General features: G+C 44.9%; 2 protein-coding genes across 5 annotated transcripts; one reads left to right on the top strand and one right to left on the bottom strand.

Annotated features, from left to right (window-relative positions):
- Window positions 1-49,577: 49,577 nt before the first annotated feature.
- LOC141055770 (histone H2A.Z-like) lies at window positions 49,578-50,223 on the bottom strand. Its single transcript, XM_073552468.1, has one exon. It carries the CDS (start codon window positions 50,203-50,205, stop codon window positions 49,819-49,821), a length of 387 nt encoding a protein of 128 aa, XP_073408569.1. The 5' UTR covers window positions 50,206-50,223; the 3' UTR covers window positions 49,578-49,818.
- Window positions 50,224-85,440: 35,217 nt separating this feature from the next.
- On the top strand, window positions 85,441-92,595 carry LOC141055771 (uncharacterized). 4 transcript variants are annotated; one of them, XR_012221531.1, is made up of 7 exons: window positions 85,441-86,031; window positions 88,810-88,988; window positions 89,061-89,287; window positions 89,360-89,441; window positions 89,520-90,094; window positions 90,185-90,347; window positions 90,468-92,595. XR_012221531.1 is itself a non-coding variant. In XM_073552470.1 (6 exons), exons 4-6 carry the CDS (start codon window positions 89,980-89,982, stop codon window positions 91,459-91,461), a joined length of 1,272 nt encoding a protein of 423 aa, XP_073408571.1. In that variant the 5' UTR covers window positions 85,441-86,031; window positions 88,810-89,287; window positions 89,360-89,441; window positions 89,520-89,979; the 3' UTR covers window positions 91,462-92,594. The 4 variants fall into 4 exon arrangements, 3 of the variants coding, with proteins under 3 accessions (XP_073408571.1, XP_073408570.1, XP_073408572.1); XM_073552470.1 differs by having other exon boundaries at window positions 88,810-89,287; window positions 90,468-92,594; XM_073552469.1 differs by having other exon boundaries at window positions 89,061-90,094; window positions 90,468-92,594.
- Window positions 92,596-144,179: the final 51,584 nt, after the last annotated feature.

Raw genomic sequence — 144,179 nt, forward strand, 5'->3', positions numbered from 1 at the left:
GCGTCAAAGTTTGCATGACCAGACACATAAGTGGGATGCTCATGCTTAGGATGGCGTCGTCTGCGCTTACCAGCCATGTGCATTCCTCAAAACACTGAAGGACTTTACAGAGGTCTTTCAGCTTCGACCACTGCACACCTGTCAACTCCATGTCTGCTCTCAAAGTGCCTGGCCGTGTATCCTCCCACAAATGCATTATGGCCTGCCTCTGCTCGCACAGCCGCTCAACCATGTGCAGGGTGGAGTTCCACCTTGTTGCAATGTCGATAATGAGGCGGTGGTTGGGAAGGTGGAGCAATCGCTGCAGCTTCTGCATATGAATGGAGTGTACAGGCGACCGGCGAATGTGCGCGCACAGTCTTCGCACCTTCTGGAGCAGGGCTGTTAACTCCGGATAATTATTGAGGAAGCACTGCACCACCAGGTTCAAGGTGTGAGCCAAGCAAGGTATGTGGCTGAGTTTTGAAAGGGCTATGGCTGCCACAAAATTACGGCCGTTATCACTAACTACCTAGCCTGCCTCAAGATGTACACTGCCCAGCCATGACTCAGTTTGTCGCTGAAAGTACTCGGCCAGCACCTCGGCGGTGTGTCTGTCGCCCAAACACATCATCTGCAACACAGCCTGCTGACGCTTTCCACTAGCTGCTCGATAGGGGGACACCTCGTGTGCAACAGTGGCAGCTGCAGATGGAGTGCTCGTATGACTGCGCTCTGTGGACGAGCTTTCGCTTCTGGAGGAGGAGGAGGGTTGAACACCTACAGCCAACTGTTTCCTATACCGTGGGCTAGGCAGCACTGTCCCACCACCGCTGTCCCCTGTGGACTCTGCATCCACCACATTAACCCAGTGTGCAGTGATGGACACGTAACGGCCCTGGCCATGCCGACTGGTCCATGCATCAGTTGTGAGGTGCACCTTTCCACTCAATGACTACTTGAGTGCATGGACAATGCAGTCTTTCACATGATGGTGGAGGGCTGGGATGGCTTTGCGAGAGAAGAAGTGGCGACTGGGTAGGTCATAGCGTGGTACTGCATAGGCCATGAGTTCGCAGAAAGCTGCGCTTTCCACCAACCGATAGGGCATCATCTCAAACGAGATTAGTTTGGCAATGTGGGCGTTCAAACCCAGTGTACGCGGATGAGAGACTGAGTACTTTCTTGACCTACTCATAGTGTCTGGGAGGGTGAGCTGGATTTGAGAGCTGCATATGGTGGAAGTAGCGGTGGACAGGGCAGACTGAGAGAGGGTTGATGATGGTGATGGAGTTGGTGTTCTTTCTGATGGCCTAGATTCAGTCATTCGTTGATATAACAGTGGGATTCCCTGACTGCTGTGGCCTTGCAACGACACCTCAACATTTGCTGCTGTGCTAACCGGTGGGCTTACAGTGGGGGAAACAATGTAGCGTTGCTGACTACCTTCTTTGTGATCAGTTGCACATGTGGTACTTGAGGTTTGGTGTTGTGTCCACGCTTGCAAGTGCATGCTGGTTAAATGTCTAAGCATGCAACTGGTATTCAAATTTTTCAGATTTTTCCCTCGGCTAAAGGTCTTTGCGCACTTCTTACAGATAACCTTGGCCTGATCATGAGGATTTTGTTCAAAAGAGTGCCACACTGCACTCTTCCTACTTTGGCAGACATTTTGCGGCCTAGCACGCTGTGATGTTTTGACCCTCTGGACAAGCTGTCCAGCAACTCTTTTGATTTTTGGAACCTGTCTTTGGAGTGCTCCGGGCCTGCCAGATAACAGCTGTTGCGATGTCGATGTCTGCTATGGATGCTCCTCCTCCTCATCTGAGCTATTGGAAGCAGCACCCTCTTCCCCCAATGGATATCAATCTGGGTCAACAACTGGGTCATCCATCACCTCCTCTTCAATGTCATGTGCACCTTCCTCTGTGTCACCGTGTATGGTGGTATAGTGTGCGGGAAGGGGCACCTGAGTCTCATTAGGGTCAGAATCTGGCTCTGTACACTGCGAGGACAGTGTAGTGCTCTGAGTGAATGCACCAGCAGAATCATCTATCAGTGGCTGTGCATCAGTGCACTCCATGTCTGATTCATCTTGGCCTGGGTAATTCACCATTTCATTTGATAATCCAGGCATGGTATGTGAAAACAGCTCCATGGAGTAATCATTAATATGGCCTGCGTCATCCTTCAATCTTGGTTGGGGTGAAGGACACAAGGAAAGGTGTGGTTCATGAACATGAGCCTCCAATGACGACTCAGTGCTTTTATTTTTTACAACTTCAGAAGAGGAGGTGATAGAGCTGGAGGCTGAGTCAGCAATGTAAGACAAAACTTTTTCCTGAAGCTCTGGCTTTAAAAGCGGTTTGCCAACTCCGAGAAAAGTAAGCCTTTGAGGCCTTGTGGAGCCAGACGATGACGCAGGCTCAACACCTCCTGCTTTCGGTCCTATTTTGCTTTTGCCACTACCATCAGATCCACCACCAACACCATCATTACCAGCTGCCAACCCCTGCTGTTGTGAGTTCATTTTCCCCTTCACTACTGAGGCCCGAGGAACTCCCTCTTCTGGTGGAGAAAGGTAGTGAGCCTGATTGTCAAACACCTGGGGCTGATGATGATGACTGGCTGAGTGGAGTTAGTGACTGGATATAAGGCTGCCGACGCCCTTCTGGCCTGCGGGTGATTTCTCTGTGGACTTCTAGGAAACCAGTCTGATTCCTGCTCATCTAAAGCTAAGATTTCTGCTTTGCCTTTTTGCATTAGTGTTTTGTTTTCCTTGCTTTTCTGGATTCTGCCATTCCCTGCTGGGTTGAGCTGAATCTCCATTTGCCTGTTGCTCTGTCTTCAGAATATTCCTGAGTACTGACATAGCCTTTTTTGAAGCCTAGTGTCTTCAGGGCCTTTTTTACTGTCAGTTTGTTGGCTCTTATTTTCATAGGGTTTTTTCACGGATTGCAGACAGCAGCCTTCCTGTCCTTTCCTATCTAAGCTAGCTTGGGCCCCATCTTTGCTCAGTCTATCTTTCTGTCTGTGTTTTGTTCTTTCTTCTTGCTTCACCGTCATTATATGTGGGGGGCTGCCTTTTGCTTTGGGGTCTGCTCTGGGTCAGTTTAGATTTCCCTTTCTGTCTTTAGGCTATGTAGTCCTCCGGCTGTGATCGAGGGGCCTAGGGCATCGTAGGAGACCCCACGGCTACTGCTAGTTGTGTTGATAGGTTCAGGGGTCTGCAATCCGATAGCTGCCAACTTCTCTGGTTTTCTGGACTTAGCTAGCATTTCTATTTTTGCCTCCTACGGTGACTCAATCATAACACCCCGCCCAATTCCACGGCCTCTTCCACCAGCCTTCCTCATTTTTGGTAGAAATGTAGACAAAATCCAACAAACTATATAGTAATGTAAAACAAGGTACAAGGTGTCTATAGGACAGGGGAGATTTTAAATTTCTGCACACAATTGTGGACACTGGACACTTTTGGATTGTGTGAGGCCCACTGAATATCAGAGCGCTATGTCACGGGCTCGATGTCACAGGTGTGAAAAATGTCACTAGAGGATAACGGAGATTTTGAATTTCTGCACACACTTGTGGACATTGGACACTTTTGGATTGTGTGAGGCCCACTGAATATCACAGCGCTATGTCACAGGCTCGATGTCGCAGGTGTGAAAAATGTCACTAGAGGATAACAGAGATTTTGAATTTCTGCACACACTTGTGGACACTGGACACTTTTGGATTGTGTGAGGCCCACTGAATATAACAGCGCTATGTCACAGGCTCGATGTCGCAGGTGTGAAAAATGTCACTAGAGGATAACGGAGATTTTGAATTTCTGCACACACTTGTGGACACTGGACACTTTTGGATTGTGTGAGGCCCACTGAATATCACAGCGCTATGTCACAGGCTCAATGTCGCAGGTTTGAAAAATGTCACTAGAGGATAACGGAGATTTTGAATTTCTGCACACACTTGTGGACACTGGACACTTTTGGATTGTGTGAGGCCCAGTGAATATCACAGCGCTATGTCACAGGCAGAAATTGGCTAGTGTATGACAAACTACAAGGTGTATATAGAATTGGGCAGAATAGGAATCTCCCTAGAGTGTAGGTCTGTAAGAACGGAACAAGTCCTCGACTTATCCTTACAGAGCGACACACAGATAGCTTCACTGTGGCCGTGATAACAGCCGTTACACGGTACTGAGAGAGGAGCTTGCACATACACGGCTGTCTGGTGTATGTAAAATTGTCAAGCTCCGTGTTTTTAAGTATACGGACTGACACACGCTGTCTCTCTATAGTTTTGAATGTGATCAAACAGCAAATATATTTAACTGTTTGAAAGCTAGACAAAACTAGAAGGTGCAGGTCTGTAGGAACGGAACATGTCCTCGACTTATTCTTACAGAGTGACACACAGATAGCTTCACTGTAATTACACGGTACTGTGTGAGGCGTGTGCACCGCTGTATGGTGTGAAAAAATGCATGCTCAGTACCTCACCAGGACAAAAAAAAAATTGGGATTGCTTTTAAAAAAGCAGTTTGCAGAGCAGTGGGTAAACAGCAATGCAGCCGTCAGGAAGCCTTAGAAGGCAGCCTAACAACCAACACTGCTGATCCAGCAAAATATAGCCTCCACTTGCACTGCACACACAGTGACTGGTGTGTTGTACAGGCAAAATTGCTAGCAGCAGGAGCTGTTTTTGGTGACTTCTTCCCTGCCTAACGCTCTCCCTACAAAATCATCATCAGCAGCAGCTCTCTCTATTCTGAGATCAGCATGAGTAACATGCAGGTCGGCGTGCACGCCCTTTTATACCCCCTGTGACGCCCACCAAAGCAAGCCAATCACTTGCATGCCCTTCTGAAAGATGGTGGTGACCCCTGCCTATGTCATCACGTTGCCCACAGTGTCCGTGGATCCTGATTGGCTGAAAAAGAGCGCAAAACAAACTTTTGAAACCCGACTTTGGCGCTTAAGTCGCTGACCTCGTGGCCGACATCATCCTAGGGTCGGGTTTCGTTTCATGAAACCCGACTTTGCCAAAAGTCGGCGACTTTTGAAATTTTTCGACCCGTTTCCCTCAACTCTACTGAGGACTGTTTCTTTCCAACAGGACAATGCGCTGTGCCACACAGCTAGGTCGATCAATGCGTGGATCAAAGAATACCGCATCACATCCCTGTCATGGCCAGTCTAATCTCCAGACCTGAACCCCATTGAAAACCTCTGGAATGTAATCAAGAGGAAGATGGATAGGCACAAGTCATCAACCAAAGAAGAACTGCCTAAATTTTGTGTACCAGGAGTGGCATAAGGTCACCCAAAAGCATTGTGAAAGACTGGTGGAAAGCATGCCAAGACACATGAAAGCTGTGATTAAAAATCATGGTTATTCCACAAAATATTGATTTCTGAACTCTTCCGGAGTTAAAACATTAGTATTGTTGTTTCTAAATGATTATGAACTTTTTTTCTTATCATTATTTGAGGTATGCAAGAACTGCATTTTTTTGTTATTTTAACCCACTCCTGACATCAGACGTACTATCCCATCCATGGGACCCGGCCCCTATGCCCATGGACGGGATAGTACGTCTACCGCGATCAGCGGCGCCCACGTGGTGAGCGCCGCTGCTCGCGGCGGGTGTCAGCTGATTATCACAGCTGACACCCGGCACAATGTGTCAGGGGAGGTCACGTCATCATTTTAAAAAAAATCGCCAAATAAATTAGAAAAAAAAAAAAATATTCCCCCAAATAAATCCATTTTTTTGAAAAAAAAAAAAACAATAAAAGTACACATATTAGGTATCGCCGCGTCCGTAACGACACGCCCTATAAAACTGTCCCATTAGTTAACCCCTTTAGCGAACTCCTTAAAAAATAAAAAACGAAGCAAAAAATAATGATTTATTATCATACCTCGAAACAAAAAGTGTAATAACGCGCGATCAAAAAGACGCATATAAATGTCCATGGTACCGCTGAAAACGTCATCTTGTCCCGCAAAAAATGAGCCACCACACAGCATCATCAGTGAAAAAATAAAAAGCTATAGCTCACAGAATAAAGCGATGCAAAAATAATTGTTTTTTATATAAAATAGTTTTCATTTCATAAAACCGACAAAACATAAAAAAACGACCTAAATGAGGCATCGCTGTAACCGTACTGACCCAAAGAATAAAACCGCTTTATCAATTTTATCGCACGCGGAACGGTGTAAACGCACCCCCCTAAAAGAAATTCATGAAACGCTGGTTTTTGTTCATTCTGCGTCCCAAAAATCGGAATAAAAAGCGATCAAAAAATGTCACGTGCCCGAAAATGGTACCAATATAAACGTCAACTCGTGCCGCAAAAAATAAGACCTCACATGACTCGGTGGGTCAAAATACGGAAAAATTATAGCTCTCAATATGTGGTGATGCAAAAACTATTTTTACAATAAAAAGCGTATTTTAGCGTGCGACAGCTGACAAATATAAAAACCGCCATAAATGGTAAATCAAACCCACCGTTATCACCCTCTTAGTTAGGGGAAAATAATAAAATAAAAAAAATGTATTTATTTCCATTTTTCCATTAGGGTTAGGGCTAGGGCTAGGGTTAGGGTTAGGGCTAGGGTTAGGGCTAGGGTTAGGGCTGAGATTAGGGATAGGGGTGTGTTGGGGTTCGGGTTGGAGTTAGAATTGGGGGTTTCCACTGTTTGGGCACATCAGGGGCTCTCCAAATGCAACATGGCGTCTGATCTCAATTCCAGCCAATTCTGAGTTGAAAAAGTCAAATGGTGCTCCTTCCCTTCCAAGCTCTGCCATGCGCCCAAACAGTGTTTTACCCCCACATGTAGGGTATCAGCCTACTCAGGTCAAATTGCAAAACAATTTTTGGAGTCCAATTTCTCCTGTTACCCTTAGGAAAATAAAAAATTGGGGGCAAAAATATCATTTTTGTGGAAAAAAATGATTTTTTTATTTTCACGTCCGAGCGTTATAAACTTCTGTGAAGCACTTGCGGGTTCAAAGTGCTCACCACACATCTAGATAAGTTCCGTGGGGGGTCTAGTGTCCAAAATGGGGTCACTTGTGGGGGTTTCCACTGTTTAGGTACATTAGGGGCTCTCCAAAGGCAACATGACACCCGCAGACCATTCCATCAAAGTCTGCATTCCAAAACGTCACTACTTCCCTTCCGAGCCCCGACGTGTTCCCATACAGTAGTTTTCTCCCACATATGGGGTATCAGCATACTCAGGGCAAATTGGATAATAACTTTTGGGGTCCAATTTCTCCTGGTACCCTTGGGAAAATAAAAAAATGGTGACTAAAAGATCATGTTTGTGGAAAAAATACGAATTTTTTATTTTCACACCCGGGCGTTATAAACTTCTGTGAAGCACTGGGGGGTTCCAAGTGCTCACCACACATCTAGATAAGTTCCTTGGGGGGGTCTAGTTTACAAAATGGTGTCATTTGTGGGGGGTTTCCACTGTTTAGGTACATCAGGGGTTTTCCAATCGCGACATGGTGTCCGATCTCAATTCCAGCCAAAAACGTCAAATGGCGCTGCTTCCCTTCCGAGCTCTGCCATGCGCCGAAATAGTGGTTTACCCCCACATGTGGGGTATCTGCATACTCAGGACAAATTGCACAATAACTTTTAGGGTCCTGTTACTCTTGGAAAAATAAGAATTGAGGGTGAAAAGATCATTTTTGTGGAAAAAATATGATTTTTTAATTGCACGGCTTTATGTTATAAACTTCTGTGAAGCCCTTGGGGGTTCAAAGTTCTCACCACACATCTAGATAAGTTCCTTAGGGGGTCTAGTTTCCAAAATGGTGTCATTTGTGGGGGGTTTCCACTGTTTTGGTACATCAGGGGTTTTCCAATCGCGACATGATGTCCGATCTCAATTCCAGCCAAAAACGTCAAATGGCGCTGCTTCCCTTTCGAGCTCTGCCATGCGCCCAAATAGTGGTTTACCCCCACATGTGGGGTATCAGCGTACTCAGGACAAATTGGACAATAACTTTTAGGGTCCTGTTTCCCTTGGGAAAATAAAAATTGGGGTGTAAAGATCATTTTTGTGGAAAAAATATGATTTTTTAATTGTACCGCTGTACGTTATAAACTTCTGTAAAGCCCTTGTGGGTTCAAAGTTCTCACCACATATCTAGATAAGTTCCTTGGGGGGTCTAGTTTCCAACATGGGGTCACATGTAGGGGGTTTCCACTGTTTAGGTACATCAGGGACTCTCCAAACGTGACATGGCGTCCGATCTGAATTCCAGCCAATTTTGCATTGAAAAAGTCAAACGGTGCTCCTTCCATTCTGAGCTCTGCCATGCGCCGAAACAGTCGTTACCCCCACATATAAGGTATCAGCGTACTCAGGACAAGTTGCACAATAACTTTTGCAGTCCAATTTCTCCTGTTACCCTTGGTAAAATAAAAAAAATTGAACCTGAAGTATTTTTTTTATGAAAAAAGTTAGATGTTCATTTTTTTTAAATATTCAAAAAAATTCCTGTGACGCACCTAAAGGGTTAATAAACTTCTTAAATGTGGTTTTGAGCACCTTAAGGGGTGCAGTTTTTAGAATGGTGTCACTTTTGGGTATTTTCTATCATATTGTCATGATACTAGTGGATACAACTGGACACCAGTGGCTAGGTCAAAGAGACTACAGACACAGTGGGTTGTGCAAGCAATATTGTATTAATGATCTGAATGCAATATAGCATATAAGTCCAGATAAATGTTCAGTCAATATGATAAAAGGTAATAGCAGAGCTGATACTCTGCGACACAGCATGCAAAGTCACTGAGCAATGAGTGCACAAGGCCCAGGCTCTTGCAGAGCGGAGGAACACACTAGCTGGCTGGAGTTCTTACTTCACCGCAGGTGTAGTCAGGCAGAGGTTCCTGAAGTCAAGTGTTCAGCAATCACTCGGTCAGCAGGCAGGGATCCAGACGTGCAGGTTGGCAGAGGACTCCGCCGTTAAGAGAGGACCAACAGGGATAGTAAGTCCAGGCTTGGGACTGCAGAGGCACAAAGTCCAATACATAATACACAAGCAATGAATCAGAGCAGGTGCTGGCTTTATATACAGCTTTGGCAGGAAGCAAGATGGCCGACGTGGAAACATCAAGATTCATGTTAACTAAGGGCAAGTCTAAGGGCAAGAGAAACAGATTCCAGGACTAGATACTGACATTACTCCTACCTCAAGAACGGCCTCCAGACGACCCTAAACCAGGCTTGCCAGGGTATCTTTGATGGAACTGCTCAATCAGTCGGGAGGCGTTAATATTATCCACGGGTTCCCAGGAATTCTCCTCTGAGGAATAGCCTTGCCATTTAATCAAATACTGCAGTCGATTTCTGTAGATTCTTGAATCCAGAATCCTCTCAACGATGAACTGCTCTTGACCATCCACAAGAACGGGATTGGGAGGAGGAGATGAACGTCCTGGAAAAGGATTTGGTACTACAGTCTTTAGTAGGGAAGTATGAAAGACAGGATGTATCTTCAGTGTTCTTGGGAGTTTTAAGCGACATGCAACAGCACCTACCAGACCACTGATCCTATAAGGACCAATGTACTTCTGTCCCAACTTAGGGGAAGGGATCTTCATCTTTAAATTCTTCGTAGATAACCAGACTAGATCTCCTACCTTAAATGTTGGTGTTGGTTTGCGAAATCTGTCAGCTGCATTCTTGTACCTCTCTTGTGCGGAACCCAAAGTCTCTTTCAGAAGTTCAAGGTTCTGTTGAAGTGAAGTGATCCTGTCGGCAACTGCTGGTAAAGATGTATCTACCGGTAATCTGGGAAGAATGCGAGGGTGATATCCCAGGTTAGCGTAGAATGGAGACTGTTTGGTGGAGGCACTCTGGGAGTTGTTATAAGAGAATTCGGCCAAGGGGAGTAACCTTACCCAATCATCTTGCAAATGGCAAACATAGCAGCGAAGGTATTGCTCTAGTGTTTGGTTGGTACGTTCTGTCTGCCCGTTGGACTGTGGGTGGAAAGCAGAAGATAAGTTAACTTCTATGCCTAATGCTGAACAAAAGCTTCGCCAAAACTTTGAAGTAAATTGAACTCCACAGTCAGAAACAACTTCATCCGGAACCCCGTGCAGGCGAAAGATGTTCTGGATAATTAGGTCAGCAGTGTCCTTCGCAGAGGGTAAACCGGAACAAGGGATGAAATGGGCCGCCTTGGTCAGGCGATCGACCACCACCAAAATCGTACTCTTTCCCTCAGAAAGGGGCAGTTCTACAATAAAGTCCATAGAAATGGATCCCCACGGGCGAGACGGCACCGGCAAAGGCTGTAACAGACCAGTAGGGGAGGCACGTGGAACCTTGAATTTGGCACATACCTCACAAGATGAAACGTACTTCTGGACATCCTTCCGAAAACCTGACCACCAGAAGAAGCGAGATAAGAATTCTTGAGTCTTCTGAATTCCTCTGTGCCCTGCAACCTTGGAATCATGAACCAATCTCAACACTCTTAACCTCACGGCTTCAGGAATGTAGATGCGCCGTTCCCGGGTCCAAACGCCATTCCTAAAAAGAAGGCTTACCTCATCAGATGGCTGAGACAGGAAAAGATCAGAGTTGTAAGCTTCTTTGATGACCTGCAGCAAATCTTGATTCTGAATGACTCCTACAAAATTGCAATCAGAAAGTATGGTCTTAGGTGGAGCATCTGGAACAGCGTCAGTGGAGAACATCCGGGATAGAGCATCTGCTTTTCCATTGCGAGAACCTGGTCTATAAGAGATTGTAAAATTGAATTGATTAAGGAAAAGACTCCAGCGGGCCTGCCGTGGGGTCAGGCATCTTGCTGACCTGATGAACTCAAGGTTGCGGTGATCCGTGAGGACCACGATCGGCTGTGAGGCTCCTTGCAGAAGATGTCTCCACTCCTTGAAGGCGGCGATGATAGCCAGTAATTCTTTATTTTCTACATCGTAGTTCTTTTCGGCAGGAGACAGTCGCTTGGAAAGAAAAGCACAAGGATGAAGTAAATTCATCTCACCTGTTCTTTGGGACAGTATAGCCCCGGTGGCACAGTTTGAGGCATCCACTTCAATAATGAAGGCGAGTTCCGGGTCAGGGTGGATCAGTACTGGTGCTGACGTGAACTTGGTCTTGAGCCGAGAGAATGCTTCTTGGGCTTGAAGGGACCAAATAAATGCTGTCTTCTCCTGTGTCAACCGGGTGATGGGCGAGACGATGTCAGAGAAGTTCTTGATGAAACGTCTGTAGAAGTTAGCAAACCCGATGAAACGTTGGGCCTCCTTGACGTTCTTGGGGATTGGCCACTCCTGAATCGCCTTGATCTTGCTGTTATCCATACTCAGACCCTGTGGAGAAATTACATAACCTAAGAATTGAATCTCCGACTTGTGAAATTCGCATTTCCCCAGCTTGATGTACAGCTGGTGTTCCCTCAACCGCTGTAAGACAGTCTTGACATGTTGCTGATGTTCCTCCATGGAGCTAGAAAAAAATCAGAATGTCATCCAAATAGATTACAACAAAAATATCAAGAATGTCTCTGAAAATATCATTTACGAGATGTTGGAACGTTGCTGGGGCATTGCAAAGTCCAAATGGTATGACCAAATACTCAAAGTGTCCATATCGAGACCTAAATGCTGTTTTCCATTCTTCTCCAGGTCTTATACGGACTAGATTGTATGCCCCGCGTAGGTCCAATTTTGAAAAGACCTTGGCCTGACGAACTCTCTCGAGAAGCTCCGGAATTAATGGCAGGGGGTAGCGGTTCTTGATGGTTACCTTGTTAATTTCCCGGTAATCAACACAGGGTCTGAGGGATCCATCCTTCTTTTTAACGAAAAAGATGGGTGCACCGGCTGGAGAGGATGAGGGGCGTATAAACCCCTTAGACAGGTTCTCGTCGATATATTCTTTGAGAGTCTTGAGCTCAGGACCGGACAATGGATAAATATTACCAAAAGGAATGGTAGCAGCAGGCAGAAGCTCGATTGGGCAGTCATAAGAGTGGTGTGGTGGTAATTTATCTGCATTCTTTTTATCGCACACGTCCGAAAATTCTTTATAAACTGCCAGTAACTCTAGGTCCGATGATGGGTTGGCCAGAGATGGATCAGTCGATTTCTCAGAAGTTACCTCTTTAGCTGGGAAGCGCAATCTCTTAGTCTCCCAGTCAATGATGGGATTTTGAGCCTGCAACCAGGGTAAACCCAAGATAATAGGGAAATGTGGAGAGGAAATCAGAAGGAAGGGCAATTTCTCCTGGTGATCATCTCCCATGAGGACCTTCAGTGGTTCAGTCTGCTGGTCTACGGGCCCCGAGGTCAAAGGGGACCCATCCACAGTCTCCATCAGAATTGAAGACACTCTTCTCTGTGATCGGATTCCATATTCCTTAGCAAAAGAAGTGTCCATGAAGTTACCGCTAGCCCCAGAGTCTATCATGGCGGAACTGTTCACCCAACGGGAGTCAATCCAGATCTTAATAGGAAGGTAACAATGTGAATCTTTTTTCTTATTGCAAGGGTATGAAACTGCAGAAGATAGAATAACAGCATTAATGGGTAGTATCGTTTCGGATGTAACAGAGTTCATATCTGAAAAGTCATAATCAGGAGTGGTTGCTGCAATTTCGGGTGGCCCTGATTCGGAAGTCATGGAGTATGATTCAGAGAAGTCGCGTTCTACCACGGCTGCGGTTGTTCTGTGAGAACGATTGGGGCAGTTGATAATAAAATGTCCTGACTTCCCACAGTAAAAACATAAATTCTCCTTGAAGCGAAATTCCTTCCGTTCGTCACTTACTCGACTTCGTAGGGAATTTACCTGCATCGGCTCAGGTGTGGACTCCTGAGGACTTGGGTCCGGAATCTCCTTAGGAAGGAAAGGAAGAAGCGATTTATTGCTGCGGTTCATCTCAGACCACCTTTCTAGTTTTCGTTCGGAGATGCAAGCGTCTAGGCGAATACAGTGATTGATGAAATCACCTAGAGTAGTGGGAGCCTCCGCACGTGCAAGCTCGTCCTTGATAGAACTGGACAACCCCTTCTTAAATATAGAGTACTTCGCTGCACTATTCCAGGTGGTGTCCTGAGCCCACCTTCTAAAATCCATAGCATACTCAGTCACTGGGCGTTTACCTTGACGCAAATTCAGCAGGGCCGTCTCAGCTGTAAGGCCACGGTTCGGATCGTCAAACATCTGCCCCATGGCGGCGATAAACATATTGAAGTCATTCAGACATGCATCCTGTGATTCTATCAGAGGGTTTGCCCAGGCAAGGGCCTTATTAGTCAGCAACATGATGATAGTCAATACTTTGGATCGGTCTGTAGGAAACTGTGTGACATGTGCAGCAAAGTATAAACGACACTGGTTCAGAAACCCACGGTACTTGTCTCGGTCGCCACCAAACCTAAATGGTGGTAGTTTGGGGATGGTAGGAACAGGAGCCTGAGATTGTGCCTCCAGAGCCGCAACTCGGCCACGCAATTCCTGAAGGGTCTGACTGAGCACTTGTATATCATATTTAGTCTGCCCCTCTAGGCCTTCTATTCTGCTCTTCCATGTCTGCACTTCAGCGTGTACAGTGGCAGTGATATTATTTAGCTTCTTAACACGCACTTCTAAAGTCTCTGACCCAGCAGCATCCATTTTTAAGGCTTGTGTATCCTGTCACGATACTAGTGGATACAACTGGACACCAGTGGCTAGGTCAAAGAGACTACAGACACAGTGGGTTGTGCAAGCAATATTGTATTAGTAATCTGAATGCAATATAGCATATACAGTAAGTCCAGATAAATGTTCAGTCAATATGATAAAAGGTAATAGCAGAGCTGATACTCTGTGACACAGCATGCAAAGTCACTGAGCAATGAGTGCACAAGACCCAGGCTCTTGCAAAGCGGAGGAACACACTAGCTGGCTGGAGTTCTTACTTCACCGCAGGTGTAGTCAGGCAGAGGTTCCTGAAGTCAAGTGTTCAGCAATCACTCGGTCAGCAGGCAGGGATCCAGACGTGCAGGTTGGCAGAGGACTCCGCCGTTAAGAGAGGACCAACAGGGATAGTAAGTCCAGGCTTGGGACTGCAGAGGCACAAAGTACAATACATAATACACAAGCAATGAATCAGAGCAGGTGCTGGCTTTATATACAGCTTTGGCCGGAAGCAAGATGGCCAACGTGGAAACATCAAGATCCATGTTAACTAAGGGCAAGTCTAAGGGCAAGAGAAACATATTCCAGGACTAGATACTGACACATATAGACCCCTCAAAGTGGCTTCAAATGTGATGTGGTCCTAAAATTAAAATGGTGTTGTAAAAATGAGAAATCACTGGTCAACTTTTAACCCTTATGACTTCCTAACAAAAAAAAATTTTGGTTCCAAAATTGTGCTGATGTAAAGTAAACATGTGGGAAATGTTAGTTATCAAGTTTTTTGTGTGCCGTATCTCTGTGATTTAAGGGCATAAAAATTCAAATTTGGAAAATTGCGAAATTTTCAAAATTTTCACCAAATTTCCGTTTTTCTCACAAATAAACGCAAGTTATTTGAATGAAATTTTACCACTAACATGAAGTACAATATGTCACGAGAAAACATTGTCAGAATCACCGTGATCCATGGAAGCGTTCCAGAGTTATGACCTCATAAAGGTACAGTGGTCAGAATTGTAAAAATTGGCCCGGTCATGAACGTGCAAACCACCCTTGGGGGTGAAGGGGTTAAACAATACTCATTTTCTGAAAGTAAAAACAAAATTTAGTGCTTGGAAATTTAAATTTTACTCAAAAATATACCTATAAAGAGAAAAATTAGGCAAACTGAAAATTTTGCAGTGGTCTCTTAAATTTTTCCAGAGCTGTAGATATCAGTGCTAGGTAGGCTAGGCAGGCATTATATGTGGCATGCTTCATTGCATACAGCAAGAGGGTCCATTCTATTACTGTCTGCTGTATGCAGATATTTACCATATATACATAGCCCCAGATATCAGTGGCCAGGAATAATTTTTTTTGCATCTTAATCCTGATTATTTTCTTCAAAAGCAATCCAGAGCAAATGTTTTTTTTTCTCAATTTGCTTGTTGGCACTGCAGAATACAGCCAGATCCTTTCCATAGCACAGTATGAAAATCCAGCTATTTTAAACAGGGGTTTGGCCGTCACAGCGATCACATCTGAGTGCACAGAAAATTCTGCCATTCCTGGGCTACTGTAAAATTTTGTAAGAGTGTCTTATACAAGTTCTTGACGCCAGTTTGCTGAAAAAAAAGATACCTACAGGGCATAAATTTTACACTGGGTTTTGTCCGCATATCATTGCAGTCAAAATTGTGGTATTTCAGGGATCCATTGAATTCTTTTTTTGCTGTGTCTTAGCCTAATTATTGACACCAGTTTACTGCAAAAAAAAAACAGGCCAGATATTTGAAAGTGGGGTATCTCCGTCACAGGCACGACATATCAATGCGCTCAAAATTGGTGCCATTTCAGGAATCCATTGAATTTTTTTGCTGTGTCTTAGCCTAGTTATTGACATCAGTTTGCTTGGAAAAAAAGAAAACTACAGGCCAGATATTTTAAGCCCTTTCTGATATCAGACATACTATGCCGTCCACGTGACCTGGGCCTGTCTGACCATGGACGGAATAGTACGTCATGTCCTTTAATGCGTCGCTGCGACCGAAGTGGCACAATTTTGAGTGCACTGATATGTGTGCTTGTGACGCAGGTAACTTACTTTAACCCCTGAGGGTGGTTTACACGTTAATGACTGGGCCAATTTTTACAATTCTGACCACTGACCCTTTATGAAGTAATAACTCTGGAATGCTTTAACGGATCTTGATGATTTTGAGCATGTTTTTTCGTGACATATTGTAAAATATTGTAAAATTTCTTCGAAATACCTTGCGTTTGTGTTAAAAATGGAAATTTGACAATTTTCAAATATTGAATTTTATGCTCTTAAAACAGAGAAGTATGTCACACAAAATAGTAAATAAATAACATTTCCCACCTTTCTACTTTACATCAGCACAATTTTGTAAAAAAAAAATTTTGTTAGGAAGCTAAAATTTGACCAGCGATTTCTCATTTTTACAACAAAATTTACAAAACCATTTTTTTAGTGACCACCTCACATTTGAAGTCACTTTGAGGGGTCTATATGGCAGACAATACCCAAAAGTAAAACTTTTCTAAAAACTGCACCCCTCAAGGTGCTCAAAACCACATTCAAAAAGTTTATTAACCCTTCAAGTGTTTCACAGCAGCAGAAGCAACATGGAAGGAAAAAATGAACATTTAAACTTTTAGACACAATTTTTTATTTTCACAAGATTAAAAGGAGAAAATGGACAGATAAAGTTGTTGTACAATTTCTCTTGAGTACGTCGATACCCCATATGTGGAGGAAAACCACCGTTTGGGTACACAGCAGGGCTCAGAAGGGAAGGAGCTTCGTTTGACTTTTTCAAACAAAAATTGGCTGGAATTGATATTGGACGCCATGTCACATTTGGAGAGCCCCTGATGTGCCTAAACAGTGGAAAACCACCACAAGTGACCTCATTTTGGAAACTAGACCCCTCAAAGAACTTATCTAGAAATGTGGTGAGCACTTTGAACCCCCATATATTTGAAAGTGGGGTATCTCCGTCACAGGCTTCACATATCAGTGTGCTCAAACTTGTGCCATTTCAGGCCTCCATTGAATTGTTTGCTGTGTCTTAGCCTAGTTATTGTCACCAGTTTGCTGCAAAAAACCTACAGGTCAAATATTTTAAAGTGGGGTATCTCAGTTACAGTAATCAAATATTATTGCGCTCAAAATTGTGTCATTTCAGGCCTCCATTTAATTTTTTTGCTGTCTTAGCATAGTTATTGACACCAGTTTGCTGCAAAAAAAATACAGGCCAGATATTTGAAAGTGGAGTATCTGAATCACAGGCATCACATTTCAGTGAGCTCAAAATTGTGCGATTTCAGGCCTCCATTGAATTTCTTTTGCTGTGTCTTAGCCTAGTTATTGACATTAGCTTGCTGCAAAGAAAAATACAGGCCAGATATTTTAAAGTGGGATAACTGTTGTGAATTCACTTTCTAACCTACCTCTGGTTACTAGTGAAGGTAGTGGAGCTGGTTATATTGACAGAGGGGTCGCAAGTTCTCTTTCCGGGCATCCTCTGGTGTTACAGGAGGTAGTGGAGCTGATCTTGTTAACAGAGGTCTGCCACCTGATAATGAGGAGGATGATTGGACATCTGGAGTTTCTGATTGGATTTAAGACAGCCGACTCTGTTATGAGCTCATTTTCTCCTTCACCTTTGATGTCCGATGAACTCCCTCTGCTGGTGAAAGGAGGTAGTGAAATTGATTTGGATGGGAAAAACCTGTCATCTGAACAGGTGGAGTTTGATTGGACATCCGGAATTTCTGAGTGGATATAAGGCCGCCGACGCCCTGCTGGGTTGCTGGTGATCCTCTCTGCTCTGAGCTCTGGCCTCCAGTTTAGTCCTGTCTGCTAAAGCTAAGTTTTTGCTCTGCTTTTGTTCCATGAGATTTTGTCTGGTTTACTTAGTGTTTGTGTTCAGCCAGCCCTGGTTGGGACTGGCTGAACTCCATTTTTGTCTCTGATCAGTTGATCTCTTTCCTCTGTTTTCAGAATATACCTGAGTGCTGATATAGTGATTTTGAAGTCTAGTGACTTCAGGGCCTTTTCTATCAGACGTGTTGGACATTATTTTTGGCAGGGTTTTTGCGTGATTGCAGACAGTTGCTTTTCTTTCCTGTCCTATCTAGTTAGTGAGGGCCCCATCGTTTGCTCAGCCTGTCTTTCTGAGACAGGGGAACCAGGGGAAGAGTCTTGAGGAGATCATTTGCATATTCCCAGTGCCTTCTGGGATAAGTGAAGAGTCTCCGCGAGCTCAACGATCACTGGGTTTTGGTGGTTGCAGCTGAAAAGAGGAAATCGGAAAACCAGGGGAAGAGTCTTGAGGAGATCATTTGCATATTCCCAGTGCCTTCTGGGATAAGTGAAGAGTCTCCGCGAGCTCAACGATCACTGGGTTTTGGTGATTGCAGCTGAAAAGAGGAAATCGGAAAACCAGGGGAAGAGTCTTGAGGAGATCATTTGCATATTCCCAGTGCCTTCTGGGATAAGTGAAGAGTCTCCGTGAGCTCAACGATCACTGGGTTTTGGTGGTTGCAGCTGAAAAGAGGAAATCGGAAAACCAGGGGAAGAGTCTTGAGGAGATCATTTGCATATTCCCAGTGCCTTCTGGGATAAGTGAAGAGTCTCCGCGAGCTCAACGATCACTGGGTTTTGGTGGTTGCAGCTGAAAAGAGGAAATCGGAAAACCAGGGGAAGAGTCTTGAGGAGATCATTTGCATATTCCCAGTGCCTTCTGGGATAAGTGAAGAGTCTCCGCGAGCTCAACGATCACTGGGTTTTGGTGATTGCAGCTGAAAAGAGGAAATCGGAAAACCAGGGGAAGAGAAATTTGGCTCATCTTTCATCGTTTTTAAGAAATCTCAAGATGGAAGAGGCCAGGAGCCATTTGGTGAGCTGCATTTCTTGCTACATGTTCACAGATTTACCAGTGGAAAAGCCAAACTTCACATGCCACAAATGCAAGCTTGTGTCCCTGTTGGAGGAAAAGTTGCAAAATCTCGAAGAGAGGTTAGCTACGTTGAAGATCATTAAGGAAGGTGAAGAGTTCTTGGACAGAGCAGAATTATCTCTTCATGTTACAGAAAGAGAAGAAATTCGAAGTGCACCTGAAGAAACAGAGGAATGGAGACATGTGACCCAGAGAAGCAGGAGGATCAGGAGGCAGTCAGCACCCATACTGCTCAGAAACCAGTACCAGGCTCTCACGCAGGAAAACGATGAAGAAATACATCAGGATAAGACTTTGCCAACAAACAGCAACCTTGTACGCCCTCAGAGTCCTCCTGGATGGAGAAAGAAAAATGTTGTGAAGAAGAAACGGAGAGTGGTGGTCATGGGGGATTCCCTGCTGAGAGGAACAGAGGCCGCTATCTGCAGACCGGATATAACTACAAGAGAAATGTGCTGTCTTCCAGGTGCAAAAATTAAAGATGTGTCTGACAGGATATCAGGACTCTTCAGACCTACAGATGACTACCCATTCCTGCTACTACATGTGGGGACAAATGACACCGCAAGAAACGACCTGGAAATCATCTGCAGAGACTTTGAAGACTTAGGCAAGAAAGTGAAAGAACTGGGAGCGCAGGTGGTCTTCTCTTCCATCCTCCCAGTGGATGGCCATGGAACAAGGAGGTGGAATAAGATTCTGCAGGTGAACAACTGGCTACGTCGATGGTGCCGTCAGCAACGATTTGGATTTCTGGATCACGGAGTGAACTACTTATACGATGGACTACTTGCTAGAGATGGGGTGCACCTTACGAAGACTGGAAAGCATGTATTTGGAAGTCGCCTTGCTACACTTGTAAGGAGAGCTTTAAACTAGAACAACATGGGAAGGGAAGCAAAAGACCAGAAAAAGCCATACACCTGACAAATGCTATTGAGAACTCTGCTATTAGAAGTGGAAAGGAAGAACAAAGACGAAAGAATCTAATTAATAAAAATATTGGAGAAAGAGAAACCAATCACAAACTAAAATGTTTCTATACTAATGCACAAAGCATGGGCAACAAACAAGGAGAATTGGAACTACTAACACAGGAAAAGAAATATGATGTAATTGGAATCACTGAAACTTGGTGGGACAATACACATGATTGGAATACAAGACTAGAAGGATACAACTTATTTGCAAGAAACAGACTTGATAAACGAGGAGGGGGTGTCGCATTGTATGTTCGAAACGCGTATATATGCACAGAGATTGAAGCTTCAGAGACTGGGAGTTCTGTGGAAACTATTTGGGTAAGAATACAAGGACAGAACAATGGAAAGGACACCATTGTAGGCATTTACTACAGGCCGCCTGTGCAAGCCGAAGATATAGATGAACTCTTTATGCATCAGATGGCCAAGTTCTCCAAAAATATGACATAGTTGTCATGGGAGATTTCAACTATCCAGACATTTGTTGGGAATCTCTCTCAGGCAAAACTAACAGGTCAAGGAAATTCTTATCCTCTCTTGCTGACAACTTTATCTTCCAAAAGGTAAGGGAGAAAACAAGGGGAACTGCTACCTTGGATCTAATCCTTATAAACAGGGAGGAAATGGTTGAGGAGGTAAAAGTGGCTGGGACCCTAGGAGGTAGCGACCATGCTATTTTAGAATTTTGGATAACTAGAGGTGGAAGACCTGTGAAGACTCAGACGTCAAGGTTAGATTTCAGAAAGGCAGATTTTAAGGGATTCAGAAAGAGAATTGGAGGGATCCAATGGCTGGATATCCTTAAAGACAAAAATGTCCAGGAAGGATGGGAAATCTTGAAAAATGAAATTCTCAAAGCACAGTTGTTAACAATTCCGAAAAGAGGGAAGAATAGGAAGCATTTAAGGAAACCAGGATGGATGAACACAGAACTTAAGCACATGCTAAAAAGGAAGAAAAAAATGTTTATAAAATTGAAAGAGGGAGGCATATCTAAAGAAGAATATAATGCTGTCTGCAGAACCTGCAGGGCACAATTCAGATTAGCTAAAGCTGAAAATGAACTGAGGCTTGCAAGAGATGTCAAAAGCAATAATAAAGGATTTTGGGGATATGTCAAAAGTAAAAGAAAAGTCAAAGATGCTATAGGATTTTTACAGGATGAAAATGATGAAATGGTAAGACAGGATGTTGAGAAGGCTGAACTTTTAAATTCCTATTTTGCATCTGTTTTCTCTCAGAAAGGAAATGCAACATCAACTGTTATTCACTGTCCTATTATGGGAATAGAAGAATCCAGGATATCTATAAACAGAAAGATAGTGAGGAAACACTTAGCTAACCTAAATGAATTCAAGTCTCCAGGTCCAGATGAATTACACCCCAGAGTACTGAAGGAGATAGCAGAAGAAATTTTTGAACCCCTCTCCATAATCTTTGAAAATTCTTGGAGAACAGGAGAAGTGCCAGAAGACTGGAGAAGAGCAAATGTTGTTCCTATCTTCAAAAAGGGGAAGAAGGTGGACCCAGGCAACTATAGGCCGGTGAGTCTGACTTCTATACCAGGAAAGATCTTTGAACAAATTATTAAACAACATGTATGTCAATACCTGGATAAGAATGAAGTGATTAAACAGAGTCAGCATGGGTTTCTAACTAATAAGTCATGTCAGACTAACTTAATTTCCTTCTATGACGGTATCACTGATTGGGTGGATCAAGGAAATGCTGTAGATATAGTATATCTTGACTTCAGCAAAGCATTTGACAAAGTCTCTCATACAATCCTTATTGAAAAAATGACTAAGTATGGAATGGACAAGGCAACTGTTAGGTGGATTCATAACTGGCTTAGTGATCGGACCCAAAGAGTGGTCGTAAATGGCTGCACATCCAGTTGGAAGAATGTCTCAAGTGGGGTACCACAGGGCTCTGTCCTGGGCCCTGTATTGTTCAACATCTTTATCAACGATTTAGATGAAGGAATTGAGGGTAAACTGATTAAATTTGCTGATGACACAAAGCTAGGAGGGATAGCTAATACTAGAGAAGAGAGAGAGAGGATTCAAAAAGATTTAAATAAACTGGAGAAGTGGGCAGCAACTAACAGAATGGTTTTTAACAGGGAGAAATGCAAAGTACTACATCTGGGCAATAAAAATGAAAAAAGCATATATAGAATGGGAGGAATAGGGCTAAGTGACAGCACATGTGAAAAAGACTTGGGTATACTAATAGATCACAGACTGAATATGAGTCAACAGTGTGATGCAGCAGCAAAAAAGGCAAATGCAATTCTAGGATGTATTAACAGAAGCATACAGTCTAGATCACGTGAAGTCATTATTTCCCTCTACTCCTCTTTGGTCAGACCTCATCTGGAATATTGTGTCCAGTTTTGGGCACCACATTTTAAAAAAGACATCAACAAACTGGAGCAAGTTCAGAAAAGAGCGACCAGAATGGTGACCGGTCTGCAAACCCTGTCTTATGAGGAAAGGTTGCAGGATTTGGGAATGTTTAGTTTGCAAAAGAGAAGACTGAGAGGAGACTTAATAGCTGTCTACAAATATCTAAAGGGCTGTCACATTGTAGAAGGATCAACTTTATTCTCATTTGCACAAGGAAAGACTAGAAGCAATGGGATGAAACTGAATGGGAAGAGACACAGATTAGATATTAGAAAAAACTTTTTGACAGTTAGAGTGATCAATGAGTGGAACAGGCTGCCACGAGAAGTGGTGAGTTCTCCTTCAATGGAAGTCTTCAAACAGAGGCTGGACAGACATCTGACTGGGATGATTTAGCGAATCCTGCTTTGAGCAGGGGGTTGGACCAGATGGCCCAGGAGGTCCCTTCCAACTCTACGATTCTATGATTCTATGATTCTATGATTCTGTCTGTATTTGTGTTTTCATCTGTTTTCACCGTCAATACATGTTGGGGGCTGTCTATTGCTTTGGGGTCTGCTCTGGGACAGTTTAGATTTCCCCTTTCTTTCTTTAGGTTTATTTAGTTCTCCGGCTGTGAACGAGGTGTCTAGGACCACCGTAGGAACACCCCACGGCTACTGTTAGTTGTTGTGAATAGGATCAGGGGTCTGCAATCCGCTAGCTACCAACCTCTCTGGTTTTCTGGACTTAGCTTGTATTTTTGTTTTTCCCTCCTCCGGTGACTCATTCATAACACGACTCCCTCTTTCCCTGCTGGTGAATTTTTTCCTGCCTCCTGAGGTCTTAGTTTCCAGCTCAGTCCCTGCATGCTCAAGCTAAGTGTTCTTTTGCTATTGTTCACATTTGATTTGGTTTTAACTATTTCAGTTTTGTGTGGTCAGCCAGCCCCGGCTGGGGCTGTGCTGAATTTCCATCCTTATGTTACTGTTTGTGCCAGTTTGTTTTTGTCCCTTGTTAGATTGGTATAATCTGAAAGCAGAGCAAAGAGAGGCCAAAGTGCTGATATTGTCACGCCGCCTGTCACGCCGCTCCCACCTGGGGGCGGCACCCCGGGTTCGACGTCACCACTTCTGGTGCCGCGGCCGCCCTGAGGGTCCCGTCGGGTGCGCACACGCACCTCTCACTCCTAGCTCCGTGGTTGCACTATGTTCCAGTGCGCACAAGCGCTCTGCACAGCTCTGTCTTTGGTCTTATCCTCTCTATGATACTGGAGGACTTGACCTGGAAGTTCTAGGACTCAGGTGCTATATCAGGCTACCTCTTCCTATGGGAGGTGCCTGATTATTGTTGTACTTCCTGGCTTGGTCTGTTGTGTCCCTGCCTTGCTGTGCGCTGTATTCAGGTCCTCTGCCTTGTACTCTATTGTGCCTCTTGGCACACGCTCTGAACCTGCACTCTGCCTTGTACTCTGCTGTGCCTCCTGGCACACGCATTGAACCTGCGCTCTGCCTTGTACTCTATTGTGCCTCTTGGCACACGCTCTGAACCTACACTCTACCTTGTACTCCGTTTTGCCTCCTGGCACATGCCCTAATCCTGTACTCTGACTGGTACTCTGTTGTGCCTCCTGGCACTCACTCTATCCTGTACTCCGCTCCAGTCCTCTGTTGTGCCTCCTGGCACACCTGCTGTATAGCTCTGTATTCTGGCGTGCTCCTTTGCACGCATCCTGCTTTGCTTGCACCCGGGCGTGCTAGTCAGTATGCGCCATACGCCCTCCCGTATACATGCCTTGTGTTCTCCAGTACACTACGTGCCTCCGTACACTTGTGTCTCCTGTGAGCCGGCCGCCTGGTGCCAACAGTCGTGATACCTTACCCCCTGGGGATTGCCCCTGACACTCCCTGTATAGGGGGTGGTCCTCACTAGGTCAGCTCGCCCTGGGCGGTTTGGTGCCATGACCCAGAGGGTCCACTCCAGGAGTCGTCATAGTATAATCAGGCCATTGACTCCACTGGTACTGCGGCGCCCATCCAAAAGGAGCTGGTGTTCCTACGGGAGAGTCAGACTAGGATCATGTCCTCTCTGAAATCTATGGAGTCCCGTTTGTCGGCCATTCAGTGCTCTGACCCTGGGAATGCTTCCCAGTTGGCCAGCCTCCTGCAAGAACTCACGCAGCAATGCAACACCCAGGCCCATATCCTCAACTATATGGCATCGGTAGATAATTGGCTCCATTCCATACAATCCGTTTCTGCTCAATCCTCGACACCGCACCCGCTGCCGCGCTTTTGCAAGCCACCCCGATATAGTGGTGACCCTAAGATTTTTCGAGGATTTTTGAACCAATGCCGGTTACATTTTGAGCTTTTTCCGCAGCACTATCCCACCGAGCGTGCTAAAATAGCCTTTGTTGTTTCCCACTTAGAGGGGGAGGCATTAGCATGGGTAAACCCTCTCTGGGAGTGTGAAGATCCCCTCGTCTCTCAAATTTCCACCTTTTTGGACACCTTTCGCAAGGTGTTCGATGAGCCGGGTCATCTGGCTCCCGCCACCGAGTCCCTCTTTAACCTCCACCAGGGTACTCTATCAGTAGGACAATATGCCATCCGGTTTCGCACCTTGTCCTCCTAACTCAGTTGGAACAATGAGGCCCTCGTAGGGGCCTTCTGGCGTGGCCTGTCCGGTCGGATTAAAGATGAACTGGCGGGTCGGGATACCCCCACCTCTTTGGAGGAGTTGATCTCTCTCGCCACACGCATTGACCTGCGTTTCCAGGATCGTACCCGTGAGGCAGTCAGAGAGAGAGGATCTCCCCATCTCTCTCCGTCTACTTGCAGTCCTTCCCATCTTCTGCGCTCCTGTTCCAGGAAGCCGGGAAACTTCTCCACCTAGGAGTGGTAGGAAAGGCCTCCCTGGGTATACGTGATTCCTCTCCCCCTTGATCGTGTCTGTTCTGTTGCATGTGGACTCTAAGCGCCATTCTGAAGAGGCTTTCTTAGACTCTGGAGCAGCAGGGAACTTTATTAGGCTCAAGACGGTTAAAAAATATCGGATTCCTGTCAGATCCCTGGAGACTCCTCGGGTAATTGCTTCGGTTGATGGTAAACTCTTGCAGGAGACCGTTACCCATATCACCGAGGAGATTGAGATGCAGATTGGAGCTCTGCATCGGGAGAAGATTTCCTTTCATGTCTTGTCCACTATGTCCCACGGACTGCTTCTTGGTCTTCCCTGGTTACGGACCCATGAGCTAACCCTGGACTGGCGGTCGGGTGACATACTCCGCTGGGGGCCATCTTGTCAGGAGAAGTGCTTGTCGTCCATCCATCCCATGAACTTTACCTGTCTGTCCTCGGCACCTGCAGGTCTGCCGTCGGCTTAGTGGTCTTTCACGGATGTCTTCGATAAAAAGGAGGCTGAGACTCTGCCTCCTCATCGTCCATATGACTGCCCGATTGACCTCGTTCCTGGCGCTAAACCACCCAGGGGCAGAATTTACCCGCTTTCGCCTGATGAAACCCAAGCTATGTCAGATTATATCCAAGAGAATCTTGCAAGGGGTTTCATCCGCAAGTCCTCTTCACCCGCAGGAGTGGGATTCTTTTTGTTAAAAAGAAGGATGGCTCCCTCCATCCCTGCATAGACTATCGAGGGCTGAACGATATCACAGTCAAGAATAAGTACCCACTACCACTGATCCCAGAGCCCTTCAACCGACTAAGAGGAGTACGAATTTTGGATCTTCGTGCGGCCTACAACTTAGTCTGCATTCGCTCCGATGACGAGTGAAAGACCGCCTTTAACGCCCGAGACGGTCAATATGAGTACTTGGTCATGCCCTTCGGCCTTTGCAATGCCCCAGCGGTTTTCCAAGAGTTCGTAAATGACATCTTCTGGGATATGCTGTACTCCTGCGTGGTAGTCTACTTGGACGATATTCTCGTGTTTTCCACTGATCTGTCTGCTCACAGAAAAAACGTGCACCAAGTCCTCTTGTGCTTAAGGGAGAACCGTCTTTACGCCAAGCTCGAAAAATGTGCCTTCGAACAGACGTCCTTGCCATTCCTGGGGTTCATTATTTCAGACTCCGGTCTACGAATGGATCCGGCGAAAGTGTCTGCCATTCTCGATTGGCCACGGCCCCATGGAGTGAAGGCGATCCAACCTTTCCTCGGCTTTGTGAACTACTATGGGCAGTTCTTCCCCTATTTTTCTTCGTTGGTTTGCCCTATCTCTTCCCTAATCCGCAAAGGGGCTAACCCGAATGCTTGGTCCCCAGAGGCAGAAGAAGCTTTCCAGGCCTTGAAATGAGCCTTCGCCTCTGCTCCAGTGCTTCATCGACCTGAGGTTAATAGACCGTTCACCCTCGAGGTGGACGCATCTTCTGCTGGGGTCGGCGTAGTCCTTCTGCAGAGGTCATCTTCCAGACACCTAGTCACCTGTGGCTTCTTTTCTAAAATTTTTTCCCCATCTGAGCGAAATTACTCCATCGGTGACAAAGAGCTGTTGGCTCTGGAAGAGTGGAGATACTTACTGGAAGGCACCATACATCCGCTCAAGATCTATATGTACCATAAGAACCTGGCGTACATCCAGTCCGCTCAGAGACTCAACCACCGGCAAGCTAGGTGGTCCCTGTTCTTCGCCCGCTTTGACTTTGAACTTCATTTTCGGCCCGGCGAAAAAAACGTTAAAGCGGACGCGTTGTCTAGGTCTTTCCAGGCGACTGAGGCTGAAGAAGAGCATTCCCATATCATCGACTCATCTAAAGTGATAACTATGGCTCCTATCAGGTTGACCACGTTACCTCCGGGAAGAACCTTTGTGGCTGAGAACAACCGGAGACGAGTGTTGAATTGGGGACATTCGTCCAAGATTGCCGGTCACGTTGGTGTCAAGAATAGAGTTGAGTGAAACGGGTCGAAAAAATTCAAAAGTCGCTGACTTTTGGCAAAGTCGGGTTTCATGAAACGAAACCCGACCCTAGGATGAGGTCGGCCACGAGGTCGGCGACTTACGCGCCAAAGTCGCGTTTCAAAAGTTTGTTTTGCGCTCTTTTTCAGCCAATCAGGATCCACGGACACTGTGGGCAACGTGATGACATAGGCACGGGTCACCACCATCTTTCAGAAGGGCATGCAAGTAATTGGCTTGCTTTGGTGGGCGTCACAGGGGGTATAAAAGGGCATGCACGCCGACCGCCATCTTACTTCTGCCGATCTCAGTATAGGGAGAGGTTGCTGCTGATTCTGTACGGAGAGCGTTAGGCAGGGAAGAAGACCAAAAAACTGCTTCTGCTGCTAGCGATTTGGCCTGCACAACACACCAGTCACTGTGTGTTCAGTGCAAGGGGAGGCTATATAGTGGTGTATCAGTGGTGTTGGTTGTTGGGCTGCCTTCTAAGGCTTCCTGGCATTGCTGTTTACCCACTGCTCCGCAAACTGCTTTTTTAAAAGCAATCCAATCTCCCTTATCCTCTAGTCACTTTGGTCACAGCTGTGCCATCGAGCCTGTCACATAGCGCTCAGATATTCATTGGGCCTCAAACTGCTTTTTTAAAAGCAATCCCAATTTTTTTTTTTTGTCATGCTGAGAAGAAAAAAAAACTGCTTCTGCTGCTGATAGCAATTTGGCCTGCACAACACACCAGTCACTGTGTGTGCAGTGCAAGGGGAGGCTATATTGTGGTGTATCAGTGGTGTTGGTTGTTGGGCTGCCTTTTAAGGCTTCCTGACAGGCTGGCATTGCTGTTTACCCACTGCTCCGCAAACTGCTTTTTTAAAAGCAATCCAATCTCCCTTATCCTCTAGTCACTTAGGTCACAGCTGTGCCATCGAGCCTGTCACATAGCGCTCAGATATTAATTGGGCCTCACACAATCCAAAAGTGTCCAGTGTCCAAAAGTGTGTGCAGAGATTCAAAATCTCACTTATCCTCTAGTCACTTAGGTCACAGCTGTGCCATCGAGCCTGTCACATAGCGCTCAGATATTCATTGGGCCTCACACAATCCAAAAGTGTCCAGTGTCCAAAAGTGTGTGCAGAGATTCAAAATCTCACTTATCCTCTAGTCACTTAGGTCACAGCTGTGCCATCGAGCCTGTCACATAGCGCTCAGATATCAGTGGGCCTCACACAATCCAAAAGTGTCCAGTGTCCAAAAGTGTGTGCAGAGATTCAAAATCTCACTTATCCTCTAGTCACTTAGGTCACAGCTGTGCCATCGAGCCTGTCACATAGCGCTCAGATATTCATTGGGCCTCACACAATCCAAAAGTGTCCAAAAGTGTGTGCAGAGATTCAAAATCTCACTTATCCTCTAGTCACTTAGGTCACAGCTGTGCCATCGAGCCTGTCACATAGCACTCAGATATTCATTGGGCCTCACACAATCCAAAAGTGTCCAGTGTCCAAAAGTGTGTGCAGAGATTCAAAATCTCACTTATCCTCTAGTCACTTAGGTCACAGCTGTGCCATCGAGCCTGTCACATAGCGCTCAGATATTCATTGGGCCTCACACAATCCAAAAGTGTCCAGTGTCCAAAAGTGTGTGCAGAGATTCAAAATCTCACTTATCCTCTAGTCACTTAGGTCACAGCTGTGCCATCAAGCCTGTCACATAGCGCTCAGATATCAGTGGGCCTCACACAATCCAAAAGTGTCCAGTGTCCAAAAGTGTGTGCAGAGATTCAAAATCTCACTTATCCTCTAGTCACTTAGGTCACAGCTGTGCCATCGAGCCTGTCACATAGCGCTCAGATATCAGTGGGCCTCACACAATCCAAAAGTGTCCAGTGTCCAAAAGTGTGTGCAGAGATTCAAAATCTCACTTATCCTCTAGTCACTTAGGTCACAGCTGTGCCATCAAGCCTGTCACATAGCGCTCAGATATCAGTGGGCCTCACACAATCCAAAAGTGTCCAGTGTCCAAAAGTGTGTGCAGAGATTCAAAATCTCACTTATCCTCTAGTCACTTAGGTCACAACTGTGCCATCAAGCCTGTCACATAGCGCTCAGATATTCATTGGGCCTCACACAATCCAAAAGTGTCCAGTGTCCAAAAGTGTGTGCAGAGATTCAAAATCTCACTTATCCTCTAGTCAATTAGGTCACAGCTGTGCCATCGAGCCTGTCACATAGCGCTCAGATATTCATTGGGCCTCACACAATCCAAAAGTGTCCAGTGTCCAAAAGTGTGTGCAGAGATTCAAAATCTCACTTATCCTCTAGTCACTTAGGTCACAGCTGTGCCATCGAGCCTGTCACATAGCGCTCAGATATTCATTGGGCCTCACACAATTCAAAAGTGTCCAGTGTCCAAAAGTGTGTGCAGAGATTCAAAATCTCACTTATCCTCTAGTCACTTAGGTCACAGCTGTGCCATCGAGCCTGTCACATAGCGCTCAGATATTCATTGGGCCTCACACAATCCAAAAGTGTCCAGTGTCCAAAAGTGTGTGCAGAGATTCAAAATCTCACTTATCCTCTAGTCACTTAGGTCACAGCTGTGCCATCGAGCCTGTCACATAGCGCTCAGATATTCATTGGGCCTCACACAATCTAAAAGAGTCCAGTGTCCAAAAGTGTGTGCAGAGATTCAAAATCTCACTTATCCTCTAGTCACTTAGGTCACAGCTGTGCCATCGAGCCTGTCACATAGCGCTCAGATATCAGTGGGCCTCACACAATCCAAAAGTGTCCAGTGTCCAAAAGTGTGTGAAGAGATTCAAAATCTCACTTATCCTCTAGTCACTTAGGTCACAGCTGTGCCATCGAGCCTGTCACATAGCGCTCAGATATTCATTGGGCCTCACACAATCCAAAAGTGTCCAGTGTCCAAAAGTGTGTGCAGAGATTCAAAATCTCACTTATCCTCTAGTCACTTAGGTCACAACTGTGCCATCAAGCCTGTCACATAGCGCTCAGATATTCATTGGGCCTCACACAATCCAAAAGTGTCCAGTGTCCAAAAGTGTGTGCAGAGATTCAAAATCTCACTTATCCTCTAGTCAATTAGGTCACAGCTGTGCCATCGAGCCTGTCACATAGCGCTCAGATATTCATTGGGCCTCACACAATCCAAAAGTGTCCAGTGTCCAAAAGTGTGTGCAGAGATTCAAAATCTCACTTATCCTCTAGTCACTTAGGTCACAGCTGTGCCATCGAGCCTGTCACATAGCGCTCAGATATTCATTGGGCCTCACACAATCCAAAAGTGTCCAGTGTCCAAAAGTGTGTGCAGAGAGTCAAAATCTCACTTATCCTCTAGTCACTTAGGTCACAGCTGTGCCATCAAGCCTGTCACATAGCGCTCAGATATTCATTGGGCCTCACACAATCCAAAAGTGTCCAGTGTCCAAAAGTGTGTGCAGAGAGTCAAAATCTCACTTATCCTCTAGTCACTTAGGTCACAGCTGTGCCATCAAGCCTGTCACATAGCGCTCAGATATTCATTGGGCCTCACACAATCCAAAAGTGTCCAGTGTCCAAAAGTGTGTGCAGAGATTCAAAATCTCACTTATCCTCTAGTCACTTAGGTCACAGCTGTGCCATCAAGCCTGTCACATAGCGCTCAGATATTCATTGGGCCTCACACAATCCAAAAGTGTCCAGTGTCCAAAAGTGTGTGCAGAGATTCAAAATCTCACTTATCCTCTAGTCACTTAGGTCACAGCTGTGCCATCAAGCCTGTCACATAGCGCTCAGATATCAGTGGGCCTCACACAATCCAAAAGTGTCCAGTGTCCAAAAGTGTGTGCAGAAATTCAAAATCTCCCCTGTCCTATAGACACCTTGTACCTTGTTTTACATACTATATAGTTTGTTGGATTTTGTCTACATTTCTACCAAAAATGAGGAAGGCTGGTGGAAGAGGCCGTGGAATTGGGCGGGGGTTGGCAGCTGGTAATGATGGTGTTGGTGGTGGATCTGATGGTAGTGGCAAGAGCAAAATAGGACCGAATGCAGGAGGTGTTGAGCCTGCGTCATCGTCTGGCTACATAAGGCCTCGAACACTTAGTTTTCTAGGAGTTGGCAAACCGCTTTTAAAGCCAGAGCATCAGGAAAAAGTTTTGTCTTACATTGCTGACTCAGCCTCCAGCTCTATCGCCACCTCTTCTTCAGTTGTAAAAAGTAAAAGCACTGAGTCGTCATTGGAGGCTCATGTTCATGAACCACACCTTTCCTTGTGTCCTTCACCCCAACCAAGATTGAAGGATGACGCAGGCCATACTACTGATTACTCCATGGAGCTGTTTTCACATACCATGCCTGGATTATCAAGTGAAATGGTGAATTACCCAGGCCAAGATGAATCTGACATGGAGTGCACTGATGCACAGCCGCTGATGGATGATTCTGCTGGTACATTCACTCAGAGCACTACATTGTCCTCGCAGTGTACAGAGCCAGATTCTGACCCTGATGAGACTCAGGTGCCCCTTCCCGCACACTATACCACCATACACGGTGACACAGAGGAAGGTGCACATGACATAGAAGAGGAGGTGATGGATGACCCAGTTGTTGACCCAGATTGGCATCCATTGGGGGAAGAGGGTGCTGCTTCCAATAGCTCAGATGAGGAGCATCCACAGCAGACATCGACATCGCAACAGCTGTTATCTGGCAGGCCCGGAGCACTCCAAAGACAGGTTCCAAACATCAAAAGAGTTGCTGAACAGCTTGTCCAGAGGGTCAAAAGATCACAGCGTGCTAGGCCGCAAAATGTCTGCCAAAGTAGGAAGAGTGCAGTGTGGCACATTTTTGAACAAAATCCTCATGATCAGGCCAAGGTTATCTGTAAGAAGTGCGCAAAGACCTTTAGCCGAGGGAAAAATCTGAAAAATTTGAATACCAGTTGCATGCTTAGACATTTAACCAGCATGCACTTGCAAGCGTGGACACAACACCAAACCTCAAGTGCCACATGTGCAACTGATCACAACGAAGGTAGTCATCAACGCTACATTGTTTCCCCCACTGTAAGCCCACCGGTTAGCACAGCAGCAAATGTTGAGGTGTCGTTGCAAGGCCACAGCAGTCAGGGAATCCCACTGTTATATCAACGAAAGACTGATTCTAGGCCATCAGAAAGAACACCAACTCCATCACCATCATCAACCCTCTCTCAGTCCGCCCTGTCCACCGCTACTTCCACCATATGCAGCTCTCAAGTCCAGCTCACCCTCCCAGACACTATGAGTAGGTCAAGAAAGTACTCAGTCTCTCATCCGCGTACACTGGGTTTGAATGCCCACATTGCCAAACTAATCTCGTTTGAGATGATGCCCTTTCGGTTGGTGGAAAGCACAGCTTTCCGCGAACTCATGGCCTATGCAGTACCACGCTATGACCTACCCAGTCGCCACTTCTTCTCTCGCAAAGCCATCCCAGCCCTCCACCATCATGTGAAAGACCGCATTGTCCATGCACTCAAGCAGTCAGTGAGCGGAAAGGTGCACCTCACAACTGATGCATGGTCCAGTCGGCATGGCCAGGGCCGTTACGTGTCCATCACTGCGCACTGGGTTAATGTGGTGGATGCAGGGTCCACAGGGGACAGCGGTGATGGGACAGTGCTGCCTAGCCCACGGTATAGGAAACACTTGGCTGTAGGCGTTCCACCCTCCTCCTCCTCCTCCTCCAGAAGCGAAAGCTCGTCCACAGAGCGCAGTCGTACGAGCACTCCATCTGCAGCTGCCACTGTTGCACACGATGTGTCCCCCTATCGAGCAGCTAGTGGAAAGCGTCAGCAGGCTGTGTTGCAGATGATGTGTTTGGGCGACAGACATACCGCCGAGGTGCTGGCCGAGTACTTGAAGCGACAAACTGAGTCATGGCTGGGCAGTGTACATCTTGAGGCAGGCAAGGTAGTTAGTGATAACGGCCGTAATTTTGTGGCAGCCATAGCCCTTTCAAAACTCAGCCACATACCTTGCTTGGCTCACACCTTGAACCTGGTGGTGCAGTGCTTCCTCAAAAATTATCCGGAGTTAACAGCCCTGCTCCAGAAGGTGCGAAGACTGTGCGTGCACATCCGCCGGTCGCCTGTACACTCTGTTCGTATGCAGAAGCTGCAGCGATTGCTCCACCTTCCCAACCACCGCCTCATTATCGACATTGCAACAAGGTGGAACTCCACCCTGCACATGGTGGAGCGGCTGTGCGAGCAGAGGCAGGCCATAATGCATTTGTGGGAGGATACACGGCCAGGCACTTTGAGAGCAGACATGGAGTTGACAGGTGTGCAGTGGTCGAAGCTGAAAGACCTCTGTAAAGTCCTTCAGTGTTTTGAGGAATTCACACGGCTAGTAAGCGCAGACGACGCCATCCTAAGCATGAGCATCCCACTTATGCGTCTGCTCATGCAAACTTTGACGCACCTTAAGGAGCAGGCGTCTGCAGCCAATGTTGATGAGGAGGAAGAGGAGGAGGGAATCCTTGATGACATTCAGCCATTGTCTGCTCAGGGACCTCTCCTGGACGAGGTGGAGGAAGAAGAGGAGGAGGAGGAGGAGGATGATGGGGATGATTACTTAGGGGAGGAGGATGCATCTCGTGGGGCAAGTGAAAATGTTGGCGTGGCAAGGTCTGGTACAGGGTTTGTGCGTGACTGGAGGGATGTGGATTTGCCAGAAAGTGCTCCTCCAACCAGCACTCGCAGTGCATCATTGACACCGGGAACATTGGCCCACATGTCAGATTATGCCTTGCGGATCCTAAAAAGGGACCCCCGCATTGCCAAAATGATGAACGATGACGCCTACTGGTTGGCCAGCATCCTGGATCCACGCTATAAAGGCAAATTACAAAACATCATGCCACAGGAGAACCTTGACCTAATATTGGCTAATAAACAAGCAACTCTGGTAAATCGGTTGCTTGAGGCATTCCCAGCACACAGCAGCGGTGATGGTTCTCACACGAGCCGTACGGGCCGGGGGCAGCTTGGCAGAGGTGTTCGTGGTGCACACAGCAGAAGTGGCGTTGGAGACAGGGGTTTCATGACAATGTTGTGGACTGATTTTTCAAATACCGCTCACACAACTGGTAATACTGCATCGATGGAAAGTGACAGGAGACAGCAGTTGTCAACCATGGTTACAAACTACTTTTCCTCCCATATCGATGTTCTCCCACACAGGTCATTCCCCTTTGACTATTGGGCCGCTAAACTGGACACCTGGCCTGAATTAGCACAATATGCCTTACAGGAGCTCGCTTGCCCAGCTGCAAGTGTGCTATCGGAAAGAGTCTTCAGTGCAGCTGGATCAATCCTGACAGAAAAAAGGACCCGTCTGTCAACCCAAAATGTGGATGATCTAACCTTCATTAAAATGAACCATGCATGGGTTTCCAAGGATTTTGTCCCACCTTCCCCTGATGACACATAGGGTGACAGAAAAATGGCTTGCTTTGGTCCACCTCTTCCTGGTACTTCACCTATTTCGCCTTTTGCATCAGCTCAATGTCCAACATCAACATATGCCACTTTCTAAAACTCCCTAACTGTGCTGCCTCCCCCCCATGGCCGGGGTCACCACCTAGCGCACGACACCGTGCGAGTGCTGTTGCCCTGGACACGTGGGTAGGCCGACTCTTGGGCGCGGGCACTGGCACAGGGTCCCTCATAGTGCAATCAAGTGTCTCTGACGGTGGTGGTGCACACCCGCCGTCAGACACACCGCTGTACTATGAGGGGCCCAGTGCCAGTACCGACGCCCACGAGTGGGCCCCCCTTGCTTGGGCAGGGTCCCAGCATTTGCAATCTTTACCTCTCCCTGCTCCTCCGCTGTGTAATCTGGGCCGTCAAATCCATACTGTGCCTGACACCGTCTGAGCCTGCCTCCTGAGACATATATTTTGAATGTGTACGCTATCCATACATGTTATCCGGGGATACGGTACCCTTTCTAACCTTTGTGCAATCACGTGCAATCCATACTGGGCCTAACACCATCTGAGCCTGCCTCCTGAGACATATATTTTGAATGTGTACGCTATCCATACATGTTATCCAGGGATACGGTACCCTTTCTAACCTTTGTGCAATCACGTGCAATCCATACGGGGCCTAACACCGTCTGAGCCTGCCTCCTGAGACATATATTTTGAATGTGTACGCTATCCATACATGTTATCCAGGGATACGGTACCCTTTCTAACCTTTGTGCAATCACGTGCAATCCATACTGGGCCTAACACCGTCTGAGCCTGCCTTCTGAGACATATATTTTGAATGTGTACGCTATCCATACATGTTATCCAGGGATACGGTACCCTTTCTAACCTTTGTGCAATCACGTGCAATCCATACTGGGCCTAACACCGTCTGAGCCTGCCTCCTGAGACATATATTTTGAATGTGTACGCTATCCATACATGTTATCCAGGGATACGGTACCCTTTCTAACCTTTGTGCAATCACGTGCATACCATACTGGGCCTAACACCGTCTGAGCCTGCCTCCTGAGACATATATTTTGAATGTGTACGCTATCCATACATGTTATCCAGGGATACGGTACCCTTTCTAACCTTTGTGCAATCACGTGCAATCCATACTGGGCCTGACACCGTCTGAGCCTGCCTCCTGATGTATAGACATATATTTTGAATGTGTACGCTATCCATACATGGTATCCGGGGACACGATACCCTTTCTAACCTTTGTGCAATCACGTGCAATCCATACTGGGCCTGACACCGTTTGAGCCTGCCTCCTGATGTATAGACATATATTTTGAATGTGTACGCTATCCATACATGGTATCCGGGGAAACGGTACCCTTTCTAACCTTTGTGCAATCACGTGCAATCCATACTGGGCCTAACACCGTCTGAGCCTGCCTCCTGAGACATATATTTTGAATGTGTACGCTATCCATACATGTTATCCGGGGATACGGTACCCTTTCTAACCTTTGTGCAATCACGTGCAATCCATACTGGGCCTGACACCGTCTGAGCCTGCCTCCTGATGTATAGACATATATTTTGAATGTGTACGCTATCCATACATGGTATCCGGGGAAACGGTACCCTTTCTATCCTTTGTGCAATCACGTGCAATCCATACTGGGCCTAACACCGTCTGAGCCTGCCTCCTGAGACATATATTTTGAATGTGTACGCTATCCATACATGTTATCCGGGGATACGGTACCCTTTCTAACCTTTGTGCAATCACGTGCAATCCATACTGGGCCTGACACCGTCTGAGCCTGCCTCCTGATGTATAGACATATATTTTGAATGTGTACGCTATCCATACATGGTATCCGGGGAAACGGTACCCTTTCTAACCTTTGTGCAATCACGTGCAATCCATACTGGGCCTAACACCGTCTGAGCCTGCCTCCTGAGACATATATTTTGAATGTGTATGCTATCCATACATGTTTTCCGGGGATACGGTACCCTTTCTAACCTTTGTGCAATCACGTGCAATCCATACTGGGCCTAACACCGTCTGAGCCTGCCTCCTGAGACATATATTTTGAATGTGTACGCTATCCATACATGTTATCTGGGGATACGGTACCCTTTCTAACCTTTGTGCAATCACGTGTAATCCATACTGGGCGTGAGAACGGCTGGCGAGCTGTTAAGCAAGCTACAGCACCTGTGGTTTGCACACGTAAGTTTTTCATTTTTTCAGGAATGACGGTTAGGCATAATTCCGGAACTGCAGTTGACCTGCACTTACTGGGAAATCATTGTTCGCGGGTAATAATTGTAATCAGTGATCCCCATCACTAACGTTGTTCAGCGGGTTATCTGCACCTGTAAGCGACAAACGCTAGCCTTTTCAGTGTAGCGCACATGCAGCCATGGACATGTAAGGGCATGACACACCAGTTATTGGCCAATCTCATGTTCCAGAGCCTCACGTGTCCCTCTAGTAAGCCGGACTCGGACCGCGGGGCATGACAGAGTCTCGTTCGTTAACGGAATTAAGCTTGCAATGTGTGCATCTGTTCTGTAGCTGGCATGGTTGAGGTTTCCCAGGTGGAGTCGAATTTAACCGTAGGCTCCACTCCTGGTGGTGCCCTTCTGGACATTCCTTTAAGGTTCAGCCTTGCAACCATACTGCCCACGTAAAACAAACACTTTGCCTTCATGAACGCTGTTTGGAGGGTCATGACTCGTGGGAATAACGCCGCCCAATCAGTTAACCTGCTAGAGAGATCCTTCGTTGCTCCCAAGCATGACATCACACTCCCTAGGAAGAAGGTAATGCCACTGTGGCGACCGTACTCCTGGGGGCGACACAAGTGCACTGATGCCCAGCCACTGCTCGATGAATCTGCTGGTACATTGACCCAGACCACTACATTCCCCTCGTACGCTACACGGCCTGAATCTAACCCTGATGAAACTCAGGTTACCCTTCCCATATACAGTTCCATTTTACACGGTGACAAAGAGGAAGCTGCAGATGAAAGTGCAGTTTCGGCCCACCCGCCATCAGACACACCACCGTACTATCAGAGGCCCTGTGCCAGTGCCGTCGCCAACGAGTGTGCCCCCCTGCTTGCTCAGGATCACAGCACTTGCAAGGTTGAAATACTGTGCAGTGAGATGGAAGATGGGGACGACGAGGAGTCCAGACTAGTACAGGGATTCCCTATCGAGGAGACTTATTTGATTGTTTTCAATGCTGGGACAGCAATTTTTGGGGAGCACTATACTCTGGAGAATGATAGATGGGGCCCACCATACACTGGAACATTCCAAAGGTGGACATCAGACACTGGAGCAGCATTTACAGGGCCCATTATACACTAGAGCATTAGAAATGGGGCCCATTATGTTTGGAGCATTATTTGAGCCCATAAGACAGTGGAGCTTCATCCATGGGGACCAACATATACTGTAGCATTATGTGGAGCTCATCATATACTGTTTCAAACATTATATGGGACCAATGATTCTGTATGGAGAAATAGATGGGCCTTGTCATGAGATGTAAAAAGTGAAGTATTTTTCATTATACTATACCGCTATTTCTCTGCCGTATCGGAGCATGATGAGTTGTGGTATGTGTTAAAGGGGCGCTCTTTCGCCCAGGGCACATGAAAACCTGGAGCCAGCACCCCCCCCACAACTTTAGCCAAATAACCCCCATTTTTCAGTGCGTAACTTGTATTATGAAGTTAATTAAGGTTGACAAGCTTAAGTAAGAAGAATTGATGCTTTTGGCATTCAAATGGGCACTGTAGGTGTTTCCTGTCCTCCTCTCACTGCCGATTTTTATTCCCCATTGACTTACATTGGGTTTCGTGTTTCGGGACGACCCCGACTTTTCCCTATAATCGGCCGATCTTGCTCGACCCGACTTTTGGAAAAGTCGGGTTTCACGAAACGAAACGCGACCCTAAAAAACCAAAAGTCGCTCAACTCTAGTCAAGAAGACTCTTTCCTTGATTTCCTGTTAGTATTGGTGGCCATCCCTTTCCCAGGATGTCAAAGACTTTGTGGCTTCTTGTCCTTCCTGCGCTCAGAACAAAGTACCCAGACAGTCACCCTCCGGTCTTCTGCTTCCGCTTCCTGTACCTTCGGTTCCATGGTAGCACATAGCCATGGATTTTAATACCGATTTGCCTCGCTCCTCCGGTTGCATGGTGGTTCTGGTGGTTGTAGACCAATTCTCGAAAATGGCTCATTTCGTTCCTCTTCCCGGCCTACCCTCGGCTCCGGAATTTGCAAAGATCTTCATTTCCCACGTCTTCAGAATCCACGGTTTCCCGCTGCACATCATATCTGACAGAGGGGTTCAATTCACGTCCCGGTTTTGGAGAGCTCTTTGTGGACTCATGAAGGTGACACTGGACTTCTCTTCCGCTTATCACCCCCAAACCAATGGGCAGGTGGAACGCACAAACCAGATCCTTACATCTTATCTCCAGCACTTTACTAATGCTCATCAAAACGACTGGGTCGGTCTACTTCCTTGGGCCGAATTTGCCTACAATAACCACTCCAACGAATTGTCCACCAAGTCTCCCTTCTTCATCGTTTATGGACAGCATCCCAGTGTGCCTCTTCCGGTACTTCCTTTCTCGGGGGTACCTGCCGCTGACTCTCTATCCGTGGAGTTCTCTAGGGTATGGCAGGAGACCAAAACCGCTCTCGAGAAAGCCCGTGACAGGATGAAACAACACGCTGACAAGAGGCGCCTGGACGTTCCCCCATATCTTCCTGGTGACAAGGTGTGGCTTTCCTCCAGATACATTCGCCTTAAGGTACCATCTTACAAACTGGGTCCCCGTTACATTGTTCCTTTTGAGGTTATCAGGCGCATTAATGATGTTTCGTACAAACTGAAATTACCCCCTTCGCTCTGTATTCCCAATTCCTTCCATGTGTCACTCCTCAAACCTGTGGTACTGAACCGGTTCCATCCTTCTACTGGCCACACTCCCCAGCCGGTTGCATGGGGGACGAATTTGAGGTAAACGACATTCTGGCCATGAAGAAGGTAAGAGGGAAAACTGTTTTCCTAATTGATTGGAAGGGTTTTGATCCTGAAGAAAGGTCATGGGAACCCAGAGAGAAGATCCATGCTCCTCTGATTTTGTCTAAGTTTCTTTCCAGCCTTAGAAAGAGGAGGCGTCATAAAGGGGGGGTACTGTCACGCCTCCTGTCACATCGCTCCCACCTGGGGGCGGGACCCCGAGTTCGTCTTCACCACTTCTGGTGCCGCGGCCGCTCCGAGGGTATCGTCGGGTGCGCATGCACACCTCTCGCTCCTAGCTCCGTGGTTGCGCTATGTTCCAGTGTGCACGTACGCTCTGCCCAGCTCTGTCTTTGGTCTTGTCCTCTCTATGGTACTGGAGGACTTGACCCGGAAGTTCTAGGACTCAGGTGCTATATCAGGCTACCTCTTCCTATGGGAGGTGCCTGATTATTGTTGTACTTCCTGGCTTGGTCTGTCATGTCACTGCCTGGCTGTGCGTTGTATTTGGGTCCTCTGTCTTGTACTCTATTGTGCCTCTTGGCACACGCTCTGAACCTGCACTCTGCATTGTACTCTATTGTGCCTTTTGGCACATGCTCTGAACCTGCACTCTTCCTTATACTCTGCTGTGCCTCCTGGCACACGCTCTGATCCTGTACTTTGCCTGGTACTCTGTTGTGCCTCCTGGCACTCACTCTATCCTGTACTCCGTTCCAGTCCTCTGTTGTGCCTCCTGGGACACCTGCTGTCTAGCTCTGTATTCTGGCATGCTCCTTTGCACGCATCCTGCTTTGCTCGCACCCGGGCGTGCTAGTCAGTACGCACCATACGCACTCCCGCATACATGCTTTGTGTTCTCCAGTACACTATGTGCCTCTGTACACTCGTGTCTCCTGTGAGCCGGCCGCCTGGTGCCAGCAGTCGTGGTACCTTACCCCCTGGGGCTTGCCCCTGACACTCCCTGTATAGGGGTGGTCCTCACTAGGTCAGCTCGCCCTGGGCGGGTTGGTGCCACGACCCAGAGGGTCCACTCCAGGAGTCATCACAGATATAGTGGGTGAAGTCTAGTGACTTCAGTGTTTTTTCTATCAGACGTGTTGGGCATTTTTGCAGGGTTTTTTGCGTGATTGCAGACAGTGTCTTTCCTTTCCTGTCCTGTCTAGTTAGTTTGGGCCCCATCATTTGCTCAGCCTATTTTCCTAACTGCGTTTGTGTTTTTCTCTTGTCTCACCGACAATATATGTTTGGGGGCTATCTATTGTCTGGGGTCTGCTCTGGGGCAGTTTAGATTTCCCCTTTCCTGCTTTAGGCTTATTTAGATCTCCGGCTGTGTCGAGGCATCTAGAATCATCGTAGGTAAGCTCCACGGCTACTGCTAGCTGTGTGGATAGGATCAGGGGTCTGCAATCTGCTTAGTTACCAATCTCTCTGGTTTTCTGTGGCTTAGCTTGGTCTTGCTTTCCTCCTCGGTGACCCAATCATAACAGAATCACCAGCCTAAACCGCAGATTCTAGGGTACTCAAAAGCAGGAGAGAATTGTAAAAAGAAAAAAAAAAGTGTCAGAATTTTTATATATATATATATATGTATATTTTTTTTTTTCCTCTTTTTCTCTGGGGCCGTAGGATTTTTTTTCTTTAATAGAGATTAAGCAATTGTCTGATCGTGTTGAGAAGCTCGCTGCTGAAGTGCAGGGAATCTCGGCCTATCTCGCTCAATCACCTACTGTTGAACCAAAAATCCCTATTCCTAATATGTTTTCTGGGGATTGGTCTAAATTTTTGAATTTTAAGAATAATTGTAAACTGTTTCTTGCCTTGAAGCCTAATTCATCGGGGAGCTCTGTGCAGCATGTTAAAATTGTCATCTCCTTGCTGCGCGGCGATCCCCAGGATTGGGCTTTTTCTCTGACACCTGTAAATCCTATTCTGACCAATTGTGGATGCATTTTTACAAGCCTTGGGGTTGTTGCATGATGAACCTATTGCTATTGATCAAGCTGAGAAAACCCTATTGGCATTGAACTAGGGTCAGGGTTCTGCAGAGTTATACTGTCAAAAATTCCGAAAGTGGGCGGTCCTTACTACATGGAATGACGGTGCCTTAGCAGCTCTCTTTCGGAAGGGTTTATCAGAAACCATAAAAGATGTTATGGTGGGATTTCCTGTTCCCTATGGTCTTGATGATTCTATGTCATTAGTAGAGTTGAGCGATACCGTCCGATACTTCAAAGTATCGGATCGGAATGGATCGGCCGATCTTTAAAAAAAGTATCGGTATCGCCGATTCCGATACCGGAAGTCCCATTCAAGTCTATGGGACTTCCGGTATCGGAATAAGAAAAACCCTGTTTTTGCCTTGTACAGCCTCTCTGGGGTCTGTACGGGCCTTTCGGGGGGCTGTGCCGGCCTGCCAGGGGGTCTGTGCAGGCTCCGGTGGTCTGTGCCGGCCTGCCGGGGGGGCTGTGCCGGCCTGCCGGTGGTCTGTGCAGGCTCCGGTGGGCTGTGCCGGCCTGCCGGGGGGCTGTGCCGGCCTGCCGGTGGTCTGTGCAGGCTCCGGGGGTCTGTGCAGGCATCGTCCGATGGGACTACAAGTCCCATCGGGCGATGCCTGCTACCATGACAGTGATTGACACATTAGCCAATGATGGGACAGTAGTAGTCCCATCATCCGGCTAATGTGTTAAATGTTAAAAAAAAAAAATACTACATACATACTACATGCATGCTACATACATACTACATACATACTACATGCTACATACATACTACATATATACTACATGCATGCTACATACATACTACATGCTACATACATACTACATGCTACATACATACTACATATATACTACATACATACTACATACATACTACATACATACTGCATGCTACATACATACTACATACATACTACATACATACTACATGCATGCTACATGCATGCTACATACATACTGCATGCTACATACATACTACATACATACTACATGCATGCTATATGCATGCTACATACATGCTACATGCATGCTACATACATACTACATGCTACATACATACCACATACATACTACATACATACTACATACATACTACATGCATGCTACATACATACTACATACATACTACATGCATGCTACATACATACTACATGCATGCTACATGCATGCTACATACATACTACATGCTACATGCATACCACATACATACTACATACATACTACATGCTACATACATACTACATATATACTACATGCATGCTACATACATACTGCATGCTACATGCATGCTACATACATACTACATACATACTACATGCTACATACATACCACATATATACTACATACATACAATACATTCATACAATACATACATAGACATACAGTACATATAACATAGAGTAACATACTTACCAATACTTGTCACATTGTTCCCCGAAGCCATTGTCTTTTCCGGAATAAATATTAACATAACAAACCACAAAAATACTCACCCACGATCCGAAGCAGTCCACGAGTGTGTCCCACGACGATCTTGGGTAGAGAACTGCAGCATCAGATGATGCTGCCGTTCTCTACGGGCTGCAGGAATCCAATGACGGAAGGTAGGTATCCTTCCGCACTGTATTCCTCCGCCACTTAAAAAAAAAAAAAGTCCCTAGTCTCACTTTATGCCATTGCTGTGTGGGAAATTCCCACGCAGCAATGGCATAAAGTGAGACTAGGGACTCTTTTTTTTTTTTAAGTGGCGGAGGAATACAGTGCGGAAGGATACCTAACTTCCGTCATTGGATTCCTGCAGCCCGTAGAGAACGGCAGCATCATCTGATGCTGCAGTTCTCTACCCAAGATCGTCGTGGGACATACTCGTGGACTGCTTCGGATCGTGGGTGAGTATTTTTGTGGTTTGTTATGTTAATATTTATTCCGGAAAAGACAATGGCTTCGGGGAACAATGTGACAAGTATTGGTAAGTATGTTACTCTATGTTATATGTACTGTATGTCTATGTATGTATTGTATGAATGTATTGTATGTATGTAGTATATATGTGGTATGTATGTAGCATGTAGTATGTATGTAGTATGTATGTAGCATGCATGTAGCATGCAGTATGTATGTAGCATGCATGTAGTATATATGTAGTATGTATGTAGCATGCATGTAGTATATATGTAGTATGTATGTAGCATGTATGTAGTATGTATGTAGTATGTATGTGGTATGTATGTAGCATGTAGTATGTATGTAGCATGCATGTAGCATGCATGTAGTATGTATGTAGCATGCATGTAGTATGTATGTAGTATGTATGTAGTATGTATGTAGCATGCATGTAGTATGTATGTAGTATGTATGTAGCATGTAGCATGCATGTAGTATATATGTAGTATGTATGTAGCATGTAGTATGTATGTAGTATGTATGTAGTATGTATGTGGTATGTATGTAGCATGTAGTATGTATGTAGCATGCATGTAGCATGCATGTAGTATGTATGTAGCATGCATGTAGTATGTATGTATGTAGTATGTATGTAGCATGCATGTAGTATGTATGTAGTATGTATGTAGTATGTATGTAGTATGTATGTAGCATGCAGTATGTATGTAGCATGTATGTAGTATGTATGTATGTAGTATGTATGTAGCATGCATGTAGTATGTATGTAGTATGTATGTAGTATGTATGTAGTATGTATGTAGCATGCAGTATGTATGTAGCATGCATGTAGTATGTATGTATGTAGTATGTATGTAGCATGCATGTAGTATGTATGTAGTATGTATGTAGTATGTATGTAGTATGTATGTAGCATGCAGTATGTATGTAGCATGCATGTAGTATGTATGTAGTATGTATGTAGTATATATGTAGTATGTATGTAGCATGTAGTATGTATGTAGCATGCATGTAGTATATATGTAGTATGTATGTAGCATGTAGTATGTATGTAGCATGCATGTAGTATATATGTAGTATGTATGTAGCATGTAGTATGTATGTAGCATGCATGTAGTATATATGTAGTATGTATGTAGCATGTAGTATGTATGTAGCATGCATGTAGTATATATGTAGTATGTATGTAGCATGTAGTATGTATGTAGTATTTTTTTTTTTTAACATTTAACACATTAGCCGGATGATGGGACTACTACTGTCCCATCATTGGCTAATGTGTCAATCACTGTCATGGTAGCAGGCATCGCCAGATGGGACTTGTAGTCCCATCGGACGATGCTTGCACAGACCCCCGGACATCAGCACAGCCCCCCGGCAGGCCGGTACAGACCCCCACAGGGTGCACAGACCACCGGCAGGCCGGCACAGCCCCCCGGCAGGCCGGTACAGACCCCCACAGGGTGCACAGACCACCGGCAGGCCGGCACAGCCCCCCGGCAGGCCGGTACCGACCCCGGGCAGTCCACACAGCCCCCCGGCAGGCCGGCAGAGACCCCCGGAAGGCCCGAAATGACAGCGCATCATGATGCGCACACACCGCGCATCATGATGACGTCAGGCCGTCAATCAACTTTGAACTTCCGATTCCGATGCCGAATTCCGATATTGAAAAAATATCGGAAGCCGGTATCGGAATTCCGATACAGCAAGTATCGGCCGATACCCGATACTTGCGGTATCGGAATGCTCAACACTAGTCATTAGCCATTCAAGTTGATTGGCGTTTACGTGAACGTAAAACTACACGAGAGGTGTTGCCACCTTTTGAACAAACGTCTGAACCCATGCAATGTGACAGGGTTTTGTCTAGGGCGCAACGTCAGGAGTTTAGAAGGCGTAATAAGCTGTGTTTTTTCTGTGGAGACGCCTCTCATACTATTTCTGTCTGCCCTAAACGAGAGAAACGTTTTGCACACACATTTGCTGTGGTCTGTGTACAACCTAAGATCCTTTTGGCAATTACTCTGATCTGCTCCTTATCTATATTTTCCGCTAAGGCTTTTGTGGATTCAGGAGCAGCTCTGAATCTGATGGATTTGGACTTTGCTAAATGTTGTGGTTTTCCCATGATACCCCTGCGGACTCCTATCCTTTTGAGGGGTATTGATGCTACTCCTTTGGCAGAGAATAAACCCCAGTTTTGGACCCAGGTGATAATGCGGGTCGCCCCGGACCACCAAGAAAATTGTAAATTTTTGGTGCTGCACAATTTGCATGATACTATTGTTCTGGGGTTTCCCTGGTTGCAACTCATAATCCTGTTTTGGATTGGAAATCTGTGTCTGTGGTGAGTTGGGGTTGTCAGTGTGTTCTTAATGACACTCCTGTTTTGTCCACCTCTCCCCAGTCTCATGATATTCCTGATTATTTGGCTGATTTTTCTGATGTATTTAGTGAGAGTAAGTCTGCATCTTTGCCTCCTCATAGGAGTTAAGACTGTGCAATTTAGTTAATGCCTGGGTGTAAATTTCCCAAGAGTCGGCTTTTCAACTTATCGGTACCCGAACATGATGCTATGCGATCTTATATCAAGGAGTCGTTGGAGAAGGGTCATATTAGACCATCCTCTTCACCCTTAGGTGCTGGGGTTTTTTTTGTGACCAAGAAAGATGGTTCATTAAGGCCTTGTATTGACTCTCGTTCCCTTAACAAAATCACTGCTAAATATCAGTACCCGTTACCCCTGATTTCTGATATATGTTCCAGAGTTAAAAGTGCCTGCTGGTTTACCAAGCTTGACCTCAGGGGGGCATATAATATTATTCGCATCAAGCACGGGGATGAATGGAAGATGGCATTTAATACTCCGGAGGGACATTTTGAGTACCTAGTGATGCCTTTTGGGCTCACTAATGCCCCTTCTGTCTTCCAATTCTTTATGAATTATATTTTCTGGGACTTTGTGGATAAGTTTTTGATCATTTATCTGGATGATATTTTGATCTTTTCCAGTGATTGGGATTCTCATGTGGAACATATCCAGACAGTGTTCCGGATTTTGAGGGAAAATTCCCTGTATGTTAAGGGATCAAAATGCCTCTTTGGTGTACAGAGTATTTCATTTTTGGGATTTATTTTGTCTCCGTCGGCTATTGAAATGGACCCGACCAAGGTACAGGCCATTTATGATAGGGTTCAGCCCACTTCTTTGAAGGCTCTCCAGAAGTTTTTGAGTTTTCCTAATTTCTATCGTAAATTTATAGGTAATTTTTCTGGTATTGTCAAACCACTGACTGATCTGACCAAAAAGGGCGCTGATGTGGTGAATTGGTCTCCAGAGGCAGTCTTGGCATTTCAGGAGCTTAAGCGGAGATTCACTTTTGCTCCGGTTCTATGGCAACCTGATGTCTCACTTCCATTTCAGGTGGAGGTAGATGCTTCTGAGATTGGCTGGATATCCTTAAAGACAAAAATGTCCAGGAAGGATGGGAAATTTTGAAAAATGAAATTCTCAAAGCTCAAATGTTAACAATTCCGAAAAGAGGGAAGAATAGGAAGCATTTAAGGAAACCTGGATGGATGAACACAGAAATTAAGCACATGCTAGAAAGGAAGAAAAAAATGTTTATAAAATGGAAAGAGAGGGAGGCATATCTAAAGAAGAATATAATGCTGTCTGCAGAACCTGCAGGGCACAAATCAGATTATCTAAAGCTGACAATGAATTGAGGCTTGCAAGAGATGTCAAAAGCAATAATAAAGGATTTTGGGGATATGTCAAAAGTAAAAGAAAAGTCAAAGATGCTATAGGATTTTTACAGGATGAAAATGATGAAATGGTAAGACAGGATGATGAGAAGGCCGAACTTTTAAATTCCTATTTTGCATCTGTTTTCTCTCAGAAAGGAAATGTAAAATCAACTGTTCTTCACTGTCCTATTAAGGGAATAGAAGAATCCAGGATATCTATAAACAGAAAGATAGTGAGGAAACACTTAGCTAACCTAAATTAATTCAAGTCTTCAGGTCCAGATGAATTACACCCCAGAGTACTGAAGGAGATAGCAGAAGACATTTTTGAACCCCTCTCCATAATCTTTGAAAATTCTTGGAGAACAGGTGAAGTCCCAGAAGACTGGAGAAGAGCAAATGTTGTTCCTATCTTTAAAAAGGGGAAGAAGGTGGACCCAGGCAACTATAGGCCGGTGAGTCTGACTTCAATACCAGGAAAGATCTTTGAACAAATTATTAAACAACATGTATGTCAGTACCTGGATAAGAATGAAGTGATTAAACAGAATCAGCATGGGTTTGTAACTAAAAAGTCAAGTCAGACTAACTTAATTTCCTTCTATGACGGAATCACTGATTGGGTGGATCAAGGAAATGCTGTAGATATAGTATATCTTGACTTCAGCAAAGCATTTGACAAAGTATCTCATACAATCCTTATTGAAAAAATGACTAAGTATGGAATGGACAAGGCAACTGTTAGGCGGATTCATAACTGGCTTAGTGATCGGACCCAAAGAGTGGTCGTAAATGGCTGCACATTCAGTTGGAAGAATGTCTCAAGTGGGGTACCACAGGGCTCTGTCCTGGGCCCTGTATTGTTCAACATCTTTATCAACGATTTAGATGAAGGAATTGAGGGTAAACTGATTAAATTTGCTGATGACACAAAGCTAGGAGGGATAGCTAATACTAGAGAAGAGAGAGAGAGGATTCAAAAAGATATAAATAAACTGGAGAAGTGGGCAGCAACTAACAAAATGGTTTTTAACAGGGAAAATGCAAAGTACTACATCTGGGCAATAAAAATGAAAAAAGCATATACAGAATGGGAGGAATAGGGCTAAGCAACAGCACATGTGAAAAAGACTTGGGTATACTAATAGATCACAGACTGAATATGAGTCAACGGTGTGATGCAGCAGCAAAAAAGGCAAATGCAATTCTAGGATGTATTAACAGAAGCATACAGTCTAGATCATGTGAAGTCATTATTGCCCTCTACTCCTCTTTGGTCAGACCTCATCTGGAATATTGTGTCCAGTTTTGGGCACCACATTTTAAAAAGACATCAACAAACTGGAGCAAGTTCAGAAAAGAGCGACCAGAATGGTGACCGGTCTGCAAACCCTGTCTTATGAGGAAAGGTTGCAGGATTTGGGAATGTTTAGTTTGCAAAAGAGAAGACTGAGAGGAGACTTAATAGCTGTCTACAAATATCTAAAGGGCTGTCACATTGTAGAAGGATCATCTTTATTCTCATTTGCACAAGGAAAGACTAGAAGCAATGGGATGAAACTGAATGGGAGGAGACACAGATTAGATAGTAGAAAAAACTTTTTGACAGTTAGAGTGATCAATGAGTGGAACAGGCTGCCACGAGAAGTGGTGAGTTCTCCTACAATGGAATTCTTCAAACAGAGGCTGGACAGACATCTGACTGGGATGATTTAGCGAATCCTGCTTTGAGCAGGGGGTTGGTCCAGATGGCCCAGGAGGTCCCTTCCAACTCTACGATTCTATGATTCTATGATTGGTGCAGGAGCTATTTTGTCCAAAAAAGATCTGGTGACTTCTAAAATGAATCCCTGTGCCTTCTTTTCTCGAAAATTCTCCCCATCTGAACGTAACTATGACGTGGGGAATCGGGAATTGTTGGACATAGTAACATAGTAACATAGTAACATAGTAATTAAGGTTGAAGGGAGACTTTAAGTCCATCTAGTTCAACCCATATCCTATCCTAACTTGCCCTAACATGTTGATCCAGAGGAAGGCAAAAAAACCCCATGTGGCAACAGTAAGCTTCACATTGGGGAAAAAAATTCCTTCCCGACTCCACATACGGCAATCAGACTAGCTCCCTGGATCAACGCAATATTAAGGAGACTAGTGTATATACCCTGTAATATTATACTTTTCAAGAAAGGCATCCAGTCCCTTCTTAAATTTTAGTAGTGAATCACTCATTACAACATCATATGGCAGAGAGTTCCATAGTCTCACTGCTCTTACAGTAAAGAATCCGCGTCTGTGAGTATGCTTAAACCTTCTTTCCTCCAGACGTAGAGGATGCCCCCTTGTCCCCGTCACAGGTCTAAGAGTAAAAAGATCATTAGAAAGGTCTTTGTATTGTCCCCACATATATATCAAAAATTCACTAAACAATCATCATGGGAATTTAGCCTAGGGGGAAAATTCATGAAGACCTCACGTTTTATTCTCTAATCTTGATCCAGGGTCCACTGAAGTATGATGCCCAGCCGTTGCAATGCAGAACTGGCTTCTTTGAAGCCAAAACGTAAAACTGGTTACAGTCCAAATGTCGGGCTGTAACTTAGATGGGAACTCAAGCAAACTGCAGACTGGTCAAGTCCGCATCCATGTTTGATGGTTCAGTTAGACAGCATTCTGTTGTTCTTTCTTGCCAATCAAGGACTTGTGAATATGAGGAATGACACCACCACCAGCAATAGTAGCCTTAATGAGGGCATCCAGTTCTTCATCCCCTCTTATGGCGAGCTGCAAGTGACATGGTGTAATACGCTTCACTTTGAGATCTTTTGAAGCGTTTCCTGCCAATTCAAGTACCTCAGCAGTAAGATACTCCAGGATTGCTGCTGTGTAAACTGCAGCCGTTCCACCAACACGGCCATGATTGGTAGTTCTGTTTTTCAGAAGACGATGGATACGACCCACTGGAAACTGCAGTCCTGCTCTTGAAGAGCGAGTAACAGAAGTCGCTTTTGCTTTGCCAGAATCTTTACCAGCTTTGCCACCAGCCATGACTGGAGCTCACACGATCCACATGAAATGGGCATTTAAAGAAGGGAGACATTGGTTGGAGGGAGCTAGACATCAAGTTGTAGTCCTCACTGACCACAAGAATTTGATTTATCTTGAATCAGCCAAACGCTTGAATCCTAGACAGGCTAGGTGGGCCTTGTTTTTCACGCATCTTAATTTTGTGGTCTCTTTTCTTCTGGGCACTAAGAATGTTAAGGCAGACGCCCTTTCTAGGAGTTTCTTTGCGGATTCTCTTATTGTGACCGAGCCTACTGCCATTCTAGGTGAGGGGGTAGTTCTTTCCGCCATCTCGCCCGATTTGAGACGTGCCCTGGAGGAATTTCAGGACAAACCTGAGTGTTGCCCTATGGGAAAATTGTATGTTCCTGACCAGTGGAGAAAGAGAGTAATGTCTGAAATTCATTGCTCCATGTTGGCTGGTCATCCAGGTATTTTTGGTACCAGAGATTTGGTGAGTCTGTCTTTTTGGTGGCCTGCCTTATCTCATGATGTCAGGAATTTTTTGCAGTCCTGTGGGACTTGTTCTCGGTCTAAACCCTGTTCTCATTCTAGTGGGTTGTTGATGTCCCTGCCAGTGCCAAAGAGGCCATGGACCCATATCTCAATGGATTTTATTTCTGATCTTCCTTTCTCTCAGACAGGACTGTTATCTGGGTGATTTGTGATAGATTTTCTAAGATGATCCATCTTGTACCACTCCCAAAGTTGCCATCTTCTTCAGAGTTGGTGCCCTTGTTTTTACAACAGGTGGTTCGGTTGCATGGGATTCCTGAGAACATTGTGTCGGACAGAGGAGTCCAGTTTGTTTCCAGATTTTGGAGAACTTTTTGTTCTAATCTAGGAATTCAGTTATCTTTCTCTTCTGGGTTTCATCCTCAGACCAATGGGCAGACTGAGAGAACAAACCAGACTTTGGAGTCATATTTGAGATGTTTTATATCTGCTGATCAGGATGACTGGGTCTCATTTTTGCCCTTGGCCGAATTTGCGCTAAACAATAGAGCTTGTTCTGCCACTTTGATGTCTCCCGTTTTCTGTAAATTTGGGATTCATCGTCGATTTTCTTCAGGGCAAGTGGAATCTTCGACCTGCCCAAGTGTGGACACTACGGTAGAGAGAATGCAGCAGACTTGGGACCAAGTGGTGGATAAGTTGTCCCTCTCTAAGGAAAAAGCTCAACGGTTTTCCAACCGGCATAGGACCATTGGTCCCCGGTTTAAAGTGGGTAATATGGTTTGGTTGTCGTCAAAGAATATTCCTATGAAGGTTGCGTCTCCAAAGTTCAAGCCAAGATTCATTGGACCTTATAAGATTTTGGAGATTCTTAATCCTGTTTCTTTTCGATTGGCGCTTCCAGTTACGTTTAAGATCCATAACGTGTTTCATAAATCTCTGTTGAAGAGGTTTGTGGAGCCAGTAGTTCCTATGGCGGCACCTCCTGTCCCTGTATTGGTTAAAGGCAATGTGGAATATGAGGTAGAGAAAATATTGGATTCTCATTTGGCTAGACGGAGACTCCAGTACTTGGTCAAATGGAAGGGTTATGGCCAGGAGGATAATTCATGGGTCTCTGCCAAAAGAAAGGTTCGTGCTTTTCACCGGGCCCATCCTGATCGGCCTGGTGGCATGGATGAGGGTTCGGTGATCCCTCCTCAAGGGGGGGGTACTGTTGTGAATTCACTTTCTGGCCTACCTCTGGTTATTAGTGAACGTAGTGGAGCTGGCTATATTGACAGAGGGGTCGCGAGTTCTCTTTCCGGGCTCCCTCTGGTGGTTACAGGAGGTAGTGCAGCTGATCTAGTTAACAGAGGCCTGCCACCTGATAATGAGGAGGACAATTAGACATCTGGAGTTTCTGATTGGATTTAAGACAGCCGACTCCCTCTATCCCTGCTGGTGATTTTTTCCTGCCTCCTGAGGTTTTAGTTTCCAGCTCAGTACCTGCCTGCTCAAGCTAAGTGTTCTTTTGCTATTGTTCACATTTGATTTGGTTTTGTCTATTTCAGTTTTGTGTGGTCAGCCAGCCCCGGCTGGGGCTGTGCTGAATTTCCATCCTTATGTTACTGTTTGTGCCAGTTTGTTTTAGTCCCTTATTAGATTGGCCTCTCTTTGCTCTGCTTTCAGAATATATCAGAATGCTGATATAGTGGGCGAAGTCTGGTGACTTCAGTGTTTTTTCTATCAGACGTGTTGGGCATTTTTTGCAGGGTTTTTTGCGTGATTGCAGACAGTGTCTTTCCTTTCCTGTCCTGTCTAGTTAGTTTGGGCCCCATCGTTTGCTCAGCCTATTTTCCTACCTGCGTTTGTGTTTTCCTCTTGTCTCACCGACAATATATGTTTGGGGGCTATCTATTCCTTTGGGTCTGCTCTGGGGCAGTTTAGATTTCCCCTTTCTTGCTTTAGGCTTATTTAGCTCTCCAGCTGTGTCGAGGCATCTAGAATCATCGTAGGTACGCTCCATGGCTACTGCTAGTTGTGTGGTTAGGATCAGGGGTCTGCAATCTGCTTAGTTACCAACCTCTCTGGTTTTCTGTGGCTTAGCTTGGTCTTGCTTTCCTCCTCGGTGACCCAATCATAACAGGTATCTGTGTCACACACATCACATATCAGTGCGCTGAAAATTATGCCATTTCAGGCCTCCATTGATTTTTTTTGTTGTGTCTTAGCCTAGTTATTGACACCAGTTTGCTGGAAAAAAAATAAAGGACAGATATTTTAAAGTGGGGTATCTCCGTCACAGTCATCACATATCAGTGCGCTCAAAATTGTGCCATTTCATGCCTCCATTGAATTTCTTTTGCTGTGCCTTAGCCTAGTTATTGACACCAGTTTGCTGCAAAAAAAACAGGCCAGATATTTTAAAGTGGGGTATCTGTGTCACAGGCATCACATATCAGTGCGCTCAAAATTGTGTCATTTCAGGCCTCCATTTAATTTTTGTTTGCTGTGTCTTAGCCTAGTTATTGACACCAGGTTGCTTGAATAACAAAAACTTCAGGCCCGATATTTTAAAGTGGGGTATCTGCATCAAAGGCATCACATATCAGTGCGCTCAAAATTGTGCCATTTCAGGCCTCCATTTATTTTTTTTGCTGTGTCTTAGCCTAGTTATTGACACCAGTTTGCTGGGAAAAAATACAGGCCCGATATTTTAAAGTGGGGTATCTGTGTCACAGGCATCACATATCAGTGCGCTCAAAATTGTGCCATTTCAGGCCTCCATTGAATTTCTTTTGCTGTGTCTTAGCCTAGTTATTGACACCAGTTTGCTTGAAAAAAAAACAAAAAACCTACAGGCCCGATATTTTAAAGTGGGGTATCTGCGTCACAGGCATCACATATCAGTGCGCTCAAAATTATGCCATTTCAGGCCTCCATTGAATTTATTTTGCTGTGTTTTAGGCTAGTTATTGACACCAGTTTGCTGCAAAAAAAAAAATACAGGCCCGATATTTTAAAGTGGGGTATTGTTACATCACCTGCTGCCACGCTCCCCGCTGCTCCCGCTGTGCCGCTCGCAGCCGCGTCCTCTGCTCCGCCTCACGAACACCGGCGCGCTCTCCTCTCCCAGCGCGCTCCCGGAAGGCGCGCGCATCATCCTGCGTCCTCTCCTCCACCGCCGCTGCCGGCCTTCCGTGCCCGCCGGGTGCGCCTGCGCACTGCGCGCCACTAATCCTGCTTCCACTGCTCCACCTCCTGTCCCCTCCTGACTCGGAAGCGCTGCTTGCCGCCCTATATCTAGCAGTCCCGCCTCCTGCCCGGTGCCTGACTATCCATTGTGCCTAGCACGGCTTATTCAGGTCCCCTCTGCTCGGCACTTCTCCAGCCTAGCGCCTTGTCCTGTTTTCTCTGTGCCCAGTCTCCTCTTGTGATTGCTACCTCTGTTTTTCCCTAGTGTCTGCTTCGTCACCGGTCTCCAGCTCCCGCCGCAGGGTCTACCTCTGTCTGCCTGGATCCGTACCTGCCTAACCTAACCTTGTGGCTATCCCTGTTCTCTCCCTACTGTGTCCCCGGGTACCAGCTTCCGCGGCGATAGTCTCTCCGAGGCTTGCCCCAGACGCTCCCTGTATAGGGGGTGGTCCACTTGGCCAGCTCGCCTCGAGGAGGTTCGTCGTCGCGGTCCTGCGGGTTCACTTCCGGTTCCCCTCAGTTCTACAGCATAACAGGTATCTGTGTCACAGGCATCACATATCAGTAAGCTCAAAACTGTGCCAATTCAGGCCTGATTGAATTTTTTGGCTGTGTCTTAGCTTAGTTATTGATACCAGTTTGCTTGAAAAATAAAAACTACAGGACGTATATTTTAAAGTGGACATCTATGTCACAGGCATCACATATCAGTCCGCACAAAATTGTGTCATTTCAGGCCTCCATTGAATTATTTTTGCTGTGTCTTAGCCTAGTTATTGACACCAGTTTGCTTAAAAAAAAATTGTTACCTACAGGCCAGATATTTTAAACAGTGATTTTTCCTCACATGGATCACATATAACTTTGTTGCAAATTCAGCCATTTGAAGTGGACGTGGAAAATATTTTACTCCATTTAAAATGGGCAAGGTGCGTGGCAAGGAACAGGGAAGTGGACATGATGGTGATGGAGCATGCAGATGCCGAGGCCGAGATCATGGCAAGCTGAAATTGTGCCACAACAAACACCCACATTTTCTCGTCTGACCTTCCTGTTCCAATTACTAGGGGACTGCAGCAGCACACCACTATTGATCCCAGAGCAGTGTCAAAAGGTTGTTGGTTGGATAGCGGATACTACTTCCAGTCAATTTACCACCACCACCCTGTCTTCCACACAGTCAAGTCTGAGTAGCCGTGAGTCTGGACCAGATGTTCCTCACCCTGATATGCCTTCCTCCCACCATGTTGAGTGCCCAGAGACAACTGATCCCACACTTGGACACTCCGAAGAGCTGTTCACTTTTCCATTTATAGATTCAGGCCTCTCACCCGGTCCACTTGAAGTGTGTCGAGAGGAGATCGCATGTAGCGATGCCCAAATATTTGAACAGCCACATTCACACAAAGGCAACAGTGGGAAAGTGTCAGAAGAGGTGGATGATGAGACACAATTGCCAGAAAGTCAGGAGGAAGACCAGGGTGCAGAAGTGAAAGGCAAGGTGGTGGATGATATAGTAACTGACCCAAACTAGCAGTAGGACATGCAGAGTGAGGACAGCAGCACACAGGGGGAAGGAGGCGTAGCACCCCAACAAACAGAAAGAAGCAGTGTGGTGGCCGCTGACAGAAGGCGGGCAACCGTTCCCGGTAACGCCAACACGATGGAAGTTGCCAGTCCAACTGTCAGGTCTTCCAGAGTCTGGTTGTTTTTTAAAGACTCTGCCGATAACCCCAAACAGGCCATTTGCACCACCTGCCATGCCCACATCAGCAGGGGTAGCAAAACTACCTGCATGACCACCACCAGCATGATCAGGCACATGGCAGCAAAGCACCCGACTTTGTGCATCGAACCCCAGCGTCCAGGACCAGTGTCTATGGGTGATACCACTGCTTCTTCCACTGTTGTGCATGCAAGTCAATCCCCTATCCATGGTGCATGCGAAGATGCCTCCTGCCTTGCACCTGTCGTTGCACATACTCAACTAGCAACATCATCAAGCACATCCATGTCCTTGCTCCAGTGCAGTGTTCAGTTGTCCATACCCCAGTCCTTGGAACACAAGCGCAAATACTCATCCAACGCCCTACAGGCCACACTACTAAATTCACACATTTCTCGTCTGCTTGTCCTTGAAATGTTGCCTTTCAGGCTAATGGAGACAGAAGCTTTCTGCAAACTGATGCCGGCAGCCATCCCTCGGTACTCGGTCCCCATCCGCCACCATTTCTTTCTGTGTGCCATCCTCGCATTACACAAGCACGTGTCCCACAACATTAGCCGTGCTCTCAACAATGCTGTTACTGGGAAAGTCCATCTAACCACAGACACTTGGACAAGTGCTTCTGAGCAGGGATGGTACATTTCGCTGATGGCACACTGGGTTAACATAGTGAAAGCCGGGACTCATTCTGACCTTGAGATGGAACACGTCCTCCCAATGCTGAGGATTGTGGGCCCTATGTAAATCATAAGGTTGCTTTTACAATCTACAGCTCCTGCACCACGCACCACATCCTTCTGCTCCTCCTCTTCAGCCTCCATCTCCAGCACTGCAACACTGCCTCATTAATCTCCATAAGAATCTAACTAAGACTTGGTGGAACATAAAGAGCCTAGATGAATATGTAAAACTCGGTATTGTCCCTAGGGGACTCCGGATCAAGCTTTTTCCCGCCTGGGAAGCAGATCCTGATTTTAAGGCCACTTGGGAATCTGGTCTTTTAAAGTGCTCGTCCATTCTAATTGGTTTACTAATTGAACATGATCGTAAGCTCCTGACCAGGTTAAAAGAGGATATTCAAGATAAGGAGTCCCAGATGCAGTCTTTTGATGAAGCCACTCTTGTCAAGCCTTTTCAACTGCGTCTTAAAGACATTGTTAATAATTTTGAAACAGAGATTATCCAGAAAAAGAAGAAAAAGTTTTTCTGTGACAAGAGTGATTTTGAGAATAAACAAGTTTTCCAATGGACTCATCATGGAAATCGGAGATTTGTTAGATCAAACAACTTCAGAGCTAGGAATCAAAATTCTATGGTCTCCAATTTGGGGGCGGGTACTGGTGAATCCTCTATGAGTGATTTTTTATCATCGGGAACAAGCGACCCAGAAAGCATACCAGAAGGGGCCAGCGGAAACGTCCAAAACCTCAGAAAGAGGGGACGGCGACATCAGGTCTGGTCACCGACATACAAGAGGCAGCTGAGGCAGCCCAAGCAGAAATAGGAACATTTACAGATGTTGCAAGTATGGATCTTCTGTGTCATAAGGTGGGTGCTGCGAATACGACTACTGCAGATGGCAACTTACAAATAATCAACTTATCTAGTTATGTTTTGTCGGACATAGAGATATCTGTCTTATCAAAAGGTCTTTCCTTTGCCCCTATGGGAGCTTTGGATAAGTTCATTTTAACTAAGGACTTGTATCTTTTTTGCAGACAGCTTTCATTTAAAATGCTGTATCATCAACCGTCCATACTCGACTCTTTGCCGCAGGACGAGAGACAAGCCTTTAATGACCTTTTAGATTTGCTACAAGAAAATGAGAATCCAAAAAAAGTGTCTGATAAACTGTGGCATCTAACTTCACAAGCTACGCCGTCTTTTGCCTTGTTTCCCACTATTCAAATTTTCTATAATCTTGTTAGTAAGGATATTGCCAAATTGAACACTACTAGCTTACAAGGTGAGAATTTGGGAAAAAAGGAAAGATTAGCGGTTAATAAGCTTAAAGATAATCCCTCCTTTATAATTAAGGAAGCGGATAAAGGTGGGAACATAGTGTTATGGCCTATGGATATGTATTTGAAGGAGGCTAAACGCCAGCTTAACAACATCTCTTGTTACCAGGTCCTACCCTCTGACCCTACGAGTGTCTTTAAGAAAAAACTTGACCGGTTTCTTCTGTCTGCCAGACATAATGATATTTTGAGTAAAAAGGAACATACTTTTTTAACCACGCATCATCCTGTTGTCCCTACACTATATCTTCTCCCCAAGGTGCACAAATCCACCTTGGAGCCACCAGGTAGGCCCATTGTGGCTGGCATTGGCAGCCTGTTTGAGCGTCCTTGCATTTACTTAGATCATTTACTGCAACCATTTGTATTTTCTTTAGGTTCTTTTGTGCAGGATTCCTCTCATTTAATTCGACAACTTCAGGATTTATCAGTGCCACAGAACACTATTCTTGTGACAATGGATGTGGAATCCCTTTATACCTGCATTGGGTATACCTTGGGGATTGAAGCAGTTGCATATTTCTTCAATCAGCAATTTACAGATGATCGTCGCCATCATTCCTTTTTATTGGACTTATTGCACTTTGTGCTTTCTAATAACTATTTAATTTTTGATCGTGTTTTTTATAAACAAATTTCTGGTACTGCCATGGGGGCACGCTGTGCACCCTCGTATGTCAACCTCTTTCTGGGGTGGTGGGAGGAGACACAGGTGCGCCCCATGGCAGTTTTCCAAAATCACGTTTTTCATTGGTTCAGATATATCGATTATATTCTGATCCTTTGGACTGGCTCAAGGGCTGAGTGCCTATCCTTTGTGGACTCTCTTAATATTAACTCTCTCAACATATCTTTAACAGCTTTCATGTCAGAGGTATCAGTCGATTTTCTGGATTTGGAAATTATGAAAGTCGGTACTGAAATAAGGACCAAGCTTTTTCGTAAATCAACTGCGGCGAATAGTCTCCTTCATTTTTCAAGTTTCCATCCCTGGCACTTAAGGAAGAATATACCAAAGGGACAATTCTTACGGGTAAGGCGCAACTGCAGTAGCGACCAAGATTTTCGCAATGAGTCTAGGGAATTGTCTCGTCGCTTTAAGGATAGGGGGTACCCACGTAGGGTTATTTCCAAAGCCTTTCAGGATTCACTTGGGGGTGATAGGCTTTCTCTCTTACAACCCAAATCTCGGGGCACGGATAGGACCATCAATTTGATTACGCCGTATAATAATCAATGGCGTGAGATCTACAATGTGTTAGCTAAACATTGGGGGATTTTACTCAATGAACCCAAATTAAAACCATTCTTGTCTGACAAACCGAAAATGGTGGCTACGAGAGCAAAAAATCTCAAGGATTTTCTTACTACTAGCCATTTTAAGAAACCTACTTCCAGAATTGGCATAGGCCACCGATTAAGTGGCTCTTACCCTTGTGGGAATTGTACTATCTGTCCATTTATGATTGCCTCAGATTTGGTGACTCTTTCTGTCTTTCCAGGAGAAATTAAGTTGAAACATTATTCCAACTGTAAATCCAAGAATGTGATCTATGTTCTTATTTGTCCTTGTCCGAAGATCTATGTGGGTCAGACGGGCCAGGAATTGAGACGTAGAGTACAGCAGCATGTGTCTAACATCGATAAAGCCAAGACAGATCGTGAAAAGGGTAAGCCAATTTCCTCGGTGGCAAACCATTTCCTTGACTGTCATGCCAGCAGATGTTCCAACCTGCAAGTTTTAGTGGTGGATCAGGTTTTGGGTAATATACGTGGTGGCAATCTCACCAAAGAACTACTCCGAAGAGAGGCACGATGGATCTATAATTTGAGGAGTTCAGCTCCAGAAGGTCTCAATGAGGAACTTCTGTTTACTGGGTTTTATGGTTAATCCATGTTGTTTCCCTTGTTTTTAGGGTTATTTCGATCGTCGATCCTTCTGTTGCCATCCTGGGATTTTGGTTCTGCGCTGTGATGATTTTTCCAGTCAAGGACTTCTCTATTGGGATACTGAATCTGGATACATCCTTTTGGCCATCTGTTAGCTTCTTACCTATGAATTTGGCAGATTCCATCATTGGATAGCCACAACTGTGGGCTTGCCTGTTCCTGCTAAATCTATGTTGGACACCGACTAGCCCTTCTGCATCTGTGGGGCTTCTGTGGACTTTACTTTGAGTTTGATCCAATTTCAAATTAAGATATGACCTTCTTCATCCTGAGTTGTTTCTTCTCGTCGAGGATTTTAGGATATTAATTTCTCATGTCTTATTAGGCTTTGACTTCCGTGCCTTCATTTGGCACGGTACTGTTGATCTCAGCATTTTGTGAGTGTCATCTCTTATATACATATATTCTTTGAGATTGGTATATTTATGGTCATTTTTGGTATTCCATTATTCACAGCACCATGCCCTTTTAGAAAGGAACGTTAATGCTGGACCTGTATTTGCTATCTGCTTGTCCTTATTTGTGCACTTGGTGTACAATTAACGGTAGTGTCTATCTTTGTATGTGTTCAGGTGGTTGATTGACATTTTGTGCTTCCACAAATGTTCTACAATCCACGTTTCTCAGCCTCTATATGGGTCAGTTTTGGTACCACCATGTTTGGGCAGTAACAATTTTTGTTGCCCACTTGGGTACATATAGGATGGCTGATTGGCACATGATGCATGCGCATAAATACTTTGAACATCGTTCACAATGTGCATGCTGGCTCTGATGGGGGATATGTAGTGGAAACAACAAAGGTCATATGGCACACGGGTATCTGTCTGTATCCTTAAAACAATTTATCCGTCCCCAGTCCTTTTGGTCTGGTGACTAATGGGCTAATGTTGAACTGCGCATGTGCTTTAAGTTGCGGTGCTTTCATCATTGTCTGGGGGGGGCCTTTAGAACTGCTTTGAATTTCTTTTTTGTATAAGATTATTTGTTTATTTAAAACAGCGAATATAACAGATGGTTGCCGCCGTATTGTGCCTGCGCATTTGTTTTTTGTTTTTTGTTTTCATTTTATGCCCATACTATACATCATCAATCTTATTTAAACAAGGAACAGACAGGATGGCGGCCGCATATTGCGCCTGCGCGTCAGTTTCCTATTGTGCCCACACTACACGTCGTCAACTTTATTAAAACAAGGGATAGACAAGATGGCCGTCGATACATCGCGCCTGCGCAGTAGTGTTCAATTGCGCTTTCATTAGGTGTCAGCAACTTTATTTCCATACTAAGAACGCTGACAAGATGGCCGCTGCCACGCCGTGCTCCCTTGCTTCATAGGTTGGTACTTTGATTGCTTATTAATTAATTATGTTTCTGTGTATATAATAACGATAATGCATGCACACCACTAGCGCTTCATCCTCCCTTGAGAAAGCCACACGTTACGAGCCGATACGCGTGGGGTGCGGTTCCCTCTTTGATTTACCCCGCAGGCTACTGGCTTCATTTGTTTTTGGGCTATTATTCCTTTTGACCGTCCATTGCTAACACTTCACCTCTGGATATGTAAGGGTTTCCCATTTCCCTTTCTCCAACTTAAAGGTTATTAATCCTTGAACAGCCTTAATATAATCTTTTGGCTGTTCTGAATTACTGGATTCCTTTGCTGCATGGTGCTGTGTTTAATGTGTTGCCCTTTTTGGGGCTTTTTCACAATATATGATCTATGCTCATATGTTGAGCGTCATAGATATTCTTTTATTTCTTTTTTGCCCAGTTGTCTGCTGCATTTATACCTAAATCAAATTGTTGTTTAATAGGGGTATCTTCTGTGGGAAAGTCACTTTTTCAGCATCATATGATTGTGACATGCTTCTTGTGTGTTTTTAAGTGTTTTTATCTTGCTGTGTTGTGTACATGCTCTCAATAAAATTTATACATGTTTTTCACTTTGACATTTTTGTACTGGAGTTCCCTTGTTGGATGTACCTCTTTTTCTTCTTTTTCATATACTGCCTCAGCCAAAGAGTAACAGGCTGTGCTGAAGCTAATATGTTTAGGTGACAAACTGCACAATGCTGAAGAGTTATGGACAGCTCTGAAAGAGCACGCAGATCTGTGGATGACATCGCTGAACCTACAGTCAGGCATGGTCTTGTGTGACCATGGCTAGAACCTGGTGGCAGCTCTGAGGCAGGGCAACTTCACACATGTACAATGTCTGGCCCATGTGCTTAACCTCACTGTTCAACGGTTTCTCAAAAGCTACCCGGAGCTGCCAGATCTGCTTGTCAAAGTATGCCGCCTCTGTGCCCATTTTAGAAAGTCAGCAACATCTTCTGCCACGCTTGCCGTGCTTCAACAGCATTTGCAGCTGCTGACTGCACCGACTGTTGTGTGATGCCCCCATGCATTGCAACTCTTCACTGCATATGTTGGAAAGGATTTGGGAGCAGAAGAGAGCAGTTGTTGACTACCAGCATCAACAAGCCTGTCGGTATTCAGTTCAGACTCCACACGTAAGACCTCATGAGCGGACATAGATGTCAGACATATGTACCATCCTCCAAAACTTTAAGGACTCCACCAAGATGTTGAGTGGCGATAACACCATAATTAGTATCACCATCCCGCTTCTCTATGTTCTGAAATGCTCTCTGCTCACAATCAAAGAGGATGCACTGCAGGCAGAGCATGATGAGATGGAGCAAGGAACCATACAGGGTGATTACACACAGCCCAGCCTCATTTCATCCCAACGTGCCTTGGGTGATAATGAGGAAGAGGAGGAGGAGGAGGAAGAACAGGAGCTAGTTTCATGAGCTATCGACGGTACTACAAGCACAACTGTCATACTGTCTGTTCAGTGTGGATGGCCTGAGGACAGGGAGGAGAGCATGGTCAGTCGTCCTCTTGATGAGGAGGCAGAAATCTTGTCTGTTAGCAGTCTGGCATGCATGGTTGAGTTTATGTTTAGCTGCCTTTCCCATGACCCTCATGTTCTCAAAATTTTGGGTGACAGTCATTACTGGTTGGTGATAGTCATTACTGGTTGGTGACACTTCTAGACCCACGCTACAGGGAGAACTTTCTATCTCTTATTCCAGAGGCAGACAGGTCTACTAAAATAGGGCCCTTGTTGGGGAATTATTAAAAATATTCCCATCTGAAAATGCTGGCGGCAGAGGTCACAGTTCAATGGAAAACCAAGAAATACAGGCGAGAGATACACAACTCCAATCCAGCAGAGGCAGGGGAACACTGCCAAAGTTCTGGGAGACTTTTCTCATACCTTCCCATCACACTGGCCCTGAAGCACGGGATACTTTCACAAGGAGTGCAAAGTTTTGGAAAATGCTGAGGGAGTACCATGCTGACCGTACCTACGTCCTCTGTGATTCCTCTGTGCCTTATAATTATTGGTTATCCAAGCTGGACACGTGGCATGAACTGGCTCTGTACGCCTTGGAGGACCTAGAGTGCCCTGCAGGTAGCGTTTTGTCAGAGCGGGTTTTTAGTGCCGCTGGTGGAATCATAACTGATAAGCGCATCCGCCTGTCAACTGAAAATGCTGACAGGCTGACTCTTATAAAAATGAGCAAGGACTGGATTGGGCGAGACTTCTCAACATCACCGAATGATAGCAGTGTAACATAAACTCAAATCTAGTGTCTTTTTTTGGGAAGTCTATTCACATGCAACACTTCACACCCACACATGGATATACACTTCCTGATTTGGCCTATTTGCTGTTGTCCTCCTCCTTCTCCTCATCCTCATCATCCACCACAACTAGATCACCAGGGTGACCGTGGTCCGTGAATCCATACCAACATTATTGTTGTAAAGTGTGTTTATGATGCCTGTAAAAAATTTTTTAGACAGTATGTTGATGTATACACCCAGGGGGAAATGTTTGTCAGCCGATACACTTGCTGTATGGGCATTACAAGTATAGGAGACCCTCTCCTTTGTAATGGGAACAGATTTTTAGGAGACCCTACTCCACGTCTCTTCATCCACCACCACTAGATCACCAGGGTGACTGTGGTCCGTGATGGAACACCCACATTAGTGTTGTAAAGGGTGTTAATGATGCCCGTAAACAAATTTTATACACAGTACAGTATGTTTATATATACCCCCCAGGGGGAAATGATGTTTGTCAGCCCATACACTTACTGTATGGGCATTACAAGTATAGGAGACCCGCTCCTTTGTAATGGGAACAGATTTTTAGGAGGCCCTCCTACACCTCTCTTCCAAGGGGTATTGGGGTGTGTCCGAATTTGGGGCAGGCTTTGCATTCACCGCATAGGAAAACAGTATGGGAGACCCACTTCCTAATAATATGAACTTTGTTGGTTGGTCAGCTTCAACAATGCAATTCTCCACTGCCAGTTCTTCATCCTCAACACTGCAATTCTCCACTGCCGGGTCTTCAACCTCAACACTAAAATTCTTCATTGCAAGTTCTTCAGCCTCAATGCTAAAATTCTGCAATACAGGTTCTTCATCCTCAACACTGCAATTCTCCATTGCTGGGTCTTCAGGCTCAACACAAATGCTCCACTTCCCTGATGTTCAGCATTAATACTGCAATGCTCCACTGTCTAGTCTTCATCCTCAACACTGCAATCTTCCACTGCAGGTTTTTCATCATCAACACTGCAATTGTCCACTGCCGGGTCTTCAGCCTCAACACTGACATTCGCCAATGCAGGCTCATCAGGCTCAACACTGAAATGCTCCAGGGCCGGGTGTTCTTCCTCAACACTGCAGTGCTACAATGCAGGCTATTTGGGGTCAACACTACAATGCTCCACTGCTGGGTGTTCAGCCTCCACACTGCAATGGTCCACTGTCAGGTCTTCATCCTCAACACTGCAATTGTCCACTGCCGGGTCTGAAACCTCAACACTGCAATTGTCCAATGCAGGTTCTTCAGCCTCAATACTAAAATTCTCCAATGCAGGTTCTTCAGCCTCAACACTGCAATTCTCTACTGCTGGTTCTTCCGGATCAACACTGAAATGCTCCACTGCCAGGTGTTCAGCCTCAACACTGCAATGCTACAATGCTTCATTGCTTGGTGTTCAGCCTCAACACTGCAATGCTCCACTATTGGGTCTTCATCATCAGCACTGCATGTCAAATTGGTACTATAGGTTCTATGGATGTAGCATGGGTCAGAGAAGACAGACACAGTATATGTTCAAAGGTTCAGTATTGTATTGTAGCAACAGGTCACAGTACTAGGCAAAGATAGTTCAGGGGTATTGCAGGAAGCAGGCTTCAGTATTACACGGTAAGCAGATATAAATTCTGGCAACAGGTAGAGTCTGTACGAACCAACTGGCGAGAGTCTGAGGTCCGGGAGCACACAGTCCTAAAGTCCTGAGCCTGGACCAGGCTTCAAGCGGAGAGCAGGCCGCAGAGATGAATGAAGCAGAGCAGATCCGGACAGGAGAGGCTGTCAGGCAGGACGGCAGGTAAGTAACAAACGGGGAATCCCGAGGTATAGAAGAAGCAGGCACAATGCGAGTTCTCCAAGCTTGGCTGCAGGTGAAGATCCAGATACACAAGCACAGGTATAATGTGCTGAGTCCCTTTTGTACACAGCAGGCAGGAAACAGGAAGAGTCAAACAGGAACAAGATGGCCCCTTGTGAAGCTACTTACTCCATATTTGATAAGGGCAAAAGTAAGGGCAAAGTCAAACAGAACAGGAACATGGCTCAGAGCCTCACACTATTCCCTCCTTCAAGGATGTCCTCCGGACGACCTTAGATCAGGTTTATTGGGGTATCGGCTGTGGAACCGTTGGATCAGACGGGGAGCTCGAATGTTCTCCTGAGGTTCCCAGGAATTCTCCTCCGATGGGTAACCCTGCCATTTCACCAAGTACTGAAGTTTCCCCCTATGGATCTGAGAGTCGATGATCCCTTCCACGATAAATTCTTCTTGCCCGTAAATGAGAACCGGACCAGGTGGAACAGGTGTACGTCCAGGAAAAGGATTCGGTACTACCGGTTTAAGCAAGGAGACATGAAAAACAGGGTGTATTTTCAAAGATGTAGGCAACTTAAGACGGCAGGCTACAGGACTCACTATGTTGTCGATTTTGTATGGGCCAACATATTTCTGTCCCAACTTAGATGTTGGAATCCTTAATTTCAAATTTCTTGTCGAAAGCCAGACCATGTCTCCTACCTTGTATGTTGGTGCTGGTTTACGGAACCTGTCTGCAGCTCTCTTGTATCTCTCTTGAGCTGTAGCCAGCGTTTGTTTCAAAGACTCTAAATTCTGTTGTAAACACGTAATTCGGTCAGCTGCTGCGGGTACAGACGTGTCTATCGGGAGTCGAGGGAGGATGCTGGGATGATACCCCTTATTGGCGAAGAAAGGAGACTGCTTGGTGGAGGCACTCTGCGAGTTGTTATATGTAAATTCGGCCATCGGGAGTAAGTTTACCCAATCATCTTGCAAGTGGCATACGTAGCAACGTAAATACTGCTCCAAGGTTTGATTAGTCCGTTCCATTTGTCCGTTAGACTGCGGATGAAAAGCAGATGATAGATTTACCTTGATGTCCAGGGCGGCACAGAAGCTTCGCCAAAATTTTGAGGTAAATTGGACCCCTCGATCTGATATCACTTCGTCAGGAACTCCATGTAGCCGAAAAACATTTTGTACGATGAGGTCCGCTGTCTGTTTGGCTGTCGGAAGACCGATACAGGGAATGAAATGGGCAGCCTTGGTCAAATGGTCAATCACTACTAGGATAGTGTTTTTCCCCTTAGAAGTAGGCAATTCTACAATGAAATCCATTGAAACAGACCCCCAAGGGCGAGATGGAATAGGGAGGGGTTGTAACAGTCCCGTAGGTGAGGAGCGGGGAACCTTTGATCTTGCACATACCTCACATGACGAGACGTAATGCTGAACGTCTCTCCGGTAGGTCGGCCACCAAAAGAAGCGAGACAAGAGTTCCTGAGTAGTGTTGAGCATTCCGATACCGCAAGTATCGGGTATCGGCCGATACTTGCTGTATCGGAATTCCGATACCGACTTCCGATATTTTTTCAATATCGGAATTCGGCATCGGAATCGGAAGTTCAGTTGATTGACGGCCTGACGTCATCATGATGCGCGGTGTGTGCGCATCATGATGCGCCGTCATTTCGGGCCTTCCGGGGGTCTCTGCCGGCCTGCCGGGGGGCTGTGCCGGCCTGCCGGGGGGCTGTGTGGACTGCCCGGGGTCTCTGCCGGCCTGCCGGGGGGCTGTGCCGGCCTGCCGGTGGTCTGTGCACCCTGTGGGGGTCTGTACCGGCCTGCCGGGGGGCTGTGCCGGCCTGCCGGGGGGCTGTGCTGATGTCCGGGGGTCTGTGCAAGCATCGTCCGATGGGACTACAAGTCCCATCGGGCGATGCCTGCTACCATGACAGTGATTGACACATTAGCCAATGATGGGACAGTAGTAGTCCCATCATCCAGCTAATGTGTTAAATGTTAAAAAAAAAAAAAAAAAAAAAAAAAAAAAAATACTACATACATACTACATGCTACATACATACTACATATATACTACATACATGCTACATACATACTACATGCATGCTACATACATACTACATATATACTACATACATACTACATACATACTGCATGCTACATACATACTACATACATACTACATACATACTACATGCATGCTACATACATACTGCATGCTACATACATACCACATACATACTACATATATACTACATGCATGCTACATACATACTACATGCTACATACATACTACATATATACTACATGCATGCTACATACATACTACATATATACTACATGCATGCTACATACATACTGCATGCTACATACATACCACATACATACTACATATATACTACATGCATGCTACATACATACTACATGCTACATACATACTACATATATACTACATGCATGCTACATACATACTACATATATACTACATGCATGCTACATACATACTACATGCTACATGCATGCTACATACATACTACATACATACTACATGCTACATACATACCACATATATACTACATACATACAATACATTCATACAATACATACATAGACATACAGTACATATAACATAGAGTAACATACTTACCAATACTTGTCACATTGTTCCCCGAAGCCATTGTCGTCTACGGAATAAATATTAACATAACAAACCACAAAAATACTCACCCACGATCCGAAGCAGTCCACGAGTGTGTCCCACGACGATCTTGGGTAGAGAACGGCAGCATCAGATGATGCTGCCGTTCTCTACGGGCTGCAGGAATCCAATGACGGAAGGTAGGTATCCTTCCGCACTGTATTCCTCCGCCACTTAAAAAAAAAAGTCCCTAGTCTCACTTTATGCCATTGCTGTGTGGGAAATTCCCACACAGCAATGGCATAAAGTGAGACTAGGGACTTTTTTTTTTTAAGTGGCGGAGGAATACAGTGCGGAAGGATACCTACCTTCCGTCATTGGATTCCTGCAGCCCGTAGAGAACGGCAGCATCATCTGATGCTGCAGTTCTCTACCCAAGATCGTCGTGGGACACACTCGTGGACTGCTTCGGATCGTGGGTGAGTATTTTTGTGGTTTGTTATGTTAATATTTATTCCGTAGACGACAATGGCTTCGGGGAACAATGTGACAAGTATTGGTAAGTATGTTACTCTATGTTATATGTACTGTATGTCTATGTATGTATTGTATGAATGTATTGTATGTATGTAGTATATATGTGGTATGTATGTAGCATGTAGTATGTATGTAGTATGTATGTAGCATGCATGTAGCATGTAGTATGTATGTAGCATGCATGTAGTATATATGTAGTATGTATGTAGCATGTAGTATATATGTAGTATGTATGTAGTATGTATGTAGTATGTATGTGGTATGTATGTAGCATGTAGTATGTATGTAGCATGCATGTAGTATATATGTAGTATGTATGTAGCATGCAGTATATATGTAGTATGTATGTAGTATATATGTGGTATGTATGTAGCATGTAGTATGTATGTAGCATGCATGTAGTATATATGTAGTATGTATGTGGTATGTATGTAGCATGTAGTATGTATGTAGCATGCATGTAGTATATATGTAGTATGTATGTAGTATGTATGTGGTATGTATGTAGCATGCAGTATGTATGTAGCATGCATGTAGTATATATGTAGTATGTATGTAGCATGTATGTAGTATGTAGTATGAATGTAGCATGTATGTAGTATGCATGTTGTATGTATGTAGCATGTAATTTTTTTTTTTTTTTTACATTTAACACATTAGCCGGATGATGGGACTACTACTGTCCCATCATTGGCTAATGTGTCAATCACTGTCATGGTAGCAGGCATCGCCCGATGGGACTTGTAGTCCCATCGGACGATGCCTGCACAGACCCCCGGAGCCTGCACAGCCCCCCGGCAGGCCGGCACAGCCCCCCGGAGCCGGCACAGCCCCCCGGCAGGCCGGCACAGCCCCCCGGCAGGCCGGCACAGCCCCCCGGAGCCTGCACAGACCACCGGCAGGCCGGCACAGACCACCGGAGCCTGCACAGACCCCCTGGCAGGCCGGCACAGCCCCCCGAAAGGCCCGTACAGACCCCAGAGAGGCTGTACAAGGGCAGGAAAGGGTTTTTCTTATTCCGATACCGGAAGTCCCATAGACTTGAATGGGACTTCCGGTATCGGAATCGGCGATACCGATACTTTTTTTAAAGATCGGCCGATACCATCCGATACGATACTTTGAAGTATCGGACGGTATCGCTCAACTCTATTCCTGAGTCTTCTGGACTCCTCTATGACTGGCGATCTTTGAGTCATGCATTAATTTTAGTACACTTAGTCTGACCGTTTCCGGAATATACAGGCGTTGCCCCTGAAACTAAAGTCTGTTTTTCCAGGTTAGGTTTACCTGATTGGGGGGTCGGATCAGTAGTGGGTCTCCAGCGTAGGCTTCCTTAATACCTGTTAATAGATCTTGATTGTGTAACACTCCTATGAAGTTTCTTTCTGAGAGTATAGTCCTCGGAGGTAATGCTGGAGTTACGTTTCCTGAGTGAATCCTAGATAGTGCATCGGCCTTCCCATTACGAGAGCCTGGCCTGTAGGAAACAATGAAGTCAAACTGATTAAGAAATAAAGTCCATCGGGCCTGTCTAGGTTTTAGACACCTTGCCGATCTCATGAATTCGAGGTTCCGATGATCCATAAATACAACAATCTGGTGAGATGCTCCCTGTAGTAGATGCCTCCATTCCTTGAATGCGGTTATAATGGCCAATAGCTCTTTATTCCCGACATCGTAATTTCTCTCTGCGGGCGACAATTTCTGGGAAAGAAAGGCACAAGGGTGTAAAAGATCTTTCTCACCTGTTCTTTGCGAGAGTATGGCCCCTATCGCACAGTCGGAAGCGTCTACTTCCATTATGAAAGCTCGATCCGGATCCGGGTGTACGAGGATCGGTGCTGATGTGAATTTAGCTTTTAACTTGGAAAATGCTGTCTGCGCTTGCTGTGACCAGACAAATGGTATCTTCTTCCGGGTCAATTGGGTGATGGGTATGACGATCTCCGAAAAATTTTTAATGAATCGTCTGTAAAAATTGGCGAATCCAATAAATCGTTGTACTTCTTTCACAGACTTGGGAATTGGCCACTCCTGAATGGCTTGAGTTTTACTGGCATCCATGCTGAGACCCTGAGGAGAGATAACATACCCCAAGAATTGGATTTCCGTCTTGTGAAATTCGCATTTCTCCAACTTGATATACAAGTGATTCTGCCATAGACGATCCAAGACTACTCTCACGTGCTGCTGATGCTCCTCGATGTTGCTGGAAAAGATCAAAATGTCATCCAAATAAACAACAACAAAAATATCGAGTATGTCTCTGAAAATGTCATTCACCAAGTGTTGAAATGTAGCCGGCGCATTACGGAGACCAAAAGACATGATGAGGTACTCAAAATGCCCATAGCGTGACCGGAAGGCTGTTTTCCACTCGTCACCGGGGCGGATCCGTACTAGATTGTATGCTCCACGGAGATGTAATTTCGTGAAGATTTTAGAGTGTCGCACCCTTTCAAGTAGTTCAGGAATTAATGGAAGTGGATAGGAGTTCCTGATCGTAATTTTGTTGAGTTCTCGGTAATCAATACATGGGCGGAGTGAACCATCCTTTTTTTTTACGAAGAAGATTGGGGCACCCGCTGGAGAGGAAGATGGTCGTATAAATCCCTTGGCTAGGTTCTCATCGATATACTCCTTAAGGGCTTTTAGTTCTGGCCCAGCCAAAGGGTAAATGTTACCGAACGGAATTGCGGCACCAGGTAGCAGTTCCACGGGGCAATCGTACGGCCGATGTGGAGGTAATTTGTCTGCATTTTTTTTGTCACATACATCGATGAAATCCTGATACTCTATTGGTAGATTTAGGTCAACTGAGAATGCTGAGCCAACTAAAGCTGGTTCTTTAGATGATATCTGTCTTCTTGGAAACTGTATTTCTTTCGTCTCCCAATTGATAGTAGGGTTTTGCAGTCGTAGCCATGGTAATCCTTAGATTATGGGAAAATGAGGGGAAGAAATTAACAAGAAGGACAGTCTTTCTGAGTGATCCGCCCCCATACGGACTTTCAGTGATGTTGTTTCAAGGTCTACGGGCCCGGATACCAGTGGGGAACCATCCACAGTTTCCATCAATACCGGAGAAATCCTCCTTTGTGAACATATACTGTGTTTTTTAGCGAATGTAATGTCCATAAAATTGCCGCTGGCCCCTGAGTCAACCATAGCGAAACTAGTAATCCACTGGGACTGGGTCCATATCTTGATGGGGATATAACAGTGCGAGTCCTTCCTTGAGCCGTCCAAGGTCGAAGTAGTGGAACTTACTGATGAAATGGCTGCATTCACCGGTGAGAATATTTCTGAAGTACAGTCAGAGAAGTCGTGATTCCAGTCGACTATTTCCTTCCTAGGAGGGTTTGAGTGGGAAACTACTGAAGATACATCCGAAAAGTCACATTTGATTACCGCAGCCGTGGTCTTGCGATTCTTACCGGGACAATTTGAAATATAGTGACCTGATTTTCCACAATAGAAGCATAAATTTTCTTTAAAACGGTGTTCCTTGCGTGGGTCAGGAGGACTTCTCCGGACTGCATCGACCTGCATAGGTTCTGACTCAACCGTGAGGAAAGACTTGTTCTTAGCTTCCCTGGAGGGAGACGGCAAGGTTAAAAAATTACTGCGGTTAGCATCTGCCCATCTCTCTTGCCGGCGTTCTGCAAGACGAATATCAATACGAATGCAATGGTTTATGAAGTCTCCCAGGGCAGCGGGTGACTCGCCTCTAGCCAATTTGTCTTTAATTGCGGCAGATAACCCCCTCCTAAACACTGCATATTTTGCTGAGTCGCACCATGTGGTATCCAACACCCACCTCCGAAATTCCATCGCGTATTCTACGACAGGACGCTTTCCCTGATGGAGGGCCAGCAATGCGGTTTCTGCTGTGGCACTTCGGTTGGGGTCATCGAACATCTGACACATTGCGGAAATAAAGTCATTTAAAGAATTCAAACAGACATCATTAGTTTCAATCAGGGGATTTGCCCAAGCAAGAGCCTTGTTGGTTAACAGCATTATCATAGCTAACACCTTGTCTCGTCCTGTTGGAAACTGAGCCGCATGCGCAGCAAAATACAGCTGACACTGATTTAGGAACCCTCGGAACTTTTCTCTTTCGCCACCGAACCTGAATGGCAGGAGTTTAGGGAAAGCTGGAATCGAAGGTGGGGTTGCGGCTGGGGCTGAAACTGTAGTCTCTAGTTTTGAGAGACGAGTAGCTAACGCCTGAATGGACGTATCGGCTATGGTAGCATTATGGTTAGCTTGAGTCTCTAGTGCCGACAATTTTGTTTTGGTAGCCTGAAGCTCCCCTTGAAGTCCTGAGATAAATGTGCATATCTTTTTAAGGCGTACTTCCACAGAATCTGACCCAGCGAGCTCCATATTATTGGCTTGTGTATCCTGTCAAATTTGTACTATAAGTTCTATGGAACTCGGTAGCATGGGTCAGAGAAGACAGACACAGTATATGTTCAAAGGTTCAGTATTGTATTGTAGCAACAGGTCACAGTACTATGCAAAGATAGTTCAGGGGTATTGCAGGAAGCAGGCTTCAGTATTACACGGTAAGCAGATATAAGTTCTGGCAACAGGTAGAGTCTGTACGAACCAACTGGCGAGAGTCTGAGGTCCGGGAGCACACAGTCCTAAAGTCCTGAGCCTGGACCAGGCTTCAAGCGGAGAGCAGGCCGCAGAGATGAATGAAGCAGAGCAGATCCGGACAGGAGAGGCGGTCAGGCAGGACGGCAGGTAAGTAACAAACGGGGAATCCCGAGGTATAGAAGAAGCAGGCACAATGCGAGTTCTCCAAGCTTGGCAGCAGGTGAAGATCCAGATACACAAGCACAGGTATAATGTGCTGAGTCCCTTTTGTACACAGCAGGCAGGAAACAGGAAGAGTCAAACAGGAACAAGATGGCCCCTTGTGAAGCTACTTACTCCATCTTTGATAAGGGCAAAAGTAAGGGCAAAGTCAAACAGAACAGGAACATGGCTCAGAGCCTCACACTGCAATTGTCCACTGCCGGGTCTTCAGCCTCAACACTACCATTCTCCAATGCAGGTTCATCAGACTCAACACTGAAATGCTCCACTTCTGGGTGTTCAGCCTCAACACTAGTGTTGAGCGATACCTTCCGATATCGGGAAATATCGGATCGGATTGGATCGGACCGATACCCCAAAAATATTGGGTGTCGCCGATTCCGATACCGGAAACCAATGCAAGTCAATGGGACACAAATATCAGAGTGAAAATAAACCCTTTCTCTCCTTGCACATCCAGTTCGGGAGGGGGGAAGAGTGTGGGCGGTGCGTGGTCGGAGACTGTGCGTGTCTGTGTGTGCAGGCGGGGTCTGTACGGGCCTCTCGGGGGGTCTGTGCGGGCCTGCCGGGGGTCTGTGCGGGCCTCTCGGGGGTCTTTGTGTCTGTGTGCAGGCATCTTCCGATGGGACTACAAGTCCCATCGGGCTATGCCTGCTACATTACAGTGATTGAGACATTAGCCAATGATGGGACAGTAGTAGTCCCATCATCCGGCTAATGTGTTTAATGTAAAAAAAAACAAAAAAAAACACAAACATACATACTACATACCTACATACATACTACATACAGTACAACATACTACATGCATACTACATACATACATACTACATACATACAGTCATATGTTAAAGTTTGGGCACCCATATTAATGTTAACCTTTTTTCTTTAACAATTTTGGTTTTTGCAACAGCTATTTCAGTTCCATAGATCTAATAACTGATGGACTCAGTTATATTTCTGGATTCAAATGAGGTTTATTGTACTAACAGAAAATGTGCAATCTGCATTTTAACAAAATTTGACCTTTGCATGGGCACCTCAACATAAAAGTGACATTAATATTTTGTAGATCCTCCTTTTGCAAAAATAACAGCCTCTAGTCGCTTCCTGTAGCTATTAATGAGTTCCTGGATCCTGGATGAAGGTATTTGTGACCATTCCTGTTTACAAAACAATTCCAGTTCAGTTAAGTTTGATGGTCGCCGAGCATGGACAGCCCGCTTCAAATCATCCCACAGATGTTCAATGATATTCAGGTCTGGGGACTGGGATGGCCATTCCAGAACATTGTAATTGTTCCTCTGCATGAATGCCTGAGTAGATTTGGAGCGGTGTTTTGGATCATTGTCTTGCTGAAATATCCATCCCCTGCGTAACTTCAACTTCGTCACTGATTCCTGCACATTATTGTCAAGAATCTGCTGGTACTGAGTTGAATCCATGCGACCCTCAACTTTAACAAGATTCCCGGTGCCGGCATTGGCCACACAGCCCCAAAGCATGATGGAACCTCCACCAAATTTTACTGTGGGTAGCAAGTGTTTTTCTTGGAATGCTGTGTTTTTTAGCCTCCATGCATAACGCCTTTTTGTATGACCAAACAACTCAATCTTTGTTTCATCAGTCCACAGGACCTTCTTCCAAAATGTAACTGGCTTGTCCAAATGTGCTTTTGCATACCTCAGGCAACTCTGTTTGTGGCATGTTTCCAGAAATGGCTTCTTTTGCATCACTCTCCCATATAGCTTCTCCTTGTGCAAAGTGCGCTGTATTGTTGACCGATGCACAGTGACACCATCTGCAGCAAGTTGATGCTGCAGGTCTTTGGAGGTGGTCTGTGGATTGTCCTTGACTGTTCTCACCATTCTTATTCTCTGCCTTTCTGATATTTTTCTTGGCCTGCCACTTCTGGGCTTAACAAGAACTGTACCTGTGTTCTTCAATTTCCTTACTATGTTCCTCACAGTGGAAACTGACAGGTTAAATCTCTGAGACAACTTTTTTAATCCTTTCCCTGGAAAGCTATGTTGAATAATCCTTGTTTTCAGATCATTTGAGAGTTGTTTTGATGAGCCCATGATGCCACTATTCATAGGAGAATCAAATAGGAGAACTACTTGCAAGTGGCCACCTTAAATAACTTTTCTCATGATTTGATACACCTGGCTATGAAGTTCAAAGCTCAATGAGTTTACAAAACCAATTTCATGCTTCAGGAAGTCAGTAAAAAGCAGTTAGGAGTGTTCAAATCAAGAAAATGATAAGGGTGCCCATACTTTTGCACTGGTCAAATTTTGTTAAAATGCAGATTGCACATTTTCTGTTAGTACAATAAACCTGATTTGAATCCAGAAATATAACTGAGTCCATCAGTTATTAGATATATGAAACTGAAATAGCTGTTGCAAAAACCAAAATTGTTATAAAGAAAAAAGGTTAACATTAATAGGGGTGTCCAAATTTTAACATATGACTATACTACACACATACATACTACATACTACATACAATACATTTATATAATACATACATATAGACATACAGTACATATAACATAGAGTACATACTCACCATCACTTATCACTTTGATCCCTGAAGCCAGTGTCATCTGTAAAAATATTAAAATAACAAACAAACAATATACTCCCTGATCCACAGAAATCCACGAGTGTCCCATGACGATCTCCCGTGGAGAACAGCAGCATCAGCTCTCTAGGGGCTTCAGGAATACAATGAAGGAAGGAAGGTATCCTTCCGCACTGTATTCCTCCGCCACTGTAAAAAAATAGTCCCTAGTCTCACTTTTGGCATTGCTGTGTGAGAAAGTTCCCACGCAGTTTTTGCCATAAAGTGAGACCAGTGAACTATAGTAACCTCTCAGTGATGCACTGCAGGAGCCATTGTCTCCTGTCAGTGTGTCACTGAAGGTCCTATAGATGTCACTGTTCTATAGGGGAGATCGTCGCGGGACACTCGTGGATTTCTGCGGATCAGGGAGTATATTGGTTGTTTTTTATTTTAATATTTTTTACAGATGACACTGGCTTCGGGGATCAAAGTGACTGTTGCACCCCCCAGCGCTCACCTGGGGTCCTCCCCCTGCCGGCGCCCTCCCTCTCGGCTCTCGCACTGTCCCCTGTCTGGCTTTGCAGGGTCTCGGCATGTCAGAGGTCCGCGCATGCGCGCTCGCCCTTCCTCTGCCGCTGTGCATCCTGGGGGCACGTGACCCGGTGGCCCCGCCCCATCATGGCGGCACACACCGGGTATTTCTGCTTGGCGTCGGGACAGGTAAGACGCCTGTTTGCGTCACCCTCGGCTATCAGGTCCCCGCGCAACCCCTGTGCTGCGCTCTGCTCTCTGTCTTGTCCCCCGTCTGGAAGCCTGTTCCTGTGTCTCCCTGCTATTGCCTACCTTCCTCTCCTGTTCCTCTATTTCGTCCTCCTGTGTTTCCTTGTGCCGGTTCCCCGCCTGTCCTGCTGCCTCTATAATTGCCTGCCTCCTGTGCATTACGCTCCTTCCCCTATCTTGTGCTCTGTCTTTACCCCTAGGCCAGTCTTCCCTAATCTCCTTGTGCTCATCTTCCTTTTCAGCTTTTGGTCCCGGCTCCGTCCTGATCCTTCTGACTTCCTCAGCCTGTTTCCTCCTGCCTTGGATCCACACAATTCCTCCTACACCCTCCCACACTCTGATCTGCTCTCCTGTATTCACCCCGGGTCGTCCCTTTGGTTCCGGCTGTCATGGTTCCATCTCCCTTGGGCCTGCCCCTAACACTCCCTGTATAGGGGGTGGTCATCACCTGGTCCGCTCACCCTCGGGGGCTCTGGAGCCACGACCCAGAGGGTCCACTCTCGGGTTTCTACCTAGAACCCTAACAGAACAAACAGGCCATGGACCCCGCCAGAGCCGCTGTGGCTCAAAAGGAGATGCTCTTTTTGCGGGAGAATCAAACCCGTATCATGGCTTTCATGAAGTCCATGGATTCCTGTCTCTCTGTGCTCCAGACCTCCGACCCTGGGAACGCTTCTCAATTGGCTGGACTGCAACAAGAGCTGGCACAGCAGAGAGATTCCCAGACCCATATTCTTAGTTATATGGCCTATATTGACGACCGCTTGCACTCCCTGCAGGCGGCCGCCGCATCTCCCGTCCCAGCTTTGGCTCCTCACCCACCGCCCCACCTGGCTAGGCCACCTCGTTACAACGGGGACCCCAAGCTGTGTCGGGGTTTCCTGAACCAGTGCCGTCTACACTTCGAACTCCTACCCCAGCAATATCTCACGGAGAGGTCCAAAGTGGCTTTTATTGTCTCCCATCTCGAGGGAGACGCTTTGGCATGGGTTAACCCTCTCTGGGAGCGGGATGATCCTCTGGTCTCCCAGTTAAGTACCTTTTTCGAGACGTTTCGTCGAGTATTCGACGAGCCGGGCCATCTGGCCTCTACCACGGAATCTTTATTCAGCCTCCACCAAGGGTCCCAAACCGTGGGTCAATATGCCATGCAGTTTCGGACTCTATCCTCTGATTTGGGAAGGAACAACGAGGCATTGGTAGGGGCCTTCTGGCGAGGTCTCGCGGGTCGTATTAAAGACGAATTGGCTGGACGTGATACACCCACCGCCTTAGAGGAACTGATTTCACTGGCCACACATATTGATCTACGATTCCAGGAACGGGCTCGTGAGAGGAGGATTCCGCGTTCTTCCCCAGCCATCCGTGGACCCCCTGCCCTCGGTCCGGGATATCCGCTTCAGCTTCTATGCCAGAACCCATGCAGGTAGACCGGCTTAAACTATCGGGACAACGCTGGGAGGAGAGGCGCACCCAGGGTCTCTGTTTCTACTGTGGCAGCGACTCACATCTGGTCCGTGCTTGCCCGGAACGTCCGGAAAACTCCTCCGCTTAGGTCAGGTAAGAGAGGTCTCCCTAGGTGTATGTGATACCTCTCTACCCCTCACTCTGTCAGTTTTGTTGCGCGTTGGTGGTAAGCGTTTTTCTTTGGCAGCCTATGTAGATTCTGGCGCAGCAGGAAATTTTATTAGGCTTAAGGAGGTTCTCAAATTTTCTGTTCCGGTTAAGACTTTAGAGACTCCACGGATCCTCGCTTCCGTGGACGGTAAACCTCTTCAAGAGGCAGTTACTCTGGTCACCCATGAGGTAGAACTCCAGGTAGGGGCCTTGCACAAAGAGAAGATCGCCTTTTATGTTCTAGCGGGCATCTCGCACCCTATTCTTCTTGGTCTTCCCAACTATTCCATTGGGGACAAGGAACTACTTGCGATAAAACTAGCTTTGGAGGAATGGCATTACCTTCTCGAAGGAGCCGTCCTTCCCTTCACCATATTTACCGACTACAAGAATTTGGCCTACGTCCAGTCTGCTCAAAGGCTCAATCCTCAGCAAGCCAGATGGTCCTTATTCTTTGGACGCTTTGATTTCGAGCTCCACTTTCGGCCGGGTAATAAAAATACCAAAGCAGATGCGCTATCGAGGTCATTCCTACCTACTGATGAAGAGGAGAGTCCTGCTCACGTCATCGATCCAGCGAAGATCGTCACTTTAGCTCCTCTAAGTTTGGTTAATCCACCACCTGGCAAGACCTTGGTATTGGACCATGACAAAGTAAGAGTTCTGTGTTGGGGACACTCCTCTAAAGTCGCTGGGCATGCTGGAGCCAAGAAGACTCTGTCCCTCATCTCCCGCCATTATTGGTGGCCATCGCTCCGCCAGGACGTCTTGGAGTTCACCGCTTCGTGTCCCTCCTGCGCCCAAAATAAAGTCCCAAGACAGCTACCCTCTGGTCTCTTACGTCCGTTGCTTATACCTTCGGTCCCTTGGAGCCATATCGCCATGGATTTTGTCACGGATCTACCTCCATCCTCCGGCTGCACTGTCATTTTGGTAGTGGTGGATCGTTTCTCCAAGATGGCCCATTTTAACCCTCTGCCTGGCCTGCCTTCGGCGCCTGAGTTGGCAAAGATCTTCTTGCATCATATTTTCCGACTTCATGGTTTTCCCCAGCACATCGTGTCTGACCTTGGTGTTCAATTCACCTCTCGTTTCAGGAGAGCCCTCTGCGGCTCAATGGAGGTAGCCCTGGATTTCTCTTCAGCCTACCACCTGCAGTCCAACGGCCAAGTGGAGCGAATCAATCAGGTGTTAACCTCTTATCTTCGGCATTTTTCTGATGCACACCAGAGCAACTGGGTCTCGCTGCTTCCTTGGGCTGAATTCGCCCACAACAATCACCCCAATGAATCCTCTTCCAAGTCCCCCTTTTTTGTGGTTTTTGGACAGCACCCGGGCATTCCCCTTCCCGTTTCCCCCTCCTCGGGCGTGCCGGTGGAGGACTCCTTGTCCTCAGAATTCTCTAAAATTTGGGAGGAGACAAAAGGGGCCCTTGAGAGAGCTAGCGATCGGATGAAGAGGTACGCCGACAAGAAACGCCTTGACGCCCCTCCTTATCAGCCGGGCGATAAGGTCTGGCTATCCTCGCGTTTCGTCCAACTTAAAATCCCCTCTTATAAATTGGGCCCGCGTTATATTGGTCCCTTTGAGGTTTTGAGTCGCATCAATGACGTGGCCTATAAACTCAAGCTACCTGCCTCTCTGTGAATTCCCAATACCTTCCATGTCTCGCTCCTCAAGCCTACAGTATTTAATTGCTTTCACCCAGCTTCATCCCACGCCCCTCAACCTAGCACCGCTGAAGACATCTTTGATGTCAAGGACATCTTAGCAAAGAAGACCGTCAGGGGTAGGACCTTTTTTCTTATTGATTGGAAAGGGTTCGGTGCTGAGGAGAGGTCATGGGAACCCCGAGAAAACATCAATGCCCCTCATATCATGAGAAAATTTTTGTCCCGCCTTAAGAAGGAGGGGAGTAAGAGAGGGGGTACTGTTGCACCCCCCAGCACTCACCTGGGGTCCTCCCCCTGCTGGCACCCTCCCTCTCCGCTCTCGCACCGTCCCCTGTCTGGCTTTGCAGGGTCTCGGCGTGTCAGAGGTCCGCGCATGCGCGCTCGCCCTTCCTCTGCCGCTGTGCATCCTGGGGGCACGTGACCCGGTGGCCCCGCCCCATCATGGCGGCGCCCACTGGGTATTTCTGCTTGGTGTCGGGACAGGTAAGACACCTGTTTGTTATAGTCCGTGGCGCCTGCAATCCTTGCGCAGTGTCATCCTCGGCTATCAGGTCCCCGCGCAACCCCTGTGCTGCGCTCTGCTATCTGTCTTGTCCCCCATCTGGAAGCCTGTTCCTGTGTCTCCCTGCTATTGCCTACCTCCCTCTCCTGTTCCTCTATTTCGTCCTCCTGTGTTTCCTTGTGCCGGTTCCCCGCCTGTCCTGCTGCCTCTATAATTGCCTGCCTCCTGTGCATTACGCTCCTTCCCCTATCTTGTGCTCTGTTTTTACCCCTAGGCCAGTCTTCCCTAATCTCCTTGTGCTCATCTTCCTTTTCAGCTTTTGGTCCCGGCTCCGTCCTGATCCTTCTAACTTCCTCAGCCTGTTTCCTCCTGCCTTGGATCCACTCAATCCCTCGTACACCCTCCCACACTCTGATCTGCTCTCCTGTATTCACCCCGGGTTGTCCCTTTGGTTCCTGCTGTCGTGGTTCCATCTCCCTTGGGCCTGTCCCTAACACTCCCTGTATAGGGGGTGGTCATCACCTGGTCCGCTCGCCCTCGGGGGCTCTGGAGCCACGACCCAGAGGGTCCATTCTCGGGTTTCTACCTAGAACCCTAACAGTGACAAGTGATGGTGAGTATGTACTCTATGTTATATGTACTCTATGTCTGTATGTATGTATTGTATGAATGTATGAATGTATTGTATGTAGTATGTATGTTGTGTGTAGTATGTTGTATGTATGTTGTATGTATGTAGCATGTATGTAGTATGTATGTTTGTGTTTATTTTTTTTACATTCAACACATTAGCCGGATGATGGGACTACTACTGTCCCATCATTGGCTAATGTGTCAATCATTGTCATTGTAGCAGGCATAGCCTGATGGGACATGTAGTCCCATCGGACGCTGCCTGCACACACACACACAACCCCCGACAGACCCCCGGCAGCCCGCACAGACCCCCAGCAGGCCCGCACAGACCCTCGGCAGGCCGCACAAACCCCCGACAGCCCGCGCAGACACCCGGCAGCCCGCACAGACCCCCGGCAGGCCTGTTTAGACCCCTGGCAGGCCCGTACAGACCCCCCACGGTCACGCACAGACCCCGCCCGCACACACAGACACGCAGTCTCCGCCCACGCACCGCCCACACTCCATTATAATGCATCATGATGACATCATTTCAGGATGCCTAACAGGATGTGCCCACACTTCTTAGGATCCTCAAAGGGCTCATTGCATTATGGGAACTTCCGATTCCGGTATTCAATATTGTAAAAATATCGGTATTCAGTATCGGAACTCCGATACCGCGAATATCGGCCGATACCCGATATTTGCAGTATCAGAATGCTCAACACTACTCAACACTGCAATGCTACAATGTAGGTTGTTCAGGCTCAACACTGCAATGCTCCACTGTCGGGTCTTCATCATCAACACTGCCATTCTCCAATGCAGGTTCATCAGGCTCAACACTGAAATGCTCCACTGCCGGATATTCAGCCTCAACAGTGCAATGCTCCAGTGCCGGGTGTTCTTCTTCAACACTGCAATGCTACAATGCAGGATAGGCTAGTTTCACACTAGCGCTTTTGAGTGCAGCGACGGCCTGCGCACGGCCGCCGCTAAGCCCCGCCCCCTGCAGCGCCTCTGCCGGTAGCTCCGCCTACCGGCGCATGACGCTGCATGCGTCCTGCATCCCCTATCTTTATCACTGGGGGTGCAGGCCGTGCGCAGTATGCGTTTGGCGGCGCATGCGTCCTTTTGACGGTGCGCCGACCTGCACCGTCACGGCCTGCGCCCCCAGCGATAAAGATAGGGGACACAGGACGCATGCAGTGTCATGCGCCGGTAGGCGGAGCTACCGGCGGTGGTGCAGCAGGGGGCGGGGCTTAGCGGCAGCCGTGCGCAGGCCGTCGCTGCGCTCAAAAGCGCTAGTGTGAAACTAGCCATATTTGGGCTCAACACTACAATGCTCCACTCCTTGGTGTTTGTCCTCAACACTGCAATGGTCCACTGTCAGGTCTTCATCCTCAACACTGCAATTGTCCACTGCTGGGTCTGAAGCATCAACACTGCAATTGTCCAATGCAGGTTCTTCAGCCTCAACACTGCAATTCTCTACTGCTAGTTCTTCAGGGTCAACACTGAAATGCTCCACTGCCGGGTGTTCAGCCTCAACACTGCAATGCTACAACGTAGGTTCTTCAGGCTCAACACTGCAATGATCCATTGTCGGTTCTTCATCATCAACACTGCAATTTTCCACTGCCGGGTCTTCAGCCTCAACACTGACATTTCCGAGGCAGGTTCATCAGGCTCAACACTGTAATGCTCCACTGCCCGGTGTTCTTCCTCAACACTGCAATGCTACAATGCAGGTTCCTCAGGCTCAACACTGCTTTGCTCCACTGCCGGGTGTTCAGCTTCAACACTGCAATGCTCCACTGTCAGATCTTCATCCTCAACACTGCAATTGTCCACTGCCGGGTCTTCAGCCTCAACACTGCAATTGTCCACTGCAGATTCTTCAGCCTCAACACTGCAATTCTCCTCTGCTGTTTCTTCAGGCTCAACACTGTAATGCTCCATTGCTGGGTGTTCTTCCTCAGCACTGCAATGCTACAATGCTGCTGGTTCTTCAGGCTCAACACTGCAATTCACCAATGCAGGGTCTTCAGCCTCAACACTGCAATTCTCCACTGCTGGGTCTTCAGCCTCAGCACTAAAATTCTCCATTGTAGGTTCTTCATCCTCAACACTGCAATTCACTGCATAGGCAAACAGTATGGGAGTACCAAATTAATAGTAATGGGAACTTTGGTTTCATGTGGACATCCAGGATGTCTGCTCAAAGGGATATTGGGGTGCGTCCAAATTTGGAGCAGGCCTTGCATTCACTTCATGGGTAAACATTATGGTAGTACCAAATTAATAATATTGAGAACTTTGGTTTCATGTGGCCATCCAGGATGTCTGTTCAAAGGGTTATTGGAGTGCATGTAACTTTGGGGCAGGGCAGGCCTTGCATTCAATGCATAGGCAAACAGTATGGTAGTATCAAATTAATAATAATGGGAACTTTGGTTTCATGCGGACATCCAGGATGTCTGTTCAAAGGGATATTGGGGTACGTCCAAATTTGGAACAGGCCTTGCATTCACTTCATGGGTAAACAGTATGGAAGTAGCAAATTTATAATATTTGGAACTTTGGTTTCATGTGGCCATCTAGGACATCTGTTCAAAAGGTTATTGGGATGCGTCCAAATTTTGAGCAGGCCTTGCATTCGCTTCACGGGCAAACAGTATGGTAGTACCAAATTATTAATAATGTGAACTTTGATTTCATGGGGCCATCCATGAAGTCTGTTCAAAGGGTTATTGGGGTGCGTGTAGCTTTGGGGCAGGACAGGCCTTGCATTCAATGCATAGGTAAACAGTATGGGAGTACCAACTTCCTAATAGTGGGAATATTGCTTTCAGTTGGCCATCCTGTATGTGGCTTCAAAGGGGTATTGGGGTGCATCTAAATTTGAAGCAGGGCAGACCTTGTATGCAATGCATAGGCAAACAGTATGGGAGTACCAACTTCCTAATAATGGGAGTATTGCTTTCAGGTGGCCCTCCTGTACGTCTCGTCAAAGGGTTATTGGGGTGCGTCCAAATTTGGGGCAGGCATTACATTCAATGCATAGGCAATAACAGTATAGGAGACCCGCTGTTTAATAATGGGAACAACAAAGCATAGCCAGCTGACGGCTCTCTAAGAATAGTGAGGACCGACTGCTGGCCCTATAAAAATAGGCTTGATGACTTTTAGAGTCCCTCCTTCATAAATGAAACAGTATGTGTCAGATGATGTGTCACACACCACATGGCCAGATAAGGTTGTAAAATGTTAAAATTACATTTACCAGTGAATGAATTTATCTTGGTTGAAAGAAATGCTAAAGTTTAAAAACACATCAAAAACGCTATGTGTGAACATAGCCCAAGTGGTGGAGGAACATTTTTGTTTTGGGTTATTTATTTTGCCTTACATAAAAATCATTACCCTATTAAGGATGTTCCTTAACACATTTCCCAGGAAAACCTATTTTGGTTTCATTTGTGTATGTTTTATTGTGTGCCTGTAAAAGTGGCGTAAGACTCTGACCTTAAGAAAAAAGATTCCAGCTCACCATAATATCGGATTTAAACAAAAGGAAGGACATGATGTTGTTCTATTAAGTAATTTCATCTAATTCATTTCCCTCTCACCTTTCATTTTCCCGTATTTGAGCATGTGAGACCCTCTTTTGATCAATTTAGTCTGGTTAAATACAGCTTGCGATTATTGTCTATGTATATCTTATGCCCTAATTTTTATGCTAACACATTTGTCTGTGTCAATTAAAAATGGGTATTTACTACATCTTATGGGCTATCATTCATATTGCCTGGTATCTCTTTCTTGCATTTTGTATGATATTGTCTGTTTCAGGCTTTGTAAAGTTTTTTATTGTAACTATGCTGCCACTTTTTCATGCATTAACTTGTGTCAAATACTATGGTTATTTTATATGTTTTTTTGTGTTTGTCCATTTGTGTATGCTTTGTGCCAACACTTTAGGGCAATTATGCTAATTGTCTGTTCTACTGGTGTGTCCACCTGATTACAGCTTAAAAGTGAGGCACACTCCTGTATTAGATATCATGATTAAGGGAGCTTAGTCTCCTGAAATGCGTCGATATCACTACTTGACTTTGACTGTGCTGAAGATTTTATCCTCTGTGTTAAAAGTTTTGATGAATAAAACTTGGTTTTCACTAATTCGTTGAGCTGGATGTTTCTCCTTTGTAAGACTCTGACCCCATTTTTCAAATCAGTGACCTGGAAGTCAGAAATGCTTCCAGGGGTCTTCCCCATGATCTTCCCATATCAGTTGAGCATTGTTCCCATCGATTTCTGCCAATGTTCTTAGACTCTAAAAAGACCCCTGGGGGGAGAGCGGAAAAAATGCTCGGGTTTCCCATAGACTTACATTGGGCTCATTGCTCGGGTCGAGCACCCAGGCATTTTTTTAGCGCTCGCCCATCATTAGTGTTGAGCATTCCGATACCGCAAATATCGGGTATCGGCCGATATTCGCTGTATCGGAATTCCGATACCGAGTACCGATATTTTTACAATATCGAATACCGGAATCGGAAGTTCCCATAATGCAATGAGCCAGTTGTGTTAGGCCTCTTTCACACTTCAGTTTTTTGCCATCAGTCACAATCCGCCAAAATTTGAAATTGGCGGATCCGCTTTTTCTTGTTGCGGATCCGCCAATTTCCCCATTGGGATACATTAGTGGCGGATTTTGACGGATGGTCGTCCGTTGCGTCCGATATTCGGCGGATCCGCAAAATTCTTTGCGGATTCTGTCTGAGGGGGACGGAGAATGTAACGTTTTTTTTCGGCGTCAAAATGGCGGATGACGGCGGATCCGCCGTCATCAGCCATGCGGTAGAATGGGGCCCTATGGGCGGCGGATCCGCCGAGATCCGCGATTTTGCGGAATCCGCCGGCAGGATCCGCAAAATCGCACTGCGCATGCCCAGAAAAAAAGATACTTTTCCAGACAGTCCCAAAACTATATAAGATGGGCTAATTGGGCCCAGACATGCAGTAGCAGCCAGACAGCAAGCCAGCCAGACCACCACCAAGCCTGCAAGACAGCCACCAAGCCTGCAAGACAGCCACCAAGCCTGCCAGACCACCCAGCCTGCCAGACACCCACCAAGCCTGCAGCCACAGCTATCAAGAGGCCTGCCAGTACCAGCTTTACCAAGTGTGAGTATACCTATGACATTTCTGTGTATGGCCTGCAAGTGTGTAGCGTGTGTGTGTGTGTGTGTGTGTGTGTGTGTGTGTGTGTGTGTGTGTGTGTGTGTGTGTGTGTGTGTGTGTGGTCTGTGAGTGTTGCATGTCTGTTTTTTTTTTTTTTTTTTATATTTTTTTTTTTCTGTTGCTTGTGTACTGCATTTTATTTTCATACAACTGTAATTATATTGTATTTTTTATGCTGTGATTGCTGCGATTGAGTGGTGTATGGTATGTGGTGTAATTGGGCCCAGACAATCCGGCACCAGCAACACTGAATACTCCAAGCAAGATATCCGACTCCAGCCTGCCTGACAGAAGATTCAACTAGAGCTATAAAACCTGTCTGCCCATCTGCAAGTCTACCACCTGCAAGACCCCTGGAGCGTGTGTGTGTATGTGTGTGGCCTGTGTGTGCATTTTTTTTTTTTTTTTTCTTTCCATTTTTTTTTTTTTTTTCTGTTGCATGTGTACTGCTTTTTATTTTCATACAACTGTAATTATATTGTATTTTTTATGCTGTGATTGCTGCGATTGAGTGGTGTATTGTATATGGTGTAATTGGGCCCAGACAATCCGGCACCAGCAACACTGAATACTCCAAGCAAGATATCCGACTCCAGCCTGCCTGACAGAAGATTCAACTAGAGCTATAAAACCTGTCTACCACCTGCAAGACCCCTGGAGCGTGTGTGTGTATGTGTGTGGCCTGTGTGTGCATTTTTTTTTTTTTTTTCTTTCCATTTTTTTTTTTTTTTTTTCTGTTGCATGTGTACTGCTTTTTATTTTCATACAACTGTAATTATATTGTATTTTTTATGCTGTGATTGCTGCGATTGAGTGGTGTATTGTATGTGGTGTAATTGGGCCCAGACAATCCGGCACCAGCAACATTGAATACTCCAAGCAAGATATCAGACTCCAGCCTGCCTGACAGAAGATTCAACTAGAGCTATAAAACCTGTCTGCACAGCTGCAAGTCTACCACCTGCAAGACCCCTGGAGCGTGTGTGTGTGTGTGTGTGTTGCATTTTTTTTTTTTTTTCTGTTGCATGTGTACTGCATGTTATTTTCATACAACTTTAATATTGTATTTCTTGCTGTGATTGTGTGGTGTAAAGGCTGGTTTCATATTTGCACTTTATAGCGCAGGGATAACCTGCACACGTCCACCACTAATCCCCGTCCCATCTAGTCATCACCGCCTACTAGCACACATGGACGCTTGCGATCTGCACACCCTATCTTTAGTATGGGGTGCGCAGATTGCAAGCGTTCATGTGCGCTAGTAGGTGGGGATTAGTGGCGGACATGTGCAGGAAATAGCTGCGCTATAAAGTGCAAATGTGAAACCGGCCTAAATGGTATTGTATGTGGTGTTATTGGGCACAGACATCTACATCAAACACCAGCCTGACTGTATCAGTCAGGCTGGTGTTTTAATGTAGATGTCTGTGCCCAATAACACCACATACAATACCATTTAGGCCGGTTTCACATTTGCACTTTATAGCGCAGCGATGGCCTGCACACGTCCGCCACAAATCCCCGCCTACTAGCGCACATGAATGCTTGCGATCTGCGCACCCTATCTTTATCATAGGGTGCGTAGATGGTGCGCTGGCAGGATTTTACCATGTGCTGCGCACTTTTGAAGGTGTGCCCTTGCGCGCCAAACGCAGCATGTTGCATTTTGGCGCGCACGGCACACCTTCAAAAGTGCGCAGCACACTGTAAAATCCTGCCAGCGCACCATCTGTGCACCCTATGATAAAGATAGGGTGCGCAGATCGCAAGCATTCATGTGCAGTAGTAGGTGGGGATTTGTGGCGGACGTGTGCAGGCCATCGCTGCGCTATAAAGTGCAAATGTGAAACCGGCCTAAATGGTATTGTATGTGGTTTGTGCCCAGACATCTGGCAACAGCCACACTGAAGAAACCGAACCAGACATCAAACACCAGCCTGACTGATAGAATTTCAAACTCCGCTGCAAATCTTCCACCTGCAAGACACCTGGAGTGTGTAGCCTGGCTGTGTGTTATGCGTGTTTGCGTTTTTTTATTTTTCATGTATTGTGGTATTTAAAATAAAGAGCAGAGTAGCTCCTATTTTTTGGAAAAAAAAAAATAATAAAAAAAAAAAATAAATAAATTGTTTTGAAAAAATCTACTTTGTATCATTTTAAAAAAGGTAAAATTAAGTTACCATAAAGGTAATTGAAGTGTTCTGGTATACAAGTGTGGTTAAAAGTGAGATTGCAACATACCATGAAAAAATGGGTATACACAACTGAGTTTCAGGGAATTCAAAACCATGCAAACACAGTGGGTATACACAGAAATTAAACACCTTCAATCACTGGTTACATACTCTGTTGAGAGTTTCAGGGAATGCAAACACTGGTATACACAGCAATTACACACTACACGCCTTCAATCACTGGTTACACGGTGAGACCTTTAATCACTGGTTACACTCTCGGTGAGAGTTTCAGGGAATGCAAACTGGTATACACAGCAATTACACACCTTCAATTACTGGTTACACTCAGTTACAAAACACAAAGAAAGTAGGTTTACACAAAATATTAGACACCTTCAATCACTGGTTACACTCTGAGATAAGGGAATGTAGACATGCAAACACTTAAAATTGCGTATAATTAGTTTCAGGGAATTACACATACAAAATGTGGTTTTGTTTTTTTTTTGTTTTTTTTTAAAACTTTCATATCATTTTCTTTCAGTTCACACAATGAAGCGCCACCATACCGGCAGACACGGCCAGCCCAACCGTAGCAGAGATTCAGACCGCAGCAGGGATCAACGCAGCAGACATGACCGGTCAGACCGCAGCAGAAACAACCCTGACCGCAGCAGAGAGGAACAGCCACACCGCGGCGTACAGGCAACCATTAGTTTCCCTGTAAGTATAAAGACCTGAAAGCTTATTATGATCCTTTGTATAGTAGCTTAACAAGTCTCTTTATACTTGCAGATCACTTCAAGCACTACCAGCAGGGTAGCAGCAGAGAGAGCCAGCCAGGCTGCAGCAGAGAGGCCCAGCCAGACCGCAACAGAGACTGCCAGCCAGGCTGCAGCAGAGAGGCCCAGCCAGACCGCAACAGAGACTGCCAGCCAGGCTGCAGCAGAGAGGCCCAGCCAGACCGCAACAGAGACTGCCAGCCAGGCCGAAGCAGATACTGCCAGCCAAACATTTTCCCTGTAAGTATAAAAGCCTGAAAGCTTATTATGATACTTTGTATAGTAGCTTAACAAGTGTGTTTATACTTGCAGATCAGTTCAGGAAGCAACACAGCTGCCCCAAGCCGTAATGTCTTCTCCTGAAAGCTCCCCCTCACATCATCAGCGAGCTGAGGTAAAAAAAATTTTGTTTATTTTTTATTTAAAATAATTTTTTTGTGGTTAAAAACACTATCCTATTATGTTTTAACAGGAAGCTGATTCAGAGGAGCTTCCAGGAGGAGACGTGCAGGGTGGAGAGACACACGGAGGGGGTGCGCAGATTGTAAGTTTAGCACATACACAGATACATAATGCTACACCCAACACAAACATTCATCACAGTGCACACCATAATTGCATCCATCCAAACATTTTTTTTTTTTTTTCCCACAGTCTTCAGAATCCGGTGCCCGCACTAGAGTGACTCCCAGGACATCCCAGGGTCGTCAAGGTGATGCCTCTGGTGGTCGGCAAACGGTAAGTAACCCTATTTTGATAATTGTTTAAATGAACATCATGTGTTTGAATATAATGTAATTTTTTGCTTTTTGTTTTGTTTTTTATCTTCACAGGTTTCACAGCGTGCTCCCCGCAGACATCAGGAGGAGGGTGTCATTATTGATAGTGATGACCTCATCCATGAGGTGGAAATCCGGGAGCCGCTGTGGAACATGGCAAACCGTCTTCATGCCGACCAACCAACCACACGACGGCTCTGGGATGAAGTCTGTTCTTCAGTTATTGACAACTGGGAGGAACTCAATGCGAGGGCCAGGGATTTTGTGCGTAAGTATTACAACTTCAGTAACTTTATATTTCCAGCATGTGAAGTGTTGAATACTAAACCTTTTTTTTTTTTTTTTTTTTGCTTCACAGGTGACAGGGTTATCACACGGTGGCGGTCGCTCCGGGATCGCTTCAAGAGGGACTACAACAAAGAGATTCAGACCCCGAGTGGATCGTCGGGAGGACGCCGGGGACCCCAGTACAAAAACTACCAAGCCCTGGCGTTCCTGCGATCTACAATGGCGTGCAGAAGGTAAATATTCCCCAAACAATTCCTGTAGTAGAAATGTTTAACCAATTTTTTTTTCAGCAGACTTAAATTAAATATCAATATTTTTAATATACATTTTTTTCTTCTTTTTTTTTTTTTTAGCACCATCTGCAGCACTCGGGAGTCTGCATCACAGTTGCGTCCCTCTGGAGTGATCCCTAGTGAGACCGCCCCCGGTGACCACATCGAGGTATCCGACCCCTCTGTACCTACCCTCTTGTCTGATCCCTCTATCCCCTCCACCAGCACTGGAGCAGCAGGGCAGACTTCATCACATGAAGCTGCTGGTGACGACTTGTTCCCTGTTCCCCACCCCTCAGACACTGCCGCAACATCTCGACCAACTTTTGGTTCTGGCCGGCAGCGTCTGAGGAGTCAGGAAAGGATGACCTTGTCTGACTGTTTGAGTCTAAACTCAACTGTTCAACACGGTTTCCACACTTATGGACAACGGTTATCTTCTGGGTTGACCATGATCAATCAAAGTATCATGGAACTCAGAAGATACATGGAACAGATGAGTTTAGAATCAAACCAGACACCGAGACATACCTTTTTTCATTCTGTTGTCCGGCAAATGGAAGGTTTAAGTACTCACCAGCAGATGCGTGTGATGCAAGCCTGTCAGAATGCTCTAGTGGAAGTGCTTGCTGAAGCATCTCTTCCTCCCCCTGTCTATCCTTCCACAGTCCATCCTCCCCCTGTCTATCCTTCCACAGTCCATCCTCCCCCTGTCTATCCTTCCACAGTCCATCCTCCCCCCGTCCATCCTTCCACCACCATCAATCACACAGCCGTCCCTCCTCCTACCACTCCCTCTCCTTTCTCTAGTTCCCCATTCCATTCTTCCCAGTACCTACCTTCCCCATTGCATTATACCCCAATGCCCTCGCCATACCCACCCCCACATACACCTTCAATGTACCCACAAACCTCGTCTGTCCATCCACTCCCGTCCCAACCACATGTGTTAAACCCCCCTTCCACTTCTGGTCCTCACCAACTCCCTCCCCAGTCCCCTACCCCCCTCGATGTGGTCAACCCTGTTAACCCCCCCTCCAATACTATCTCCACCCAACAGTATCATAGTTTGTAATTTTTCTGTTGTAATATACCAAAAAAAAATTAAAAAAGTAATATACCAAAAAAAATTAAAAAAGGTAATATTATACCAAAAAAAAGTTACCAAAAAGGTAATACCAAAAAAAGTTACAAAAAAAGTTAAGAAAAAAAATAAAAAAAAAAAAATACAGTTAATACAAATTGTCAGAAATAAACTGTTTTTTTTCAAAAAACTTTATTGTGATGTTTATTTTTTGCTTCTTTATTCAAATTACACCAGTGGTGTAAAAGGTAAACACAACACTTGTTAACACAACACACAACCCTGGGTAATATTTCACAGTACACCGGTGGTGTACAAGGTACAAAAAAACACTTGGTAGCACAACATTTGATAACCAACACTTGTGAACATTTCAAAGTGTAAAACGCTTGGTACACAACACTTGGTAACTTTACGCTTGGTAACTTTACGCTTGGTACACAACACTTGGATAACTTTACGCTTGGTACCCAACAATTGTTAACACTGCAAAGTGTAAAATTAACCAAATCACATGGTAAAACACAATGCTTGTGCAAAGCAAACACTTGGTAAAATTTCAGATAAAAAAAAAAAAAAAAAAATTACTCACAATTGGTAAGAAGAAAATTATATCATGTGATATTGCCAGTCCACTTGTCCCTCTGGTGTAACAAAATAATCTGCAAAGGTATCCCTAATTCTTGCCACTGAACCAGTACTCCGAAAAGTTTGCTGCTCATAATCCCACAAGGTGGTTTCATACACATTGTCATCGATGGAAACTGGTTCCTTTGAAAGGACAAAATTGTGCAGGATTACACAGGCCTTTACCACCTCATCCACAGTCTCTGTTTTCATTTTCATGGCCGTTAACAGGACTCTCCATTTTGCAGTTAAAATTCCAAACGCGCACTCCACCACTCTGCGCGCTCTGGTTAACCGATAGTTATAGATTCTTTTCTGGTGTGTTAATCCACGACTACCATATGGCTTCAGTAGGTGTTTTGAAAGTTGAAAAGCATCGTCGCCAACGCACACAAAAGGCATTGGTGGGCCTGTTGTTCCAGGGAGTGGTCTTGGAGGTGGGAAGTTAAAATTGTCTCCATACAAGCGACGGCCCATGGTGGAACTCTTGAATACCTGTGAGTCGTTAGAACGACCGTATGCACCGATGTCCACGGCAATGAATTTGCAGTTTGCATCCGAAATGGCCATTAGCACAATGGAAAAGTATTTTTTATAGTTGTAAAACTGTGAACCAGATCCCATGGGTTTCACAATCCTGATATGCTTGCCATCCACGGCACCGATGCAGTTTGGAAACTGGCAGATATCTTGAAACTTCTCTGCAATCTCCAGCCACCTCTCCTGTGTTGGCTCTGGGATGTATTCCTCCTGTAGAGAATCCCATAATGCCCGGCAGGTCTGTTGTACAATTCCAGCAATAGTGGAAATCCCAATCCGGAACTGGAAATGGAGGGAGGTGAAGGATTCTCCAGTTGCCAGGAATCTTAAAAAAAGGGAAAAAAAGTAAAATTAATACAAACTACAAGCCATAACATAACAATAAAAGCCTGCAGAATCTGAAACATTTTAAAAGGTAGATAACTTACCGAAGGGTCACCATCAAACGCTCCGCCGGTGATATAGAAAACCGCATGTAGGTGTCCCTTCTCCGGATTTGTTCTCCAACACGATCCACCAATATCTCAAAGAATTCCATCCGCATGCGCACGTAGTTGAAGAACTTGTCCGGATTCTCCCTCAATTCCAGGTACAGTGTGGAAAAAACGCCACGGGTGAACCTCTGCGCATTAATGGGATGAATCCACTGGCGCCGTCTCCTCATACGCAGGATTCGCAGTCTTCTTTTCTCCCTCTCGATAGCAATAATTGCCAACCGATTCAAGTGAAGATCCAATTCCACACAGAAGCTGTCAATACTCGCAATAACTCCTTCCAGACTCGCACTAACTCCTTCCATCGCTGCCACTAGCTCTAAAACCTTTCAAAGAAATTGTATCACAACACCCTAGATATATTTCTCCCTAGTTTCCAGCATCCAATCACATTTGAGAGCATTTTCCAAGAGCAAATCATATTTGGGAGCATCCCATTTTGGAGGAGTGGAAAAACGGATCCGCAAAAAACGGATCCAACGGATGACAAAAACGGATGCAAACTGATGGTACGGATCCGTTTTGTTGAGGATCCGCAGTAAATCGGTATGGCGGATCCTCAACAAAACGGATCCGTTCCATCAGTTTGCATCCGTTTTGTTCCCATTTTTGCGGATCCGCCATTTTCAAATTTTTGGCGGATTGTGACTGATGGCAAAAAACTGAAGTGTGAAAGAGGCCTTAGCCATGTTAACTAATGGCATGGCTGTGATTGGCTGCTGAAATGATGTCATCATGATGCGTGGTCTGTACGGGCCTGCCGGGGGTCTGTGCGGGCCTGCCAGGGGTCTGTAGTATGTATGTATGTTGTATGAATGTTGTATATATGCAGTATGTATGTAGTATGTATGTTTTTTTTTTTACATTCAACACATTAGCCGGATGATGGGACTACTACTGTCCCATCATTGGCTAATGTGTCAATCACTGTCATTGTAGCAGGCATCGCCCGATGGGACTTGTAGTCCCATCGGATGATGCCTGCACACACACACAACCCCCGGCAGGCCCGCACAGACCCCCGGCAGCCCGCACAGACCCCCGGCAGCCCGCACAGACCCCCCGTCAGCCCGCACACACCCCCAGCAGGCCCGCACAGACCCCCGGCAGGCCCGTACAGACCCCCGGCAGGCCCGCACAGAGCCCCGGCAGCCCGCACAGACCCCCGGCAGGCCCGCACAGACCCCCGAGAGGCCCGTACAGACCCCGCTCGCACACACAGACACGCAAAGTGTCTGCCACACTCTTCCCCCCTCCCGAACTGGATGTGCAAGGAAAGAAAGGGGTTTTTTTAATTTCCGATATTTATGTCCCTTAGTCTTCCATTGGTTTCCGGTATCGGAATCGGAGATACCCGATACTTTTTGGGTATCGGTCCGATCCAATCCGATCTGATATTTCACAATATCGGATGGTATCGATCAACACTACCCATCACTAGTTACCTCACGCTATGTTGTTTGAGTAGTATTCTGCCCAAGGAGAATGAGTACGAGCATTCAGTGGGATGAGCCCTGTCCTTGGGGTCTTTCTAGAGACAACCAGGCTAGCGGATGAGTGCACTCACTGACCCTCGTGTCTTCACAATATCCGCCTAAAGCCACATGTGCATTTTAATTTTTTCAACATTAAAAGTTTCTTTATGACTACTTTTAAGGAGGTGGTGTAGTCAACTAATGAAGAAAACTTTAAGGGGGTACTATCATATCAAGCCATAATTTGGATAAAAGCAAATGCTGTAAAATAACAAAAAATCAATACACATCTCTTGAATACCCTGCCGCTCTAGAGAGGTAAATATCGCTAAATCATTCTCAGTGATTGGCTGAGTTTTACCTTTACAGCATGCACAAATAAATGACATGCTATTTTATATTGTAGAATTATAGCCATACCATTTTCATATTTATATATAATATCTACGGTATGTACTTTTGTACAATAAAACTTTTTTAATAAAAATAAAAATTTGTTTCTATGTCGGACATCCTGAGAGTGATAACATATTTACTTTTCTGCATTTTTTCTCAGAAGAATTTTTTGCACTGACGTTTTCACTGGCACCCTTTTGAAGTATGCACAACTTTTTTGAACCTTTGAAGCATAGTGTAAAATGGTGTTGCATATTTTTTTTGAGTCACAAAACTCCAATCATGAGTTGATTAAATTCACAGAGACGTGCAAATTTCATGACTTGAAGTCAACCCGCGCTACACCAATCCTCTGGAATGCTCTACCCCAAGAAATTAGGACCATCCACAACTTGCACAGTTTTAGGCGACCCTCAAAACACAATTGTTCAGAGCGACCTATCACGTTCCCTAATCATAGTCTTTTTATGTGTGTTTGTGTAGCTCCTTCACTATATCTATCTATCCCCACTCCCTCAAGATGGCTGGACCATCATTGTGAATACACACCTATACTTTGTATCTCCCCCACTTCATTGTAGATTGTAAGCTCTCACGAGCAGGGTCGTCTTATTTAGCTTTAATTATTGTATTATTGTTAACATCCATATATCTAATTTGGACGTTTCCGTGTGTCTGTGCACAATGAGTCATCCACAGGTCAACAGTAACTTAGGTATCCATAGTTACTACCACTAGCAGCTAACTGACTATATGCGTGGGCGTAACCATGGATACCTAAGTACTGTAAAGCGATGTATAGGAGTTAAGTGACATTTCTAATAAGGAGGGGATCTCTCCCTGGTGACGAGTTAAGGCATAAGCCTTTTTTGAACGTTAACCTGTGAGGCAACACTGTGAGGCAACATTGTGAGGCAACACTGTGCGGCAACACTGTGAGGCAACATTGGGAGGCAACACTCAGGCAACAGTGTGAGGCAGCATTGCAAAGATGGATCAAATTGATCGCGCTGCTGAACGGAGAGAAGCGAATCGCAGACGGATGCGTAACCTGCGTCTTAATGAAACAGAAGACGAACAAAATTGTCGAAGAACTGCTGATGCAGCCCGACAGAGGACGACCAGAGCAAGAGAAACGAATGAAGTAACTGAATCACGTAGAACATCTAAAATTTCACAAAGACGAGAACAAGATAGAAGACGTGTCCAAAATGCAAAAGCCACTCGACGACGGCAAGTTACATTTGCCACTAGAGGGCTTCTTAATCAAATTGATGAGACATGTATTGAAGAGCACCATGCTGGCGAACTGACATTTCGATGTCAGTTCTGCCAATCTAAAAATTTCAAAGATGAAATGGCGCAAGACAAAACATTCCCTTCCTGCTGTTGCAATTACGTCCCATTCGTATGGATGATTAATTGGGCATGGGCAGATCCTTGGGGGCAGATCCCAAGTGCACTCAACCATGTGAAATAGCTTATGCTTAGGAACACTGAGGGATAGCGCTATCGGATTGCTCTACCCATTCATTTCCTTTAGGAATAGAGCTATGGGATAGCTCTACCCGTGCACTTTCTTTATGGATAGGGCTATCGAATAACTGTACCTGAACAGTATTAACTACAGAGCCATTGCGAGGTTAGTCTGATGCGTGGTTACACCCCACTGCATGGTCCATAATCCCTGCGCCCGAAGGGCGCGCAACCACTCGTTGTTACTTATGGCTGTTGTGTTTGAAACTTAAACTGTAAAGCGCTGCAGAATATGTTGGTGCTATATAAATAAAGATTATTATTATTATTAATTCTTTAATATCTGCTGATTACAGCTCTTTTGAAAGTTTGGTGCAGATAAGATCTCATTCCACAAAGGAAACCAGCAGTGAATTAATTGTAGGCAACTTTTCTTAATTAGCTGCACACCCCATCCCAAACTGTAGTCACAAGGAATCATTTAATGCTGAACGCAAATTAATATCTTAGTAACAAGCTTATTTGGACTTTAAAAGAGTGGTGAATGCCATGATCAAACAGCACAGTAGACTAAAGCCCCTGGTTTAGATGATCACATGGCCTTAACTATCTTGCCAAGCTCTAATGCACTCAGGAGCGCTCCCTAGGATCTCTATGAGAGAGCTACTGTCAGAAATGTCTTATTTCTTAAGCCACGTTCACACGTTCAGTATTAAATCAGTCACATGAGCATTTGTAAGCCAAAACCAGGAGTGAAACAAACAGAAGAAAAGTATAATAGAAACACATCACCACTTCTGCATTTATCACCCATCCCTGGTTTTGGATTACATATGCTTGTGTAAAATACTGTCCAAATAATGAATGTATGAATGTGGAATAACATAACAGAAAGATTGGAGTATATGACAGATCCTTATCAAACCTGTCATCATCTGTCGAAGGCCCCCATACACATTAGCCTGTGTCCTAACTTTTCAGTATTGGTGGATTAGGCCATTGTTGTCTAATGTGTATGGGGTCTTAAGGTAACTAATTTACTTATTGAACTAGTGCCTAAGTGCCTACCACATGCTCAGCCTTTCTCGGCTAGCTATTACTAATAAACTGAAAAGCTTGAAAATACACTTATCTAAGAAATTGGCCTAATTTATGTAAGCCAGTATAAATTAGGAACCATTAGGATAGTAAATGAAAGCTATACATGTTCAGATCTTTAATAATGTCAATCAAAAATATAACTAAAGCGACATTCAATGACTTGGAATAATTACACCCAGTCACAATGTCACAATTGTCTGAAAATGTTACGCTTAACCACCTGGAAATAGGAGGCAGGAATAATAGGTAACAGAACTATCATGGGCAGTTCTGACAAGTCTCTTTTTGTTAAAAGGTCAACACAAAATTCACATCATTTGGTGATAGTGATGGTAAACTATACTGTTAAAGACAAAAAAAAATGCTACCCTTCACAATTAGAATGATTAGCCTAAAGTTTTAAAACCTGTTAAATACAATCATGGCAGATGTAGAGTGGTATGACAAGTTATTGCCCCCAGTAGATACCCCTTTTCTATGGATATTGTTTTTAAACAAAAAAGGAATTTTAGACAAAGATAATCTGAACAGTGCATAACACAAGTAAAGTGCTAACATTGTAAGGACTTTTCTAAACTGATTATTAGCATAAAGCTCATAAATAAGACATTAACCCCTTCAACCAGGGGCCATTTTCCGCTTTTGCGCATCTATTCTTTGCTCCCCTAGTTCCCAGAGCCATAACTTTTTTATTTTTTCGTCAATATGGCCATGAGAGGGCTTGTTTTTTGCGGGATTAGTTGTGCTTTTGAAAGAAAACATTGATTTTACCATATCATTTACTGGGAAACAGGAAAGAAATTCCAAGTGTGGTGAAATTGCAAAAAAGTGCAATTCTACTTTTTTGGGGTTTTTTTTTACCATGTTCACGAAATGCTAAAAAAAAATCTAAAGTTTGTTAAAGAAAAAAAAAATTGCATCATTTTCCAAGACCTGTAGCGTCTCCATTTTTCGGGATTTAGAGCTGAGTGAGGGCTTTATTTTATTGATACCATTATGTATCTACAATCTTTTGATCGTCCATTATGGCATTTTAATGCAATGTTGCGGCGACCAAAAAAAACGTAATTCTGGCAATTTTACGTTTTCTCATTAAGCCTCTTACTGATCTGATTAATTATTTCTATATATTCATAGATCGGGTGCTTCTGGACTCGGTGATAATTTAATTTTGAATCGGGCAAAAGTGATTTCAGCTTTTATATTTCTTTAACCCCTTTCTGACATTGGACGTACTATCCCGTCCATGTGCCCTGGGACTTAATGCCCATGGACGGGATAGTATGTCATAGCGATTAGCAGCACTCACGGGGTGAGCGCCGCTGTTCGCGGCCGGTGTCAGCTGATTATCACAGCAAACACCCGGCACTATGTGTCAGGGGCGGTCATGGACCGCCCCCGGCATGTTAACCCCTGGCACACTGCCATCAAACATGATCGCAGTGTACCAGGGTTTAGAGAAGCATCGGCAGGGAGGGGGCTCCCTCCGTGCTTCCCTGCGACCCCCAGCAAAGCGCGATGTGCTGCGCTGCTCTGGGGGCCTCCTTCCCTGCAGGTCCCCAGATCCAATGTGGCCACGGGGGCCTTCGTGGGCCTGCAGGGAGGTGGCTTCCTCAGGGCCTGCAGAGCACAGTCATGAGGAAGCCTTGTGCAGCACCAGATCGCTGATCTGTCACAGCGCTGTGTGACGTGTCAGATCAGCGATCTGACACATGACAGTGATGTCCCTCCCTGGGACAATGTGATAAAGTTAAAAAAAAATGTGTAAAAATAATTTATAAAAAAAATCGCTAAATGAATTTAAAAAAATATATATTGCCTAATAAATTCATTTTTTGGAAATAAAAAAAAACAATAAAAGTACACATATTTAGTATCGCTGGGTCAGTAACGACTCGCCCTATAAAACTATCCCATTAGTTAACCCCTTTAGTGAACCCCTTAAAAAATAAAAATAAAGAACAAAGCAAAAAACAACAGTTTATTATCATACTGCCGAACAAAAAGTGCAATAACACGCAATCAAAAAGACGCATATAAATATCCATGGTACCGCTGAAAACAACATCTTGTCCCGCAAAAAACAAGCTGCCATATAGCATCATCAGTGAAAAAATAAAAAAGTTAAAGCTCGTAGAATAAAGCGATGCAAAAATAATTTTTTTTATATAAAATTGTTTTCATTGCATAAAAGCACCAAAACATAAAAAAATGACATAAATGAGGTATCGCTGTAATCGTACTGACCCGAAGAATAAAACCGCTTTATCAATTTTACCACATGAGGAACGGTGTAAACGCACCCCCCAAAGGAAATTTATGAAATGCTGGTTTCTGTTAATTTTGCGTCCCAAAAATCTGAATAAAAAGCAATCAAAAAATGTCACGTGGCCAAAAATGGTACCAATAAAACATCAACTCGTCCCACAAAAAATAAGACCTCACATTACTCGGTGGATCAAAATATGGAAAAATTATGGCTCTCAAAATGTGGTGATGCAAAAAGAATGTTTACATTAAAAAGCGTCTTTTAACGTATCACAGCTGCCAAGCATAAAAACCCGCTAAAAATAGTAAAGCAAATCCCCCTTTATCACCCCCTTACTTAGGGAAAAATAATAAAATTAAAAAAATGTATTTATTTCCATTTTCCCATTAGGGCTAGGGTTAGGGCTCAGATTAGGGTTAGAGGTGTGTTGGGGATAGGGTTGGAGTTAGAATTGGGGGGTTTCCACTGTTTAGGCACATAAGGTGCTCTCCAAACGCAACATGGCGCCTGATCTCAATTCCAGCCAATTCTGTGTTGTAAAAGTCAAACGGTGCTCCTTCCCATCCAAGCTCTGCCTTGCGCCCAAACAGTGTTTTACCCCCACATATGAGGTATCAGCCTACTCAGGACAAATTGCAAAACAACTTTTGGAGTCCAATTTCTCCTGTTACCCTTAGAAAAACAAAATAGAATTGGGGGCAAAAATATCATTTTTGTAAAAAAAATATTATTAACGCCCGGGCATTATAAACTTCTGTGAAGCACTGGGGGTTCAAAGTGCTCACCATACATCTAGATAAGTTCCTTGGGGGGTCTAGTTTCCAAAATGGGGTCACTTGTGGGGGTTTCAACAGTTTAGGCACATCAGAGGCTCTCCAAACGCGACATGACACCCACAGACCATTCCATCAAAATCTGCATTCCAAAACGTCACTACTTCCCTTCCAAGCCCCGACGTGTGCCCATACAGTAGTTTTCTCCCACATATGGGGTATAATTGTACTCAGGACAAATTGGACAACAACTTTTTCAGTCTGATTTCTCCGATTACCCTTGGGAAAATAAAAAAAATTAGGGACTAAAAGATCATGTTTGTGGAAAAAAATATGATTTTGTTCTTTTCACGCCAGAGCGTTATAAACTTCTGTGAAGCACTGGGAGGTTCAAAGTGCTTACCACACATCTAGATAAGTTCCTTGGGGGGACTCGTTTCCAGATTGGGGTCACTTGGGGGGGTTCCACAGTTTAAGTACATCAGGGGCACTCCAAAGGCAACATGACACCCGCAGACCATTCCATCAAAGTCTGCATTCCAAAACCTCACTACTTCCCTTCCAAGCCCCGACTTGTTTCTAAAATGGTGTCATTTGTTGGGGGTTTCCACTGTTTTGGCACATCAGGGGCTTTCCAAATGCGACATGTCATCCGATCTCAATTCCAGCCATAAAAGTCAAATGGTGCTGCTTCCCTTCTGAGCTCTGTCATGCGCCCAAATAGTGGTTTATCCCCACATATGGGGTATCAGCGTACTCAGGACAAATTGCATAATAACTTTTGGGGGTAATGTTACTCTTGGAAAAATAAAAATTGAGGGTGAAAAGATCATTTTTGTGGAAAAAATATGATTTTTTAATTGTACGGCTGTACGTTATAAACTTCTGTTAAGCCCTTTGGGGTTTAAAGTTCTCATCAAATATCTAGATAAGTTCCTTGGGGGGTCTAGTTTCCAAACTGGTGTCACTTGTGGGGAGTTTCCACTGTTTAGGCACATCAGGGGCTCTCCAAACGTGACATGGTGTCCGATCTCATTTCCAGACAATTTTGCATTGAAAAAGTCAAATGGTGCTCCTTCCCTTCTGAGCTCTGCCATGCGCTGAAACAGTGGTTCCCCCCACATATCAGGTATCAGTGTACTCAGGACAAATTGCACATTAACTTTTGCAGTCCAATTTCTCCTGTTACCCTTGGTAAAATAAAAAAAATTGGACCTGAAGAAAGTTAAATGTTCATTTTTTTTAAAACATTCAAAAAATTCCTGTGAAGTACCTGAAGGGTTAATAAACTTCTTGAACGTGGTTTTGAGCCTGTCCAAGACACAGGCTTTAGTTACTCTATTGCAGTGCGGGCCCGGGCCCGCATGACAATAGTTAAAGCCGCCAGCCATTTGGAGGCTGGCAGCTGACGTCATTGCACACGTCGCCGGTGTCTGACAATATTGTGATTCACCGGCGAGTGTGCGCTTTCAGCCTGGAGGGAAGATCGCTTGCCGCAGGAGTGCAGCAAGGTAAGTAGAAAGGTTTTTTTTATTTTTATTTTTATTGAAATCGGCAAGCCATCAGGATGGAGACAAGTGTCCATCCTGCTGGGGGCAGAATGGAGATTGGTCAGAATGGAGACAGGGGGCAGGATGAAAGATATGGGGGCATGATTGGAGACACAGGGTGCATGATTGGAGACACAGGGGGCATGATTGGAGACATGGGGGCAGGATTGGAGATACGAGGGCAGGATTGGAGACACAGGGGGCATGATTGTAGACACGGGGGCATGATTTGAGACACAGGGAGCATGATTGGATACAGGGGCAGGATTGGAGACACAGACGCATGTTTGGAGACAAGGGGCATGATTGAAGACACAGGGGGCAGGATTGGAGACACAGAGGGTAGGATTGGAGACATGGGGCAGGATGAAAGATATGGGGCAGGATTAGAGACATGGGGGCATGATTGGAGACATGGGGCAGAAAGGAGACACAGGGGGCAGGATTGGAGACATGGAGGCAGGTTTGGATACATGGGGCTGGATGGAGACACGAGGGCTGAATTGGAGACACGGGGCAGAATGGATACAGGGGGCATGATTGGAGACACAGGGGCAGTATTGGAGACATGGGGCAGGATGAAAGATATGGGGCAGATTTGGAGACATGGGGGCAGGATTGGATACACAGGGTTGGAGACACAGAGGGCAGGATAGGAGAGATAGGGGGCAGGATGGAGACATGGTGCGGAATGGAAACAGATGGGGAAGGATTATGGGACAGGATGGAGAGAGATGGGGCAGGATCATGGGGCAGGATGGAGACAGATGGGGCAGGATCATGGGATAGATGGGGCAGAATCATGGGATAGATGGGGCAGGATGGGGAAATCATATGGGGCACAATGGATACTCATGAGGGCAGGATGAGAGAACATATGGCTGGAGCAAGGAATGAGACATACGGGGGCAGGATGGGGGACATTATTACCATAGGGGCTAATTAAGGGATATTATTACTGCAGTGATGTATTTATTTTTTGAGCATACTGTTTTAAATGGGGAGGCAGTCCTATTACTGTGCAGAGTGATACTATGCTACCTTTTTTTCTTCATTTGGTGTAGTGTAGAAGATGGGGAAAAAATTTGTAATGTGCTCTGCAAGCGGTGGTCTAGATAACTGTGTTATTTCCTGCAGAGACGAGTCCTGGCTGGAAGAAGTGACAGTGATCTGTGCTGGATGAGGATGAAAGACTTCTCCTAGAGGCGTCACTGGTGAGTCAGTGTGTTACCTATACACTGATACTATACACTGTATACTATATACAGCGGTCCTGTGTACAATGTCACCAGTGATCACTGTATTACTTTTACACTCACACTGCATACTAAGTACAGAACTCCTGTGTGTAATTGCACATATGGTGATATTACTATTGTGTTTTGTATTATTACTGATCAGTATTGTAGTATTCAGTCACAAAGTGGTGATAATATGGTGTCTGGCCATGGTGTGGCAGTATTTGTCCCTTGTATGTGATATTATTCGGTCACTGTGGTTTTAATATGTGGTCAGGACATGGTGTTGCTGTATTTGATCTTTGTATGTGGTATTATAGGTCACTATGTGGTGGTAATATGGTGTCTGGTCATGGTACAGTGGTATTTGTTCTTTGTGTGTGATAGCTTTGGTCATTTTAAAAATCAAAAAATAAATAAAAATATACCTAAATTGTATTGCATATTTTAACAAATGTTTAATAGGTTAGAGTAGAGTAGGGCCCGGCCAAAAGAGTCTACCTTGTCATTGTGGCAGATTGAAAAAATCTTTTGAATAAAACAAAAGCTGCTGGCTATGTGTGTGATCTGGTGATGGGAACTGTTAATGTGTGATTGGTGAGAAGTGCAGTTTTTCTAAGAGAGAACGGTGGGACTGTGGACAATTCGATGGGTGAAGGCAGGGCTGGGGTGGGACCTGGGCAGAGTCTCAAGGGGGACCCAAAAATTTTGCCAGTATGGGGCCCCAAAATTCCTAGTGGCAGCCCTGATATATCCTATGCATAGTCCACACAGTAGGAAAACAATGAAGAAGGGGAAAAATGTAAAAAATAAAAATCTGTATATCATAGGGCTACATCTGGCGTGGGGGTACCCTCTCTTAACCCTTCAACACTTGGTAAGCTCTTTCTGCTCTTGTGTGTTTACCCTAAAGCACTTTTTTATGCATACTTTGCACTATGGGCATCATATAGAGCGTCACTACCTGGTACTGTACCATGTGATATGGAAGCCCTTATAAATGGTGTTAAAATTATGGCGTTATGAATCCATAAACATGAGCTGTTTAGGTACCTTTGTCTGAGGGTGATACCCCCGTACTTTGGGACATTCCTGGAGACATGTATCATGTCTTTGTAATATCCGTGTGCTTTTACAATGTATTGTGTCCTTAATAAATATTTTTCAGTAATTTTTTTTACCGCAATCTCCTTGTTCTCTGGTATTTTCATGGAAACTTAGAACAATGAGGGTAATGTACTAATTAAAATAATAAAATGAAAATCCACAACCCCTCTAGAAATGTGGATGGCAAACCATCCGGTAAAAGAACCTAATACCAATGAGTATGGTGGAAGATAATACTGACAGAGTGCCAAAGTGGAAATGATGTGTACAGCAACACGTGAGAATGGGTAAAAACACCTTTATTAATATATAAATGGGTGTACACTTAAATAAAATAAAATAAAAAATGAACAATAAAAAGGCATCCCAAATAAATGCGTAATATTGGGTTATAATATCCTACAACATAGGGTAAAATGTATACCCATAAGGCACAGGCTCAGAAGGAAAATGAAAAAAGAAAAATAAAAATAAATATTGATGGAACATTAATGAAGCCCCCAAAAGGAATTGTGTATACAGTGCACCATATAATAATAAATATCCAAAATTGTGTAAACACAGTACACAAAAAATAATAAAGAATAATAATAACAACAGCAGCTGTGCAGACAATAGTGCAATGAAAAAAATTGTTTGAAAAAGTGTGTGCAGTGAACAAACAAAAGACACTACAAGAGTGTCACACAATGTGAGGGGGGAAGGTGATGGGAGCAAGAAATAAAATGATACCTAATGAGCCGGAGAATGCCTGGGGATGCCTGAGAACGCACCCCAACGCGCGTTTCGGAATGAACTTCCTTCGTCAGGGGGTAAGTACAAGGCCGGTCAGTGCCTCCTTATATGTTGGACTAATTGGCGGGCAAGACACATGTCGGCGCATGCGCCGCCGCCGCGACCCGGAAGACGCATCGCGCGCGGCGTCACATGACCAAACACAGCCGGGTGAGCCCGGCGTGTGTGGTCATGGGAAGACGCCGTCGCCATGCGAACGACCGGCGCCGAGGCGGCGCACGCGCACCAGTGACTGTCCATGAAAATAGGGGATATGTGAGTGCAGTAATAGCTATATAACGATTAACAGCATATTGCGTTACTGCAATGAAATGAAACTAATGAGGACAAGATATATATATGTATAAATGAGAATAATAAATCAATATGGTGAAATAGATAACAATAAGATATATACATGTGTTAATATGTAAATAAGATGAAAAGCACAGTCACATGAAAAACAATGTGTATAAAAAATGAAAAATGAAAAATAAAAAATAAAAATAATAATTAATAAAAAAGAAATGAAAAAAGCATTAAAAAATAATGCATATAAATACTAATAAATGAGAAAAAATGACAAAAAATAATAATAATAATAATAATAAATAAATAATAAATAAAAAAGAAGACAATAAAAAATAAAAAGTAGGAAATAAAATAAAAAGAAAAAAGCGCAAAAGAAATGAAGAATAATAAGGTGAATAATCAATACAGCATACTGCAAAATTTATAAATGCATTGTGAAACAAACAAAAAATGTGAATACAATATATATGCACGCCAATCTTCTCATTTTTTCATTTTTCTTTGTTAATCACTGTGAATAATCCACCATGACATAGATACCGACCAGACCATCTAAAATAAGAATACAAATTGTGTAAAATATTAATAAGTGTACAAAATATAATTTCATAAAAATGGAATAAGAGAAAGACTCTCATTCAAACCCAGTGGAGACACAGTGTTCAGTGTCCAGATCCACTGGGTTTCTAATTGAGCAAGGCGTTTGCTGACATTGCCTCCCCTGATCCCCTTACAAATCATGTCAATGCCAGACACCTTTAATAAAGAAGGATCACAATTGTGATGTATCTTAAAATGTTTGGGCAAAGTTTTAAGGGAGGCAATATCATCAACATCCCCCGCTGCCTTTATACCTAGGACGTGTTCGCGAACCCTCACCTTCAGTTGGCGAGTAGTAAGGACAACGTAGATGAGGGAACACGGGCAAGTAGCATAGTAAATCACGGCTGTAGATGAACAAGTGATAGATTTATTGATGTTATAAACACACAGTCCATCAGAGCTGGTGAAAGAATGAGCACTAACAATATTACAACAGGCAACACAAGAACCACAGGGTTTGCACCCCGTGGGTCTTGTGTATTGGGTCAAGAAGTTGTTTGCCGGTGTGGGGATATAATGACTTTTAATCAACCGGTCACCTAGATTTGGTGATCTGCGGAAAGAAATATTCGGAAAGTCACCAATATATTTGGAGAGGATGGGGTCATTTTTCAAGATAGGCCAAAATTTCTTTAAATAGAATCTCATCTGTTCATTTTGACCATTGAATGTGGTAATAAACCTAACCAACTCCTTAGGTTCAGATCTATTCATGTCAGCATAAAGGGCATTATGACGTGACATGTGCCTAGCCCTATTAAAGGCTCTCTTCAATGAACGCCTACTGTACCCACGCTCAAGGAATCTCTCCTTTAATAAGTCAGCCTGCTTAATAAAATCAGTGTCTGTAGAACAGATGCGTCTGAGGCGTAGGAATTGTCCGATGGGAATTGAGTTAATGAGAGTACGAGGATGGGAGGATGAAGCGTGGAGAAGTGCATTAACAGAGGTATGTTTTCTAAAAAGGTCTGTCTGAAGAGAATTGTCAGAATCTCTCCTCACCAAGACATCAAGGAACTCGATGGTTCTCAAATCACTGTGATACGTGAGATGTACATTGATATCATTAGAATTTAATGTATCAATGAAATCAGGTAGCACACCGATGGGATCCTGCCAAATAAAGAAAATATCGTCAATGTAGCGTGTCCAAAAAGGAACACGCTCCATTTGTGCAATCTTGCCAGATAAAAAAAGGTCCCTTTCCCACAGGACCAGGAACAGGTTGGCATAAGATGGGGCAAAGGAGGCACCCATAGCTGTTCCCTGGGTCTGCAGGAAAAAGGAGTCCTTAAAAATAAAACAATTGTGTGACAACGCAAACTCAAGTAAATTAATAAAAAATATAATAAAAGCTCGTGAAAAGGAAGAATGTTGCAAAAAATAAGAAACAGCAGCTATCCCATCGGTGTGCTTGATATTGGTATAAAGAGACTCAACGTCACATGTGACAAAAGAAGAATCTTCATCGATATGTAAACCATCGATTTTCTTGAGAAAATCATTGGTATCCCTGGTATAGGATGGGAGGGCAGTGACAAATGGTTGTAAGATGTAATCAATATATTTATTCACATTTTCTAAAAAGTTACCCCTCCCAGATATAATGGGCCTACCAGGTGGTACCTCTTTATTTTTATGTATTTTGGGTAGGAGATAAAGGGTGGGAATGGTGGGTTCATGAACTTGTAAGGCCAAAAGAAGGTTGTTGGAAATAATATCATCATCTTTAGCATCATTCAATAACTTTTTCAGTTCAGCCTGGAATTTCAAAAGAGGATTAAATGTCAGTCTCTTATAACAATCCAAATTATTTAGCTGATGAAATGCCTCTTTTTCATACATAGCTTTAGGCCATACCACCACATTCCCACCCTTATCTGCTGGTTTAAAAATTAAATCCTGGATACCTGACAATCTCTTGAGACAGATTCTCTCCTCTTTACTCAGATTATCTATGTCACTGTGCGGGGGAATTTTGAGAAACTCACTGCTTACAGTCCTGACAAAAATGTCTATATTAGAGCATGAAGATAATGGAGGGAATTTGGTAGAAGACTTTTTGATGACAGCTGGTACCTCACCTTCACTGATGTCATGTTCTTTCGCTAATAGTTCAAGATCGGCTAACGCCTTCTGTTCTGCCTCTGTTGGAAAGAGTTTAAAATCATCCGAGTTATGATATATGCGTTTGAATAACAGTCTCCTAGCGAACAGATGTAGATCTTTGACTGCAGTGAAGCAGTTAAAGTTTGCTGTGGGGCAAAACATGAGCCCACGAACTAATATATCAATCTCCAAAGGTGAGAAAGCATAAGTACTTAGATTAATTACCTTCAGACGATTGGAGTTTAGATCAGGAGAATAGTTTCTCTTATTAGGAGGAAAACGCAGATTTCTTTTCCTCTTAGGAGTGACCATGGATGTAACAGAGGCAGAAGAGGAGGCAGCAGATACATCACCAATAGATGAGTTGGAGGCAACAGACACTGAACGTTCTCTGTTGGAGTCACCATTCAAATGTCTTTTCCAATGATAGATGTTACCCGAAGTCAAATCGATCTGATCCCTAGTCAATTTATTGGTGTGTTTGTGTTGTATATCCTTCACCAATATCTCCGGATCTTTGTCAAGGGAAACGTTGAGAATATTAAATTGTTCATCAGATAAAGTGGATTTTGCTTTGTCGAATAAATCATCCAATTCTTTATCCACATTAATGATCAATTTAGTATTCAACCCAACCAAAAGCTCCATTAATTTCCATGAAGTCTCATTACATGTGACACTCTTGTAGTGTCTTTTGTTTGTTCACTGCACACACTTTTTCAAACAATTTTTTTCATTGCACTATTGTCTGCACAGCTGCTGTTATTATTATTATTCTTTATTATTTTTTGTGTACTGTGTTTACACAATTTTGGATATTTATTATTATATGGTGCACTGTATACACAATTCCTTTTGGGGGCTTCATTAATGTTCCATCAATATTTATTTTTATTTTTCTTTTTTCATTTTCCTTCTGAGCCTGTGCCTTATGGGTATACATTTTACCCTATGTTGTAGGATATTATAACCCAATATTACGCATTTATTTGGGATGCCTTTTTATTATTCATTTTTTATTTTATTTTATTTAAGTGTACACCCATTTATATATTAATAAAGGTGTTTTTACCCATTCTCACGTGTTGCTGTACACATCATTTCCACTTTGGCACTCTGTCAGTATTATCTTCCGCCATACTCATTGGTATTGGGTTATTTTCATGGAAGCAAAGTACAACATCAAAATGATATAATATAATGTTATATATATATAAGAATTTTTGCTTTCTTGGCCTTTTTTACCGATAATATGAATGATAACACCAAAACTTTTTTCTTCACTCATGGTTAGTGGTTGGATGAGTCATATATTGTCAAGCCACAGTGTTTTATCTTTTTAAATCATAATAACAACCCAAAACATGCAAGTGACCGTGATCAAAAGTTGACATACCCTGGTGATTAAGGCCTGATAACATGCACAGAAGTTGACACAAATGGGTTTGAATGGCTACTAAAGGTAACATCCTCATCTGTGACCTGTTTGCTTGTAATCATTGTGTGTGCATAAAAGCTGAGTGAGTTTCTGGGATCAAGACAGACTCTTGCACCTTTCATCCAGCCACTGACATTCCTGGATTGTGAGATATAGGGAAAGCAAAAGAATTGTCAACAGATCTAAGGGAAAAGGTAGTTGAACTCTATAAAACAGGAAAGTGATGCAAAAAGATATCCAAGGAAATGATAATGCCAGTCAGCAGCGTTCAAACTGTGATTAACAAATGGAAAATCAGGCACTCTGTAAAAACAAATCCATGGTCAGTTAGACCAACAAAAATTTCATCCACAACTGCCAGGAAAATTGTTCGGGATGCAAAGACAAACCCACAAATAGCATCAGCTGAAATACTTGACTCTCTGAAAACTAGCGGTGTGGCTGTTTCAAGATGCACAATAAGGAGGCACTTGAAGAAAGATGTACTGCATGGTCGAGTTGCCAGAAGAAAGCCATTACTGCGCAAATGCCACAAAGTATCTTGCCTACAATACACAAAGCAGCACAGAGACAAGCCTCAAAACTTCTGAAACAAGGTAATTTGGAGTGATGAGACCAAAATTGAACTATTTGTCCACAACCATAAACGATACATTTGGAGAGAGGTCAACAAGGCCTATGATGAAAGGAACATCATTCCTACTGTAAAGCACACAGGTGGATCGCTGATGTTTTGGGGATGTGTGAGCTATAAAGGCACAGGAACTTGGTCAAAGTTGAAGGACTTTTAGGTTTTCATTGGCTGTAAGCCATAATCATCAACATTGTAATAAAAACTTGAAGTAGATCACTTTGTTTGCAATGACTCTATATGTTTCCCTTTTTGTATTGACGAACTGAAATAAACTTTGATTATATTCTAATTTTGCGAGAAGCACCTGTGTGTGTATATATACTGCTCAAAGAAATAAAGGGAACACAAGCAGCCTGTTGCAAGTGGAATAGAGTTCCCTTTTTTTTTTTGAACAGTATATACATATATATAATGTATGATATAAATATAATATATGATATATTAGCTATATATATGTATTATATATTATATATTATTTGTATATATATATATATATATTAGTATGTTGCTCTTGTATATCAAATATCTTTAAATTAAGCTGTACTGAGGTACAACATTTCTCTAAGCATAGGAAAGTGAGACATGGGGAGAATCAGGGAAGGCACTTAAATTAGAAAGACCAGAGCAATCAATTCTTTTTTCACTTGCTGATGGTCGATTATAATCAAGCTTAATTAACCAGACTCCTTATTTTTCTTAACAAGCTGGGTCAGTAGCACAATAATGATGGCTCTCATATATATTTTTTCTTACTTATCTCATTTGGTTTTCCTTTAAGAGAGATTAAGATTTGTGAGAAGAAACTTGATTAAGCAGTCTCTTTAGGTTTGTTGAGCCATAATTTAAAATGCAGTCAAGGATGGACTTGTCTTGCCTGTGTTAAACCAATTTATTTCTATGGATAAAAATATACATGCCCCAAAGAGGATGATAAGGGAAAAATGCTAGAATCTTCTGGCAGATACACACGGTCTGTGTGATGGCTCATAAGTGGGGGAATTGATAATACTGAATGGTACTGCCACGCTAATAGATTGGGGGAATGACGTATGAAGGAAAAAGAGCAATCAAAAAAATAAAAGATACAGTACTGTCTAATCTGATTAAGTATGTATTAGTATAGTAAAGCATTATTGCATGAATAATGCAAAAAAATAATCATTAGAATGTAGAAAATATACAATTAGAGATGAGCAAACTCGAACTGTAAGGCTGAGTTCACACGTTGCATTTTTTTCACGTATTTTGCCGCGAAAATGCGAAAAATAAGCATTCCATGCATTCCCATGGGATTCCGCAATGCTGTGTTAATGCTGCGGTTTGTACCACGGCGGAATCGCTTCGCGGTAAAAACCGCAGCATGCTCATTAATTTTGCAGAATCGCGCCAATCCCGCACCCATAGGAATGCATTGTTCCGCTTACTTTCTGCATGTGGCTGTGCACACCATGCGAAAAGTAAACATAACATTTGCGGATGGTACCCACGGTCCGGAGGAGAGGAGACTGTCCTCCAGGCTTTGGGTATCCCTGTAAAAAATAGAATTTAAAATAAAAAATATTGTTATTCTTACCTTCCGAGATCCCGCGCAGCCTTCCCGCCTCTCTCCACGCTCCCTTTCCCAGTAATCCTTTGCGAAAATGCCCGCGATGGTGTCCGTTCTCGCGGTATCGCGAAGTCTCGCGGTTATTCGCGCGACGTCATCGCGAATAACCGCGAGACGTCGCGATCCCGCGAGAACGTACGTCATCGCAGGCATTTTCGCAAAGGATTGCTGGGAACAGCTGTGCGGGACGTTGGAAGGTAAGAATAACACCATTTTTTATTTTTTTTTACATTTTATCTTTTACTACTGAGGCTGCATAGGCAGCCTCAGTAGTAAAAAGTTGGTCACACTTGTCAAACACTATGTTTGAGTGTGACCAACCTGTCAATCAGTTCTCCAAGCGATGCTACAGATCGCTTGGAAAACGCTAGCATTTTGCAAGCTAATTACGCTTGCAAAATGCTAGTTTTTTCGCGGGAAAATCGCGGGAATTTAAAATGCGATTTTCCTGCAGAATGGAATTCCGGAATTCTCGCGGTAGTTTCCGCGAGAGTTCCGGTACGTGTGAACTTAGCCTAAAGCTCAGTGTCAGTACCGCACCTAACACGGACGTTTAGATGTACTGGTTTCCTGTTCAGGTTCACCAGTTTAATAAAGCGCTTTCAAGCCTTTAGAGTTTAGGGCACTACTGGAACAATTACCGTCATACCAAGTATTGACATGCAGCATGTGACCCGGCCCATATAAATGCCGGATCATGATTGCCGCCGCCATTCTGGTCTCATTAGTGTGGGGATAGGACAAAGCTGGAATGAGGGACAGATTCTGACTGTGCACTCTGCAAAAAAAACCACTGTGTGTACTCTGCAACCCCCACCTGTGGGAATACTGTGCTTTTCAGCCTCTGTGTACGTAACAAGAAAACATGAGCCCTCTAAAAAATTAGTGCAGGATGTGCAAGATGTGTCATTAATGAGGAGAGACTGCCATCTGCTGGCCAGCTGAAATCAATCAGGTGACCAGTGCGCCAAACCACAAGGAGGTTTGGCACCAGGGAAGAGAGCAGGGCTGAGACCAATGTGACAGGCCTCAGCGGGGAGTCTGTGCTACCAAGGTGTCTGTCACCACCTGGCAAGGTCCGGATCCTCAGGAAGATATCCCTGAGTATGGCTTATGCTGGTTAGAGCCGTAATCTGCGCCCTGTGCTAGTTAAGGCTCTAAGGTTTGACTACGCCTGTCATGAGTTGAGGCCCGATCCTCACTGCCCCAAGCTTTATTGTTGTATAAAAATACTAATATATCAACCCCTGGCTGTTTCCAAGTCGAGATCTCCGTACGTTGCATTCAAGCACCTGCATTACATGTACTCTGCACTCTGCCTGAGGGAGTACTGTGAGTCTAAGCTGCTGTATGTACTCTGCCCCTTGCCTGTGGGAGTACTGTGTCTTTAAGTCACTGTGTGTACTCTGCCCACATCGCCTGTGGGAGTGCTGTGCCTTTGACCTGCTGTGTGTACTCTGCCCCCCACCTGTGGGAGTAATGTGCCTTTAAGCTGCTGTGCATTTTCTAGTAGTCGTGGAAACAAATATTTGGCATCAGTCATCTTGTTTCCATTTTTAGGGCAAACAAATAATTTCTCTGGAACGGTGTGTTTTTTTAGTAGCATGAGAAATAAATAATTGGCATTAGCCATTGCCATTTGTAGGCCAAATAAATAATTTTTCTAAACTGGTGTGTGTTTTATACCAGTTGGGGAAATAAGTGATTAGCATCAACTGTCTAAATACCAATTATAGGCCAAATAAATAATTTTTCTGGACCAATGTGTGTTTTTTAGTAGTTTGTGAAATAAATAATTGCATTGCATCTGATTGCTATTTCTATGCTAAAGAAATAATTTTCCTAAAGCGGTAAATGTTTTATAGTACCTTGAGAAATAAGTAACTGGCATCAGTCATCCCGTTTCCATTTATAGGCTAAATAATTTTTCAGGACCGCTGTGTGATCTCTAGTAGTGTTTCAAATAAATAATTGGCATCAACCATCTTGTTTCCATTTATAGGCCAAAAAAATAATTTTTCTGTACCGTTGTGTATTTTTAGTAGCCTGGGCAATAAATAATTGGCATCAGCTATCTCATTGCCATTTCTAGGCTAAATAAATAATTTTCCTAAACCGTTGTGTGTTTTATAGTATTGCTGGAAATAAATCTACTTCTCATCATCTCTTTTAGAGTAGTGTTCAGAAAAAACACTTCAAAAAATAAGGATAGCATCAAATGGGGATGTGGCTGTGGTGGTATAGATGATGCCGAGAGAGACCCTGCCCCAGAAGTGGAAGAGACTGAGTGCATTCATGCCCAACAACTTGTTATGTTGGTGGATGAGTAAGAGGGAGGTCTAGTGCAACAGGCAGTGGACCACCACAGCGCATGTCAGATATTGAAAAAACTCAATTGCCAACTGCAGCGTCTTTCAACAGTGTACAGATTAGCCAGGTTGAGAAGGTGGTGGAAGATTATGCAGGGGATGATGAGTTCCTAGACCCTACATGGAGCTGAGGCCATCCTAGTGATGTGCGCAGGTCGGAGGAAGAGGAAATGGCCATCATGTCACAGCAGCACAGCAAAAGAGGGATCAAGGTGCAAAAGCACAGTGGGCAGCCCTTAGCCAGTATATTGGCTGCTACTACCCACCGTGCCACTGATATCAGCACATGAAAGACAGCACAAAAAAGCTCCCTGATGTGGCATTTCTTCAGGGAATGTGCTGCCAATAAGTGATAGGTGGTTTGCCGTCAGACCCTGAAGTGAATCTGAATTTCAAGCATGAAGTACAGTGCACTTCACACCTTAAAAAGCATGACAGAACTGTACCTCCTCCTGCTCCCTCTTCTGCTGTGTTCTTGGCCTCTTCCTCCCACTCACGATCAACAGAGCCACCTGTCTCCTCGCAAAAAGAGGATGTGACAGCATCACCGCCACCACCACCACCATCAGTGTCACCAAGCATCTCCACACCATCCCATGAAAAACTACTCAAACACGGCAGAGCTGCTGCTGAAAGTGCGGGCAGTGTGTGCGCACTAAAAAATTTTGCTGCTTGGCTGTCTGTGCTGCAGCATCATTTCTGCCTTCCCACTCACAGGCTGATATGCAATGTGACAGCAAGGTGGAACTTCACCATGCATATGCTGGAGAGACAGCACCAGGCATTGGTGGAGTTTCAGCTGCACCACAAGTGGCTATGCACAACACCACTTCACCACCAATGAGTGGGCCTCCATGTAGGATGTGTGTGATGTCTTGCACTAATTTTATTATTTCACCAATATGGCCAGCAGTGATAGCACCATCATCAACACTACTCTACCACTTATATGCCTGCTGGAAAAAACAATTCAGGCCATGATGGATGAGGTGGCATCACTAGAGTAAGAGGAGTAGGAGGACCAGGGCCAATGAACCTTTCCATACATGACTTAGAGGGTGGGTTAATGTCACAACAACGGACCGGTGTCCAACTGTACAGCCAGGGGAAAGTTAGGAAGGATGATGATGATGAGCAGGAGGATGAACAACCGTGTTCAGACCAAGGTGGCACTGAGGTCAGCCCACAGGCATCACTGGAGCTTGGGGATACAGACTACCCAGACGACTCACCTCCCATAGAGGACAGCTTATCGTTGCCTCTAGGCAGCCTGGCACACATGAGCTAACACATGCCGCAGTGCCTCCATATCGACTGCTGTTTTGCCTGTGTGGCGCCCCTGAGGGTTCAGTCACCACAGAGGTACTGCACCTCCTCCTGAGGTGTAGTATCCCACTCCCCAGGTAAGATGGTAACACCTGACCAGACTCCAGTACCTACATCCAGCACAGACACCTTAGAACAGCAGAGCACCCTTTATGGCAGCTGCTTTGGTTCATGAATGGTGCTGGGTCTCCAAATTGGACACATGGCCTGAGGTTTGGCCTTTATACATTTGAGATGCTGGCCTGCCCTGTGGCAAGTGTCATGTCGGAATGTGTCCACCTGTCCATATCCAACGTGGGGAACCTAACATTCCTTAAAATGAACTAGGCGCTGATCCAAAATCTAGGTTGTTTTAAGTCGGTTTCATAAAACAATACAAAAGTAATTAAAAAAAATTTGATTACTCCTCTTTTCAGGCTTCACTTACCGCCATGTCCACCTCTTCCTCCATTTGATCTCCCACCTCATGGTTCTAGATAACTAGTTTTAGGTTTGCAAATTCTATGTTGTTATAAGTCAGTTCCAAAAAAACCCAAAACAGTGTTGTATTACTCCTCCCTTGACTCTTTATTTATTTTGCTCAGTTATGTAGGGCTATTAAACCCACAACGCTTTACAGACATTAATAATAAAAAAAAACAATAATAAAAAAAAAAAATTCAGTGTTGGATTACTCCTTTCTTGACTCTTCCACCTATACCGCCATGTCTACCTCTACCTCTGCTTGGACCTACGCTTCCTTATTCTAGATATCTAGTTTTAGTTTCGTAAATACTAGGTTGTTTTAAGTCATTTCTATAAAAAATAAAAAAATGCAAAAAACCCCTAACTGTTGGTTACTCCTCTCTTGACTCTTTATTTATTTTGTTCAGTTATATAGCACCATTAAACCCACAATGCTTTACTTATAATATTGGCACTGTCCCCATTGGGGCTCACAATCTTATTTCCCTATCAGTATGTCTTTGGAGTGTGGAGGAAAAGCCATGCAAACACAGGGAGAAGATACAAATTCCTTAAAGATGTTGTTCTTGGTTGGAATTGAATCCAGAACCCAAGTGCTCTGCCTCTTCCATCTATACGGCCACATTCACCTCCTCCTCCACTTGGACCTGTTCCTCCTGGTTCAAGATTCTTATTTTGTATTTCTGCTTTGCTTATTGTAGGGTTGGGATGCAGCTGTAGTGAGTGACAGTATTAGGTTTTGTGTGTGTGCAGTTTTCTATGTGTACTCTGCACCCGTGTCTGTCATAGTACTGTGCATAACCAAAAGTTTTTATAATCTTCAAATGTGACGGTGGAAATGATGTGTGCCTAAACATATTTTCTACTCTTATGCAACAATGTCAGTGATAGTACTGTGCCAAAAGCCACTGTGTGAATTCTTGAACTCATATCTGTGGGACTACTGTGCCAAAAGCTGCAGTGTGTATCCTTTATCCCATATCTGTGGGAGTACTGTTCTAAAAGCTGCTGTGTGTACTCTTTAACCCATATCTGCAGGGGGCATTTATTGCTGGGGGCATTTATGCTCCTTTAATTGAAGTACATTTGATCAAAGTATGAGGCAGTTATAACATGGATGAATGTGACACGCATCTCTATTCTCTTCATACAGGTAACCAGCTCTTTCAATCTCTGCTCTGAATCAACTCCTGTGTGTCTTCACTCCATTCAATGTAACCAGCTCTTTCAATCTCTGCTCTGAATCAACTCCTGTGTGTCTCCACTCCATTCAATGTCAGCAAACAGTTAATCCTGAATGCTTTATATGTGTTTTTGACTATGCAAGCTTATATCTGGTAACCAGCTCTTTCAATCTCTGCTCTCAATCAACTCCTGTGTGTCTCCACTCCATTCAATGTCAGCAAGCAGTTAATCCTGAATGCTATATTTATGTTTTCAACTATGCAAGCTTATATCTGGTAACCAGCTCTTTCAATCTCTGCTCTGAATCAACTCCTGTGTGTCTCCACTCCATTCAATGTCAGCAAGCAGTTAATCCTGAATGCTATATATGTGTTTTCAACTATGCAAGCTTATATCTGGTAACCAGCTCTTTCAATCTCTGCTCTGAATCAACTCCTGTGAGTCTCCACTCCATTCAATGTCAGCAAGCAGTTAATCCTGAATGCTATATATGTGTTTTCGACTAAGCAAGTGTATATCTGGTATATAGTTATTTCAGCTTACTCTGCTTGTCCCCTTATGTTGTGAGGTCAAGAAACTTTTCAAAGTGCTTTATGATCCATGTAGTGCTGGACATTTGTTTATCTGACCACAACATTTATTGGGTCCTGCTGTCTCAATTTAGTTTGATTGATTAAGGAGAAGAGAGAGAGCAAAAAGAAAAAAAAGATCTAAGCCTTAGCCTCCTATATATTCAGACATGGCTTGGGGACGGCGTTTATGCAGGGGGTTGTTGTGAGTTCATTTTCCCCTTCGTCACTGAGGTCTGGTGAACGCCCTATTCTGGTAAAGGAAGGTAATGAGCCTGATTATCAGGCACCTGAGCCTAATGATGATGACTGGCTGAGTGGAGTCACGGACTGGATATAAGGCTGCCGACGCCCTTCTGCCCTGCGGGTGATTTCTATGTGGACTTCTAGGAGACCAGTCTGATTCCTGCTCCTCTAAAGCTAAGTTTTCTGCTTTGCCTGTTAGCATTTGTGTTTTGTTTTTGTTTGCCTTGCTTTTCTGGATTCTGCCATTCCCTGCTGGGGTGAGCTGAATCTCCTTTTGCCGGTTGCTCTGTCTTCAGAATATTCCTGAGTACTGACATAGCTTTTTTGAAGCCTAGAGTCTTCAGGGCCTTTTTCACTGTCAGTCTGTTGGCTCTTATTTTCATAGGGTTTTTCACGGATTGCAGACAGCAGCCTTCCTGTCCTTTCCTATCTAGTTAGCTTGGGCCCCGTCTTTGCTCAGTCTATCTTTCTGTCTGTGTTAGTGTTCTTTCTTCTTGCTTCACCGTCATTATATGTTGGGGGCTGCCTTTTGCTTTGGGGTCTGCTCTGGGGCAGTTTAGATTTCCCTTTCTGTCTTTAGGCTATATAGGCCTCTGGCTGTGATCGAGGGGTCTAGGGCATCGTAGGAACCCCCCACGGCTACTGCTTGTTGTGTTGATAGGTTCAGGGGTCTGCAATCCAATAGCTGCCAACTTCTCTGGTTTTCTGGACTTAGCTAGCATTTCTGTTTTTGCCTCCTACGGTGACTCATTCATAACAGAATCACCCGCCATACCGCAGATCCTAGGGTACTCAATAGCAGGAAAGAATTGTGTGTATATTCTTTCCTCTTTATCTCTGAGGCCGTAGGGGGAATTTTTTTTCTCTCAATGGAGATAAAGCAATTGTCTGATCGTGTGGAGCAGCTCGCTGCGGAAGTGCGGGGAATTTCCGCCTACCTTGCTCGTTCGCATGCTGTTGAACCAAAGATCCCTACACCTGATGTATTTTTTGGGGATCGATCTAAATTTTTGAGTTTCAAAAATAATTGTAAATTATTTTTTGCCTTGAAGCCTAACTCGTCAGGGAGCTCCGCGCAGCAGGTTAAAATTGTCATCTCTTTGCTGCGTGGCGATCTCCAGGATTGGGCGTTTTCTTTGAAACCAGATGATCCTATTCTAAATAATGTGAACGCATTCTTTCAAGCCTTGGGGTTGTTGTATGACGAACCTAATGCTATTGATCAGGCTGAAAAGACCCTGTTGGCATTGAACCAGGGTCGAGATTCTGCAGAGTTGTACTGTCAAAAGTTCCGAAAGTGGGCGGTCCTTACTACCTGGAATGATAATGCCTTGGCTGCTCTCTTTCGGAAGGGTTCGTCAGAAGCCATAAAAGATACTATGGTGGGATTTCCTGTTCCCTCTGGTCTGGACGATTCTATGTCATTAGCCATTCAGGTTGATCGGCGTTTACGTGAACGCAGGATTGCACGAGAGGTGTTGTCACCTGTTCAACAGACGTCTGAACCTATGCAATGTGATAGAGTTTTGTCTAGGGCGCAACGTCAGGAGTTCAGAAGGCATAATAAGCTGTGTTTTTTCTGTGGAGATGCCTCGCATATTATTTCTGTTTGTCCTAAACGAGGGAAATGCTTTGCACACACGTTTTCTGTTGGTGGTGTTCAACCTAAGTTTCTTCTGGCAATTACTCTGATCTGCTCCCTGTCCACATTTTCCGCCAGGCTTTTGTGGATTCAGGAGCAGAGCTAATCCTAATGGACTTGGATTTTGCTAAACGTTGTGGATTTCCGATGACACCTCTGCAGACGCCTATCCCTTTGAGGGGGATTGATGCTACTCCTTTAGCGAAAAATAAACCTCAGTTTTGGACCCAGGTGGTCATGCGGGTCGCCCCAGACCATCAAGAAAATTGCAGATTTTTGGTTTTGCTTGGTCTGCATGATGCCGTTGTTCTGGGGTTTCCCTGGTTGCAAATTCATAATCCAGTTTTGGATTGGAAATCTGTGTCTGTGGTGAGTTGGGGTTGTCGGTGTGCCTTTAGTGAGGCTCCGGTTTTTTCCACCTCTCCTCAGTCGCATGATGTTCCTGACTATTTGGCGGACTTTTATGATGTATTTAGTGAGAATGAGTCTGCATCTTTGCCTCCTCATAGGAGTTATGACTGTGCAATTGAACTGAGCCCGGGGTGTAAATTTCCCAAGGGTCGGCTCTTCAATATATCTGTACCCGAGCACGAGGCTATGCGATCCTATATTAAGGAGGCGTTGGAGAAGGGTCATATTAGACCATCCTCTTCACCCTTAGGTGTCGTTTTTTTTTTGTGGCCAAAAAGGATGGTTCTTTAAGGCCTTGTATTGATTATCTTGCCCTCAAAAAAATTACTATTAAATATCAGTATCCGTTACCCCTGATTTCGGATCTATTCTCTAGAGTTAGAGGGGCTTGCTGGTTTACCAAGCTTGACCTCAGGGGGGCGTATAATCTTATCCGCATTAAGCAGGGGGATGAATGGAAGACGGCGTTTAATACTCTGGAGGGACATTTTGAGTACCTGGTGATGCCTTTTGGGCTCACTAATGCCCCTTCTGTCTTCCAGTGCTTCATGAACGATATTTTCCGAGACTTTGTCGATAAATTTTTGATTATCTATCTGGATGATATTTTGATCTTCTCCAAGGATTGGGATTCTCATGTGGAACATATTTGGACTGTGCTCCGGATCTTGAGGGAGAATTCCCTGTATGTCAAATGATCGAAATGCCTTTTTGGAGTACAGAGGATTTCATTTTTGGGATTTATTTTGTCTCCGTCAACTATTGAAATGGACCCGGCCAAGTTACAGGCCATTTATGATTGGGTTCAGCCCACTTCTTTGAAGGCCCTCCAGAAGTTTTTGGGGTTTGCTAATTTTTATCGGAAATTTATAGCAAAATTTTGACATAGGCAGGGGTCACCACCATCTTTCAGAAGGGCATGCAAGTGATTGGCTTGCTTTGGTGGGCGTCACAGGGGTTATAAAAGGGCGTGCACGCCGACCGCCATCTTACTTCTGCCGATCTTAGCATAGGGAGAGGTTGCTGCTGCTGATTCTGTAGGGAGAGCGTTAGGCAGGGAAGAAGAAAAAAAAACTGCTTCTGCTGCTAGCGATTTTGCTTGTACAACACACCAGTCACTGTGTGTGCAGTGCAAGGGGTGGCTATATTGTGGTGGATCAGCGGTGTTGGTTGTTAGGCTGCCTTATAAGGCTTCCTGACAGCTGCATTGCTGTTTACCCACTGCTCTGCAAACTGCTTTTTTAAAAGCAATCCCAATTTTTTTTTTTGTCCTGCTGAGGTACTGAGCGTGCATTTTTTCACACCATACAGCGGTGTACGCTCCTCACACAGTACCGTGTAACGGCTGTTATCACAGCCACAGTGAAGCTATCTGTGTGTCACTCTGTGAGAATAAGTCGAGGACATGTTCCGTTCTTACAGACCTGCACCTACTAGTTTTGTCTAGCTTTCAAACAGTTAAATATATTTGCTGTTTGATCACATTCAAAACTATAGAGAGACAGCGTGTGTCAGTCCGTATACTTAAAAAACACGGAGCTTGACAATTTTACATACACTGGACAGCCGTGTACGTGCACGCTCCTCTCAGTACCGTGTAACGGCTGTTATCACGGCCACAGTGAAGCTATCTGTGTGTGACTCTGTGAGAATAAGTCGAGGACATGTTCCGTTCTTACAGACCTGTACCAACTAGTTTTGTCTAGCTTTCAAACAGTTAAATATATTTGCTGTTTGATCACATTCAAAACTATAGAGAGACAGCGTGTGTCAGTCCGTATACTTAAAAAACACGGAGCTTGACAATTTTACGTACACCGGACAGCCGTGTACGTGCACGCTCCTCTCAGTACCGTGTAACGGCTGTTATCACGGCCACAGTGAAGCTATCTGTGTGTCACTGTGGAAGGATAAGTGGAGGACTTGTTCCGTTCTTACAGACCTACACTCTAGGGAGATTCCTATTCTGCCCAATTCTACATAAACCTGTAGTTTGTGATACACTAGCCAATTTCTGCCTGTGACATAGCGCTCTGATATTCAGTGGGCCTCACACAATCCAAAAGTGTCCAGTGTCCACTAGTGTGTGCAGAAATTCAAAATCTCTGTGATCCTGTAGTCACTTTTTTCACACCTGTGCCATCGAGCCTGTGACATAGCGCTCTGATATTCAGTGGGCCTCACACAATCCAAAAGTGTCCAGTGTCCACAAGTGTGTGCAGAAATTCAAAATCTCTGTGATCCTGTAGTCACTTTTTTCACACCTGTGCCATCGAGCCTGTGACATAGCGCTCTGATATTCAGTGGGCCTCACACAATCCAAAAGTTTCCAGTGTCCACTACTGTGTGCAGAAATTCAAAATCTCCCTTATCCTGTAGTCACTTTTTTCACACCTGTGCAATCGAGCCTGTGACATAGCGCTGTGATATTCAGTGGGCCTCACACAATCCATAAGTGTCCAGTGTCCACAAGTGTGTGCAGAAATTCAAAATCTCTGTGATCCTGTAGTCACTTTTTTCACACCTGTGCCATCGAGCCTGTGACATAGCGCTCTGATATTCAGTGGGCCTCACACAATCCAAAAGTGTCCAGTGTCCACTAGTGTGTGCAGAAATTCAAAATCTCCCTTATCCTGTAGTCACTTTTTTCACACCTGTGCCTTCGAGCCTGTGACATAGCGCTGTGATATTCAGTGGGCCTCACACAATCCATAAGTGTCCAGTGTCCACAAGTGTGTGCAGAAATTCAAAATCTCTGTGATCCTGTAGTCACTTTTTTCACACCTGTGCCATCGAGCCTGTGACATAGCGCTCTGATATTTAGTGGGCCTCACACAATCCAAAAGTGTCCAGTGTCCACTAGTGTGTGCAGAAATTCAAAATCTCCCTTATCCTGTAGTCACTTTTTTTTTTACACCTGTGCCATCGAGCCTGTGACATAGCGCTCTGATATTCAGTGGGCCTCACACAATTCAAAAGTGTCCAGTGTCCACTAGTGTGTGCAGAAATTCAAAATCTCCCTTATCCTGTAGTCACTTTTTTCACACCTGTGCCATCGAGCCTGTGACATAGCACTCTGATATTCAATGGGCCTCACACAATCCATAAGTGTCCAGTGTCCACAAGTGTGTGCAGAAATTCAAAATCTCTGTGATCCTGTAGTCACTTTTTTCACACCTGTGCCATCGAGCCTGTGACATAGCGCTCTGATATTCAGTGGGCCTCACAAAATCTAAAAGTGTCCAGTGTCCACTAGTGTGTGCAGAATTTCAAAATCTCTGTGATCCTGTAGTCACTTTTTTCACACCTGTGCCATCGAGCCTGTGACATAGCGCTCTGATATTCAGTGGGCCTCACACAATCCAAAAGTGTCCAGTGTCCACTAGTGTGTGCAGAAATTTAAAATCTCCCTTATCCTGTAGTCACTTTTTTCACACCTGTGCCATCGAGCCTGTGACATAGCGCTCTGATATTCAGTGGGCCTCACACAATCCAAAAGTGTCCAGTGTCCACTAGTGTGTGCAGAAATTCAAAATCTCCCTTATCCTGTAGTCACTTTTTTCACACCTGTGCCATCGAGCCTGTGACATAGCGCTCTGATATTCAGTGGGCCTCACACAATCCAAAAGTGTCCAGTGTCCACTAATGTGTGCAGAAATTCAAAATCTCCCTTATCCTGTAGTCACTTTTTTCACACCTGTGCCATCGAGCCTGTGACATAGCGCTCTGATATTCAGTGGGCCTCACACAATCCAAAAGTGTCCAGTGTCCACTAGTGTGTGCAGAAATTCAAAATCTCCCTTATCCTGTAGTCACTTTTTTCACACTTGTGCCATCAAGCCTGTGACATAGCGCTCTGATATTCAGTGGGCCTCACACAATCCATAAGTGTCCAGTGTCCACAAGTGTGTGCAGAAATTCAAAATCTCCCCTGTCCTATAGACACCTTGTACCTTGTTTTACATTACTATATAGTTTGTTGGATTTTGTCTACATTTCTACAAAAAATGAGGAAGGCTGGTGGAAGAGGCCGTGGAATTGGGCGGGGGTTGGCAGCTGGTAATGATGGTGTTGGTGGTGGATCTGATGGTAGTGGCAAGAGCAAAATAGGACCAAATGCAGGAGGTGTTGAGCCTGCGTCATCGTCTGGCTCCATAAGGCTTCGAAGGCTTAGTTTTCTAGGAGTTGGCAAACCGCTTTTAAAGCCAGAGCATCAGGAAAAAGTTTTGTCTTACATTGCTGACTCAGCCTCCAGCTCTATCGCCTCCTCTTCTGAAGTTGTAAAAAGTAAAAGCACTGAGTCGTCATTGGAGGCTCATGTTCATGAACCACACCTTTCCTTGTGTCCTTCACCCCAACCAAGATTGAAGGATGTCGCAGGCCATACTACTGATTACTCCATGGAGCTGTTTTCACATACCATGCCTGGATTATCAAGTGAAATGGTGAATTACCCAGGCCAAGATGAATCTGACATGGAGTGCACTGATGCACAGCCGCTGATAGATGATTCTGCTGGTACATTCACTCAGAGCACTACATTGTCCTCGCAGTGTACAGAGCCAGATTCTGACCCTGATGAGACTCAGGTGCCCCTTCCCGCACACTATACCACCATACACGGTGACACAGAGGAAGGTGCACATGACATTGAAGAGGAGGTGATGGATGACCCAGTTGTTGACCCAGATTGGCATCCATTGGGGGAAGAGGGTGCTGCTTCCAATAGCTCAGATGAGGAGCATCCACAGCAGACATCGACATCGCAACAGCTGTTATCTGGCAGGCCCGGAGCACTCCAAAGACAGGTTCCAAAAATCAAAAGAGTTGCTGGACAGCTTGTCCAGAGGGTCAAAAGATCACAGCGTGCTAGGCCGCAAAATGTCTGCCAAAGTAGGAAGAGTGCAGTGTGGCACTTTTTTGAACAAAATCCTCATGATCAGGCCAAGGTTATCTGTAAGAAGTGCGCAAAGACCTTTAGCCGAGGGAAAAATCTGAAAAATTTGAATACCAGTTGCATGCTTAGACATTTAACCACCATGCACTTGCAAGCGTGGACACAACACCAAACCTCAAGTGCCACATGTGCAACTGATCACAAAGAAGGTAGTCAGCAACGCTACATTGTTTCCCCCACTGTAAGCCCACCGGTTAGCACAGCAGCAAATGTTGAGGTGTCATTGCAAGGCCACAGCAGTCATGGAATCCCACTGTTATATCAACGAAATACTGAATCTAGGCCATTAGAAAGAACACCAACTCCATCACCATCATCAACCCTCTCTCAGTCCGCCCTGTCCACCGCTACTTCCACCATATGCAGCTCTCAAGTCCAGCTCACCCTCCCAGACACTATGAGTAGGTCAAGAAAGTACTCAGGGTATAAATGAAAATTGAAAAAATTCAAAGATGGGTTGAAATAAAAACCAAGATGAAAAAGATGATAAAAAATAATAATAATAACAATAATAATGAATGATACAATATAATATAAAAATACCTTTATTGAAATATTGGCACAACAATTAAATACATAAAATTGTGTATATATATAAAATAAAATAAGATAATATAATGACATATACAACCACAAAAGCAATATATTTATGGACAATGGAAAAACCAGTCCATAACAAAAGGCTTAATTAATGATCCAGATAAAAAAAGTGCATAAATAAAGTAACATAAAATATCTAATAAATGTGTCCAAAAGTGCAAAAAAGTGCAAAAAGGTGCTGATGTGCAAAAGAATTATACATATAAATCGCCGTGAGGCGAGTGCAAGACACAAAATAATACCTGTAAGCCAATTGGTGCTATATGGGTTGTATAAGAACGCGCCCCGACGCGCGTTTCGGAAATAGAATCTCCTTCGTCAGGAGACGAAGGAGATTCTATTTCCGAAACGCGCGTCGGGGCGCGTTCTTATACAACCCATATAGCACCAATTGGCTTACAGGTATTATTTTGTGTCTTGCACTCGCCTCACGGCGATTTATATGTATAATTCTTTTGCACATCAGCACCTTTTTGCACTTTTTTGCACTTTTGGACACATTTATTAGATATTTTATGTTACTTTATTTATGCACTTTTTTTATCTGGATCATTAATTAAGCCTTTTGTTATGGACTGGTTTTTCCATTGTCCATAAATATATTGCTTTTGTGGTTGTATATGTCATTATATTATCTTATTTTATTTTATATATATACACAATTTTATGTATTTAATTGTTGTGCCAATATTTCAATAAAGGTATTTTTATATTATATTGTATCATTCATTATTATTGTTATTATTATTATTTTTTATCATCTTTTTCATCTTGGTTTTTATTTCAACCCATCTTTGAATTTTTTCAATTTTCATTTATACCCGGATGGTCTGCCATCCCCTTTTTTTGGGGGATTGATTCCAGCACACATTTGATATTGATAATTTTATTATTATATTCTTCTGAAATTATTGCATCTTATATAGGCACTGTGTGATTGGTTCTTTTCCCCTGTTTATTCAAGAAAGTACTCAGTCTCTCATCCGCGTACACTGGGTTTGAACGCCCACATTGCCAAACTAATCTCGTTTGAAATGATGCCCTATCGGTTGGTGGAAAGCGCAGCTTTCCGCGAACTCATGGCCTATGCAGTACCACGCTATGACCTACCCAGTCGCCACTTCTTCTCTCGCAAAGCCATCCCAGCCCTCCACCATCATGTAAAAGACCGCATTGTCCATGCATTCAAGCAGTCAGTGAGTGGAAAGGTGCAGCTCACAACTGATGCATGGTCCAGTCGCCATGGCCAGGGCCGTTACATGTCCATCACTTTGCACTGGGTTAATGTGGTGGATGCAGTGTCCACAGGGGACAGCGGTGGTGGGAAAGTGCTGCCTAGCTCATGGTATAGGAAACAGTTTGCTGTAGGCGTTCGACCCTCCTGCTCCTCCTCCTCCTCCAGAAGCGAAAGTTCGTCCACAGAGCGCAGTCGTACGAGCACTCCATCTGCAACTGCCACTGTTGCACACGATGTGTCCCCCTATCGAGCAGCTAGTGGAAAGTGTCAGCAGGCTGTGTTGCAGATGATGTGTTTGGGCAACAGACACACCGCCGAGGTGCTGGCCGAGTACTTGAAGCGACAAACTGAGTCATGGCTGGGCAGTGTACATCTTGAGGCAGGCAAGGTAGTTAGTGATAACGGCCGTAATTTTGTGGCAGCCATAGCCCTTTCAAAACTCAGCCACATACCTTGCTTGGCTCACACCTTGAACCTGGTGGTGCAGTGCTTCCTCAAAAATTATCCGGAGTTAACAGCCCTGCTCCAGAAGGTGCGAAGACTGTGCGTGCACATCCGCCGGTTGCCTGTACACTCCGTTCGTATGCAGAAGCTGCAGCGATTGCTCCACCTTCCCAACCACCGCCTCATTATCGACATTGCAACAAGGTGGAACTCCACCCTGCACATGGTGGAGCGGCTGTGCGAGCAGAGGCAGGCCATAATGCATTTGTGGGAGGATACACGGCCAGGCACTTTGAGAGCAGACATGGAGTTGACAGGTGTGCAGTGGTCGAAGCTGAAAGACCTTTGTAAAGTCCTTCAGTGTTTTGAGAAATGCACACGGCTGGTAAGCGCAGACGACGCCATCCTAAGCATGAGCATACCACTTATGCGTCTGCTCATGCAAACTTTGACGCACCTTAAGGAGCAGGCGTCTGCAGCCAATGTTGATGAGGAGGAAGAGGAGGAGGGAATCCTTGATGACATTCAGCCATTGTCTGCTCAGGGACCTCTCCTGGACGAGGTGGAGGGAGAAGAGGAGGAGGAGAATGATGATGGGGATGATTACTTAGGGGAGGAGGATGCATCTCGTGGGGCAAGGGAAAATGTTGGCGTGGCAAGGTCTGGTGCAGGGTTTGTGCGTGACTGGAGGGATGTGGATTTGCCAGAAAGTGCTCCTCCAACCAGCACTCGCAGTGCATCATTGACACCGGGAACATTGGCCCACATGTCAGATTATGCCTTGCAGATCCTAAAAAGGGACCCCGGCATTGCCAAAATGATGATGTCATGATCTGAATTTGACCTTACAGTCTTAAAAGCACAGAGTGAACTTTTTTTCCTTTTGGCAAGTTGCCAAGGTGACTTGACTGTCCCCGGTGGTGGTTAGTGGTATTGCACCTTAGGTTTTCAGTTTAAAGTTCTCTGTAATTATGAATCAGGTGTCGGGCTCTATAAAGGAGTCTCAGGGTGTGTAATCACTGCTGGTGATATTCATTCCCTATATTCTGAGTTGGTGCGAGCCTGGTGGAAGGATGGAGCTGAGGAGGAGTCCTGCGCAGCTTAGCCAGGGGGGACGTGTGTCAGCTATGGTGTCTGGACGAAGGGCTGGCATGGCGTGGTGGGGTCGCAGTGATGGTGTCAGCAGGAAGTGTCTGCATGGACTGGTGGAGTGGTGACTATGGAGAGTGGCACTCACCATGTGGGACTTGGCTGCTGAGCTGGACTCAAGCATGCTTGACTTCGTGTCAGAAGCTGAACTCATCCTTGGGACTCTGTTACTAAGCAGCAGCAACTGGTGGTGGACTCTGCTCCAAGGCTGCACTATGGTGAAGGATCCTGTTATGGTGATGGATCCAGGTGGAGGAGAAGACGCACGCAGGTGGAGGGCTCTGTTGCAGGAGCATAAGCACAGAGCATAAAGCTAAGTGGTGTCCCCCTGTATTGTCTCTTTCCCTCATGTGTGTTGTTAGTGCAGTGGTGGGATTAGTCTCCGCACCGACCAATTCCCTAGCGAGGGTTTAGGGTCAGGGCGAGCAAGGGTTTAAGGTTCGCGTGCTGCGACAGGTGCGGAGCCTGTATAGGGAATGTGAGGAGTGCAGGGACACTGGCTGAGGGGAGTGCAGGTGGTCTCCATGTCCCCATTCCCTATTGCAGGGCCCACCATTGTTAATGTTTCCCAGGTCCCCCTTATTATTTAAATTCACCGTACTGGAGGCGGAGTTTCCAGAATTTATATTAACGTGTAATACCTAAATTCGCCAGGTGGAGGCGGTGTATCCATCTGCACGTTTTATTATTTAAATTCGCCCCACTGGAGGCGCTGTATCCAGGGTCACGTGTATTTTGGGTTTGCCTTGCGGAAACATCTGCGTCCAGACACTCGTGACCGTGACAGATGAACGATGACGACTACTGGTTGGCCAGCATCCTGGATCCACGCTATAAAGGCAAATTACAAAACATCATGCCACAGGAGAACCTTGACCTAATATTGGCTAATAAACAAGCAACTCTGGTAAATCAGTTGCTTGAGGCATTCCCAGCACACAGCAGCGGTGATGGTTCTCACACGAGCCGTACGGGCCGGGGGCAGCTTGGCAGAGGTGTTCATGGTACACACAGCAGACGTGGCGTTGGAGACAGGGGTTTCATAACAATGTTGTGGACTGATTTTTCAAATACCGCTCACACAACTGGTAATACTGCATCGATGGAAAGTGACAGGAGACAGCAGTTGTCAACTATGGTTACAAACTACTTTTCCTCCCATATCGATGTTCTCCCACACAGGTCATTCCCCTTTGACTATTGGGCCACTAAACTGGACACCTGGCCAGAATTGGCACAATATGCCTTACAGGAGCTCGCTTGCCCAGCTGCAAGTGTGCTATCGGAAAGAGTCTTCAGTGCAGCTGGATCAATCCTGACAGAAAAAAGGACCCGTCTGTCAACCCAAAATGTGGATGATCTAACCTTCATTAAAATGAACCATGCATGGGTTTCCAAGGATTTTGTCCCACCTTCCCCTGATGACACATAGGGTGACAGAAAAATGGCTTGCTTTGGTCCACCTCTTCCTGGGACTTGACCTATTTCGCCTTTTGCATCAGCTGAATGTCCAACATCAACATATGCCACTTTCTAAAACTCCCTAACTGTGCTGCCTCCCCCCCATGGCCGGGGTCACCACCTAGCGCATGACACCGTGCGAGTGCCGTTGCCCTGGACAGGTGGGTAGGCCGACTCTTGGGCGCGGGCACTGGCACAGGGTCCCTCATAGTGCAATCAAGTGTCTTTGACGGTGGTGGTGCACACCCGCCGTCAGACACACCGCCGTACTATGAGGGGCCCAGTGCCAGTACCGACGCCCACGAGTGGGCCCCCCTTGCTTGGGCAGGGCCCCAGCATTTGCAATCTTTACCTCTCCCTGCTCCTCTGCTGTGTAGTCTGGGCCGTCAAATCCATACTGTGCCTGACACCGTCTGACCTGCCTCCTGATGTATAGACATATATTTTGAATGTGTACGCTATCCATACATGTTATCCGGGGATACGGTACCCTTTCTCACCTTTGTGCAATCACGTGCAAGCCATACTGGGCCTAACACCGTCTGAGCGCCTCCTGATGTATTGACATATATTTTGAATGTGTACGCTATCCATACATGTTATCCGGGGATACGGTACCCTTTCTCACCTTTGTGCAATCATGTGTAATCCATACTCGGCGTGAGAACGGCTGGCGAGCTGTTAAGCAAGCTACAGCACCTGTGATTTGCACACGTAAGTTTTTCATTTTTTCAGGAATGACGGTTAGGCCTAATTCCGGAACTGCGGTTGACCTGCACTTACTGGGAAATCATCGTTCGCGGGTAATATTTGTAATCAGTGATCCCCATCACTAACGTTGTTCAGCGGGTTATCTGCACCTGTAAGCGACAAACGCTGGCCTTTTCAGTGTAGCGCACATGCAGCCACGGGCATGTAAGGGCATGACACACCAGTTATTGGCCAATCTCATGTGCCATAGCCTCACGTGTCCCTCTAGTAAGCCGGACTCGGACCGCGGGGCATGACGGAGTCTCGTTCGTTAACGGAATTAAGCTTGCAATGTGTGCATCTTTTCTGTAGCTGGCATGGTTGAGGTTTCCCAGGTGGAGTCGAATTTAACCGTAGGCTCCACTCCTGGTGGTGCCCTTCTGGACATTCCTTTAAGGCTCAGCTTTGCAACCATACTGCCCACGTAAAACAAACACTTTGACTTCATGACCGCTGTTTGGAGTGTCATGACTCGTGGGAGTAATGCCGCCCAATCAGTTAACCTGCTAGAGAGATCCTTCGTTGCTCCCAAGCATGACATCACACTCCCTAGGAGGAAGGTAATGCCACTGTGGCGACCGTACTCCTGGGGGCGACACAAGTGCACTGATGCCCAGCCACTGCTCGATGAATCTGCTGGTACATTGACCCAGACCACTACATTCCCCTCGCACGCTACACGGCCTGAATCTGACCCTGATGAAACTCAGGTTACCCTTCCCATATACAGTTCCATCTTACACGGTGACAAAGAGGAAGCTGCAGATGAAAGTGCAGGTTCGGCCCACCCGCCATCAGACACACCACCGTACTATCAGGGGCCCTGCACCAGTGCCGTCGCCAACGAGTGGGCCCCCCCTGCTTGCTCAGGATCACAGCACTTGCAAGGTTGAAATACTGTGCAGTGAGATGGAAGATGGGGACGACGAGGAGTCCAGACTAGTACAGGGATTCCCTAGCGAGGAGACTTATTTGATTGTTTTCAATGTTGGGACAGCAATTTTTGGGGAGCACTATACTCTGGAGAATGATAGATGGGGCCCACCATACACTGTAACATTCCAAAGGTGGACATTAGACACTGGAGCAGCATTTACAGGGCCCATTATACACTAGAGCATTAGAAATGGGGCCCATTATGTTTGGAGCATTATTTGGGCCCATAAGACAGTGGAGCTTCATCCATGGGGACCAACATATACTGTAGCATTATGTGGAGCTCATCATATACTGTTTCAAACATTATATGGGACCAATGATTCTGTATGGAGAAATAGATGGGCCTCGTCATGAGATGTAAAAAGTGAAGTATTTTTCATTGTACTATACCGCTATTTCTCTGCCGTATCGGAGCATGATGAGTTGTGGAATGTGTTAAAGGGGCGCTCTTTCGCCCAGGGCACATGAAAACCTGGAGCCAGCCCTACCCCCCCACAACTTTAGCCAAATAACCCCCATTTTTCAGTGCGTAACTTGTATTATGAAGTTAATTAAGGTTGACAAGCTTAAGTAAGAAGAATTGATGCTTTTGGCATTCAAACGGGCACTGTAGGTGTGTTTCCTGTCCTCCTCTCACTGCCGACTTTTATTCCCCATTGACTTACATTGGGTTTCGTGTTTCGGGATGACCCCGACTTTTCCCTATAATCGGCCGATCTTGCTCGACCCGACTTTTGGAAAATTCGGGTTTCACGAAATGAAACTCGACCCTAAAAAAACAAAAGTCGCTCAACTCTAGTCAGGAGGATAATTCCTGGGTCTCTGCCTCTGATATTCATGCAAAAAGATTGGTGCGTGCCTTTCATCGGGCTCACCCTGATCGCCCTGGTGGCGTGGTTGAGGGTTCGGTGACCCCTCCTCAAGGGGGAGGTACTGTTGTGAGTTCATTTTCCCCTTCGTCACTGAGGTCTGGTGAACTCCCAATTCTGGTAAAGGAAGGTAATGAGCCTGATTATCAGGCACCTGAGCCTAATGATGATGACTGGCTGAGTGGAGTCACGGACTGGATATAAGGCTGCCGACGCCCTTCTGCCCTGCGTGTGATTTCTCTGTGGACTTCTAGGAGACCAGTCTGATTCCTGCTCCTCTAAAGCTAAGTTTTCTGCTTTGCCTGTTAGCATTTGTGTTTTGTTTTTGTTTGCCTTGCTTTTCTGGATTCTGCCATTCCCTGCTGGGGTGAGCTGAATCTCCTTTTGCCGGTTGCTCTGTCTTCAGAATATTCCTGAGTACTGACATAGCTTTTTTGAAGCCTAGAGTCTTCAGGGCCTTTTTCACTGTCAGTCTGTTGGCTCTTATTTTCATAGGGTTTTTCACGGATTGCAGACAGCAGCCTTCCTGTCCTTTCCTATCTAGTTAGCTTGGGCCCCGTCTTTGCTCAGTCTATCTTTCTGTCTGTGTTGGTGTTCTTTCTTCTTGCTTCACCGTCATTATATGTTGGGGGCTGCCTTTTGCTTTGGGGTCTGCTCTGGGGCAGTTTAGATTTCCCTTTCTGTCTTTAGGCTATATAGTCCTCCGGCTGTGATCGAGGGGTCTAGGGCATCGTAGGAACCCCCCACGGCTACTGCTAGTTGTGTTGATAGGTTCAGGGGTCTGCAATCCGATAGCTGCCAACTTCTCTGGTTTTCTGGACTTAGCTAGCATTTCTGTTTTTGCCTTCTACGGTGACTCATTCATAACAGGGGGCATTTATGCACATTTAATCGAAGTATGAGGCAGTTATAACATGGCAGTTAGACAGGGCAGGAGACAGGTAAGACATTTATATACATCTACTCCCTGTACATTTGGATTACAACAAGTATATACCATATGCATTTGTGTAATTTATATCCTGGCCGCTGCATTCACACATATCCAGCGCCCTGGCATTAACTCTCTACACTCCATCCATATTGGCTCCTCACTACTTTCCTCTCCTATGTATAGCACTCATGCTCTTTTCACACTGCTAAATTGCACAGATCCATTCAGTCCCATCATTCAACATCAGAGACGCTCTCACAGATCACTTAACCATCTGCTCACTCTTTCTATCCTCCTTCTCCTAGTCGCAGGAGACATTGCTCCCAACCCTGGTCCCCCATGTTATAGAAAGTCAAACCCCCAACTGCTACACTCAGAAACCCCTCCAATCTTATTAATATTCCTTGCATGCCATCTGTCTCTCTTAATTGTGCCCTTTGGAATTCTCGCTCAGTGTGTAACAAACTCTCCTTCCTTCATGACTTCTTCCTTTCTAATTCTCTTAACCTTCTGGCTCTTACTGAAACCTGGATCCAGCAGTCAGACACTACCGCTGCTGCTGCTCTTTCATATGGTGGACTACCCTTCTCTCATACCCCAAGATCAGACAATAGAGCAGGTGGAGGCTTTGGTCTGCTCCTATCACCAAAATGTACCTTTCAGGTTATCCCTCAACTACCCTCACGTGTCTTCCCTTCTTTTGAGGTCCATGCCGTTAGACTCTACACCCCCCTTCTCCATGCGAGTGGCGGTGGTGTATCATCCTCCCGGCCACTCCCATCAGTTCCTTGATCATTTTGCCACTTGGCAATGGAGACTAAGCAATTGTCTGATCGTGTTGAGCAGCTCGCTGCTGAAGCGCAGGGAATTTCTGCCTATCTCGCTCAATCATCTGCTGTGTTTTTTGGGGATCGGTCTAAATTTTTGAATTTTAAGAATAATTGTAAACTATTTTTTGCTTTGAAACCTAACTCATCGGGGAGCTCTGTGCAGCAGGTTAAAATTGTCATCTCCCTGCTGCGCAGCGATCCCCAGGATGGGGCCTTTTCTTTGACACCCGGAGATTCTATTCCAGCTAATGTGGATGCGTTTTTTCAAGCCTTGGGGTTGTTGTATGATGAACCTAATGCTATTGATCAAGCTGAGAAAACCTTATTGGCATTGAGCCATGGTCAGGATTCTGCAGCGTTATATTGTCAAAAATTCAGAAAGTGGGCGGTCCTTACTAAATGGAATGACGATGCCCTAGCAGCTCTCTTTCGCAAGGGTTTGGCAGAAACCATAAGAGATGTTATGGTGGGATTTCCTGTTCCCTCTAGTCTTGACGACTCTATGTCGTTGGCCATTCAAATTGATCGGCGTTCACGTGAACGTAAAACTACATGAGAGGCGTTGCCGCCTTTCGAACGAACGTCTGAACCCATGCAATGTGATAGGGTTTTGTCTAGGGTGCAACGTCAGGAGTTTAGAAGGTGTAATAACCTGTGTTTTCTTTCTGGAGACGTCTCTCATACTATTTCTTTCTGCCCTAAACGAGAAAAGCGTTTTGCTCACACATTTGCAGTGGGCAGTGTACAGCCTAAGTTCCTTTTGGCGATTACTCTGATCTGCTCCTTGTCTACATTTTCAGCTAAGGCTTTTGTAGATTCAGGAGCAGCTGATGGATTTGGACTTTGCTAAACGATGTGGTTTTCCCATGATACCCCTGTGGACTCCTATCCCTTTGAGGGGTATTGATGCTACTCCTTTGGCGGAGAATAAACCCCAGCTTTGGACCCAGATGATAATGCGGGTCGCCCCGGACCACCAATAAATTTGTAAATTTTTGATGTTGCAAAATTTGGATGATACTATTGTTCTGGGTTTTCCTTGGTTGCAAACTCATAATCCTGTTTTGGATTGGAAATCTGTGTCTGTGGTGAGTTGGGGTTGTCAGTGTGTTCTTAGTGGCACTCCTGCTTTCTCCACCTCTCCCCAGTCTCATGATATTCCTGACTATTTGGCTGATTTTTCTGATGTATTCAGTGAGAATAAATCTGCGCCTTTGCCTCCTCATAGGAGTTATGACTGTGCAATTGAGTTAATGCCCGGGTGTAAATTTCCCAAGGGTCGGCTTTTCAACTTATCGGTACCCGAACATGATGCTATGCGATCTTATATCAAGGAGTCGTTGGAGAAGGGTCATATTAGACCATCCTCTTCACCTTTAGGTGCTGGGTTTTTTTTGTGGCCAAGAAGGATGGTTCATTAAGGCCATGTATTGACTATTGTTCCCTTAACAAAATCACTGTTAAATATCAGTAACCGTTACCCCTGATTTCTGATTTATTTTCCAAAGTTAAAAGTGCCTGTTGGTTTACCAAGCTTGACCTCAGGGGGGCGTATAATCTTATTCGCATCAAGCACGGGGATGAATGGAAGACGGCGTTTAATACTCCGGAGGGACATTTTGAGTACCTGGTGATACCTTTTTGGGCTCACTAAGGCCCCTTCTGTCTTCCAGTCTTTTATGAACGATATTTTCCGGGACCTTGTGGATAAGTTTTTGATCATTTATCTTGATGATATTTTGATCTTTTCCAGTGATTGGGATTCTCATGTGGAACATGTCCGGACTGTGTTCCGGATTTTGAGGGAAAATTCTCTGTATGTTAAGGGATCGAAGTGCCTTTTTGGTGTACAGAGGATTTCATTTTTGGGATTCATTTTGTCCCCATCTGCTATTGAAATGGACCCGGCCAAGATATAGGCCATTTATGATTGGGTTCAGCCCACTTCTTTGAAGGCTCTCCAGAAGTTTTTGGGTTTTGCTAATTTCTACCATAAATTTATTAGTAATTTTTCTGGTATTGTTAAACCACTGACTGATTTGACCAAAACGGGCACTGATGTGGTGAATTTGTCTCCAGAGGCAGTCTCGGGATTTCAGGAGCTTAAGCAGAGATTCACTTCTGCTCCGGTTCTACGGCAACCTGATGTCTCACTCCCATTTCAGGTGGAGGTAGATGCTTCTGAGATTGGTGCAGGAGCCATTTTGTCCCAAAAAGATTCGGTGACTTCTAAGATGAATCCCTGTGCCTTTTTTTCTCGAAAATTCTCCCCATCTGAATGCAACTATGATGTGGGGAATCGGGACTTGTTGGCCATGAAATGGGCATTTGAAGAGTGGAGACATTGGTTGGAGGGAGCTAGACATCAAGTTGTGGTCCTCACCGACCACAAGAATTTGATTTATCTTGAATCAGCCAAATGCTTGAATCCTAGACAGGCCAGGTGGGCTTTGTTTTTCACGCGTTTTAATTTTGTGGTCTCTTTTCTTCCGGGCACTAAGAATGTTAAGGCGGATGCCCTTTCTAGGAGTTTCTTTGTGGATTCTCTTGATGTGACCGAGCCTACTACCATTCTAAATGAGGGTGTAGTTCTTTCCGCTATTTCACCTGATTTGAGACGTGCCCTGGAGGAATTTCAGGAGGACAAACCTGAACGTTGCCCCATGGGAAAATTGTATGTCCCTGACCAGTGGAGGAAAAGAGTAATGTCTGAAATTCATTGCTTCACGTTGGCTGGTCATCCAGGTATTTTTGGTACCAGATATTTGGTGAGTCGGTCTTTTTGGTGGCCTGCCTTATCTTATGATGTCAGGAATTTTGTGCAGTTCTGTTGGACTTGTTCTCGGTCCAAGCCCTGTTCTCGTTCTAGTGGGTTGTTGATGCCCCTGCCGCTGCCCAGGAGGCCATGGACCCATATCTCAATGGATTTTATTTCCGATCTTCCTGTCTCTCAGAGAATGACTGTATGTATTATTATTATTATCTGTGTGAGTACTGTGCTTTTTGGCTGCTGTGCGTACTCTCCAACCCTGTCTGTGGGGGTACTGTGCCCTATTGTCTGGGTGAGAAAGTTTTATTTAGCTTCTCTGGGGAAATGTGAAAACATGGCTGTGGGTGAAATTTCTTATCAGCTTCTGTAGAGGAAATGTGGAAACATGGTCTGTGGGTAAGGGTGAAATTTATTAGCTTCTATGGGAATACTATTCTCCAAAGTCTCTATGTACTCTGCAGCCTTGTCTGTACGAGTAGTATGCCTAAAAAATAATTTTACTCTACCTTTTGTGCCGGGCCTAATGACCATTAGAGGTTTTAACTTCTCATTCCAGTCACATAGCCTCTAAATATTCCATGGTTGGCTATTTTCTCTTGCTACATCAACTGCTTGTCACGTGGACCCGTCCTGTGTGACGCGACCCGCAGGTCGGTAACTGAAACAACACGACGCAGCACATGAAGCTGTCCTGTGTGACATGGCCCGCAGGCCGGTAACTGTAAACAACAAGACAAGGGGGAGGGACAACAGTTACAATGGTGGGCCCTTCGATAGGGAAGGGGACTTGGAGACCTCCTGCACTCCCCTGAGTCAGTGTCCCTAACGCTCCTAACATTCCCTATGCCGGTTCCGCACTGGGCGCCGCTCAGGATACCTGTCTCCCTAGCACACCCTACACCTATCCCTAGCTAGGGAGCTGGGTGGCGCAGGCAATGGCCCCACCGCTGTACTAATACACACGAAGGGAAAACACAAACAGGGGAACACCACTTAGCTTTACTCTGTGCACTTGCTCCCGGCAACAGAGTCCACCACCAGAATGCAGCTCTCCTCCTGAAATGCTGCCACCAAGCTCTGTCAGAGCTACAAGGAAATCCCCTATGACTCCTTCCACACCAGGGCTAAGACAGTGCTGTAAGGAACGTTCTCCAGCTCCTTCCTCCACCAAGGATAGTTGAAATGAATGCTATCACCAACCGACAATTTTTTTTTCTGCTGAGCCATGGACCCAGTTCAGACCTTTGCCCAAATGCTGCAGACCCTTACTGATGAGATTAGGGGGCTGTGTGATGAGTTGGTGCAGCAACTGCAGCAGTTGGTGGGCTTTGTGGGCTTGGTTCAGAGACAGGCTCAGCCAGAACCCAAGATATCCCTCCCTGACAGATTTTCTGGAGGGAGAGATCAATTCTTGGTATTCCAGCAAGCCTGTAAATTGTATTTCAGGCCACGCCCTCGTTCATCAGGGAGTGTAGAGCAATGGGTGGGAATCATTATGTCCCTTCTTAAAGGGGCAAGCAAAAAAGGAAGCACACTGAAGCGCCATAACATGCAAATATGAAAAATGAAAAATGAATTGCATTATTGCATTAGAAATATGAAAAATTGAGAAAGTTTAGCGCATAAAATGGTCAAGTTATGTGTACCTGGAAGCTAACGTTAAGGCATTTCTCGTTTTCCAGGTCCCTGTCTATGCCAATCCTCACTAAGACTGAAGTCTGCATCTGAATGGGAACCTATGAAAAATCCTCTGTTTAGACTGAAGTCTATATCTCTGTGGAGGGGAAGTGGCCCTGCCTTGATTAAAAATGCCTGCGGCTAACAGGTGGAGTGGTCAGTCAGAAAGTAAATGAATACAAATATCAATAACTGACCGTCACATCCAAGCATAAACATTGTGTGAACAGGTGCTTAACCAAGAGTCACCAACTCATATACTTGCAAGCAAAAAAGGAAGCACACTGTAGCGCCCTAACATGCAAATATGAAAAATGAATTGCATTACTGCATTAGAAATATGAAAAATTTAGAAAGTTTAGTGCATAAAATGGCCAAGTTATGTGTACCTGGAAGCCATCGTTAAGGCATTTCTCGTTTTCCAGGTCCCTGCCTATGCCAATCCTCACTAAGACTGAAGTCTCCATCTGAATGGGAACCTATAAAAAATCCTCTGTTTAGACTGAAGTCTATATCTCTATGGAGGGGAAGTGGCCCTGGCTTGATTAAAAATGCCTGCAGCTAACAGGTGGAGTGCTCACTCAGTTGGTGACTCTAGGTTAAGCACCTGTTCACACAATGTTTATGCTTGGATGTGACGGTCAATTTTTGATATTTGTATTCATTTACTTTCTGACTGAGCACTCCACCTGTTAGCCGCAGGCATTTTTAATCAAGGCAGGGCCACTTCTATGTCTATTTTCAGTAGGCCAGGATACATATGCTATTCTTTTTACACTGACTATTGAATTTATATGTTTTCCTTGGTTGGTCAGGAAGCACAAACTTTTGTTCGTATGAGTCTGAATGTTGACTTTTCAGGTGATATTTGCTGCAGCTCATTTGTCTGCTATCTTTGAGGGACAGGAATGTAGAGTAATTGAACAACGGATGTTTGTTAGTATGTTGATTACACATTGTATAAGTCCAGCTACTTTTTTGACTTGCAAAACAGAGAAGGACAAACTATGCAGATTGATTAAATACTCAAACAATGAGAGTTAAACTCATCCCACCTCCCCCCTGACCTGTGGATGATGACCTGAACCACAGATGTGGATATAAAATATAGGATTTTCTATCCTTTTGCAGGATAGAGACTCTTTACAAAAACTACAGCTAGGAACACTTCAGGATAGCTGTCAGGACACCATGGCTCCATCAATAGAACTTTACAGAACCACTGCCAGCAACACTCTAAAGGACAGCTGCCAGGACACCATTGCTCCATCAAGAGGGACACGGATTTGGCATTCTACAGGATGTCAGCTTAAGGACCACTGCCATAGCTTGAAGCATACAGATCTGCCCCATTAACCATCACTGAATAAATAGATACATTTGGGGTAACCATGTTGTGAACTTCTGGTCATCTGGCCCCATGGACACATTTGTGCAAAAAAGATTGGGACCCTCTGGTCACTTGAACCTATGGATATGTTTGGGGAAGCTAGGTTGGGACCCTCTGGTCACCTGGCTTTATGGAGATGTTCAGAGAAGCCAGGTTGGGACCATCTGGTCACCTGGCCATGTGCCTCAATGGACTGTCAACTTCCAAAGCTTGTTGTTACCTCCTTTCTGTGGGTGCCCACCAAAATGGGGTGCCACTGGTGGGGGGAAGTCATCCCTTAAAGCATCAAAGTTGAAGCTGCTCTGGTTCCGGCAAGTCAGCAGAAGGGTGAGACTAGCGCCATCCTGGGTATTTTGCTAGGTACACTGTCCTCATACACATTAGCAGGGTGTGCAATGAGGCATGTAGCTAAACCCCCTGTCTTCTATAAGAAAAGAGGCTATAAAATTGTAACCTTCTTTTATTGATTGCAGATGTGACAGGAAAGGGTGAAACAATAGAATGCAATAACAGAAACATTTCAGAATATATAACTGCACAGAGCATGAAACACAAATAGTCTGCAATACACAGGTAACATGAGGTAATATACAAACTGATGATTACCTACTTAGTACAACAAACGTATTGATAAACACAGGATTATAACACCTAGATAGTGCTTACCAACTATGCTTAGAGCAGGCTGTTTAAGGATCATGAAGAACATGAATGGTGTAGTTTCTCCTAAGACACATGGAGGAATAATGGCTGCTGTTCCCTTCACAGTGTCATAAATAAGACCATGATGCAACAGGAACAATCCCACAATGCCCTAGGAACTTCCCACAAGACATTGCAAATTAAACTAGAATTTATGCATTAAATGGCCAGCAGGTGGTGCTGTTACCTTACAATATGAAATATATGACAGATTAATACACACAAAAATACAATGTCTGTAATAATCGGAGTCATAAAAAAATGGCTAGACTTTCTAAACAGCAATTATATGGCTGGACAGAACACTCCCCGCTTCACGTCAGCCGACGTCACTAATGTGTTTATTGGACGAGAACAGCAGAACAAGTTCCCCTACTGGCCTGAGGAACAATTTGGTCTCGCCTTGTTTTCCTATTTTTACTTCCACCTTACGTATGATTCCATCCTTACTTTGGAATGTCTGGGTAATGAGATCTAATGGCCATTCATTTATCCGAGACTGACAGTCTTTCATTAGTACTATATCGCCAGGCTGGAGGTTAGGCTTGCTTGTTTGCCACTTTCTCCTCTGTTGCAGAGTAGGCAGGTACTGCTTTTTCCACTTGTCCCAAAAGGCATTGGAGAGACTCTGTACTTGTCTCCATCGACTCCTGTAATGGTCTTTAACATCAAATTCTCCAGGTGGAGAGCAGTTAGGGTCAGTCTTCTGCGTAAGCAGCAGGGCTGGGGTGAGAACAGTTGGGTCATCAGGATCACTGGAAATTGGAGTCAACGGTCTGGCGTTTATGATGGTTGACACTTCGGCCATGAATGTTGTCACGCTTTTATGTGTCAGTTTTGCAGATCCTTCCTGTAAGAAGATTAATACTAGAACTACCGCATGTTTCATAATACCTATAACTACCATTAAGGGTCATTTTGACCCCCATTCAAAAGTACTGACTCTGGAGTAAAAATAACTTTTTTGCTGCCAACAAAATAAAGAACATTTATTTTATCTTAGTAGGAACAGTGTAAGGCCGGGGTCACACTGGCGAGGAATACGGAAGAGTGAGAGACGTTAAAAGCACGCATTAGACACGGACCAATGATTCTCCATGGGGTCCCTCGCACCAGCCGTATATTTCTCCTCAGTATCCTACGCTCCGTGCCACTCGCAGCATGCTGCGATTGTCAGCGTACTACGCCCGTAATACGCCAATGCAAGTCTATGGGTGCGCAAAAAATACGGATTACACACGGAACACACGTGTGACTTGCGAGAAATACGCACCAGGTGTCTTTTAGCAAAGCCGGCAATTCAGTGCGCTATACAGTAAACTCACACTGACAGGTTTAATAAAGAAATGAAAGAATAGATATAGACACATAGAATACATATACACTCACTGGCCACTTTATTAGGTACACCATGCTAGTAACGGGTTGGACCCCCTTTTGCCTTCAGAACTGCCTCAATTCTTCGTGGCAGAGATTCAACAAGGTGCTGGAAGCATTCCTCAGAGATTTTGGACCATATTGACATGATGGCATCACACAGTTGGCGCAGATTTGTCGGCTGCACATCCCTGATGCGAATCTCCCGTTCCACCACATCCCAAAGATGCTCTATTGGATTGAGATCTGGTGACTGAGGAGGCCATTTGAGTACAGTGAACTCATTGTCATGTTCAAGAAACCAATCTGAGATGAATCGAGCTTTATGACATGGCGCATTATCCTGCTGAAAGTAGCCATCAGATGCCTGTTCTTAGCTGAGAGGAGTGGTACCCAGTGTGGTCTTCTGCTGCTGTAGCCCATCTGCCTCAAAGTTCGACGCACTGTGCGTTCAGAGATGCTCTTCTGCCTACCTTGGTTGTAACGGGTGGCAATTTGAGTCACTGTTGCCTTTCTATCAGCTCGAACCAGTATGCCCATTCTCCTCTGACCTCTGGCATCAACAAGGCATTTCCGGCCACAGAACTGCCGCTCACTGGATTTTTTTTCTTTTTCGGACCATTCTCTGTAAACCCTAGAGATGGTTGTGCGTGAAAATCCCAGTAGATCAGCAGTTTCTGAAATACTCAGACCAGCCCTTCTGGCACCAACAATCATGCCACGTTCAAAGGCACTCAAATCACCTTTCTTCCCCATACTGATGCTCGGTTTGAACTGCAGGAGATTGTCTTGACCATGTCTACATGCCTAAATGCACTGAGTTGCCGCCATGTGATTGGCTGATTAGAAATTAAGTCTTAACACACAGTTGGACAGGTGTACCTAATAAAGTGGCCAGTGAGTGTATATATATATGCATTCTATGTGTCTATATCTATTCTTTCATTTCTTTATTAAAACTGTCATAGGGCTCCATTATATGTCCATTTTGCAAGCCTGCGAGAAAATCTCGCCATACGGATGCCATACGGATTACATACGGATGCTGACATGCGCAAAATACGCGACCACACCTTGATTACGGATGACATACGGAGCACTGTTTAGGGGTCTGTCATCCGTATTACGCATGTAAAATACTGACCGTATTTTGCGCAGGTTAGTGTGACTCCAGCCTTAAGATCAAGTACAGCACGCATTTTCCGTTTACATGGTCATAGCATGCGGTGTCCAACAGTTAACACAAACAGTACTTTCTTCTATTTTCCCAGTGCATTTTCCACAAACTGGTTTATTACAGCTTGCGCAAGTTTTAGTTGTTTTGTTTTCGTTGCATCTTCCAACTCCACATTTTCGACGCTTGCGGATTTCTTGTCCTTTTGTTTGTGGTTCAGACATTGCGGATGATGGGCCACTTCTTCTGACTCATTTTCAGATAAATTCTGGAGGCATTTCAAAATTTCATCACTTGTCAGACCCCTCTGCTTACTCATGCTTCAAATATACGTCACAAAAGGGACTTGTAAGATCGCAGAAGTAATAAAACGACACAGTACAAACATGCAGAGTTAAGAAACTGGGTCTGAGCAGGAAAAGTAAATTAATGTGCATGCAAAATGTAATTGCATATGAACACATGACCTTTACACAGAGAAAACCAAAAACAAAACACAAAACAAATATCCTGGAATAAAAAAGTAAAAAAAGTTTCTCATTTGTTTCATTGTGCATTCTGTGCATATAAGGGTGTGACCGCCCTGTTTCTGAGTTGGAAATTCCATCCTGTCTGACCTATACTATTACTGGTGGTTCAGTCCCTCTGTCCTTGTTCACATTTACGTCACTTGACAAGTGGAAAGGTTTTAAATACAAGAGTTAGGACTGTCCC

The sequence above is a fragment of the Dendrobates tinctorius genome, unplaced genomic scaffold (genome assembly GCF_039654945.1).
Source record: "Dendrobates tinctorius isolate UK_male_01 unplaced genomic scaffold, ASM3965494v1 ptg000191l, whole genome shotgun sequence".
NCBI classification, from domain to species: domain Eukaryota; kingdom Metazoa; phylum Chordata; class Amphibia; order Anura; family Dendrobatidae; genus Dendrobates; species Dendrobates tinctorius.

Coding starts and splice junctions, on each gene's coding strand:
- LOC141055770 (XM_073552468.1), bottom strand. CDS start 50,205: ATGGCTGGTGGCAAAGCTGGTAAAGATTCTGGCAAAGCAAAAGCGACT.
- LOC141055771 (XM_073552470.1), top strand. CDS start 89,980: ATGGCAAACCGTCTTCATGCCGACCAACCAACCACACGACGGCTCTGG. Junction 90,095..90,184: donor GAGGGCCAGGGATTTTGTGC/GTAAGTATTACA, acceptor TTTGCTTCACAG/GTGACAGGGTTATCACACGG. Junction 90,348..90,467: donor TCTACAATGGCGTGCAGAAG/GTAAATATTCCC, acceptor TTTTTTTTTTAG/CACCATCTGCAGCACTCGGG.